Below are 144,179 nucleotides of genomic sequence, written 5' to 3' on the forward strand. Positions count from 1 at the left end.
TCTGTAACCGGGAGGCGTGGCTTGGGAGTGTCCTCGTAGGGCAGTGAAGCAAGTGCATTCTGGGAGTTGTTGTCTTTCATCCACATGAGCCAAAAATACATTTTCTGGCTTTTCTCAGTCTAGAAGGCACCAACTTCCTAAAATAATTTCACATTTCTACTACATAAATGACCCAATTCAAATACACATTCATCTTTCCAGCGGTGAAATATCCCTTTAATGCAAAGAACAGCCAGAACATTCTGCTAAATAACTCATTCTGTGTTCCATGCAGGTTGGAAAGTTATATGGGTCTGGAATTAAATGAATACGAGACTATTTGTTTTTAATCATTTAAAAAAAATCTATACTTAAAGCTATATTGTAAAACCCAACTCTCCAACAGCTATAGGTGCACACGGTGCATACAGTCTCTGCTCACAGGAGAGAAAAGGGTGGCAGGTCATGGTCCCTGAGCTCAGGTCATGGCTGACATTTATTATGGAAACATGGGAGTATGGATGCATGAGCCTTTCATCTCACATGTGCACTTCGCACCCCTGAAGCAGCAAAACATATTGCACAGCACGTCCACTCGACATAAAACATCCATAGCATTACATGATGTAATGAATAACTGAGACTGACTGGGCAAGCAAGGCTGCGTTAGTGTTGCTGAACTGCTCGCTTCATTCAGGGGCTCCCATGACCAGAGGGTGTGAAAGAGTGAAACAAACAGCAGATGAATGTGAGAAAGGGAAAGCATTTTAACAAAAATTATATTTTTAAAACAGATGAACAGCTAGCAAATCTTTGAAGATGTGTGTAAAAAAAAAAAAAAAAAAAAAAAATGTATATTGGTCTTTAATTTAGTTAGTTGATATGTAGTTAGTAGGACCAGTGATGTATAAGAGACTCCACAATAAAGAAAAGAAAACCTAGAAATATACTTATGGTCATACAGATGTAATTAGTGATGAGGATTTTTTGTTTAAAATACAGATCATGACTCTCCCACAATTCTGAATAGACAACTAAACCCAATCACATGCCATTTTCTAGTGGATCTGACAAAATGTTAATTGCTGCAGTCTATTTAAAAAATATTTAATTAATCTGAATTAATAATTTATTTTTATTTTTTGAGTGAATGATTCAATGACACACTCATAAAGACTTCACTAGTTTCATTATAAATCAGTGTTTTTGAACGAATCTCTTGAATGCATGATTTAATGACAAATAAATGTAATGGTCATGTGTCGCCACCTACTGGTGCAACGATGTAATTAATACAATCTTTATTTGAAGCGTCAAGTTACTTTCAAAATGTTATTTTCTCTATTTTGATCGCTACCGTAGACATCAGTGTTTATATTCGAACAGTAAACTTATATCTCAGTTCTTATGTGAAAATTGTAATTATTGTAAGACAAAAAATGAATGATACTGTGAAGCGGTTTCAAACCTACATGACAACTGCTCTCTCTGGATCAGAATGTTCGCTGTGATCGCACTTGTCAAAGGCTCAATAGTTCAATCGCTGTCATTTAGGAATAAGATCATGTGGGTGTTTGAATCAAGATCGCATCTTGTAAGCTCTATTTATCCCGAACTATACCATTACGATATCAAGATCACCCTGAAGTTTCTGAGACGCAAGATTTTCATGCAGCATTCAATGCCAATACACATAGATGAACTAAAGCGGCGCTAGATGCTGCCTGGATTGTCTCCTACACAAAGAAATCCGACATCATTCTGTCGCTGAAATCTTTAACAATTCCCTCTAATCTTCTTAAAAGGATCTTTCCAGTGACACTAACCTCATTAGAGAGAGTAACTCGACACACAATGCCAGAGCACAAAGATGTTAAACACAGCATACGACTAACTAAGCATCATTGAATGGCAGCTCTTTATACATTCGGCAGTACAAGAAAGAAGTATGAATGAGATCTTGTGATTTTCTTGATCAAACAATAATGTTCCACTTTTCACAGCAGACCCAAGGGCTTAAAGTATTGTGCTTGTCAAATTGAAAGAACTGCCATTGTAAAGAGATTCATGATGGTCCCAATGGCCACCCCCACATTACTTTATACAACAGCTGTTTTTGCAAAAGTTGAAGGCTAAATAATTTTTAATTTCAGAAAAACAATGCGCTGCACATGCTACAGATTATGCAAAGTTTTCTACTTTGCTTCAAGTTACCACCCTCATTCTGTACCGTGAGAGAGAGAGAGAGCTGATCAAATGGATCAGACCACATGCCCTAAACTGACTACACCGCATCCCAATTCATAACATCCACCCTAAACAGTGAGCCAGAGTAGGATTAGTGTCTCTCAAATAATGCACTGTATGCCAAAAGATTCCGGGATGAACTGTTTGCAGTGGATTTTCCAAAGTGTGCTTCAGGCTAATACTGTTCACAACCCTGAACACTGGGTTTGCAGCATTTTTTAACTCTTTTAACTGTGACGAATGCGAGGCTGAAGCTGCAACAGTTTTAATAAGGATGAAAAATATAGGCTGATATTTGTGTTCTGTATTTATTTATTTATTTATTTATTTATCTGTATTGATATTGGATAATGAACATGTGGATGCTCATTTCCACCATTTTTTTAAATGTCCGATAACTTTTGCCATCATCTACTCTAGCACTAAAAGGCATGGTGTTAGAAAATGGCGTTCATTTTTCTATTATACTATGCTATTTCTTCTTTCCTGTAATAGATCTCAAAAAGTATTGCTATACATATTTCATACGATACATATTGGGTTAGTTCGGCCAAAAAAAATTTTTTAACAATATTTGTTAAAATATTTCTTTAAAACATAAAAGGGCTCATTATTAAAAGTCCATGTAACAAAAAACCTTAACACAAGTTTGAGCTTTTATTTACCATCGTGCATTAGAGTTGCACAATTACACACGTGATCTTATTCCTAAGCTTCAAATAAAGATTGTATCGTTACATCATTACACCAGTAGGTGGCGACAAGTGATTATGAAAAATCATTGAATCATTCGTTCAAGAGAATTGTTCAAAAAACCTGATTCATCCAGTAATGAAACAAGGGAAGTGTTTGTGAGTGAGTCATTGAATCATTCACTCAACCCGATTTTTATTTATTTAAATAATTAAATCAAATTAATTACATATTTTTAATAGAGTGCAGCAATTAAAATTGTCAGAACTTCCAGAAAATGTTTTCTCAGAATTGCGGGGAAATTGTGATCTCTATTTTAAACATTTACTTATTTACTTGATCCAGAATCGTGCAGCTCTAATGTGCATTGATCAATTGTTTTTGAATAAAAGCCTAAATTAAATCTGTACATAATATAAAGTGAATGTGTTTCTTCAGAAGACATTTTTGAGTGAACTAACCCTTCAAATTAATTAAATTTACAAGCACCACAACATTGAGGAGGAAAAAAAAAAAAACATTGGTTATAGTGGAAGTGTGACCCAAATAATACTTTGTATTTTCAGTAGTGCAATTAAGTGAATTGTGACGAAGTCCTGATTTCTTCACCAGTCCTCTTTCGCCTCAGTGGAACTGGGAGTGCTGACAAGCTCCTTAGTGTGTAGGAAGTTAAAGACTTCATCCACTTACAAAGCAACCCCTCTCCCCCCCCTTTCATTTAGCCAGATCATTTGTTCCCCCTTCTCGTTCCTCTGGCCTTTTTTCCTCGGCAGATTCGAGCAGAGCACCTTCCAACCCCTCGCAAAGCTACACCCAGACTCCATCGCTGGCATTTAACACATGATCTCTCCAACCTCCGTTTGGAAGCACTGCGGCAACTTGAGGCATTCAACAGTCCTCTCTCATTTATTCATTCCTTCTCTCATTTATCGGTCTCTGTTTGTTTATCCCCCTCTGTTCTGCCCTCTAGCTTTCTCTCTGCTCACATTGAGAGGTGAAATGAGGCATGCTGGAAATTTGCTGGCTGACAATGGAGGACAGCTGCTCTCACTGCTCAAGCCTTTCATGAGCTGAATTAGCAGTGCTAGCTCGCTCGCGCGCTCCCTTCCCCCACCCTCGCTGCTGGCTTTAACACCCATCCAGACATACTCGCAGTCGCCATGCACAAAGCTGAGGGAAACGCACCACGGAAAGGCTTTGTTTCACAAATCTGCCATTGCTCTAATTGCTGATTTTTTTGCCACCTTGTATTTTACTGCATTCCTTCTCGCATGCTGCATCATAAGCTAAAATCATTTTAAACGACATTAAAAAAAAAAACAGTGTTGCACCATCCAAAACTATCACCAATACTAAAATTTAGAGGTCAACCAGTTGGATTTTGCAGACACCAAAAAAAAGGAGGGGAAAAGGCAGATTATCTATTAATCAGTCAATAGTTTATCAATATTGAACGTATAGGCATACTAAATGCATCTCTTCTTGGAAAAATTGGCCTACAGGAATTCAATTTCCGTTAAATACCAATGCGCAATTAACCGTCACAACATAAACTGCAAAAATGGACCAATTTTTCTGCATTCTTACTTCAAGTTTGGAATCTTTTAATTGCATAATATCTACTTGACCCGAGAACCAAGTCATGTGAACAATAACCGAGAAGCAAACATCTCTTTTTATACTGATGTTTCCAAGAAGATTGCGCACTATGAAAATCTGGGAGAGTACAGCATTTGGCTTTGATTTACAGCATTTGGGTCATCAATATCTGAAATTATGGTTACCTATCTAATCTACCACAGATTTATTTTGTCACACCATGCTAATGAAAAGACAAAAAAAACTTAAAAATGGGCTTTAAAACCATCTCCAGAAGACACATGGTAGGCTCTTTATGGTGACTGGAATTTCAATGTTGGCAAATCTACGCAACACAGCACAACATTAACAAACATAATCCTGTAATGAATATGACAATCCGCATTTGTTCTTTTAGTCGAACGGCATGTACTTGCAAAACGTTAGGCTACATAATTACATTTTTAACACAGTGGAAGCCACAACTGTTTCCAATGTAAAAAGGCCAATGTAAAAGATACAAACAAACACTGTCATCACTTATCTGCTTAAGACCTGAAACTGGATTTGAAGCTTTAATTGGAATTTCCTTCCTAATTTTAATGATTCCCAGAAGCACAGAAGTTGTTCTGTTCAGATTAAAAGCTTGTGTAGATGCAGATAAATGACCTTCTTCCAACCCTTCCCCCACAGCAAGTTTAGGCCAGTGGGTTCGAGGGGTCTGAGCTTTTTTCCTCCCCTTCCCCCCCAAACACATCTTTGGCTCCTGGGATTAACAGCCAAACCAGTCCGAAACTTCCCTCTATTCAAAGACCGGAACGACAGGGGGGGGGGGGGGGGGGGGGGGGGGGACAAGCCAGACAAATTTGTAATGTAATAATGTTAGCGTAATACTGTAAATACCGCTTGAATACGTTTTTCTATATTTTTTTGGAACAATATCTTTTTTTTTTCTTTTTTTTTTATGCCAGATCCATGACCTAACAGTTGAAACACCATGATTACCTTATTTGGGTAGTGCAAGTTTAAATCTGGTCTTTCTGATCAAAAAATGTCACACACAATGTCAGAAACAGGAGGAAACAACTCACTTGCATTCAGGAGGATTAGGTCGTTAATATTGACTCAAGTTATCAATACGTCAATAACACAATTTGCAGTAGCTGCTAAATGGCTGAAATACACAAGCGGGCCATCCGCGCTTACCTTTTCATTTTTCATCTTCTTCAGAACTCTGCACTCCCCGTCAAGCTCCTCCGGCTCGGATTTAATAGCTAACGGAGAGACAATTCCAACAGTTTCCAGAGCGTTATTCCCAAGTTGCTCTGTCACAGCAATGTCTGCGTTCTGCGTATTGTCAAAGGGCGTGTTGCGTGTGCTTCCAAACGCCTGAGCGTTCACAACTATCTCCTTCTCAATTGCCACGACTGCAACTGGTGCGCTTTCGCTTTTTTCCTTCTTGTTTTTCCCACCCGATACTTCCTTTTCCTTTTTGCTGTTTGGCACACCGCGTGAGGCCTTGGCGCCCTTCTCGGCACCTTTGCCCGTAGCGGAGTTGCCGCCTCCTGAACTAGCTGTCGCACCGGTAACCTCCCCTTGGGTCCGTCCCTGATGCTCCTTTTTTGCTCCATCTGCAGCTGGAGACTTGCTGCTATTGTCTTTAGAATTTTTGTTGCGCTTGGATTTGGATTTGCTCTCTTTGCCCTGAGGGGCGCTAACTGGGCTAACGAACTTGATATTGTCTGGCAGAGCCGCTACTGCGCTGGGTGGAGCTGCCATTCCCCCTCCGTCCTTGGTGCCAGACATCTCGAGTTTGTCCTTCTCTAGGTCAGCGTCAAGGTCGATAATCAGATTTCCAACCCCGATATCCCACTCATCACCGCTGTCGTAAGTGTCCACCGCATTCGAGTCCACACCTTTCCCGCCTGCAGTGCCACCACTTAGGGACATTTTAGTGCCAGCGGCCCAGGTTTGTCACAGTAACGTCTGATTTCTCAGACTGCCAGGGTGTGGGGAGAAGGAGAACAGTGGCCTCAACGTATTGATGTCAACTTCCCAGTCGCCCACATTTTGCCCTAGAGGAGAGACACACAAAGAGGGATTATCTGTCTTGAAATTGTACTCTGAAAATGAAACGGTAAGTGATGAATATGCAGCACTAAATAAGGACTTGGCTTACCACACAAGAGCAAATACACAAAACGCGAGCGATAACTTTGAGAAGCGGGAGAGTTATAGTGTCCCAAACAGATGCAATCAATCTTTTCCATGTTAATTTGAGAAACTCAACAGAAAGGCATGTTTTCTTGTCATTATTTTCAGGTACACATTTTTATCTCATCGCAATCGATTCAAATTTCAGTAGCGCTTTATTTTACAGTTCTGTATATACTAAGTACTTTTGGTTACACTTTATTTTAAGGTGTCGTTGTTACAGTGTAATTATATATTTAAGTACTGAGTAATAATAAGCAACTACATGTACTTACTATAGGGTTAGGGTAGGATTAGGATTTGGTTGAGGGTTAGTTGCATGTAATTATGCATAATTTACTGTTATTACTACGGTAAGTACATGTAACATACGTAACACGGACACTGTAAAATAAAGTGTTACCGTACTTTTTATAGTAACTACATACAAACCATAATCCTAACCTCAACCCATGTTAAGTCCATGTAAGTGGGGCTGTTCGATTATGGCAAAAAACAATCAAGATAATTTTGGTCAATATTGAAATGACATGATATTATGAAACAATATGATCAAAGTCTTACTTCATTATACGAGTAATTTCCAATATCAGTAAAATTTCACAATTATCGATAGGCTACTTCAGCAAAAACTAATACTAGGTTAACTAATGTAGACAATGTTACAGAAGACAAGTAAACAGAGGGCAATACATTAAGAACAAAGAAACGAATGAAACAAAATGGACAAAAAATATAGCTAAAAGCCTACAACAGAAACTGAACGTAAATGTAAAAACACTGCATAGTCTTCACTGTATACATTAAATGTAGATTAATCCTTATCAAAGCTACAAAAGTTATTCATTCAAGAGCAGTGAGGGATTTTATCTTTGTCTTTTGCTGTTTGATGAACATTAATGTCAGACTGAAGCAGGAATATTAGGCTGCTGTCACTTTAGGAGCTAATGCACGGATCCAACATACTGTTACACACACGCGTTTTCTTTCTCAACTGTTTACATTCTAAGACATAATCAACTGTGTTTATGAGGACACTTCCTAAAACGCTATTTTAAAATGTTTGCGTGTAGGCTATTAAACCGTTTAGGTGAAGCCCACAGTATTCTTTGCTTATGAAAGCACAGAAAGACAGCTGGGGAACGGTGTCTCTTTTGCGGCTTAATGCGCTTTTAATAACAGTGTTTAATATCAAACATGTCCCGTAGTTTACAACTCTCACTTATTTGGCTGATTTGGATGTTAGGGTTGGAATGCACCGTTTATGTGGCAGCGGTTAATAATAGTTTAACTCGATTATCTTTAACTCGATTATGTTTTCATAAACGTTGGAAGCCAAAATCCAAAATCAATTACGATTAATTGCACAGCCCAACCATGTAGTTACCTTTTATTACTCCGTTCTTTCTTGGGTCAGTACACCGTAAATGCATGTACTGTTAAATTAAGTGCAAACAACATTCCATAACTTATTAAATCATTTCTGCAACTGTGGCATTTGACGATTCAGCGATGGCAAAACAAAGGAAACACTTGCATAAGAGTCGAGAAGGAAGAACATTTTACCAGTACTACTATTCATCCAGATACAAGAGCAGTTAGTAAAGATACATAAAGTTATACACTACAACCTTCAAAATGGATGATGATTTGGTGATTGTGATGATGGTAAACTTTATACACAAAATATACAAATAAATCATTAGTCTAGTGAAATAGATTGGCCAGGACAATTAATCATTCATTCAATTATCATTAATCAATATTTGGCCATTTTACAGCCATTTCCACCCGTCTCTTTTGTCCACTTTCCACCACTTCTGTGCTGATTTCTTCGAGGGAAGGGTCTATGGGCGGGTAAATGTGTGGGCTTTTTCAGATCTTTCAATCTAATGGAAAAAATAAGCGTACACAATTTAAATACGAACGCGACCGGAGATGACGGAAAAACACACGGAGAGCATCAGCTTTAGTTTCTGCTCTGACAGACGCAAGATCAGCCGAACACTGTGAGTGTGTGTTAGAGATCAGGAATGGTGAGAGAACATTGAGCTTGGTACATTTTTCATCTTTAAACCAAACTTGGGTCTTCAGGCGACAACGTTTAAATCCCGTCTGGATAGAGCTCTTCCCATAACGTTAATAAAGAGAAGACAGTGTTTTGTGGTTCACATGAGCGTTTACACTACGAAAGCAATCTGGTTTAATGTGTTTTCAACTAGCTCTGGAAGAGGTCAAACTCTAAACGTTTCAGACCCCGTTTACACCTGTATTTAGTGTCGTCCACCTGTGACCCGATCGACCAAAACTCATCTTAATACCAGGTGTAAACAGAGCCTAATATTACTGAGTGAAATTCCAAAATCTGCCAACAGTCATAAAAACAGATAATAAACAGTTTTATGTTGCGTATGGCAACTCTGCTCTTTAGATATAGGCCGTTAAAAAATATATTATCACTTGACCACTGTTCAGTTGTTAAAAGTATATATCTTGCAAACAAGATTAACAGAGTTACACTGAACAATGAGCAAAGTTTAGATAACAATGGCAACATTTTTGCAAAGACATTCACTTCTAAATAGAAAACAGTTGTGAGCATTTTGACCTATATTATGTGCCAAAGTATTTGGTTAAGAACATGTGTCTGCTGAAATTGGGCTGCTTTCAAAGCCTGATGTTTGATGTCTAATTAAAGCAGCCGTTCTTTAACACGGGTCATCTCTGCTTAGCCAAATAAGCCAACACGAGTCAAAGGAGCATGCACTTTGACCTCTGACAGCGTAAATAATTAACACTCAAGTCTGCTGCATTTGTCCTGCAATGCCAATGAGCTCAGAGCTGGAAAATAACTTAAGAACCCGCTCACGCTAGATCTGTAAGCATCTGATCAACTCCTGTTACTCTATCCATATTTGAAATGCTTCACCAAGCTTAACCGCAGATCAGTTCAGCGAGCGGATGGCTTTGTTCATTAAGCTGGAGCTTATATTAGCCTTTCATTTACTTCCATATAAGTTTTCACAAGTCTCTGATCATCACAAAAGCCTAATAGTGCCATTGAATGTGAGCGCTGTAATTTCAGACACTAATTCCCTAATCAAGCATCTCGCATGAATCAATAATAGCGCTTCTACTTCCTACTAGGGATGAGTGGATCAATTTCGAAATACAAACTTAGAATAATGTTTTATTTCAATGGTCAATCCTCAAATAAAATGCATATGCAGTGTTTATTTCATTCCTTTACAAAAAATGAGATATACATGTATGATACTTCTTATTAAAAGGAAAACATTTTTGTACTTTGTTGTTATAAATTATCAAATTTTTGGGTTATTAAATAAATAAATAATTATTAATACAATGCTTAATGTCTAAAATTAGCCAAAATACATATTTAAAAAGAAAACTGTACATCTCTGACATATTCACATGAAAAACGTCAAAAAACGCTGATCTCAACGAATATCCTAGTAAACATAATATGTTAGGCTATGTCTTAAGTGAACAAACAGTTGAGAAATAAAACGCATGTGTATCAGTGTATTGGATGTGTGCATTCGCTCTTAAAGTGACAGTAGCCTAATATTCCTGCTGCCATCTGTGTCATTACTGTTAATCAAACAACATAAGATAAAGAGAAAATCACTCACTGCTCTCGACTGAGCTTTTTTGTAACTTTAATAAGGTTTAATCTGCATTTTATTTATACAGTGAAGACTATGCATGCAGTGCAATTTTATATTTGATTATTCATTTTCTCTACCTGAAAAAGACAGCTTTACTTGTCTTTAACAACATTTGAAATGTATATGATTTAGGCAAGTAGATTTTGGTGTCACAGCCTTATTTATTAAGGTTTTGGGTCAATATATATATATACTTATTTTATTTTTTTACTGTTTTTGTGGTGGGACAAGTGAAAATTTTAGATACCGAAATATAGATACCATATTCATACTAAATCATAAAAGCTTTTTGAATCTAGTCTCACAGAAACTGGTTACTGATACTAAACTGATAGGATAGGATTCTAAGTTAGGATGATAATTGGGTCGCCATTTAGACAAAGATTTGTTTTCCACCACAACCGAGCCATTGGATTCCCCGTAACTATGCCTTGTAAATGACGATAGCCCACGCTAGCCCTTCACTGACGAGCAGAATCCCAGATGGTCATTCGTACGTCTAAAGACTGCAGCTGTTCTGCTGGAACAAACAGTCGAAGAGGTCAAAGTCAGTGTACAACATCTGCAGCTAACCTGTCTGTGTGTGTGGACTCATGTTTGAGCCCTCTGAAAGTCCAGGAGACGCACAGCTTATTCAATCCGCTGCTTTTTAAACATGCCATTTAAAGAATGAGTGTTTTGGGATCATGAATCCCGATATTTTTCAGCCTTTTGAAAATGTATGATATGCATCTTGATATTTATCTGCTGTAAAATGACTAAAAGTGGCTAAGGGAACTATTATATTGAGCAAAGAGCTGGTGTTGCCAAGTACATTTAAGAGGCTAAATTCAAGATCACAGTAAAAATCTAAGGCATGCTTTTCACAGCTTTTCACTAAATATCTGATCATTTCTTTTTATGTTCACCAATATAATAGGGATCTAAAATGACGCTTGAAGAACATTTCTGAAAACGGTGATGAATTGTTGAATCTGTGTTTGGAAACATTATAACAGTTAAGCGATATTGATTCTAGAAAGAATAATCTCATACTAACGAAACAAGACATACTGTCTTCTTTAGGACACTTAATGTCAAATAAACAATGAAATCATCACAATATTCCAGTACAATGATATCAAATAATCAGCCCTATTGACACCACAAATGTAACAAGGCTTCAAAAGCAGAATAACATTCATCTGCATTAGAAAGATAAAGCACAATCGCACCAAAGTGCATAACAGGCCACTTGTAACGTGCAATAAAGATCGAACGCTGAACTGAATGATGTGCATAGCTTGAGCGGTGACAACTGTAAATTCATAATGAGAGTATGGATCTTTCTAAGCATTCACAAACATTACAGCGAGAGCTACAGCAATGCATCTCTATTCCAGCGGCTCGGACATATTGATTTCCCTGGACTATCCCGACACAGGATCAGAGAACGTTCAATATCAAAGCTTGGAGCGCTACACTACATATATATATGGGCTGAAAAACATTTTACAAAAACATCTGTCTAGACCAAAGCTGAGTAAAAGTTTTCCAGTGTAAAGTATGGAGAGTAAACAACATCTAGCTCTGGCCTGCAGACAAAACTCAACTCAACAGCTCATAAAGAGAGAAAACAATGTGTCTGAGATCCAGGAAATAGATTCGCCCTCCGGCTGACTGCCAACTCATCTCCACATGAGCACTCTACAACATTATCACTGATAAAAGCCAATCGTATTGAAAGCAGATGATGTAAAATGTCACATATTTGCCTGTATTTGGTGTCAAGCCTCCATTCATAATATTGCAATTTTTTGGGACACAGCGTCACAAACGTTTTTCTTTAAAGTATTACCAGTACCGTCTAATAGCGCTGCAGTCGTGACGTCAAAACCCGCCGGTGGTTCCCTCCAGATTTCCCTATGGGTTTTTATAATGAGGTTTTGAGTAAAATAAGCTCTGCGTTAAACGTAATTTGACGATACTTGGATGTTTTGTTCCACAACGCAAATTACACACACTCGCACACCAAACGTTCTCATCAAGTTACTTATTAGAAACATACTTTTTTTCCTTTTTTTTTTTATAAACATAACAGCTTCAAAATGTTCATTTTTTATACGGGTGTGTGTAATTTATGTTGTAGAATAAAACGTCCAAGTATCGTCAACTTATGTTTAACAGACTAGAGCTGCATGATTCTGGATAAACTGGGAATCATGACAGAGATCACATTTCACTAAACTAAACTAAATATCATGCAGGCCTAATTTACTAGAGGCTTTGACACATTTTAATTGCAACAGTTTATTTAAAATGTTTAATTAATCTGAATGAATTATATATAAAAAAATAAATTAAAAAAAACAGGTTAAATGAATGATTCAACGACTCACTCATAAACACTTGTTTCATTATTGGACGAATCAGCGTTTTTGAACGCATCTCTTGAATGATGAATTCAATGCCAAATACATGTTTAACAGTCCCTTGTCGCCACCTACTGGTGTAACGATGTAATGATATAATCTTTATTTGAAGCATCAAGTACTTTCAGGAGGTGATTTGCTCTATTTTGATCACTACCGTACCGTAGACATCAGTGTTGATATCCGAACTATAAACTTTTATCCCAATTCTTCTGCGAAATGAATATTTGTAACACAGAAATAACAAAACTGTGTGCGGTTTCATACCTATACGTGACATTTGCATTTGCATGTTCCAGTGTGATTTGACTCCATAGACAGGCGAATCGTTGTCATTTGGGAATGAGATTAATCACACAGACCTTATTTTTATCATAAATTGAAAAAAAAAAAAAAAACATTATAAAATCCTTGAGGGAACACTTTTAAAATTAGTGTTCCGGGATCAATGGAGTTCTATATAGAACACTAGGGTTCTTGACTCAATTTTAAAGGACCCTGTATGGCAAAAAGGAGAGGATATAGGGATATACAAGGAGAAATGCTTTAAATGATTGCATAATCCTTTTACGTTTAACAGGTTATTCTAGAGACAAATATTTTTACGAGCCGTTTCATTCATAAAATTGAATCACAATAAATTAATGACAACTAAATCCATTGAATGATCCCATGATGGGAAACCATTGAAGGTTCTATATAAGAAGCACGTGACAGAAGCTTCTATATAGAATCAGATGATGATATGTGGCCAATCGAAACGAGCCATATGACGTGCTTCACTGACTGTATTAACATACGCTGTTTAAATTGTAAACAAAACACTTAATGTGAGACCCAAGTTCAGACTCATTAAATGATTTTCTGAACAAACATCTTCGACACATCTTGGGGATGTCAGCAGGTGTCTGCTCCAACTCTTCAAATAGCCCATTTTATAACACCTCTTTCTAAGACCACATAAAGTCTGGGGTTTCTTCTGAAAGCTGATTATTTCCATATGCTATTTATTATGGTTTCCCTGCTTGTCTTTTTATTTGAGGCCACTTGATATCTGTGCTAATTCTTTAAACAATACAATAGGGCAAATGCATTTCAGTTCCATTCACACACATACTGAATAGTGCACAATAGGTTCCCCTAGCTAGTAGTGCAGTCCATGGACTGAATAAATCTAGATTATATTAACACACCAAGGTATTTACATGGACGAGGTATGCCAAAGAATACCATGGTGTTAATATGGAACCTATACATCTGAAACCATCAGAAAATGGTACAAAATGGACAATGACAGGAAAACATACACACCTTATTTTGTTAGTGTTCAGAGCAAAAATAATAATAATTTCAATTTATATGAAAGATACTAAAATTAGGTTTTGACATAGCATCCCATTATAAAAAGCCCATGAAAACTAGAATGAGTAAGATTAGTTGAAGAGCTAATAATCCACGTCATAATGCTAACTACTGGTAAAACTTGTGGAATTGTTACGATTATTTAGAATCAGTGGGAAAATCAAGCAAAGCAGATAAGATAGAAATATGGCATCAAATGTTAATAACACAGTACTTACGTAAACCACGTAATTTCCATTGTAATCGAATATACTTGAAAGAAAACCACTTCGCGTCCAAAAACCATGATATAATCATGATACCACGTCTAAAACCTTTTGTTAGTGTATAAGCACTGCTCTGGAGACGTGTGACTGTTGAAGGTTGTATTATCTGGAGTGAGTTCTGTGATTCGCTGCGAATATTCTGGTACTCGCACACATCCTTTGACATTCATAACAGACTCGAGCTCTTCCACAGAGAACTGCAACTCCAGCATAAACAAACCACAGCCGTTTTAAGCACTGTCGGGGTGTTTATGGACTCGCAACCCGTTTATTTGTGCTCGTAATCGAGTAAACTGGGACTCGTTGTTCGATTCGCCGCACCTAACGCGCTGTTCGAGCGCATTGGTCCGCGACGCGTTGCTCTTAAGGAAATGACTTTCTAAGATGGTCAAAGCATGTGTGAGCCATGACAACCGAGCTAAGCTAACGGGCTAAAGCACCTCCAGTCTCCATCTGCACCAATAAAACACCACCCCCTACCCACACACACACACACACACACACACACAAAAGAAATGCATTAATCCCAGCGTCACTTACCCCACACGCGAACCCCTATCCAGAGAATACTTATGTACATTCCATAGAGGAAGGTGGAAAGGCCTCTGGATTTGCGCACGGAATTCCAAAAATGATCCCAAAGCAGTGCACTTCCCAACACATCCAGCAACTAGAGAAAAGGAAGGCCAGCAGCCATCACACTCCTAAAGATCCCGTTCAGAAATGCAAACACTGCCCTGAAACTGGCATCGCAGGATCGAAATCTCACAGCTTTCTTCAAATACGTCTTTCTTAAACTCCAAGACGATAAATCCAACATCTCGGCACGTCCATTTTCACGTATATTCATTCATTTTTTCCCTTGAGTTGAGTCCTAGATCCCTCGCTCCTTTCAGTAAGGGGGATACAATGTAACTAAAGGGCAGGAGGAGGAAGCGCCATGAAATCCAGGAGAATGATCCGGATGGATTGAACCCTGCGCGCGCAGTGCGCGGTAAGACGCGGAAACTGGATCAGTCGATATTCTTCCTGGAATTTCCACAGTGTGTGTTTATGAGTGCAGCACATTTAAAAAGCCTTTTTTTTTTCCTGCCTTAACTTGTTTTCCTCTTCCTGGTCTTGTTTCAACATATTTCTTAATGTTTTTTTTTAATATGAAATGACAAATTGATTTCACAAATTCAATTCACATTTATTTGTATAGCGCTTTTCACAATAAACACCATTTCAAAGCAGCTTTACAGAAAATGCAATTTAGAGTGATCTGTTATCAGAGGGAACTGTTATGCATTTCAGAAATGTACATATACAAATCACACAGTAAGCTGAACATGTATTAATTTAAACACTGTAATAATTTAAGGCAGAAACAATGAGCTCATTGAAGTAATGAATACATGTTTGTTAACACATGATAATAACATATAGAAAATTGTAGCACTGGTGCATGTTGATTCAGAGTTTGCATCAAATTCTAATTCAATTTAGTTAAATGTCAAATGCACCAAAAAAAATATTTATTCAATTTGGCTTCATTAACTTCTTTGAATGACCATTAATTAGTTCTTCTGGGATTAAATATTATTTAGATGATTCTGTAGACTTGCAATGAATGGCATTAACATTCTTCAGTTTTGGATAATAAAAAGGACTCGTTCGTTACTGTCATACTGAATAATCAAATCACAATTTAGTTATCCTGCCTACATGAAAACTCCTATTAAATGTCATTCCAAACCCATTTGACTTTTTCCTCCATAGCGGTTTAGCATACACTGAGAGTGGGAAGTGAGCAGGAGCTGCCGAGCCTAAAAGAGACACACAAAAATGGACCATAAAAGAATGATAAAAGGGATCTGCTTTGCAAACCTTCTAAAGGTTTAGAAGTAAACCACTATATGGTGCAAATATGGTATGAAGATACGCATCACTAGCTGTGTTTCCATCCAAAGTTGCGAATTTAACTGATGCACAAAATAGGAAGATGGCATTAAACATTTGTGAATAAAGCAGCGTTTCCATCCCATGTGTTCAAGAGAACAAAATAGTCACTTCCTGGGAAATTGCAGTAATAAAATGAATAAATCAGTAATAAAAATGGAAGTTGCTGCAATCCATCATAATTGAGTTGCGTTTACACAATAAACGCTGTCATGTTCTCTTGCGTTCAAATGCTAGTGTTTGGAAACGCAATCATGTGACACTATACCCAACTATTGTGAAGACAAACTTTGTCTCAGAAACTTCGGAACAAAAACAAAAAAACGACATTTGAGATGCAATTGGTCCGCCGGTAAGTGCAGTTATCCAATCACATCGTCTGTTGAGGCTGTCACATGTTTTTTTAATGAGCATCGAAGGATATATTCGGTAAATGTGTTTTCCTCTTTATGCGCATATCCTCTTAAAAGATACAAAAAATCCACCTTAACTGAGTGCGTTTTTATGCACCATACGTTTCAATCCAGCGTTTTTATGTGATATCCTAAAATTTGCATAAAGATAGGTGAATGGAAACAGCGTATTAGGAAATGAGCAGCATTGACATTGTGCTAAACATCCTTCGTGTTTGAAATGACACGAGGTCGTTCGCAAGATAGTTAAGCCAGAATTTACATTTTGGGGGGAACTATCCCTTTAAAAGAGGAGGAGTTAAATGATTAAACACTTGATGTGGTCCTACAGTAACACTGCTGGTGAGAACATGATTGATCTGTAATGATTTTAATTTCAGTTGGTACATGATGACTGACAGCATTGCTTTGCTTTTGAAGTTTGTGTGTTAATATAGCAAACACACAAACATTTATAACACTTAAAAATGTCCTGATAATGTACAAATGCCATTTGTCGATGAGCATGTAGGCGTTTTACTCTTTGACTTCTTGCATAGCTCAGTGAACTGTCATATAGATATTTTTTTATATTATATCATAATTTGTCAGCAGGTTTATTAGGCTGCTGTCACTTTAAGACATGACGCACGGATACACATGCGTTTTCTTAAAATATGTATTATATATTTATTTAAACATTATCTTTATGACAATTAAGCACATTTCCTCCTTTCTCAATTGTTAGTAGTGTGCTGTAAATGTGAAATAAAAAATAAGTATAATTTGAATTTCTGTAATATGAAATATAACCAATTTATTTCAAATAACTGTATTATTTTAAGTAGAAGAAACACATTTTTTAAAACTCACGGTCAATCACATCTTTTTTTTCGCATTACAGGAATTTGGTATGAAATTGACTTCAGTGAACGCTGGAAAGCTCCCCCACAAACAATGCTAGATAACAAAGCGGCATCATCAGGAACTTCTCACACGACTTCTGGTTCCTGGGTGGCAGCGTCGTGTCTGTAGCCACAGGTACACTCATTTGCACTTTCTTTCATCCGGGGTTAACAGAGTGAGGCCTGTCAAACAGTGGCGAGAGAAGGAAACGCCTGCGAGGAAAGTGCTGACGGAGAACAGGAAGACCTGCTGCTGACATTCCTTCTACAACCTAAGCCTCTTTTAAAATGCCCCCTCATTCAAATGCAAAAACATAAGCTTTTCATAAGATAATTAGCTCCTTCACACTCGAGTCGTGCTTTTAATAGCTCATACTGTGTGTTTAAACAAACGCAGGAAATTTGTTTGAATGCTCCATAATAATGTTGTTTTACTGAGAAACATTTTGGATTTCTAAATCCCACGCATCGGCCGGTGCATCGAATCCCACCCAAGATCAAATCTCTGTGAAAAACTGAATTTGGGAAGGTCTTCCGCACTTCCCGAGAAAACGTCTTTTGTACTTGGGCACAAAGGAGCGTCCCAGCACCCATAGCCGGAGGAGATGTGTGCGCTTGATTAGCGGCTCTCTGGCGTTAGGCGACGCAGGGTTTCCAAAAGGTTCAATCTGACACTCAAACGCTATTAGTAATTAGTCGCACATTACAATATGATTAAAAAAAAAAAGAAGCAAAGTGACTGGCATGCTGTAAAAGTGTGGATCATATGAACACTTTCACATTAGGTCACATTTCAGCTCGAATAAATATTGACTAACTTCTTTGCTCCCCAGTCACTGTGGCTATAGTGGTTTTCCAAAGTTACTACTCAATTTTTGACATCGATACCACGGGGAAAAACTGCCATGTAGATATTTTTTAATATTATATCATAATTTGGCGGCAGGTATTTTAGGCTGCTGTCACTTTAAGACATGACGCACGGATCCATTATACCGTTTTCTCTTCATAAAACTCTAGTTTTCATAGTTTTTAAACGGTAGAGCGTTGGCGCTTGCAACGCCAAGGTCATGGGTTCGATTCCCAGGGAAAGCAAGAACTGATAAGAATGTAAAATGTGGGTCCCACTTTATATTAAGTGGCGTTAAGTACTATGTACTTATTGTGTTGATGTTGTATTGTAAAACACTTTTGCTGCTATTGAGGTGTGATACGGGTAAGGTTAGGGACAGGTGTGGTGGATTGGGTAGGTTTAAGGGTGAGTTAAGGTGTAAGGGAAGGGTCAACTGTGTAATTACAAATGTAATTACATAAATTAATTACAGCTGTAATTACATGCAATTTTTAAAATGTAAGTACAATGTAAAAACATGTAGTTACACAATAAGTCCATTGTATCAAATTATTCATTTCAATGCAAGTACATAGTACTTAAAGCCACTTAATATAAAGTGGGACCAAAATGGGTCCCTTGAAATACAATGTAAGTCGCTTTGGATAAAAGCTTAAAATATATCTTAAAATATATATCATATATTTATTTAAACATTATCTTTATGACAATTAAGCGCATTTCCTCCTTTCTCAATTGTTAGTAGTGTGCTGTAAATGTGAAATATAAAATAAGTACAATTTGCATTTCTGTAATACAAAATTTTATTATTTTAAGTAGAGGAAACACATTGTTTAAAACTCATGGTCAAATCACATCTTTTTTCGCATTACAGGAATTTGGTATGAAATTGACTTTTTTTTTTAAGTGTATTATTAATTTGAGAGAATTACTCAAAATGATTCACACGTGATATTCCCCCAAAAAAAGTGAAGCAATCCCAGAACAGACTCTCTATTCACCAGGCCGCAGATGCTAGCTAACCACTTATCATGCTGATGTATTTCCCCATGTTGAACGTCCCGTTTTGCACAAGAAGAGGGAAATATATGCTCCGTGGCCACTTTAATGCAGTTCCCATCATGCAATCTCCCGTTAATGGAGCCAGTCATTTGCTCTTTCTGCTGCAGAGATGCCTGTGTCACAAAGAGGCCACTCAATCACTCTGAGAGCAGCAGGCCCAAAAACCTGAGAGGCTTTGTGGCCCAAATAACAAGAGCCGCTCCAATACGAGCTCTCCAGCACAATTGCCTCTTTAGTAAGCAGAAAATTCCTTGCTCAGCCAAGCGGTTCTGGTTCAGACCGTCGGCTTTATGAGCTGGAAATCCAATTGAGATTAAAAGGGAGCTGGTTAATTATATGGCAAAAAAAAGACTGGATTATAACAAATATATTATTAGTATTAAAGACCAGATACACAAGTAGTCTTCAGCCTTTTATTGCAGAAAAAGCAATTAGGGAATGATTCTGGTTTGGTTATCTATTGACGGTCACCATATGCGTCCATGTGACACGGCGATTCCCACTGTCTGACACGGCCGACGACTCTCTGTTCCTCGTCTCTTGACCACCACACGGCTTTGTTTCGGGTCACGCCGGCTGCATTAAACACTTCTTGGCACTTTGATGGCTCTGGCTCTCCAGTTTCCCTGTGTGAGAGAATGGGGAGGGGTGAGGTTAATGGTGATTCAAGTCCCGGTGACCTTTTCAAAGCTCCCTGTCAAACAACCGAAAGCTGCCCTGCTGAGCCGAGGGCTGGGATCAGGAAGAGGGAATTTATGAATCCGTTTACACACACATTCACACTTACAACACCTTTTTCACACTTTCTCATCGCACACATAGGGATTGCAGTGCTGTTAAAGTCACACTGATGCATCATTACTCAGGGACAGGTTTAAATCTAGATGTGGCATTCACAGAATAGCGTAAATCGGAAAAAAAAAAATTCTGAGAATGCGGATTCACAACCAGAGATTAAATGTTCTTCCTAGAATGATGTACAACTTCCCATTGCATGTGATTTGTTATTAAAATTACACTGTAGGGATGTCAATAGATTAAAGTATTGCATTGATTTATTATTTAGCTCTTAGAATGATTAATAACTTTAAATCTGCTAAAAATCTCTATGAAGTCTAAATGTATTCTTTTTCTTTCCAAAAGCCTTTCTCAAATAAAAGTGTATTATATATGTGTTATATTGATGCCGCATCTTCTTCATAACAGTGTTTCACTCTTAGGTGGTATTGCATATTTGCTGAGCTTCTGTAAATACATTTGACCATAAAGACTGCAAATGACTACTTTTGTTACAAGTCCAACTTGGATTGGGTTTTGTCATTAGGAAGGCCGTCCTTAGATAAATCTTAAGTCGAAGTGTTCCCAGCATCTAAAAAACAAGTAATATCAAACATTTAATTGTTCTCAATTATCCCGTACAACAGTCGTTTTTTTTTTTTTAACATATCAAGTATTCCGGTGTCAGAATTCATCTTCAAGAACTGCAAATGCTCAAGGAATCTCATTTTCAGGCTAATATTTTAGGCTATAGTGTCGGTTGGTCTGTCAGATTCTTCAGAGGTGAGATTCTGTGATTCCTAACGCTGCATTACCGTAGCTAAGAGCCGCCAGTACGAGGCTCTCAGCAGTCTTCAGTTCTGAAACTGGAGCCACTCGATCGATAGCAAATGAGATGATGCTGATCTGGCTGGCATCAGCATCTCTATTCTGTGGGAAAGCAAAGACTCTCAATTCCACCCCTTGATCTTCGCTGGCCGCTTTTTCAGATCAGTTGGCAGCATTCGGCACAAGATGTACAGCGCTAGCATCTGTCAACCTGCAACGCCTGCAAAGTCTGGCTCTCGTCAAACAGCTCATGCTGATGAAATCTGTTACCTGACCAAAATTTGAGTCACGGAACACGACATACGCTAAAGCCAGCTTATCAGATGCTGTCTTTTTGTTTGTCTCGCCCTATTAAACCTGCGGCTCCGGAAAGGCAAGAACCTGTAAACAATTGTTCAGAGCATGCATATTTCAAAGCACACCGTCACAAAGCCGTAAGAAGAGAATTTGACGCTACCAATACATGAATGAACAGATCAGTTAGGTCAACAAACAGAAAGATTTTTTTTCTTTGATATACTTTTTGGGATCAAACTGAGCAACAGATGCACATCTGAAATCAGCTAAGACTATTCCAGAATCAATTTTAAATCAAAACCTTAATTTAAGAGAGATCTAAACATAACATACCCTACATAACTACAAAGAAACATCACAGCTCAAACACAATCTAATGGAGATGCATTTCTCCAGACAATGGTTGCGTAGGGCTGCTGAGTCCCAGTATTCTACATTGGCTGGTGAGGCAACTTCTGAGAGCCCAGACATCGACCTGGCAAGATAATTTCTCATTGATTGTTTAGGGGCTGTTGTGAAGCAGTTTATTACCCATACTGCAGCAAGGGAGCCAGCCCAACAATAGATGCAGAGCATGGCTGGAACTCCATCATCTAGCACATCTGGCTTTTCTCCAACTACCTACGCTCAGATCAAGTACTGAACTCCAGAACTTATGTAATCTTCCCATCTAACAGGACTGCATAGAGTCTAAAACAAAACAAAACACGTAGAACTACCCTGGGCTCATTCGAAGAACTGTAACTGTTTGTTGGAAACTTAAAGGGGGGGTGAAATGCTATTTCATGCATACTGAGTTTTTTACACTGTTAAAGAGTTGGATTCCCATGCTAAACATGGACAAAGTTTCAAAAATTAAAGGTACAACATGCAAGAATTTTGCATTAAAATATCCCATAATCTCAAGGCCAGTGTTATATATTTTGTTAAGTTGATTACTTACAATATCCCAAATGTTTCCAACTATTTTTAAATCGTGAGAAAATTGCGATTTTAACCAAGGAAACGGGGCGTTAGAGCAGGGGGGAGCTGGGAGTCGCCAGTCAATTGCGTCATATCCGCGTTACCCTCGGTTTCCGCTCGTACTGCGCGGAGTCCTGGACAAATGCGGAAGTTGTAGTTGTAGCGTCTATCAAGCAACAAACGTTAGCTTGTTTCGTGCCGTCGTTATGGAACACAATTATTCTTTACCGATTGCAGCTGGTTCTGTCGACAAAGCATGCTTAATTTTATATTTTCCAAATGTAGCATTCGGTAATAGTTATGTTTATGTAAGGGAAGTATTATTGCTTTAGATTTGTGTTTAGTTTATTGACATTGTTTATCACGTCTGGTGTTTATGGCCATGTAAATAAATATAGCATGTGTTATACATAAAGATTAATCAGTATTTTGGCAAATGATGTGGTTATGTTCGAATGTACTTTTACAACAATTGTTTAGAACACGTAAAACTGCGCCGCGTTATCACAACAATGAATTCGACATACAGTAACATCTATGATAACCAATTTAGTATTAAATAGTATTAAATTAAAAGACGATGATTGTTTTATAAACAAGGCCCAGTTCGACGCCGGATTTGCAGATCATCTAATGCTTAAGGATGGAGCAATCCCAACGATAAAGGTTCACGGTCGTGCGTTGGAACAGCAGGCGGTGAGTAAAACTGCCTCAAATGTCTGTGTGTTGTTATCTATCTGCGCGTAAGCACCGCCCACACGGCACGCCTCCAGCCGCTTGTTTTTTTCCGGAAAGACTCAGTACAGCCTATCTTTCTTTTACAAATATAATAAAACTAAAGACTTTTTGGAGATATGAAGGATGCAATACTACCCTATAGGTACTCAAGATTAACATGAGATTGACTGAAACTGAGTGTTTCACCCCCCCTTTAAAGGTAGATTTTATTTTAAATTAATTTTTTTAAGTAAAATGTAACAGGGAACTTTACTGGAACTTAAAACAACTAAACTAAAATAATAATAAAAATAATATTCTCAGCCCCGAGTCATCTAGTAGAATATCCAATCTGATTGTTCTTTTCCATTTAACAGAAACTTCAAAAAAGGACAAAACAATGCCATAAAATTGGTCTGTACTGTGCACTATATTCTAATTTCTATTTAAAGTCATAATAGTTTTGTGTGAGAAACTTGTTATTCACTGATAATCAAATGTACTGTAAAGTTAGGTATGGAGTGCCACAGGGATCCGTCGCTGGCCCTTTGTTATTCTCCTTGTACACACTCCCTTTGGATGATATTATGAGAAAACATGGCATTAGCTTTTACTTTGATGCTGATAAAACTACCTAAAAAACTAAAAGTTTTATAACTTCTCCAGCCACATGAGATATCAGTTAGCTGAGTGCATTAATAAATGTAATTCCTAGACGACCGATAATTTCTTTCTAGTAGACAGGATTTTCATTTTCTGGTAGACTATCATCTTATTAAAGTCTTTAATTACATTTATAATGTTTCACATTTCTCCATAGAAGACCACAAATGCCAGAAATCCAATAGTATTATAAATGTTCAGGTGGATTTCATTGTTGGAGTATTTCCGGGGCGCAACGCTGCTCGTGCGACTTGTGATGCAGGCTCTGTGTTTGATGTTTGTTTTGATTGTTTTATATCAAGTGTTTTGAAGTTTTTGTTTATTTATTATTTATATACAAGATGGCTAACTTCTGGGCAATTCTGGGCCTTCTGGTGTTTATTTCTCAACCAATATTGGCTCTGTGCACAATGCCGACAACGCAGACTGGAGCATGTATATCAACCGTGAAAAATCTGGTTTATGCACGTGGACTATTGCTGGATTTGCGCCCGCTTGCTGTTCTGCCGACAACGGATTCAACACTTTTTAAAAATGTCCCGAAATGTCTTTTGGTTGGCATCAGTTGGAAAAAGTCTAAAGCGAAACGGAGGAAAAGGGGTTCGAGAGGAGGAATACTCAAAAGGCTACCGAGAAGAGGTAGTAGACTGCCCTTACCTGCTATCACCTTGTCAAATGTTAGATCCCTGAGAGATACAATTGATGAGCTGTCTGCGTTGATCAAATATGATGGGGATTATCGTCGCACAAGCCTTTTCTGTTTTACTGAGACATGGCTCTCCCAGGAAACAGCGGATATTCACCTTGATGGATTTACTTTGACTTGAAACCAGAAGCAACACAATATCCAGTGCCTTGATTCCGCCTGCTTTGCTACCGAACTGAATCAATTTTATGCTTGTTTTAATAATAGCTATTCAGATGAGCACTGGACTCCTACAGAGCATCCTGACCTTTACCCCATACTAATTGAGGAACAGATTGTGGAAAAGGTTTTAATGCAAGTCAAACCCCAAAAGACATCGGGGCCGGATGGAACAAAGGGCAAGGTACTGAGGGAATGTGCATCTCAGCTGAAGGGTGTGTTGACATAACTTTTTCAGCTGTCTCTTGACTTTAATGTTGTACCACAAGCCTGGAAGGAAAGTACCATCATCCCATTACCAAAAAAAGGCTCATGCTAAGGTGCTTGAGGACTATAGACCAGTGGCTTTAACATCTGTGCTCTGCAAGTGTATGGAGAGAGTGGTTTGTCAGCAACTCTCCCATAGCCTGGAAATCCAGACCTAAATCTAAAAGATTAATGGTCTGGCATCGACTAATGAAAATCGGCCAGCTCGAGGGGCGGCACCAAGCATTCTTTTTAAAATCTCACTGCACGCAATTGGATAACACTACGACCAATCACAACAAGTTATCGCTTAGCTACCAGCGGAGCTAACTGGTAGATTAGACTCTTGCCGCATCCGGTCGGCAAAACAGCAAAAACGCCCTTCTTACAAAGGAACGATTCGAGCACCGTCTTCTGTTCCTCTTTTAGATAAAAAGCCAAGTCTAACTCGTTTATGAGGCGGCCAAAGGCGTTTCAAACAACTGGTGTTCATCCATAGCCATCTTGCAATGTTTACTAATGACTTCGACGTCACAGCGCTGTCGTCATCTCGCCTCTGGCCCGCCTATATCAGATAACCCGATGGGATTGGTGCAGCTCGGATACAAGGGCATATTTAATGAGCATCATTACTCGACGCCAGAGTAAACTCGCTGAGCAAATTCAACTTGTGCTCTCGCGAGAACTCTGGATTTTCAGGGTAACTCTCCCAGGCAATGACTGGTAAACTTGACCCTTTGCAATATGCTTACAGAACTGGGCGCAGAGTTGAAGATGTCACCCTCACTATGCTGGACAGGGCTGTAAAGCATTTGGACTTGGCAAATTCATGCGTTAGGATTTTAATTATGGACTGTTCTTCTGTCTTTAATACTGTGAATATAAACACACTTCTGAGGCGTCTGGAGGAGCTACAGGTGCATCAGACCTTGATTTGATGGATTAATAGTTTTTTACAGGACCGCCCAACAACATGTGCTGATAAATGGCAAAAAGTCAGATAATGTGGTTTTAAAATCTGGTCTCCCAGAGGGATGTGTTTAATCCCCAATTCTTTTCTCTATGTATACAAATGAGATAACCTGTAATAATGATAAAGGCTTATCAACGTCTAGGCTTACTGAAGAAATTGGGGAGTTTTAATATTGAAAAGGACATTCTGACAGTTGCATATAAATCACTCACTGAATCTGTGCTCACTTTCAACATTGCATCCTGGTACAACTCTCTTTCTGTTAACAGACTTTTAAGGCGAGACACTACAGGTGAATAGGGTAAAAATTTTAACTAGCAGATATCACCATGAAACTTTCCTAGTTGATTACCTACATTAAGATGAGAAAAAAATGTATTATAAATTTTCTGTAATTTAATGTTTAAATATGCAAATTAGGCAATATCTAATTAAATATGCGCTAATTTGTATATATTTTAAAAACGAAATCTGAGTATTGGATAAAGCCAGGTTAAAAATGTTTTTTTCATTGTGTTCACATATTAGATGGGAAAAAAATTACAGAGGGATTTATGGATATCTACTTATGTTGTCCTATAAATCAGAATATACTGTCAATAGCCTTAAAAAAAAGGATTCGGACTTGGAGTATGAGAGAAAAGTCATTTTGAGAAAACGGGCTTTAAAGATTTATCATCAGCCAATGAGATCGCGCATTCAGCCCTTTTACTTTCACGATTGGTTGCTGATAAAAAGGAAATTACCATATTTGGATCCGACAGCATTGTACAGTGAAGAGAGAGCTTTCCAGCGGTGTGTGTGAAGACAGGGTGCAGACAGCGATCGCGGATCGGCGGGATGATTTACAACGACAACTTTTGTTGAATTTATGCGAAATCTACAGACGCAAACAGACAAAGTGTAGTAAAATAAAGACCTAAACGTGTATTTCTGACTTTTTTTCACCACATGTCTGAAAGAAGACATGTTATTGAAGACAAATATCAAAAAATCTTAAAATTGACCAGTAAAAAAAACCCCGATGTTTTTGCCTGCCGTGTCTCGCCTTAAGGATTACAAACATGGCTGGTAAAATTATTGGTGAGAAACAAGTAACTCTGTCTGATCTTTACACTGTGGCAGTAAAAATGAAAGCCTCCGTTATTGTGACAGATTCTTCCCATCCCCTGTATAGCTCATTTGACGAACTTTCGTCTGGTAGATGATATAAAGTACTTTTGGTGAAAAAGGCCAAGTATAAGACGACTTTTATTCCAACTGCCATTGACAGGAAATGCGGGTGTATCTTAAATTGTTGTTGTGTGGTTGTCTCTTATATTGATAATTTTCTACCCCTGTGGGGATAGACATTAGACAATAATGCTTTTTTTGAATTGAATTGAATTTGAGATCCCCAAAGGAACCCTACAGTAGAAAGTATTCCCTTGTTTTTCTTGTGTTCAATCATATCGGTTCCTGAAAAGGCTGTTTGTCTTGTAGCCATGGGCAGTGAAGGGTGGGAGGAGGGACATCAACACATGCACTCAGTAAGGGTAATAAACACAGACAGCTGGAGCGTTGTGATCTAGCTCTAGAGGTATTGTCCATGTTAATGAGTTAAGATGAGCTTGGATATATGACTAGAAATAATAATGTAATAAAGATAGACAGTCTTTGCTTTGATGTTTTATATATGATAGTGAGTCAAGTCAAAGCCTATAAAACAAAAATCACTGTTCACTGCAGGATCTGACAAACTCTGAGGGTCTCAATCATGGATAACGCACAGAAGTGCCAAGGGAGAATCACATCACAGTCTGGGGAGATCCAGCTCGTTTTTCCAATCTAACTCTAAGTACCTTAATGATTAGAGCATGTCATGAATGCTCACAGACACTCACAGCTCCCTCACTGCAGTGAATTCAATGCACACAAGTCTCCGGAAGGAAGAGACTCTCAGCTGGTTTAATCGTATGGAATTTACTCAACTACTTATCTTGCTGCAGAATTGGAGTAAAATGAAAATTTTGAATTGGTCCACATGGAATCTGTGCACTTATTTCATCTAGAATGTTAAAAGAGAGCTGAGAGTGCAACACTTTTATTATCAGAAAAAAGGTATAAACACATTACCCAAATTATCTTCCAAACAAACAAGCAAGAGGCGAGGAAAAAGCAGCACTTTATGAATGAAGGCAGCCAGAATTCTGTGGAAATCTAAACATCTTTCTGCTGAATATACTTAAATATGGTAATTTTTTTTGCCCATTATTCAAAAAGCTTTCCTTTCGACAACAAAATAAACAAAAAAATAACAGCGGTGAGAAAACAGCAGTTCAGAAAGCATCTGATCATAGCGATGTGAATATGTTTGCACAAGATCTGCATTTCGGCACTCCAATAAAGTCACTTCACAGGTATTTATATAGCACGTTATACAATAGATTGTTTAAAAGCAAGCAGCTTTACAGTATTAAACATGATTTTTTTTTAAAATCATTCAATCTCTATCAATTAGAGTTACAACTTCTACAGTTAAATGTCTCTCCAGTGTGTTCCTGTTTTACTTGCGTCTGACCTCGACGGACTGAACAGAAGAAATAACCTGAAGAAGATGTTCACAAAGAAGGTAGAGCCACAGAGCCACACCTAACTATTTCGTAATTGCTACCGACCAATGGAAGTTTGAAGGTGTTTACCAGCCGGAGCAAACTTTTCTGATAAGTTCACATTGGCAAGCTGTTTCCAACCCCAGAAATGAACTTATTTTGGCCAAATTTTGTTTGAAATTATGTCTTACAAGTTTGTTCTTCAAAGTATACTGGAGCCTTAAAGCCCCACAATTTGCCCCCTTAAACAGACTGTTCATGAATGGGTCATTGAATCAATGAACCGATTTAAAACCAAATTTAAAGTTCAACATGAGGTTAACTACAAAACAAGAGATTCATTGTTTATAATCATTTTAGTCTACTGGCAGCCTTCAGCTACATTTGAAAACATAATATTGCATACAGAAGCATGTTGTTTTGCACATTATTATGAACAGTTTAGCTTACATACCTTTCCTTTTGGAAGTAGAGAAAGTTCAAGGTTGTGTTGGTCGTGTCTGATATCCTGGCATTGCGAATTGACATACAAAAAAAAATCTCTTTTAATGAATATGGTCCATTTTGAAGTGTTTATATCCAAAAGCAACAATCTTGGGAGATTGTCTTCTACCTTCTCTATTTGGTGCCCTGCGATTTTTTTTCCTGACTCTGTTGTGTCGGTGGTTCTGTGGCTTGCAATTTGTTTATTAGTAGATGTTGCATCATTTAAAAAACATACATTTAATTACAGTTGTTAAAAGGTAATTGTCAAGTCATGCAGTTCAAGTCCAAGTCGAGTCATTGGTTCTCAAGTCAAAGTCAAGTCTACTAATTTTCTTCATTTAGTCAAGCATGTCACAACTCCTTAAATTTGCAACTCAAATCAGACTCGAGTCGAGTCATGTAGCTCGAGTCCCCGAACCTCTGCTAATGGAGGCCTGGGTATGAGGCTTGTAGCCAAGAGTTGAACATGTTCCATAAAAAAACCAATGCATTTTCCCACTTTAGATGCAAACCCACACACAGACCAGGACAGGTATGCTGAGAAATCGCAGTGCTTGGACCGTTAAAACAGGGACACACTGTGTTTACAGCCCTTTCCCTAATATGCTGTGACATTAATCAATTCCACCTGCCTCACAGAGTTTGGAGTTCGCCGAAACAGCCAGCCGAGGATGGGAATTTTTCAGACACATGAAGAGAAAGACAAAGAAAAAAAAGACAGATGAAAAGAAAGACACAACTCAGTCCTACTAGCTGCCAGGGAGCTCCAGACCAAGAGAAAAATCTTCCAGCCACCAGGGTCGCCCATACTAATGGGCCAACCAGAGAAAACAGATTAATCCTGCAGCCATTAATAATTCCTGCAACTGTTCCCTCCAAGGCAATTAATCACCTTCCCTCTCTGTCAGCACAAGAGCCTGGGGCTAAGCACAGATCCAGGGCTTCTGCTGGAGCCACGGCTAAACTCATTCTAAATCACAGCCATGCTCACTCCGCTCCTTAGAGCAATGTAGACATCATTAGAAGAATCTACCCAGATAATATAAAAAACATCCATCCTTATTATTAATATACATGATATTAAGAAACATATTTGTGTTTTTGGATGGTATAGGTATGGTATTATGATAGCATGTCCACAATATATATGATATTACCATGGTACCACTGTTAGAATCTCAGCAAGAAACATGCCATTAACACATGATGTCCATAAATCTCATACAATTACTGCAACACCAAGTCAAAAGAAATCGTACATGTCCATAAAGATCATGGTACCATGTTAACCATCGCCTTACATTTTACTCTGTGTCATGCTAACCGATTAAATAATTAAGCACAAGTAGCGTTTCAGCCTTATTTTATGTTGACATCACAGAAAAACATGCAAGTGAAGTTATGGAGTTCAACAAGGTTCTGTCTTAGGCCCTATGTTGTTCTTGTACATGCTTCACTTTTAAAGTGATATAATCAAGAAACATATTGGTGTTTTTTTTGAATGGGACTTATCAACGTATCAAAGAATACCATACTATTGCCATGATACCACATCTACAATGATATCACTATGGTACCATTATCAGAAAGATTATAATTAGGCATTTGAATTATTCAGCCTTACAATGTAACACACAATGTTAGCAGTAGCTTGTTAAAAACAAAAAAAAATGGCATTAACAATGTCCACAATGCCCAAACACGTCCAAAACCATGAAAGTACCATAGCAGACTGGTTTTTGAACAAGCTACAGCTACCACTGAAACACAGCCAGCTGGTCTCTGTATACAACAATCAAACAAAACAGCGAGTCAGAACTAAATCCAGGTGAGAAAATCCTCACATATATGTTGACGGTGACTCACTAAAGCCTTTGGAAGAGAGATCAAGCAGATCCTCCCAACAAACAGTGTAGCACAATTAGTCACAGAGCTCTTTACATGAGATATGATGGCTCCATTATCATTCATTAATGAGAAACACTTGAGTACATGACCGCTCCCCCACACTCAAACACTGCTGAGCTCTCTGTTCCACTTCTCTCCTGCGAGGGGGAGGCAGGGCAAGGAAATCTTCATTAGTAGAGCAGCGGCAAAAGAAAGCGGATGAGAGAAAGGAGGAGAGAGAAACAGAAGGGGGGAATAAATTGAGGCTGATCTGGTGCTCTGTTTTTGAGGCACTGAGATTTGCATATATGTGCAGCAGTGCAGAGGGAGAAATGTGTCAGTACTGACAGCTCCCTGAGAATTTTTAAGCTCGATGTTGGCGCCTCTCTTTCTCTCCCTGAGACCGCAGGAGCCCTGCTAACAGCCGCTCGGGGGTCAGGACCAGTGCCTTTGTGCTCAGCCCTCCTATGGCAACCCAGCAAAGCATGTTTAACGGTCAGCTCAAGTGCAAATCTGCTCTCTGGGGGGAGGGCGAGTTGAACCTTCCCTGCTGCAAGGGCAAATGGAGATGTGTGTATGTGTGTGTGGGCTGGTACAGAGCTAGACTAAAAGAGGACAAATTAATATTCTAAGACACGTACAAAACCATACACTGTACATACTTTCCGACGTACCTTAGCGAGGATAGATTAATATTTAATTTGAGGTTGTGAGATAGACGTTCAATAAATTGGTCTATGTTATCCTGAGATTGTTTTCCTCTTTTGGAAAAACATACTGATTGACATCCAAGGTACACACCAGTATGACTTATAGAACGACTGTACTGTACTATGCCTTACAGCTTTGGTGCTTAAAATCAAATATGGCCTCCACCCAGAATGAGGTCGATAGTGTGCAGGAAATGAAGCAAGGGTTTACCCTGTTGAAAAGACAAGCTTAGACAAGTATTCATTTCCATGCTGGTCCTGGTTGGTTTATTCTGGTTTGGTGGTGATGAACCAACATAACCATGCTATTCACCTCCAAAACTTTGCTGGTAAAGCTGTTCAACCAGAGCAGACAGCATAGAAGCTGGTTAACTAAGGATATTTAGGGGGTTAAGCTAGTTAAGAAACTGGGACACCAACCATGTCAGGCTACAGCTAATATATGTAAGGACCCTTTAGGATGGGTCATGCAGTTGTTGGGGGCTGGTGATCAGCTATGCTGGTCTTTTCAGCAGGGAAGGGATGCAAACCTTTCCCCACCATCATCGTGAGAGTAGTCAAGCTCAGCGCACACACACACTTTACTTGGCTATCTAAATGGGGTGATTCCATAGACGTAATGGTTTTTATACTGTGTAAATGTATTCTCTCCCCTTACACTAACCCTACCCATCACACAACTCTGCATTTAAAAAAACAACCTTCAATTACTATATTTTTATACCAGATTTACAGATGAGGGCGCCCCTAAAGGGAGGTTTTTGGAGATTTTGGTCACTGCTGGGTACAAATTTGGTACAAAAATTATAGTTAAGTAGACACACACATTCTTGTACATCTATCTTTATGAGGACATTCATTGACACAATGCAATCTCTAGCCACTTACCCTAACCTTACCCATCACAACTAAGTGCCTAACCCGAACCCTTACCCTAAACCGACCCTTAACCTCATTATAACCTTATCCCTAAAACCAAGTCTTGACCCTCAAACAGGCCTTTAAAGGGCTCTCAGTACCGGCCAAAATGTCCTCACTTTACTCTCTTTGTCCTCACTCCAATGGTCTAAAACTCAAACTGGTCCTCACAAAGATAGTTGTACAAGCACACACACACACACACACACACACACACACACACTGAAAAACACATGGATCTAAATCCATCGTTGTGCATGCAAATGGTTCTGTTTGAGACTTCAGAATGAATGGCTCTCTGGGAGAAATCATCCCCACTAACTACCAGGGGTCCTCTTCTTGTTGACGTAAGTGAGTCACAAATCAAAAACCAGCAGGAGAGGTTTTCCGAACACTTCTCCAACTGTTCATCTTTCTGCAGTAATTTCTGTTAAGAATGAAAAACGACAGTAAAAGAAAGCAGAATAACTTCCCAGATCTTATATTAACACGAGTAGCGTTTGATCATGAAACGCACAGCATTACGGTGTTGTGGGAGGTTTTTAGCAGTCGCATAGCAGCGTGTTAAATTAGTTTTGACCTCGTAATTTTTAATCAAATTGTCATAACTCGATCTTCCGGTGACGTATACTGGACATCTCCAATAATTTAGTCCACTTAAACCCTGCCCCTTTTTTTTTTACAATCGACTGCAATCTTGCATTCAGATCTGCCTCCACCCAATCAACGACGATGTACTGAACCAAGTCCCCTCCTTTATTTTGTTTCACTTGGATGTGCATCGCAACAGGGAAGCAAAGATCTTTAGCTTCTTCGATTTCTTGGCGACTTTAATGTGTTCCAATGCATTTGGATAGGGTGGTTTTTAGCACACTGCTATTTGGTTCCTTGACTATTCTGGGAAGTTTATACTGCGTTTTCACTTTTTATACCGTCTAGTCAATGCTTTACTTGTCTGCCACAATAACGTCTTTGAACTATCTTCAATTTGGGAGCTTTTCTCAGCAAAAATCATTCACGTCCGTACCACAAACACAATTAGTTTATGCAACGAAGTTTAATACTCATATTTAGGGATTTGAACAAACCCCTAATCCTGAGCAATTGCAATAGTGTTGCTTGTCTTAAAAAAAAAAAAAGACGCCATTAATTAAGTTAACAGCAAGCACTTGAACAATCAATTACCTGCAGTGTAATGGCAAGAAATTGCATTGTAGTGCCTGTTAAGGAGTATTGCTCCTTTAATAAGACCTTGAGAAAGGTAACATAATCAGTATTTATAGCTGTTCCTTGTGGGCTGAGCACAGGACAGGGGTTGGATAGGAAGCAGTTAATGGTTTGCTTGTGCTGTGGCTCTTTGGCATGCTGGAGGGAGAGTGACATTGATCCACCAGCTCCCGTCCATCCGTCTCCCTGACAGAGGTAACAGGATTGTTAATAAAAATGGAAATTGAGCTGCACTACCCCCTCACACACACACACACACACACTCTGACCGTATCCAGGGCTCGCGTTCAGCTGGCTGGCTTTGCCTGACATCTCCCAGCAGAGGCTAAGCACTGGTTGCACTCGCAGCCATGGTTGTGCTTCTATTTAAGCATGAGACAGAGAGTGAACACACACAAACACACACACAACCTGGCTGTGGGGGAGGAACACTGATAAACGGTTGGTTGTCACGACATACATCAAAACATTTAAGGTGAACAATTCAATCCAGTAGGAAATGACTCACACAACGCGGTTAGATTTTACTACCACTGAGACATTTAGGGTTGAAATTAGTCGACAGATAAGGTTTTTTTTCTTTCTTTTTTGAAATGATTAGTGTAGTGCCGATAAACGCTGGGTCCAAAATACCAAACCACTGGTGACACTGCTTCTGTTCTGCCATTTATCTATACATGGTTTGGTAGAAAGTAGAAAGTAATGGGCTTAAAAGCTTCACTAAATCTTGTCAAGCAGCATTTTTGCATGTGAATGCCTGTCTTTCAGGTGTGTGTTTGAGAACGCAGTAATTTGGCACTTTTTAAAAAGATAGACAGACCAAACTAAACACAGTGCAGAACTGACAGTGATGGATGATTTTATACATAGATATAAAGGATGATAATTTTGCAGTAAATAGTGATTTTTGCACAAAAAAAAAAAGAAAAAAGAAAGAATACAATGATTAGGGATGCACACTATTTAACATTATTGGTATATTAATGGTATGTACTTGTTTTTGTTTTTTTTACATGATCAGTAAAAAGATTTTGTGAAGAGAGATATACACCATATTAAAAGGTTCATCTTTTCGACAACTAACATTGAAATGTATTATTGCACAGCCCAAACAGCTTTTGGTTTCTAATGTCTCTAAAATCTTCTAGTTTCTAAACCCTCGGTCTTCTAAATGTCAGTTTAACGCACAGATGGCATGTGAAAAACAGACACACAAATACAATACAAACTCCTAAAGATGTCTGTTTGCTTGTGAACACATACGAACTGCCTAGTAAGTGTGTTACTTGTCTGCCACAATAATGTCTTTGAACTCTCTTCAAATGGGGGCTTTTCTCAGCAAATATATTCAATTATTTTTAATTAAATGTGTAATATGCCAATGAATGAATCAATTAAAAAACAATGGGCAGATCTAGCAAGTGTTTTTAAACATTGCATAGTTTTGTAAACGGTTTTCAAGGATGAGAAGATGCTAAAACTGTTTATCTTGGGGATCTGTCAAGGGACAGATGAATTAGTGCCGAAATGGTCTTTTAAGTCAACAACAAAAGATATTAGAAGCATTCTCTCTGCCCTTTTAAAAGATAAGCATTTTTTTTGCTACCCTAATTATGCATGACTATACGATTATTTGCATTTAGCTTCCCTGCGATGTGAGACCCTATAGAAACAGATCGGCAATCCACTGTTGGGTCTCGTTCCACCAGGTGAGAATCACTATATTAGCATTTCAATTAATGGACATAACTGCAATGTACAAAGCATATCAATTAATGGCTATAAGATAATGAGTAATCAGTATAGGACACACACACAAAGCACAATAGTCATGTTTGTGCTTTAAAAAGCACTGTTCACTCAAGGGACAGGAAAGCAGCAATGGATGATTTATATCGGCAGTTTTGTTTATGAGGGCGAGATCAAGGATAGATGATTTTAGCCCACGGAGCCAGTCTAAATGTAGATTCACACAGAAACTGGGTCAGTTTGGCTCCCCAAAGGCTTGTGCGCACAGACAGTGGAATTAAACGCTCTTGGTAATCATCAAAATGGGTTCTCGGGTGGGAAGGTTATGCGCTGGGTGTTGAGGACTAGACTGGCACGGTATCGGTACGGAGTTAAAAAGCTGATGGAGTTTATTCCCGAAGCCCAGCTGGTTTGCTGGAGTGCAGGGGAGAATAAACAGAGTGACGTGAGGCAGAAAGAGCTCAGCAGACTTGAGTGCTGCCTCATTGAGCAGCCCTGGAAACCTGCCAGTCCAACGCCACAAAGCATTAATACACGCAGAGTCCGTCAGAGGAGTGTATCGCACACACCTCCACACGGCCAATGCTTTTACAAGTAAACGTGTCAGGAGCACTTATGAGTGCACTCTGTGACATATGGTTTCTTTTTAGACACACAGAGCCATGGAGGCACTGCAAAAAGTCAACTCCTTAAGCAGGATTTTGCCTTGTTTTCCAGTTAAAAAAAATATCTAAAACAATATGCACTTAATCAAGAAGCACGAGATAACGAGAGTTGATATTAGAAAACATACATCGAATCTGAATTGAATTTATTTTTCTTAAAGTCCCCCTGTGGGGAAAATCAAGCTTTTAATGTTGTTTATATGTCTATGTGGTGTTTTTAATATGCTTTAAGACAAACCGTGTGTACGTTCATAAGTCGACACCATTGCTGAGTGTTTTCTCCTTAAAACTGCAGTGAACCAAAGACACAGTTAGAAATCGCTGGTGTTTCTGACGTCACAAACTACCTCGTAACCAATCAGATCAACGCGCGATCGTCAACGAGTGGATCTCTGAGCTGCTGTGAGTGAGTGGAGGCGGGGCTCATTTGCATATTCATAGGACCACGTATAATAAATGAGGCAAGGCTGTCGAATTACATTCAAGCCATTTTAAGACATGAAGAATTCTTTTTTCAAGGAAAAAAACTTTTAAATATGTCATTTTGGTGATTTTTAAGGGATATTTAAATACTCAGCAATGGTGTTGACTTATGAATTTGCACATGGTTTGTCTTAAAGCATATTAAAAGCCCCACATAGACATATAAACAACATTAAAAGCTGGATTTTCACCTTAGGGGGACTTTAAGAATCAAGGTCATTTTTATATATTCAGCTATTACTTAGTCTTTGTCTATATGCAAACATCTGTTTTGTGAAATGGCTCATTCACGATATACACAGATGTGGGTGTAAATGTGGAATTCAACATTCAAAGAAGGTTTTTCTAAACACTTTTTCCATCACTTCCTTGCCATTCATACCCTTTCACAAAGATATATTAGAGACATTAGGGAAATAAAATGGGCAGTGAATGCCATTTCGCATCGACTTGGCTTCATAAAGGTAAAATGGGCTTAGAAATAAAAAAATACTGCATATTTTCTTTCCAACACATTATGGGAAGCAACACAAAGGCAATAGAGATGCTACCTCTTCAATCTTCAAAAAATTTTAAATTCCACATGAGACGTTTTCAAAGTGTGAATCTTATAGCCGGCGAACACAAAGCCTGTAGGGACTCTGTAGTATAAACACAAGCACTCAGGGCCTCTTCAGCTCTCAGAGAACTAGTCCATACATGGGGAGACGAGAGCGAGGATTCCTCCCCCACTCGCTGAACGCCACAAAGACGGCAGAACTGGCTGCTATGTAGGGGGTGAGCAGATCAGACTGAGATTATCCTGCTGAGAGAGGTCTGGCTCAGCCGAGGTGGCTACAGACAGCTCTCTGAGTGTAAATACACTTCTTTCAAAAGCACAACAATAAGCTCAACAAGAGCTATGGAGATTAAAACAAGCTCAGCACAAAGCCGGGGCTAGCTGTGGGAAGCACTGAAATGTAAAACAAAGAGTCATTCTAAGCGCTGTGTGATTTTGCCATGGTTTTTATCAGCACACTTTCAAGGGCACTGGTACTAAATATTGTAGATAAGATAAAGATCTGATAATTACCATGGGGAAGCGTGTGTTTGTGTGTAGCCTTGTCCCTGCAGAGTGTACTGGGGAACATCAATAGGAAATGACTCTAATTATCAAATCAAATCTTTCTCTAATTGTGAAACCGTCGTGAGGAAAAAGTAGGTAGTAAATTGTAAATGACCAATCGTGGGGAAAAAAAGTGCAAATTTTCACTGAAAAAAACAGAAAAAATATTTTGATGTTTGTAAAAAAAATAAAAAATAAAATTACATTCCAGTAATACAGTTAAATTGAAGTCCACAATCAAATGTAAATTTGCAAGCATTGTTGCTAGTTATTTTGTCCATAAAAATGTGTTAGTGTTTTTTGGCACCACTTTACAATAAGGTTCATTAGTTAACACATGATTTAAGAATGAACAATATTTCCTCAGCATTTATTCATCTTAGTTAATATTAATTTCAACATTTACTAATACGTAATTACAATCAAAGGTTGTATTTGTTAACATTAGTTAATGCATTTTGAACAAACAATGAACAGCACAATTAACATGAACAAAGATGAATAAATACTGTAACAAATGTTTTGCTCATTGTTAGTTAATGTTGGTTAATACATTAACTAATGAACCTTATTGTAAAGTGTTACCAGTTGTTGTTGTTTTTATTCTACTATAGAACTACGGTTATAGCAGGATTCATTTCTCATTATGCGTTGCTGACGTAATTGCTTGAGTTGATGAGGCTGGTAAGTGTTCCTATAGCAATTTTTACAGTTATCGAGGTTGAGCCAAAAACCTAGGGCGAGTTCACGAAAGAGGGTTTTTGAAACAATCTCCAATATTTAACGAACAGTTCGATTGACAGTGGTGCTAGAGGCAGAGTTGCTCATAATGAGGAGTTCTACCCTATAGTATGAATGTCGTGGGGTGTGTGCGAAAAAAATCGCACGTGAAAAACGTGAAGGCGCCCCCTGGTGGCCGATTTCTTTTTAATTTCTCACAGGCCTCTCGGGCCGTGAGTCAAACAGGCCCAGCGGGTTTTGCTTCGATCGGCCTCCGTTAACCTTGTCTGACAGCCGCTGGAACTTCATTGGCTGACGTTTTTTTGAGATACGCCAAAGTCCTCGTAGACAATCACGGCACCTTGGACAACGACACCGCATGCCAGTTTTCAAGTCAGTCGGGGGAAAAAAAACTGTTGCTAAAGCAGTTTTCGTGTTGTTATTTTTTCCCATTTTTCAATGTGTTTTTTATTTCATAGCGCCACCAAGTGGCCACTCGCCACATTATTTTTCACGCGACCACAGACCGAGCCCATACACATGTGTACCAAGTTTGGTGAAATGATCTCATTCCGTTCAAGAGGAATAGCCATTTTAGTAAAAGTGGCCATGACCCCTTTGAGCGTTTTGGCGTCCTGTCGCAGACGTCAATCGAAACTTTACTTTTTGCTGATAATTATTGACAATCAGACTCGAGAGAATCTTTCTGCACTGGTTTGGATCCGATCGGGCGAAAAATACTAGGACTAGCTCGCAAAAGTAAAGTTTTCCGAAAAATCCAAGTATCCGAGACGTGTGTTGTGTTCGTCTCGAGTCAAGCATTCCAACGATATAAGACACTTGACTTTGAAAGCCACAGTGGTAACAAACAACCGAAGGGAAATGAGAATGTGTTTGAGGCCAGGAAAAATTTGTGTCACTGCCTGAACGGCTTAATGGTTTACGGGTGACAGTCATTGGATGATTTTGGGCAATGATCCGCTTCCTTTTGTCGTTTTGCTCTGATGTTATAGGTCTTAATGCGTTTAAAACAGAAAATCCAGCTTGAAGGTGAACAGCTGATGCACTGCAGTAGAGAAGCAGTGGCTTTTCCCTCCAGAGACAAGCATGAGTGTGCTTCCAAATATAACCAGAAAAGCTCTCTAATTACTGCAGTCACGATCTAGGGCTGAATCTTCCGTTCAAAACACCGTTTGATTGCTTAACAAGGGCATCTTTTCTGTCTTCTTCTTTGCCACGCTTCAATTATGAGTCTGATTCAAATGGAAAACCATGTCCAGTTGCTTTCAAGTACTGGAGAGATTCTACCAGACAGTTAAAAAAAAAAAAGAAATTCAATCAAATTTCTCTTTGATTGCGAAAGACCAATTAGAGGAAGGGAATGCCTGCCATGCCGGTCTTGTTTGCGCCAGCCTTTTGAGGAAATTCCAGCCATATCTCAAGGCATTCAAAGCAACACATTCCCTCTTTCAGGTCGGGCAGTGGCTGCTGTCCAGGTAAAAGAGAGATAGTAAACATTAAAGATGACTAACACCAGTGCTGACTCTTTTTCAAGCTCCCCAAATGATGCCGAAATGGTTTCAACAGTGACAACCGTGACATTCAGTGAGGTTTAGAAATCGGCCATGCAGCCAGAAAAGGGGACAATTATGTCCTAACCAGGCATGATGTGACAGTTTTTAGTGAAAAACTCATTTCTCCATTTACACTTTAACAGAAAAACTGCATGAAGCATCGAATTCACAGCCATGCAGAAAATGTTTGAGGTTTAATATATATAGCTATGTGAGAGACTAATGAGACCCAGTATGCGACAAGACATAGAAATCAAAATGCCGTGGATTGCAGTGGTAGGTTAAAACTAAAACAATTTCTTTTACATGAAAGATTTAATTGCTTTCCCAATCAGTTATCATCATAATTTGTACAATATTGGGAAATCATAAGAAACCAAAAAATTTAAGATCCATTACAGTAATATGAAAAAAGAGCACATTAAGTCATATTTTTCTTGTACTAATGTACAAAAAGGAGAAATTTGGAATCATGAAATGGGTGATTTTATTTTATTATTTTAATATTTTAATATTATTTTAATATAGGTTTACTTATTTTAATAATGTTTTTTTGCAAAAAAAAAAAAAAAAAAAAACAACATGCAGAGAAATTGCTTTTCCAATCAGTTCTTGCCAAAATTTTTACAATATGGGGACATCCTAAGAAACTAACAAATATGTAAGATCCAAAACTGAACCTTATCATTACAGTAATATGAAAAAAAGAGCACATTAAGTCATATTTTTCTTGTACAAATGTACACAAAAGGAGAAATTTAAAAGATTTTATTTTATTATTTTAATGTTCCTAAAGGTTTATGTTTTTAAAGTTTTTTGTGCAAACAAAAAAGAGAAATGATTATACTCTCCATTACACTGCCTCATTTACAAAACAATCTGCAGTCAAATGCTCCGAACAAACATATCCGAATCTGTACAAAGACGCAAATTAACGCTTTAAACGCGAAGCCTCAAAGCAAACGTTCTTATTCAAGCACGTGGTCGCATTTTCAAAACAATAACAAAGGCGAAGCTTGATGACACTATGAAGTAGTGTTGCACGGTGCACCGATACTTAAAAAGTATCGCGATTCTCGGAAATTAAAAACGTCACGATTCCTAAATTTATTAGTATCAATACTTCTAAGAATGACCGCGTTCCAGATTTGTAAGGCCGGCGACACACTGGATGCGTGGCGTGTCCGTTTTTATTTCGGCTCCCTTGTTAACAGGTTAGAGCTAGCACACTGCCTGCGTGACACGCGCGCCCGAGCTATCGCGTGCATGCTAGAATAGAACCGACGCCTATTTTTCACGCGACACGCAAGCGTAAGCGTTTCCAGGCAAAATGGAATAGGAAAAGATGTCATTTTGACACGAATACATATTAATAAATGACATTTTGATGTTTGAAAGTCTCTAGGTTTGACATAAATGCAGATATAAATGTAATTTAAAAAAAAATATCGATTTTCAAATACTGCACCTCTCAATACAGAACGAAATATTCTGTAGCCTATTTTGACGTCAACACTGCCGACGTTGTCTTTGCTGCTATATATTTATGTTTAACATGAAGTATAGGCCTTCCACAACTCTCTCCATATGTCAAATATATCACCAATGAGGCTTATCATATGTTACCAATATTAAACATTGTTTAATATAATCGCTGTTCATATTTTTATTCAAAGTTCAGAATCAAGATAAAGTTATTACCGGTAACTCTTATGTTTCTTATGATAACTGAGATAATGCTGCTAAATTTATTTATTTTTTTACCTTGAATGTCATTGCTCTAATTTATTTTTGATATTTTGACATATTTTGTTCAAATGTTTAATATATTTGCTGTTCATATGTTCATTTATTAGTGTGTTATATGATTAGAATGTTGTCCCGGTTTTAAAATAAAGCGCAGCAATGATATTTGAGAGTGTTTCTCCCTTTTCAGGAAAAGTATCGAAAAAGTATTCTTGACTTGGTATCGGTATCGAAACAATAATTTCGGGATCGTGACAACACTACTATGAAGGAAAGTGGAACGATGTGAGATGTCGTTTTCACCATCCAGAGATGTGTGGAATTCACTAATCATGTTCACGGATGAAGTAATAAAGTAGTTATTGTATTACTTGTACGTTTGATCACACTATTTTATGTCATCGTAATGATAAGCTGCAAGGAACGTGAAATGTAATGCTATATTAGCCTGTTACTGATATGTGACTATATGTCAAATGATTTGGTGGGTCAATGCTGCACAGTTTTACACGTTTAAAACAATCGTTCAAAAAGTAAATATGAACGAACCCACAGTATTTGCAAGTAATGGCTAAATATTTTTGTGTAACACATACTGTATTTAATTTCACTGCCATAGACTTGGTCACCAGGCTTGATAAAAAGCATTACTGAAGTACAAACAAAGTGCAATATAACTGTATTTGTACAATAAATAATATACATTTGCTTACCTGTCTATTAAAACACATGCAAGAGCGGTGTCTCTCAATCTCATAAACGCCACGCCGATATTTATCCTTGTTTTATTTCTCCGTTTGTCCCAAAGCCTGCTTGTCTTAGTTGATCTATGTTAAAGTTTTGGGGGATTTATCTGTACTCGCCAAATCAATAATCGTGATCCATGATGACTGAACGACACAACGGCATGCTAGATACTAGCTCATAGATGTTTATACATAGATGCCTCGTTAGCTGCTTACGTATAACGGCTCATTAAAACACCCGCTAATGAGGCATCTATGTATATATCCTCTATACAATCTATGCGGAAACAGTACTTAATTTCACAACAAAACAGTTGATTAATGTGTATGATGGGCCTGTTTAATTACATTTTATAACATTGTTTTAATGCATCGATGCAGAATTGATCACATCAGCATCATGGTGCATCGTAAAAAACTATTTCAATCATCAGCAGAAAAGGAGCAAAACACTCCCAACAAAAACAGCACCATGGCCTTAAAGGTAAAATGAATGTCAACACAATGTAGTGAAATCCACTCCCCCCTACTCCACTCATTTACAGTCCCCTACCCTAGACGGCCACATCCCTGGGGTCAAAGCCCTGGCTAGACCTGCTTTGAGATTCATGAGCACATATAAGACACGAAAATCGATCCCAACATGGTAACGCCATTGAGATCATCAATCAGCCCAACTGGACTCTTTGGAAATCCCATTCAGAAAAGGTATGAGGATTCTTGACTGGAATATCTGGCACAAAAAGTAAAACTTTATCATATTATTCAGAAGGAAGCAGACAAGCATTTTTATTTATACCAGCGTTTAACTGTACACTAGGTGCCCACCCAAAGGCAAATCTAAATATTCTCCTCGTTTCTATGTTGGAGCTTGTCGACAAAACTAAGAGTATGTTTACTGTACACAATACAGAGCTGCTGCTGCTGGCAGGTCAATGCAAGGCAGCGACTCTCACTGCATACTAAAGCACACTCGCAGCAGTAGCCAGGGCGTCTCGGCTACATATGGTGGGGAATGTGTTAATGCAATATTCATGGTGTGCATGAGAGCGGAGCACAACACAGCTTTGAGGACTCTCTGAAGTCCCTTTCACACTCAACAGAACAGAAACATAGCGTGAAGGAAAGCCATGTGTGATGCACCAATGCTCTGGCCTTTCACACAAAACACAAGCAAGCTTTATTACAGTTGTGACCTCTGACCGCTAAGCGAATATGTAACTGTTTGACACTGTATTTCATGTTAAGATAAGAACCGCAGTTAATTGACAGCTATGTCATACCAACAGGAAGCATAAATATACACACACACCATTAAAGATTCAAAGCAATCCTGTTAGTTTTACACAAATCTGCCTAGGCACGTCAATTCTTCACCGTCTACAACCGTGTACGTCAAGCTGTGTTGATGTATAGTATTGTACCTCTCCGGTTAGATTTGCACAGAGCGTAAATAGTCACAGGATAACCCTGTCTTTGTTTTTAAGCCACTTAAGGAGTAATGCAGCATGAAGAGGGAAACACCTACTCATTTGAAGTGGTTACAACAAAGCTTTGATTTAAGGTGTTGTGCTTGGCAACCTAGAATGTGAGAGTCTGATGTTGTGATAGGGCTGGAAAAACTATATAAAACAGTTGTATATAATAGAGCAAAAGATATTAGGACAATGCCAGAAAGGACAAATTGCAAATCATGCACTCAACCTTAAAAGCCATTAGCAAAATGACTTAATTTAAAAGGGAAATATGACCTACGCTTTACCGGCTGCAACACGAAAAAAATCTAATTTCAGCCTACTACACCTGCACTGATTTGAAACTCAAGAGACATTTAGAAACCAAAAGTGTCAATTTTCCTATTCAACTGATGCAATTACTTGTATTATTATTATTATTAAAAACACTTTTTAGGAACATAAGTATTTAAAGGAGAACTCCGGTCAATTTTAACATTGAGCTCATTTTTTTGTACATTTGGAGTGCTGTCAGTACAGAGAACAACGACAAAAATCGGGGTTGCCTACACCGAGTTATTCTATTTTTAAAATTTGCACCCTGTTGACTTCAATGGGGCAAGTTTTAAACCTGCTTTTAGCCTCTTAACATCCTTGATGTGTCATTACAAGTGCACAGGTCATGTGAGTGATTCCTTCTGAGTTGCTGCTTCCTCCTTCCTGTTTTCGGTCGAAGTCCACAGTAGTCGATTGTCGAGTTCACACGCGTGATCATAGGTACTAAACCTATGCGCGTGAACTCGACAATCGACTACTGTGGACTTCGACCGAAAACAGGATGTAAATACAGGTATGTGCGCTGGCTGAATAAACATAATTTTTATTCATATCTTTCACATCTACTGCAGTCAGATTCACTCGTGTTCACTCAGAAGGAATCACTCACATGACCTGTGCACTTGTAATGACACATCAAGGATGTTAAGAGGCTAAAAGCAGGTTTAAAACTTGCCCCATTGACAAATTTTAAAAAGAGGATAACACGTTGTAGGCAACACCGATTTTTGTCGTTGTTCTCTGTATTGACAGCACTCCAAATGTACCAAAAAATGAGCTCAATGTTAAAATTGACCGGAGTTCTCCTTTAAGAACAATTGTGGTAGAATATAGATCATAGTTTGAAGTCAACAAACATACAAAAAAAATTGTATATGGCAACTGGGGAAAAAAAGGAAAGAATGTTTCTGCATCAAAGAAAAAATAAAAAGGTAATTGTGAGAAATAAACAATAGTCACATTGTAAGATTTTTGGGATAAAGTCCCACTGCAAGACCTTGTCACATAGATACACATACAATATATAATGCATGTTTTAACTATTAGATTTTTTTATTTTAACGAGAAAGGCATCTGTCAAACTCAAAATAGATGAAGATGCAAGGTGCAAATGAGCAACAACTGTAACCAGAGACCAGCAACTCGACTTTCATCCATGCACACAGTCTTTCCATTTACTCCCACCATCTTCCTCTCTCTCGCTCATGCATTAATTTTTCAAGAGCTTAAATGGCCATCTTGGCAGAAGTCAAGGGTTCCTACTTCCAGCAACAAAGTGGTAGATGTATTTGTCGACAGATGAGCCTGTAAAAACACGCTTGACAACACCAAACCGAGACCTTGTAATCTTTGTCATCATATGGTGTGGGACTCCAGTACTCCCACACTGTTGCTAGTGCTCTATTGCAGTTGGCTGTTGTGTAAATTAGGATTAAATTAAGATAAAGAAGAGGGCCCGTTGCCCCGTATCATTATTCATACGTGCTGCAGTGGGCAAATTAAACCTCAGACAGCATGAGAAACATGGGAGCAGCTGGCAGCCCACACATAGATGCAATCTCCATCGCTCTACTCTGAGGACTTGGGCTCTTTAAGCAGAGCGGTCATTACTGAAAACAAATGGAGGGCAACATCATGCCAGATCACCACATTTATGCAACTCAGGACCACAGAACTACGGCCATTTTGTGGAGGGACACATTCAAGTTTCCCCAATGTTGAAACACTTTCCCAGCGCAATGATGGGAGACAACTATTAGTAAGCCATTTGTAGACTGTGGTGCTTTCCTGGTTGTTTTTGAGGGCTCCGACACGTCAAGGCGTGAGTTTGACAACCAGTTTCTATGAACAATGGAAGATGGGGGATGGGCTGAAAAGGCAATATGTGCAATACCACTTGGTGCCACTAGGAGTTTAATTTACTCTTTATTAGGGATGTGCCGATGCATCCCTAATTCTCCATTTAGCATTAGCATTGGTTATGACAGTCAACAGGGTACAATTCTTTCCACGATGTTACAATGTTTCCACTTATTATGCACAATCTGATCATAAAGGTAGTTTAAAATGACTGTATTTTGCTAGTTTATTGGTGAATGTGAATGGTGTTGCACTTGATATTGGGTGTCTGTTAGATGAGAGCACTGGAGTGCAGGACTGAATGAAACTTCGTCATTCACATTTCTTCACAACTAGAATTGAAAACCCTGATGAAAAAGGCTCATATTTTTAAACTGATGGATAAAATATACTAGGTGATTCATACACATACTCTCTTCTCTTTTTGCTTTCTTTTCATTGCTTTCGAAGCTTTAAAAGAACATCATCATGTACAAGGAATGCCAGTGCTTTTTCTACATTAGAGCCTTTCATCCTGTTTTTAGCTTATATATTTGTTCAATCATTTTTGGTTTAATTGTCTTTTGTCCTATTAAATAAATCTGTGCCATACATTCCAAGGAAACACTGTTTGTAGTATGCATATATTTATGTAGTAATAAAAAATCTATTGTCGAATGCAACGTAACAGGGAGGAGAGTAAAGATGGAAAGCTCCTAAAGCTCAGTTCCATATAAATTTACGGATAATTTATTGTTTTGTCGTTAGTGAAAATCAATATTGACCTTGTATTTGAAAAAGGATCCTCATATAAAAAACAACACTAAAATTCAGAGTCGGTTCATTCGCATTCGGAGATCGACTATTTCTGACTGTCAAAATGCCGGCGGACGGAAACAACAACAGCTACAGTGAGATGTTCAAAATCTTTCTTTTTAGTAAACTCTGTGTACACAAACAATGTTCTCAATGCTCGAGTTCACGTGTAGAGCCCCTGGTGATACTTCCAGCACAGTTTCATGTTGTGTCGAGCCTTCTTAGTGTTTTAAAAATAGCGATTTTGATGCTATCATAGTTGTGCCCCATTCACTCCCATTCACAGGGCAATTTGACCGAAAACGAAAATACTTTAAAACTTAAGCAAATACTTAGAACCTTAAGTTTTTAGGTCAAACTTAGGCCCCGTCCACACTACTGCGTTTTCGTTTAGAAACGGAGAATTAAAACGAATACGATCTCCGTCCACACCAGCGTTTTAGCTGCGTATTAGAATTGATCTCCGTCCACAGTAAAACGACTGAAAACGCGGATCACGTGACCATTCACCAACACTGGGCATGCGCGAGCCGGTGTAAACACAACTTCATTGATAAAATTATCCCACCATGCGCTGGTTCTTCCCGGGTTAACCCAAAACCGACGCTCCATGTACACGGTCGATACCGGGAATTGTCAAACGTAAACTATTTTATCGGGAATTGTCAGTTGCACACAGGAATTGTCACATTGTCACTATTTTAACGGGAATTGTCACAGATCGCTCGAATAATAGCTTGCCTCCGGCGCATGTAGGCAGTTAGCATTGTAAAATGCAGAATTTACTTGCACAACAGCTGCTAGAAAAGATATAGCCTACGCCATGACTGATGACACCCAATCATAGATCCGAGCGTGAGCCTCTACTACTTCATCGTTTCTAAAGTCCTCTGTTTTGACCCGTCCACACTAAAACGCCCTCCGGAGATTCAAAACGAAAAACGGGTCGGCAGCGTTTCTAAACTTCTCCGTTTTGGGTCTCCGTTTTTGCCGTTTTAGTGTGGACGGGAGGTGCAAACGTAGCAAAAGGTCTCCGTTTTTAAACGAAAACGCAGTAGTGTGGACGGGGCCTTAAAAGTCGCGTTTCCATTCTAATTATGCTTTTTACTGAAAGTTTGCCTCGGGTAGATTCCCAAAAAGACCCTAGGTTGCATTTTGGCGAGAGTTAAGGCCATTGCACACCGAGTCCGAAATTCGCATCCGAAATTTTCGCACATAAACAAATTTTTTCGACCTCACGTTATGTCAATCACGCTTGCACACTGTCTACGAAACTTTCGTCCGTAATAAAAAAATTCGGATCGGGTTCGATTTTCTGCGTTTTTCGCATCCACAGCCAGTATTTTGAGAGGTTTTTTGACAATTCAGAGCCACCGTACAAGCGAACGACAAAATCCAGAATGGCGTCTGGATACCTAAAATTATACATATATTATTATAGAACACAAAATAATGTTGTTTCAATAATGTGTGTGTGTGTGTGTGTGTCCATACCTTAGACATACTGCCAGTCTCTGTTCAGGATCGATTGGTTCACGGAAATTGGTGGTCTTCTTTTTAATATGTGGCTCCAGTATCGCTAGCAAAGCATCAAACTGTTCCACTGACATTCTGAGGTAGCCTAAATTTTGAATCGCTCGGGATAATTTCGCAACTCATTGATAAGGAGGTGAAACTATCCTTCCTCTCGGCGCAATCTCAGGATTGGATGGACCCAATATTTCCTCTTTCTTTTTCTCTTTTTAAGAAGAAAGAGGGCAACAAAATCATCCTCACTGCTTGACGAATCCATTTTGTATTTTTTTGCGTTTTTTTCCGCAAAGGTTTAATAAATACGCATCGGACTCAGTGTGCAAGGTTTCTGTGCGTGACGAATTTTAAGGCTGACGAACACGAAAAAACGCATACGAAAATTTCGGACTCAGTGTGCAATGGCCTTTATGCTTTAATTGAAATGTAGAAAACTGGCAGCTTCAATCATAATGAAAAGATGGAAACTAGCATGCATAAATTAAGGGTATTCTTTAGCCGTTGAGCGTACATCAGTTGTACACTCGTTATTGCGGTGCATTGTGGGATTGAATGAGTGCACTCAATAACATCCATTCTACAAATGACTGTCCCCTCAAATAGTGCCTTATTTAAGGGTATAGGGGGGCGATTTCAGACACAGCCTAAGTTTAAAGGCCATGTCACACCAAGTCAAGTCGGCTGCGTCTCGGACAAAAGCCTGCGCTTGAACACACACGAAAAGACTACAGTCTTTTACAAAAACTAGCCCAGCAGATGCTCACAAACATTGACTTGTCTGTCATGGTCTTAAAGAACAGGAAGAAAGGTCTAACTGTGTTATTTATTTACATTTCATGCTAGGCTGACCTGTGCTTAAAATTACAATTATGTCTATTTCGACTCATAGCAAAATACCAACCGCATTCTTGGAGAGTTGCTTGAATGCACAGGACCTTCAAAGGCTTGCTTGTTTTCTTTTCTGGCAGTGTCGAACAGTCTCCCTCCAATTCTCTTTTCATGTACACATATCTTTTATGTGTTTATGTAGCACTCAGTTTAAAAGCTAGCAAGTCTTCTTAGCACTGAAGGGTTGTATCAAGGAGACAGATATACAAGCGTGTGAAAACCGCTTGTTGATATTTTGATCACACACCACGATACGAGTGAACAACTCTGTGTGGGAGCTCGGAAAAGTAGCCAGCAATTACACTCTTAAACTCTATTCCACATGGCCTCCAGGACACCTCTCGAAGTAGACTAAATTTGCTTTCAGTTACTAAGAAACATTAACAGATCTTTTTCAGGATAAACACCACATTTAAAAGTTACACGGATGAAAACGAGGCTGCGAGGGATAGAAGTAGAGCCCAATCAATGAGTTTTACCGTTTTAAACTTGTCATTGAGTGATAACAATTTACAGTCTTTCTCTCGAAATGTTCCTTTTCCTGCGTCCAATCAGCAAGCAGTAAATCATGGTTCAGGACTGCGACTATTCTTTCAATATATCCCACAGAAACTTCCTAGTTCAATAGGAAATATATCAACACATCATTTATTTCACATAATTTACACAACTTGCACCAGGGAACTGAACAGCACAAACTATTGGTAATAAGTGGCAAAAAAACATAAATGTCTATAACTCCAAAACAAAATGAGATAATTTCACCAAATTTGACACGCTTATGTATGGTGGCACTCTAAGGACACATACAAAAACCAGTGGAACTGCACCACTTGGCGGCGCTATAATTGAACAAAACATGGAATTGGCTCTAACTACAGTACTGTTGGTCTGATTGACTTCAAAATTGACATACCATGTCTTTGTCTCAGTTGCTATCATAGTCCATTATGAAATTGGTCTACCTTGAAAAACATGGCCGTTGTTTAAATTAGAAAATATCCAAAGCTGTAACTGCAATGGTTTTGCAAATATCAGAGCCTCAATTTAATTTTTCAAGTAAAAACTCAACCCAATAGTTTCTCAAAAACACTGGAAATGAAAATGTTACATAATCTCTTATGCTCACCCACCTGTAAAAGGGGGTGGTGGTGTGGAGTAGTGAGTACGGGAAGGTTGCCGGCTCGAGCCTGGTAAGGAACGAGCTTTAAAACGGCATCACTGTGCAAGGCACTTAACCCAAGGTTTATCCAGGGGAATTGACCCTGTAATAATGTACGGACACCATGATTGTGCCAAGTAGGACAAATTCCTGGAAAAACATTAGGTTGGGGAGTGGAAATTCAACAAGCTTCTCCATCCCTCCTCCACTTCCTAAGAATTTGACACGCTGACCTATATATATATTTAGGCTGTGTACACATTTTCCTGTTCTTTTCCAAGTTATGGATTTGTCATTTAAGAGCAGAAAACAAGGCCTATGCTAGATACTTGTTTATAGGATTAGTTCACGTCAATGTTAGGTCTATATTCTTTGAAAGGAATATTCTTTCAGGACTTGCAAAAGTTGTTGAGGAAAACTTACTTGGCAAAATCACAATGACTAGAACAGGGCCAACATTAACTCTGCAGATCTGCCCTTTGCATGCTTGCGGTATACATATTTCGTTTTTCAGCTCCATTAAAGTCCCCCTGTGGTGAAAATCCAGTTTTTAATGTTGTTTATATATCTATGTGGTGTCTTTAATATGCTTTAAGACAAACCATGAGCAAATTCATAAGTCAACACCATTGTTTTTTTCTCCTTAAAACCAAAGACAGTTCCAAAAACCAAAGAGATCGTCAACGAGTGGATCTCTGAGCTGTTTTGAGTGAGTGGAGGCGGGGCTAATGTGCATATTCATAGAGTCGCATATACTAAATGAGGCAAGGGTTTAGAGTTTTGTTTTTTCAAAGAAAAAACATTTAAATATGTCATTTTGGTGATCAAAGATGAGTTAAGAGATAAAATGATTGACTACAGGGGGACTTTTAACACAATTTAAAAAAAGGTCTGCTGTAAGTGATCACTTGCCTACTAGCATGCAGTTTTATAACTTCTGTGCAATGTCTGAAAATTCCACCCAAAATCAGCAAAGTAAATGCCAAAAAATCCCTCTGAGCCTGCCAGTAATGTCTGCTGTAACTTGTTTTGGATAAACTCATCCCTGCTCACTACTCACCAACTATCCAGTGTTATAACACCTGTGCAATGTTTGAAAACTGTGATTTCCGGTAACATTCGTTCACCCTTTGCCTGTTTGTTTGATATCACAATCAATGCTTTGAGTTTAAAGGGCAAATAGGGGGAGGAAGCCCTTCTCCGAGCACTAAAGTCCTCTTGTTCATTGCACGCTTCTCCTTCACATTAGTGAAGCAGCCAGTTCCCGGCTGCCCATTAGCTGTGTGACAGATCTGTAATAAACACAGCCTGTCACCTCTGAAGCCTGCTGCACATTTCCTGGGTAATATATAACCACCCCCAATACACATTCCCTTCCCCCACCGCAAGGCTCAATAGACATGAAACCCGATTTCTGTCGAGCATCCCAGCAGCCGCTGAAGCAAGAAATTCCACCGCACCCAGATAGCCCTGGAAAATACATGAATATAAAAAAGGAGTCCATGAATAAATCAAAACCTCTCTTTTTACTTACCCTATGGAAGAGAATGAAAAAAGGTTGTGGTGAAATGAAAAAAAAAAAAAAAGTGTAGAAACAAGGGCACTGCAGGAAGAAAAAGAAAAGGCGTTAACAGTAGAAGTTGAAGTCGATAATCTCATGGCCTCAGGCTACTATAGCCCCTTGGTAAGTTAGCTGGTGGGTGTGAGGTAACTGGTGGGTGATTGTACACACTTTTCTGCAACAATTGTGTGGGACAATCTGGCAGAATTCTGCGAATGGATTTAAATATGGTTAAAAAAAAAAAGTGTTAAAGGAGTTGAGCGTGTGTCACTGAGTCCACGTGCAGAACAGTATATCTCACTTTGTTTTTAGAGTCTGGGAAATAGTCCACGAGTTCCCAAATTAGTTAAACCGGAATTTTTAAATGATTAATTGAAAACACTAACACGCTAAAGTCATTTGCTTGTCAATTTTACTACACTGGTTGCACTGTATTGCACACCTACTAACAAACTTATTAATTGAATTTGATAACTAAGGGGCTGTTTAAACGACAACAATTTCAACTAAAAGCGTTTTGACCGTTCGTTTACACGACAACGGCGTTTTGGGTGCCTAAAAACTAGGGCTGGGTAAAAAAAAAATCTCGATTTTAATCGATTCTCATTTTTACGAAACGATATCGATTCTTAAAGGTGCATTGTACAAGTCTCTGAGTTTTTGCAGAACTATGCCCCCTTCTGGCGACACGCGAAACTGCAACCAGAGTTGTGCACGCGGTTATGTGGAGTTTGCGTTGGGGTTTGGGATGAACTAGAAGCCGGTCTCTTTGAATCCATCTTCTACTTTTGCAAAAGTCGCTTGAGTTGTCTTCGCTGATGCGGATAATGGCGGCGAATACACAAACCTGCCAGACATAGCCAGGTGAGCGTGAACGCGCATGACGTCACGCCCAGTCGATTCCGTCCCGAATCCCTCTTATTTATTTTACTGTACAGGATTATAGAGGCAATCGCAGTGATCATAGAAGGGCTCATTCAGCCCATCAGGCAACTGTTTAAGCATGTATGGGTTAGAAAAACGGGTATTTTTAACATGAAAAGTTGCTTAATGCACCTTTAAATCCCAAGAATCGATTAGTCATCCTGTTTTCAGTTGATGAATGAATGGAACATTGTTGCGCGCATCCCATCCAATAAATCGCAATAATCTTTGTGCTTTGTTATTATTGATATGAAACGAAGTCTCAGATTTCAGATTACATCCATTTTCTTATGAAATTCAAAAACATAATTATCGTTTTTGCGCTGTGGCGTGAGATCGCTCTGGCTCAGCTCAAGAGAAGCACATGATCTTCTCTTCCGCCTTAATAATACCAGTTACAGCGCGAAATAAACATGAATGAGCATCTGAAAGTGTGTTAAAAGGTAGAGTAGCCTACAACTTATCGAAGTCCGTATCATGTCACATGGAATCGCTCAATCAGTGTTTCAACCGTGGAAAGACGTTAGTAAACAATGTCATGTAACGTCACATTTACCTCAGAAAAAACATATCCAGTTCCCATAAACTCGTTAGTCAGCTAGAAAAATTACCTCTAGAGAGGAGCATTTTGTTAAATACATGCACCATATTACATATTCATTATAATTTTTAATGTTCTTCAATATTTAATGCATGTTTGAATAAATCTGGAAAGTTTTTTTATGACAGCCACCATTTAAATTTTTATATAATTTCATATAACTTAATATAAAAATAAATAAAAGTGTATTTTAAGTGTTTGTATACAAATCAGTTCATTTTTACCTTCAATATTATAGTAGGCTAATGAAGCTTATAGGCTACCACTGACTCCCATAGTTTACAGCATTAGTTAAGAGATTTGTTTTCCTTGAGAAAATTTGCCATGTATTGTAGCTGATATAAAAAATAATCAATATTGAATCGAATCGAATTGCAAGCTTGTGAATCGAAATCGAATCGAATTGTGAAATTTGTGTCAATACCCAGCCCTACTAAAAACGCAAAGTTTTCACCTTTTTGAAAACGGTCTCCGTGTAAACAATAAAAACGCGAATCTCTGAAGACGATGACGTCATGCACATGCGTATTACGTGTTCAGTCTATAGTGTTTCATCGCCATCTAATGGCCTGTCAGCAGAACACAGCGTTTTTAGTCGTTTTCGCGGATCCGAATGAACGGGGATCGTTTTGACAATGGTGTCGTCTGTACGCGGAAAACTAAAAGGAAAAACTTCTCCGTTTTAAGGATATCGTCGTCGTGTAAACGTACCCGAAGTTTTTAGTTTGCCCTTAAACAATATGGAAAAATTAAACAAACTGTGGTTAGTCGCTGTACATTCTGGTGGGAAAATCTCTTCCTGATCTATGTGGATCGTTCTTGGCCAGAATAAGTTGCCAAGTGAAGCAGACATTCAGAAGCCTGTTTATTACCAGTTGGTTAAAACAAACAAAATTGGTTTCCTTTCAAGAAATAAATAGATCATCTACTGTAAATCCATCCTTCAGCAAAGCAGTTCAACACAGCATTCTAGAAGCTGGGCTGCATATTATTAATGCATGCAGCTTCCAAGGCACACTTGTTTGGATACTGAAGCCATATTGATTCGAATGAAGCAAGAAGAGAGAGACAACCTTTAGCCTTTAAAAGGCTGGCATGTAACAGAATCACTGATGTGAACTTGCAATATTCACACATGGCTGATGCCACTCATCAGGATATCTCTGTTAGCTCGGTGCAGCGAGGGTGACCTTCAGTGAGGAGATGAAATGACAGGATAAAAGATTCAGAAACCTCAGCACCCACAGCTTTTAATACAGTCGTTTTAATCAGCGAACGGACATTTTGTCCAAAGAGAGTCCAAATTTGCCACATCTAAATGTCAGCAATTCCAGCAACAATGAGCGGTGGATGGATGGTTTTCTATTATGCAAGTCAGTTTTCTGTAATGGCAATCTTTTTTGTTTGCTAATCCATATACCATCCGGTTTTTGGAACAACCTGAAAAAGACAAAGTTGTTTGGTCTTCATGTGCAGGACAAGAAGGGTGACACATTGACCCTAATGTTGGATAAACCTCGAAAGACATGGAAGAAGTAAAGGGCAGGACATCTCTGTGGTGACTTCTTACTCTTAACTGCCCTCCCAGCTTATCAGTCCATATCGCCTCCCCCATTCACCCAAGGAGGAGTTCATGGAGGTCGACTCTCTTGAGAGCTCTGGCAGCTTAGGAGAGAATGAAAATGAATGGGAAACGGTGGATAGACACAAGGTCAAAACGGATATAAAATTCTCCATTACGATATGAAAAGCTGGTGGAGAAAGAGGAGCGCATTGAATGTCAGAAGGAAGGATCGCTTTTGAGGGCCTGGCTTTGTGCTTCCTTTATGTGAAAACAAAAGAATCCGAACACTGAGTCGCCAGTGCTCTTGTAAAAGCAATCCCCCCCATGCTTGTCAGAGACGCTTTCCACCCCGAGAATTCACAAATTCAGTTATATAATTAATTGACCATTTTTTATCTGAGAAAGCTAAGCGGGTTGAACAGAAGAATGTGCACATGTGATTAAGGAGGAACGGCACGCAGATACTATCCAAGTGTGAAATGCTTCCAGTCTGTACTGTGAAATAACACCATTGTTGACAGTTGAGCTGCTGTGAAGAATGACTGGGGAAAATGACACCAAACAACTTCAGTTAAGAGTGGAGATTTTCTACAATCAAGATTGTAGATAGAAACAATGCATTCCTATAGAGCTATTCGTACTTCTCCGTTTCTGTCATCACATGTGACCCTGCCTGGACAACAAAACCAGTCACAAGGGTAATTTTTGTTTGAAATTGAGTTTTACATATCAAATGAAAGCTGGGTTACACTTTATTTTAAGGTGTCTTTGTTACAGTGCAATTATACATTTAAGTACTGAGTAATATTAATTAACAACATGTACTTACTCTCGGGTTAGGGTAGGATTAGGATTTGGTTGAGGGTTAGTTGCATGTAATTATGAATTATTAACTGTTATTACTATGGTAAGTACATGTAACATATGTAACAAGGTTACCAAAAGCTTTCCATTGATGTATGGTTTGTTAGGATAGGACGATATTTGGCCGAGATACTATTTGAAAATCAAAAAAATCGAAATATTGAGAAAATCGCCTTTAAAGTTGTCCAAATTAAGTCCTTGATGTTGCAAAAATCAATTTTTGATATATTTACGGTAGAAAATGTACAAAATATCTTCATGGAACATGATCTTTACTTAATATCCTAATGATTTTTGGCATAAAATAGAAATTTGATAATTTTTACCCAATGTATTGTTGGCTATTGCCACAAATATACCCGTGCGCCTTATGACTGGTTTTGTGGTCCAGGGTCACATATAGTTTTTTTTTTCATGATGTCTGGTGACAAAACGTGGGTCATGTGGCTGGAACAAGAGGTTCTATCATTCCCAGAAAAAAAGCTTAACATTCATCAGTTAGCATTCCCATTCATCTCAATGTTAGCTTCTCAGCTGGCGTAGGACCTCCCAGAAGTACACTGCCATGAGGTGTTTTTGCCCGATCACCAGAGCCGTAAATGCCATGTGACCTATCACTCTGGCTGATGGGACCACAAGAACATGCACAGACCCAAACCCTTCATTAGTGACTATCCTGAGCTGTGGAAAACCCAGGAAACGCCAAGGGGAAAGGAACAGCTGGAGTGCATTTGTCTTTTGTTCAGACCGACAATTGTTTGTTTCACTTTGTTTGAATATTTTTACATTAATCACCTTCTTTTGATCTCCACAGCAGCTACAAATTTTTTTTCAAACGATTGACTCATCAAATGGTAGGCCACTGACATAATACTCCGGTACAATCTCCACAATATCACCATGGGTTTTCCAATGGATATTTTATGGTAATCGAATGGTTTTTAAACTCATGCAAATAAAATATGCCACCATTAATATTGGAAACGCCTAAAGATGTGATTATTTGGACATCCACGATGTGGAAATAAAATGAACTAACACATTTATCATAACCAAAGGGAACCAAAGCTAGACGATAGTGAAGACAACAATAAGCATTAACTGATAAAATGTACCAGTCCAATATATGAAAAGCAGCAGCTTGTGTTTTCAAGGAAAATTTCACCATATGACATATTGCATGAAAAGAGTGGTGATGTAATTATGAAAATGTAATATTTTGAATACCATGCAACACCAGTTAAAGTAGAAGATGGTGTGTAAAATCATAGCTCTGTTGTAAAACTGCCTGGACACTCAAAAATGATATCGGGCTTTTGCATTAGCAAGCTAATTATACGATACTCAAATCACAAAAACATAATACAAGATTATTTATAAATCAACACTGCCTTTGCAATATCCCATGGGAGTGCCTTCTCTGTGAAGGATATACAGTACAGTGCATAAGATGCTTCTCAAAAACATTTGCTTTAAGATTTATATTAAATTTTTTTGCTTTAGTGTGCCATTTTATATTTCCAAACATTACATTTGCAAATATTGTTTTCTATATAGGGGTGTAACAATACATGTATTCGCATGCAACGAATACAGTCAGTCACAGGCGACCCACACTCCTATCCAGAAGGGGGCGCGCGCGGCAATGCAACGCTGTTTGCTACCAGTAAAAAGCGAATAAGGAAAGGAAGATGCGATGAACGGTATCTTCAAACCAGTGTTATCAATAAAACAGCTTGAGAATAATATCTCACGTAGCATTACATTAACCTCTGGCATTTAGTGTCGACAGCAGGTTAGTTCGCTAGAGAAATAAACTCCAGAGAGAAGCATTTCGTATATGCACTATATTAGCCTGTTCATCAGGTTTACTTGACCTGTTAGTAATGTCTTGATTATTTAATGTATGTTTAAATAAATTTGTCATGAAAACAAGTTATGACAGCCACTGTGTAAATGATATTTCAAAAATGTATAATTTTTACTCTTTATAAGTAGATGTAGAAGTTAATGCAAAACCTGTATTATGTGTTTTTTTTTTGTTTTTTTGGAGTGTTGACTATTATATCTAAAAATAAATAGCAACTGAATTTAATAATTTGGGCTCTGTTGTTAATTGTAACCTTTAATATTATAGTAATATGTAAGTAAGGGCTCCCCATATCGTTTACAGCATTAGCCAAGATACATTTTTTTATCCTTAAGAAAATTCTAATTCTAATATAATTTATTTAAACACATTTACACATTTGTTAAAAAAAAGTTTAATTTCAACACAAAAAAAAAGAAAGAAAGAAAGAAAGAAAAAAAAGAAGCAATTTTGTGTTTAGTTTTCTCACTCCTGCTGTACCGAACCGTGACTTTTAATACCGAGGTACGTACCGTCCAGTTTGTGTACCGTTACACCCCTAATACAGCCTGGTTTAAACCAGACCATTCTCAGTAGTAACTGAGTTATGGTCTGGCAAAGCTTCATTAATAACTCATTTCCAAAGGGGCGTCACCAACGGACGTCGCTCAAATGCCTCTGGGCGCAATTGGATAGACCTAAAACCAATCAGAGCGATCGTCATCGTGTAAAGCCATATGCTGCGTCCCTAAGTTACACTACGCCATAAAAGTATGTACTCTTTTTGTGAAGAAAAGGTATTTACTTTTGAATGTGTAGCAAAAAAGTAGGCAAGCTTTGGGACATACTACTTCGTCATCTTTATCGGAAGGATCTGTCGCGTCCGTCCTGTCACGTAAACTGCCCTGTCAATCATCTTGTCACAGTTAAAATCCTCTATTAAATCTAATTTAATTTCCTACCGTTTCGGAGAGAAATGTAGCAGCACGTTCATCTGCCAGTGGGTCTTTCATGGAGACTGTCCTCATGTGTTTGCAATTTGAATATAATAATGCATTTAAAAGTTGGTGCGCTTCACCAACGGACGTCGCTCAAATGCCTCTGGGCGCAATTGGATAGACCTAAAACCAATCAGAGCGATCGTCATCGTGTAAAGCCCGCCCTAACGTTTCTGATTGGTGCTGCGATTTCGACGGATTAGAAATGGGCTTGAATGAGCTCTTTGCCAGACCACTTGCAGAGCAAATCTAAATTTGCCGGAAGTTGTCTGGGTTTTCCCAGGCTACCCCTAATACTATAGATAATTGGATATATGTTTTAGTGAAACATCTTAAGACTTCTGCAGAGTACAGAATGCGATGTCTTGGTTAAAAAGTATCTCATTGGGGCAGCATAATGAATTTGCCTGTGTTCATGTGTAAAGTGGCCTATATGATGCTTAAAACCACTGCCTCCATAGACTGCTCATTAGACATGCATGTGTTTAAATGAGAGAGTGTAGAAAGGCTGAACGACTAGAGCCGGCACATGAAAAGAGGCAGGCGGGACTTACAAATCTTGTGTTTCCCTTTCATGGGAAATTTCACCACCAACTCCTGGGGGTTGGAGCAAATGAAGACAAATGGAGAAGTCGACTCCTCGCTGATCTTGGGATACTGAAAAGAGAGAGAGGAAACAATGAGCTGTGTTCAGCCACTTGGTTACCACGCACAGAAAGCAGGGGCTGCTTTGAAAGGCTTCTCTTCCCCGTAATTGATAGGCAACACACAGGAGAGGCGAAATTGACTGGCACTTTCATAAGAAAGGTGACATCTATCTAATCTGTCGAGGGAAGGCACAGGTCAACTTATTTCCTCCAGACCATCAGAGAGTCGTATGATTGCATCACGACATTTAAGAAGCGCAAGCTTTTCACAACACTATTTCTCCCCACCCCCCACCCCCACACTAGAGAGCTTGACACAATCAGGGCTTTTAGAAGTGCTGCAGATATGAGGTCCCTCTGCATACTTGAGTCGTCTCGCAGGAGATGTGGATCAATTCAGACACTGCCAGATTTACCAACACTCGTCTGGTGATACGGCCACATATCTGATTGAAATGTTTGTGGGGAAATGTTGCGTCGAGATCAGCAGATGAAAGGTTGACAAATAACATGGAGAAATAACACCAACATTAAAGTATATAAGGTCAGCTTGCTGGGTGCATACCTTAACATTAAATATTTGTACCATTTTAATAACCAGTTTTGCATTCTAGACCAATGAAAGGACAAATATACCCTTTTGTAGTTCATGTCAAAGGATATGCGTCCAATAAAACTCTACAAGGCATCTGTCAACAGCACAGAAGCTGCCAAATTCTCTAGAGGGTTGTGTAACATGCTCACATCATCATCAAAAACCCATGAACAAGACAAAAATGATACACATATAAAAAACAAAATGTTACGTCAAGATCAGCAGATGAAAGGTTGACAGATAACACTAACATTAGAGTATATAAGGTCAACTTGCTCAGATTTAGGGTGCATCCCTTACATTAAATATTTGTACCATTTTAATAACCGGCTTTGCATTCTAGACCAATGAAAGGACAAATATACCCTTTTGTAGTTCATGTCAAAGGATATGCATCAAATAAAACTCTACAAGGCATCTGTCAACAACACAGAAGCTGCCAAATTCTCTAGATGCCATCATGGACGGTTTGTGTAACATGCTCACATCATCATCAAAAACCTGTGAACAAGACAAAAATGTATATACATATAAAAAACTAAATGTTACGTCAAGATCAGCAGATGAAAGGTTGACAAATAACACTAACATTAGAGTATACAGTGCTATGCATAAGTTTAGACACCCATGCTAAAGTTGACTAAAAAGAGGAATAAAAAATCATCTTTTGGAAATTGAACTTAATGCCTTAATTTAAAAAATTAGGAAAAATCCAACCTTTAAGGACACCAATTTTCTTTGTGAATGAATAATGTATCGTAAATAAATAAATGTTCTTCCTTAAAATACAGGGTGCATAAGTTTGGACACCCCTATGTTAAATTCCCATAGAGGCAGGCAGATTTTTATTTTTAAGTTTTTTTTTTTTTTTTTTTTTTTTTTTTTAGGATACTATGCATCCTGATAAAGTTCCCTTGGCCTTTGGAATTAAAATAGCCCCACATCATCACATAGCCTTCACCATACCTAGAGATTGGCATGGGGTACTTTCCATAAGATCATCTCTCAATGCAAATCAAACTAACTGAAATAAAACCATGTCAATCTCTAGGTATGGTATGTATTTTATAAAATACACTGTATTTTAAGGAAGAACATTTATTTATTTACAATACATTATTCATTCACAAAGAAAATTGGTGTCCTTAAAGGATGGATTTTTCCTAATTTTTTAAATTAAGGCATTAAGTTCAGTTTCCAAAAGATGATTTTTTATTCCTCTTTTTAGTCAACTTTAGTATGGGTGTCTGAACTTATGCATAGCACTGTATAAGGTCAACTTGCTCAAATTTAGAGTGCATACACATGGTATTTAATTAAAAATAGTAAATTGACCTTAGTAATTTTTTTTCAACCTGCTATTAACACTCGCTTTTAGTAAGTTACTTGTACTTTGAGGTTGAAAAATCTTACCAGCTCAGTCTACTTGAGCTGGATTAATTTAGAAAAAGTACGTTTATGACCTGTGGGCATGCGCAGATCAGTCCTCTCTACGCTAGACGGCGATATATGGCCACGCCAAGACCCGCCCTTGAATAGCTACTATTGGCTGAAGGAGAAAACCGTAATTGTGGTGATCAGTGTTTGTTTTAGTTGGGCTCTTGACCCTTATATCATTAACTTTAGATTTTGTTTGGCTGCTGTACATGAGTTATAACAGCCAGATGAACAAATAGAAAAGGTGATCTGATGGTGTTGGTTGTGTTTTAACATAATCGGTATTTCACAATCATTTGACCTGATTCACTGAACTCATATAGAGCCCAAGTTAGTTTTACTTTATTAATTATAGCAGCACTGTCCTGGTACAGCATAATATTTTTAGCCATTTCAATGAGATCCAAATAATCAAATAAATAAAATACCCCAAAAACTTTATTTTTTTATGTAGGCACACACAGGCATCAAGAATTAGCGTATGAATCTCAGCAATGGTGACAAACAGATCACCTCTGATCATAAGCTCATTATTTATTCATGCAGCAATGCATGATGGGAGCCATGAATGAGTTTTGATTGGTTGCACCCAGAATACACTGCAACATGCTTTATAATTGTCACCATTGTTGAGATTCACAGGCTGATTTTTTATGTCAATGTGTCTAAAAACTAAATAAAACAAAAAAATATATATATTTTTTTGTATAATGGAAACTTTTAAGAAATTCGGAATATTATGCTGTACAAGGACAGTGCTGCTATAATTAATAACCAGTTTTGCATTCTAGACAAAAGAAAGGACAAATATTACCTCATGTAGTTCATGCCAAACTATTGGATATGCGTCCAATAAAACTCTACAACGCATCTGTCAACAAAACAGAAGCTGGTAAACTCTCTAGATGCCATCATGGACGGTTTGTGTAACATGCTCACATCATCATCAAAGACCCATGAACAAAAACTACACCAGAAAAAAAAATATACACATACTGAATAAAAAAACTATTTTTATATTTTAGGATACTAGGGATTCCATATGGGTGTTCAAAAACATCTGTGCAAAATCTGGGTCCTTAAGCAAAACCATTATATACATTATGGAAACATAATACTTGGAATAACTGAACACATAAAACTGTACAGCGGCAAAATAAGAAGCAGCAGTAGATATGTGCAAAATATATAAAAATAGTGACAGCGATCATAAATAGGTGTCCAAAATTTCCATCAAGACTCAAAGGTCAAGAAACAAAAGTCTTCTTTTACAATACAATAAATGTGGATTCACTGATCATTGTGGGTATCTAGTGTCTCGAGTAGCAAAAGCGGTTTGTTTAACTACATTTCTCACTAGTGATCTCATAGAGTTGCTATTTTTGAAGCTTCTCAGTAGCAAAGCTATTTTATTGATTAGCGCTCACATTGATCTCACATTATAATTTAATGATGTGCCTCTTTTGGAGATTTCTTTGTTTGCTAAATAACATATTAAAACTAATTAGCATGCACAGAACCAGCTGACTCATTATTCAATGAAGGAAAACAAATACTGGGACTTGATTTGATCTATGTGGAAGAGATTGAATTGAGAAAACAGGGTTCTCCATATACCAGAATAAAGCAGGGCCGAATTAAGTGTCTAAGTCAACATCATCCAATAGCCTGCATGGCCTAAATGACATTAGCAGAAACAGAAAGTAGTGTAAATTGACTTTGTTATATATGGAGGAATGTTAATAAATCCACATACAGTAGCTCAACACTACATAAAGTTATTGACACGTTTGAGAGATAAAGAAACATGCATGAATGCACAGTAAATAAATATCAACTAAATTGTTATGCATGTGTCATTTACTACCTCTAGATAGTGTGATATCATATATATATATATATATAAATATGGGCGACCCTGCTGTACATGGGTATCAGCCATCAAAAAAACAAAACAATAGTGAACGTAACGTTAAAATTGGAAAAGAAATCAGATGTGTGTAAATATATTGGATCTGTGCATTCAGTCTTAAAGTGACAGGAGCCTAATATAACAACACCAAAGAAGGTGATCAAACAACAAAAGAAAAAGAGAAAATCAATCACTGCCCTTGACTGAATAACTATAATCTACCTTAAAAACTTATGGCATTATTTCATTTATATCTCTTTTTTATCCTTTTGTTTCTTTAGTTATTTGTTCTTATTTTTAAAACCATTGTCATATATATGATTATCATGAAATAAAACTACTCAATATTGTGAAATATGATTTTGGTCATATCGCTCTCCCCACAGAAAGTTGCTTCAGAAGTTATTACACTTGATATTAAAAATGTTTAAAACATTTTTTGCACCGTTTTTTTCTTGTTTTCTTTGGGGAAAATGTGCACTGATAAACACTGCACAATAGGACCTGGAACATTTATTAAGGAAGTAAACAGCTTCAATTTTGATTTCATGTTGAAAAGTCTCACAAAAACATGTTTTTAAAAAAGCATTTTAATGGAAGACAGAACTGCAGAGTTCAAAGATTAAGCGTGTGGGCTAAGACTCATTTTAAAAAGGATGACAGATTGCATGATGGGCCGGTGGGAGGACTACCGAACAAAAGACTAACCGTACTATTCCTTAATAGCTTCCTTGAATGCGCTGCCTCTGTCTTCTTATGTGTTAGACAACCTTCACGAAGCCTCTATATGAATCTCGAATTAAAAACAGTGAATAAAAGCAAGAGAAGAGGGAATGTGTTTGATATAAAGGAACTAATCTCAAATTCAAGCCAATGGCCTTAACAAAAAGAGGCCTATACACACACACAATGGAGCGGATATATATATGGATAATGTTCAGAATATAATCTTGATCAAAGAATGAACTCAAAAAACGTTTCCCTTTCATCCTTCCATGGCTAATTAGGATTTAATGCTGGTGAACTGCACCGGCCAGTTCTCCCTTCCCCCGCGTGACAGTTTCAATACCTGACTAATTGAAAAGGCATGTCAAATTCATTTCCATCTACAGAATAAGGGCTTACATTCACGAGCTATCGCTGAGATGAGATACAATCTGAACATCAGCCATTAAAGGAATACGGTGGATTAAAATATAACTTAAGCTATATTGAAGCCATGTTGGGATTGTTCTGTTCATCGGTTTGTAATGAAGATCAGAAAATGCACATTTCCATTTTGGATTGTCTATAGGTTTCAAAGCAGAAATGTGAAGCATTTATTTTTATTGTTCAGTAACATGTTGAAAAAAATGTGTCCACTGTTTTAGGGGATGAACCTAATGTAAACTTCTGGCTGAGCCAGTTGCATACGTTTGTGGCTGATGAAATATGACAAAATGGTGACTAAACTTGTTTGGGTTGGAAACATAACTCAACAGAGTTATTAACCCAAAAATGACAATTCTGACATCATTCACCAACCATTGTGAGTCTGTAATCCATGGGCGTCAGTTGTACTGGGTACAATGACGCATTCATTTTTTTTTTCCTCTTTCGCTCAGGTCATGTTTTGAAAGACGATGTCCTGTAGCTTACTAATGTAAATAAATAAAAATGTTTAATAAAAAAGCGTTGCTAACACAATGCTAAATCATAAATCAGATGTACGTACAATGGGTCTCATTCATGAAACATTCGTAAATATACGAGTAAATATGTGAGTGACTTGCGCGGATTTGATAGTGAAATGTGTGTGTGTGTTAATGAATTCCAATCAGTCGTAAATGGGACGCGCGTGCACGCTCATTCTCAATTACCATAAATCCCGCCCATTAAAACCGACTGACAACTATATATGGGCATCATAATTATGACACCAAGCGAAGGATTTCAACATGTCTTCTCAAAAGCGAATGAAGAAGAGAAATTTCTCAGATGCAGAAATTGAAGTTTTATTATCAGAAGTTCATTCAAAACACCACATTTTATTTTCAAGCGTACATAGTGGCGTATCAGGTCCTAAAAAAAAAAGGATTTTTGGCAGCATATTACAGATGCAGTTAATGGAGTTTCATCTGTTAATCGAACAGTCCCAGAAGTGAAAAGAAAATGGTTTGACTTGAAGCTTGGCTGCAACACTTGTGACTTGCGGAATTGTAAAAAAAAAAAGAAAAAAAAAAAGAAAGAATAAACAGCTTGAATATAAAAAAATAAAAAAATAAAAAGACTTGCGGACTTGTGTTCCGTTTGCACTGCAGATGCTATTACTGGCTCTCGTGATAAAAGTAAAAAGAAAAACCATATGTAATTACTATATATAATATTTTTTCAAAATGCTGTGTAAATATGTACCCGATTAAGGTGAATTAAAATGCAGCCTTATTAATGAGCAAAACGTTCGGATGTTAAACGCACTATATACGCGTGGCTGGGAGCAGGTGTAGATTTCTTTCGTACCAACTAACATTTGGAAAATACGAACATTTTAATGAGTCCGAAAATTTACGCCAGAACCACTTCACACACGATTTACACAAAAATTCGTTCTGCTCGTGTTTCATGAATGAGACCCAATAACATTACGATTTAAATAGTACATTGGGTTTAATTTGTCGTTTAATGAGGTCTAATATATGTCGTTAGTGCTGAGAATTTTCACGTGAATAAATAAATAGATCCGACAATTTTAAGTGTGCATTTAAATGGTCCAGTGGCAGAACTTTTGCCAAGTGTGTCAGAGGTTCTGGGTTCTAATCCGCACTCGTATAGGTTTTGTTTTGTTTTGTTTTCATCAAAACCGATTCTGTTTATCAGTGGTTGTATATCAGGCAGGGACACGTTTGTGTGCATTTTGTTTTGTAATTTCACCGGAACGAATAGAGAGTCTCCACAACGGATTGAAGCGCGCGTCCGAGTGAAGAGTGTGCGCGAGCCACAAGAGAACACAGTATCCGCGCCACTGATCGCAGAGCACTTTGATCACTTGATTTCAAAAACAACACTTTTCAGCACTAGATCGCCTCTTATTTAACAAACGAACAAAATGAATGCTCTGCTAGTTAACTGGAGATGTTTTATTTATTTGTATTGGTACATTTGTGCCGCAAGATGTTTCAAAAGTGTTGGGGACAATATCGACCGTAGCAAAAAGTGGTGGGGTCCCACCCGCCCCACCCGCAAATTACGCCTATGCTGTAATCACGAGTCAATATTAGCCCTCTGGTGCTATACGATAGCTTTGTGTCAGGAACAGACCGAAATTTTAAATTCATTGAAAATCTCTACATCCAAATCTGTGTTCTTTGGAGCGTTCTTGACCTTCGTAGTGTCCGAGTCGATTAAGGAATCATAATTTAAAAGGTTAATCTGGTTCATGAAACCAGCATGAATGATTCATTCACAAATCTGACAGATCTATTTCTCTGGTTTCTCAACTCACTGACTAGATTATCCGGATGCAGTGATAAACAGCGCACTGGACTGGACCATTTTTTTTTTTTGAGAAAAATGACTTAAATTCTGGTCTGTTCATCACACAAAGCTTATGTAGCTTCAGAAGATCTGGAGCATAGTGCACAAGTCACGTTGGCTACAATCATGATACTTTAATAATGCTTTTTAATAAAGGAAGCTCCAATCATTATCATTACATAAAAGAGTGACTAGTGGAATCTTCAAACATTCTCTCGTGCTTCGCAAAAGAAAGAAAGTCACACAGGTTTGGAGCGACACAAAGGTGAATAAACAATAACAATTTTAATCTTGGTGACCTATTGATTAAAGTGTTATGGTTATGTATTCAAAACAGTGTGGTAGTAGCTAATTTTATGCTTTTTGGTTCAGGATGATTGGCAGCTTAGCTTCCACTGTAAGTATTACTGGACACACATTTTCTCTGTTTTTTAATGTCCCAACAAGCTTTTATATGTTTATGTGGTGTTTTTAATATGCTTTGATACAAACCATTAGGGGTGTCGAAATTAAGCGTTTTTAACGATGCATCGCGATGCAGATGAGGACGATTCGGTATCGGTTTAGTAATAGACCATAACCGATTATAATGTACTGACGCTTTACTGACGCCATTTGTCGTGTACGTGCTTTCAAGTCATATTTCTGACTGCTTGTATTTATTGACAAAATTGTATACATGTGAAGTAAAACTGAAAATTGAGGACGCAGTGCATCGTGATGATCGTAATCGAACCGAACTGAGAGACCAGTGTAGGTTCACACCCCTACAAAGCATGTGTAAATTCATAAGTCGACACCATTGCTGAGTATTTTCTGCTTAAAACTGCAGTGAACCAAAGACAGTCTCAAAAACAAGCTGGTGTTTCTGACGTCAAAAACTACCTTGTAACCAATCAGATCAACGTGTGATCGTCAACGAGTGGATCTCTGAGCTGAGTGAGTGAGTGGAGGCGGGGCTCATTTGCATATTCATAGAACCACGCATACTAAATGAGGCAAGGGTGTCGAGTTACATTCAAGCTATTTTAAGGCATGAAAAAAAAATTCAAGGAAAAAGCATTAAAATATGTCATTTTGGTGATCAAAGATGAGTTTTAAGGGATAAAATGATTGACTACAGGAGGACTTTAAATATTGAGGACTGAGTCAATATTACCTTCTTGCGGTAACTGACAGAATGCCACAATGCTGTCGCCGGAGCTCGAATTGTATTTAACCGGCCAAATTTCTTCAAACCAGAACGCATGATGCAAAAGCCAATTTAATTTCAGACAGCTCACGCCATGTACGCATGTATTCCAAAACACTACGCTAGCGCAGTGCAAAATGTGTGCGCAGCCACAAATATCTGCTGACAGGGTGCCAGATAAGTGGAAAGTATTTTCTTTTCTCTCCAGGCTGAGACTCTGCCAGTGTGTCCCAGCTATAAGCACTGTGATGAGAGATTCATATTGTCCAGAGCAGAGGAGGGCAGCAAAGGGTGAGCAGACCTTGCCAGGGAACATTATAAGATTAGTGAACAGACAGAGCACACCATAGCTTATAAGCCTCCCCATGTCGCCAAACAAAGACAGCCTGGTGCTTTAACTAGCCAATGGAGCAATGAATCTGAGACTGGCTGTCTGCTCACCACTGCAGAGAAACAGGCTTTCAGCTGATGTACGCAATTAGATGACAGAGGCAGGCAATCTCCTGCACTGTGGCGCAGTGGTAATAGGGCCGGCCCGCTTGGCTGCACTCAATCTCGGACAAATAAAAAAGCCTCATTGGCACCGACGCCCTGACACAGGAGAAGCACTAAGGAAGAGGTCTTTCAAAGAGAAAGGGAATAGGAGAAAAACGCATGCTGTCAGGATCACTGCTTTCATGCATTTTCAGCTGTATGTCACTAGCATAAGACCAACCCTCAAATGGAAAATAAAAAGCTCAGCAGCCTTTTCAAAAAACAAAACAAGGAAGAAAAAAAAAAAAAAAAGCCTGTAAACCCCTGCAAGTCAAAGACCATCTGGGAGCTGTAGTGTGAAATGCCTGAGCAGCATTCCAGCTTCATGACGGGTAACAGTGAATAAACCATGAATAGATGAGAAGAATGAGCAGTTATCTGAGCTCTTGCTGCTGTTATACATCAATAATACTGATTAACAGACAAATTTGGCCAATTAATTAAAGGAAGTGCTATCTCTCGTGTCAGAGAGACAATACTGACAGCTTCTCAATTGATAGCATTTCTTTTCTTTTCAGATGATTTTTGAGCAAATATTGTTTAAAAACAAGCTGTCAAGCTCCAAAAAGAAGAGGAAAAAGGACCAAAATTTAAGTCATTATTTACAACTGGTTTTTTTTTGGTTTTTTTACAATTATTAATTGTTTGACCTTATGATGTTTGATTATGCGATGTTCAGAACAAATGATTCTTGGTTATTAATGAATTATCATTATTAGTGAATCAAAATTTGTGATTTGGCAGACAAGTCAAAGATTTTTGTCCTTTTTTTGGAGCATTCTCATATTTATATGGAAAATACAATACTAAAGTGTTTTTTTTTTTTTTTGGAAAATAAATAAATAATGTTTGGAAAAAACTAACAGTCTTCAGGTTTGGAATAAAATTAGGTTGAGTAATTTTTCATTTTTGGCTAAACTACTCCTTCACTAGGCCGACGATGTGTAAGGTCATAAAAGCTCTGAGTTCTGTCCAATTTTTTTGCATATTCCCTCTTTCCTCAATGCCTTTTTTAAAAATGAAGAATGTTATCATGATATCTTTGTTCTAGCTAATCAGATAAGCTTTTCTAAACCAGTAAACATTAAGAGCAGACACACTGAAAACACAATGAAAGGAAAACGTTAAATTAGAAATGTATTAGCTTTGGTATTATAATGTGACATGTGATTATGTAATTTAAAAGACACTACTTAAAGTTGAATGATCAAAAGTGTAGTCGCATTCACAAAATGTCGGTACATTTTTGCAGGCAAAAAAGGGTCTATCGCCAACCGCAAGTTATAATGCACAGCTCACACAGAAGTGACTTATAAACCTTTCTGTTGGTCAATGCGGCAAATGCGTAGCCTGGAAATCCAGACCTAAATCTGAAAGATTAATGGTCTGGCGTCGACTAATGAAACTCGGCCAGCTCGAGGGGCGGCACCAAGCATGCATTTGAAAATCTCACTGCACGCAATTGGATATAATAACACTACGACCAATCACAACAACAAGCCCCATACGCTTAGCTACCAGCGGAGCTAACTGGTAGATTAGACTCTTGCCGTATCCGGTCGGCAAAACAGCAAAAACGCCCTTGTTGCAAAGGAACGATTTGAGCGCCGTCTTCTGTTCCTCTTTTAGATAAAAAGCCAAGTCTAACTCGTTCATTGTAGCGGCCAAAGGCGTTTCAAACAACTGGTGTTCATCCATAGCCATCTTGCAATGTTTACTAATGACTTTGACGTCGCAACGCTGTCGTCATCGGTTTACCTCGCCTCTGGCCCGCCTATATCAGATAACCCGATGTGATTGGTGCAGCTCGGATACAAGGGCATATTTAATGAGCATCATTACTCGACGCCAGAGTAACTCACTGAGCAAATTCAACTTGTGCTCTCGCGAGAACTCTGGATTTCCAGGGTAGCGAATGCGAGTGTCCAACTTGAAATCTGCGTGGGGAAATCTTTCGCTCAAATTTTCAATCAAAATTCCTGGATTTGCAATAGTAAATGTGACTGTAATTTGTACAGTCCATTCTTTTCTTTTTTTTTTTCATAATTTGTAAGCCATTTCTATAATTTGCAAATGGATTACCACTTGAACAACATTGGAAAAACCCTGCCGGTATCAAAATGCGAATGTGTTTTTCTCATGTTTCTCAAAAGAGATGTTTTTTTTATGTTTTGTTGTAAATGCAGATGATTTGGCTCAAAATTATAAATGCTGGAACCACAGCAATTCCAGACAAACAATAATATACAAGTTATTTATATCTATTGCAGGCAGAGCTGTTCTCTCTCCAGTAGGAGAGTTCTGCAGTGATTAATATTTAAACACACTCCTTCATCCACAAACACAACTGGTGTCAAGTTGGAGCGCAAATTAATTATACAGCACTGTCCAACACTGCCACTAGTGTTTGTACATAATTTATGTCTCAGCCACAAGAAAATTCATGTCCGGCTATTACCGCTTCACAAGCTGCCACTGTGTCAATCAAGCTGATGGTAAACGCTCACCTTAATGCATACCGAACAAGTAATGTACCTCTCAGAGGCAAAAGCACAAAACTTCCAGGAGCAGCTGGACAACGGCCCGCGGGGGGGAAACCAATGCTGTAATGCATTGATTGGCCTCGTTTAAAAAGAGTCAGTGATTCAGGCTCCTGCTGAAAATGCATAAGCAAAATGAAACACTAGCAGGGCTTCCAATGTAGCCAGAACTGGCTGAATTGCAGGTTCTACATTAGCATTTCGACAGACCTCCACTTACTGAAAATCATGGCTTAGAGAATGGGAAAAAAATGCAGTTTCACAAGATGATGATAGATTTTGTGAGGTCACTTATTTTGGTGGTAAGATTTATTGCAGCCCAAACGTTTTGCTCAGTTCCAGGTCCCTGAGTTTTGCCTATGACCTCACCTTTCAGAGCAAACCACGAGACACGAGAAAACAAGGTCGCCTAAGAATCGACCAGACGCCGAGTTAAACAAAACCACACTATGTTAACACTGTTGAACAGATTTCTTCCACGGATCATATTAAAGTGCAGCTCAATAAAGCTCAAAATAGGAAATTAATATTAACATTAAAGGGTTAGTTCACCCAAAAATGAAAATTCTGTCAGTAATCACTCTCCCCTTCATGTTGTTCAAACCCCGTAAGACTTTCGTTCATCTTCAGAACACAAATTAAGATATTTTTGATGAAATCTGAGAGCTGACTCACTCCTCCATAGGCTGCTAGGTAATCGATATCTGCTATCCCAGAAAAGTTAGTAAAGACATCGTTAAAATAGTCCAAGTGACTACAGTGGCTCAACCATAAGTTTATCAAGCGACGAGAATACTTTTTGTGCGAAAAAAAAAGAAGACTTTATTCAACTATTCATTTTCTTCTTTATGTTCCTCTGAGTGAGTTCATGTAGTGTAACAGCGCAGCGCTTCTGGGTTGTACGTCAGAACGTAGGCTCACTATTGGCCAGCATCACACACACATGACCAGCGTCGGCCAATAGTGAGGCTACGTGTTTCCCTGGCATTTTGTTGACAAATGTTTTATAAACAAGGCCCAGTTCAACGCTGGATTTGCAGATCGTGTGAAACTGAAAGATGGAGCGGTTCCAGCGATAAAAGATCCCGGGCATGAGTCGGAATTGCAGGACGAAAAGTAATGTCAAATGTCTGTGTTTTGTTGGCAATCGGTGTGCAAGTGCCTATAATGTAAACAACATGAATGTATAGAGCAGTGGTTGGGAACCTAGGTCTCTCACCCTTTACCAACAAACGATCGCTAAAAAATTAAGACAAATCAACAGAGATCGGCTCTCTGCAGAAAAAGCAGCCAATTACAATTCCCTTGTTGCACAGCCTACCGAAGTTAATGAAAAGTTTATGATAATAATAATATTCAAGTTGTACCGGCAAAAGTGCGTGTTCAGTGCTGTAAACCACTTACGTGTCTGTGGTAACCTCCAGCTCCTGCACTGGGAGTCAAGCAGCTGCAGCTTGTTTAAGGTAATGGCAAAAACCATTTTTAGAACAGCAGCGAAAATGTAAATGTAGGCTATATAAACTTTAATATATCATTTTATTGAAACGGGTGCTTTGCTGTGCAAAGAGACATTTCGAAACATTTAACCCGCTGGTACTTTCACTTTTGCCGCAGAGACTTTATGTCCTATAAACGTGTCGTATTTTTGATAATCCGCGCAGATTTCAGTTGACGATTCTGTTTAAAGTTATTAATAACAAAACATGAATGAATGAGAAAAGAAATATTAAAAGTGCGATAAGTCGCGAAAGAGAACTGAATTGATGCTGTGCGCGCGCTCCGAGCGCAACACGGACAAGCATAGTAGCCTTTGTCTTCGGTTGCGCGAAGTATAATGTATAATAAACGCCAAATAAACATAGAAATATATCAAAAAGTCGAGTATTCACGTAAACACAGTGTGCATTCTCTCTCTCTCTCTCTCTCTCTCTCTCTCTCTCTCTCTCTCTCTACCCCTGGTATAGAGGAATCAAAAGTTATCCAGGGAAAGTGTGTGACTCTTTACCTCCAGGAGCTCGGCTGTTTTCGGAAAAGCTTCGGTTCAGCGTATCTGTCTTTTATAAATCTGATCAAACTAAAGACTCTTCTGAGATATGAGGGATGCAATACTACTCTACAGGTACTCAAGATTAACATGAGATTGGCAGAAACTGTGTGTGTTATGTTCCCTATAGACTGTCAACAATAGCAAATTGTTTTAACATCTGTTTTAATGGCACAGACATTTGATGGTTATAATCGCTTCCTTGAGAACAGAGGCTTCGGTTTGCCGTTTTAACCCTTCATCTTGTTGAGTGCCAAGAACAGGGTCCATGTGGACTGTGTGGATGCAGCGTCATTTTAGACTTCCAACGTAGACAGTTAAGAATAGTTAAAGTTACAATCAAATGCCATATTGCACCTAAAAATAGTAGAACTATATCTTTCTATCTCTAGCTGCTAAACTGGAAACATAGCAAACCTCAAGCCTCTGAGAGGGTTTAACATCGAAACCCAATAAAAATCACAACTTGGTTTTTCTCAAGAGCGTTATTAAAGGATAGGCTTTCCTTCTGGATCAAAGCTCAGCAGGAAATCATGCAGTTAAACTCAATGCATTTTAGGAATAAATCTTATCAGCTCCACAAATCTCACCTTGTCTGTCAGCTTAGACCATGTCAACAAGTATTGGGCAACTGTTTCCTCACCCAGAGGTCTTGACGTGAAATAAGAGATACGTTTATGAGTTTGTCGGTAGGTAGACATGAATGTTTGCTTTGATTGAGGTTTTGGAAACCAGCCCATCTATGTCTGCTGGAAGCCGTTGCCCCAAGGTGAAATACCAGTTGTTCCCACAAAGTCCCATTAGAGGGAGACTAACTGGCCACGAGAGCATGCCTTTCATCCAGATCCCCTGTGGATCTACCGACACCTCATTAAACAGACCTGGAGAAATGGCAGGGAAAGAGAGGGGAGGATTCAGCCATAATATGATCAGCTGAACAGGGAAATGTTTAGGGGTGCAACGGATCGCAGATGATCCGTACGGATCAGGCCCCACGCTTCGACACGCATGCGATTCGCGGATTAACTGTTAAATTTAACCGTCATGGAGTGAAAGTTTGGATGTGTTTTGTCTTGCCAATTAACACATTCAAACAATTTTAAACGCGGAAGAAGAGGCGAAAATCGGGCCTCGCAGAGAGAGAGCGTTTCAGACAGCACTCAAACGACGAATTGATTCCTCTTTCGTGTTTCCTTGCCCTTGAACGGACACACACATACAAAATTATGTCAAAATATCCATCTATATATACCCGCCTCTGCAAGTATTCTCTCGGTTATTTCATTCGTGAACAATTGAGAAAGAAAGAAACCGGATGTTTGTCAGTTTTTACAGTCTTAAAGTGACAGCAGCCTAATATTCCTGCTGTTGTCCGTGTCATTAAATGTTAATAAAACAACAAAATACATCTTAAACAAAGATTAAACTATATTTCATTTCTATAGTGAACAATACATTCAGTTATTTTACATTCAGGCATAACTATTCATTTCTGTACTGGAATACTACTGTTAAACTGTTTAACTTTGTTATTTAGTATTCATCTCTGCTTGTAATTTGTGTATTTGTTCTAGACAGACAGACAGACAGATAGACAGATAGATAGATAGATAGATAGATAGATAGATAGATAGATAGATAGATAGATAGATAGATAGATAGATAGATAGATAGATAGATAGATAGATAGACAGATAGATAGACGGATAGATAGACAGATAGATAGACAGACAGATAGACAGACAGATAGACAGACAGATAGATAGACAGACAGACAGACAGACAGATAGATAGACAGATAGACGGATAGATAGACGGATAGACAGACAGACAGACAGACAGACAGACAGACAGATAGATAGATAGATAGATAGATAGATAGATAGATAGATAGATAGATAGATAGATAGATAGATAGATAGATAGATAGATAGATAGATAGATAGATAGATAGATAAGATCATTTACGGTTTTTGAGCCACGGATCAGATAATTTTTTCAGATCAGTAAGTAAGTAAATAAATAAATAAATAAATAAATACATACATACATACATACATAAATAGGATCATTTACGGTTTTTGAGCCACGGATTAGATCATTTTTCGGGTGGGTAAGTAAGTAAGTAAGTAAGTAAAATAAGTAAGTAAGTAAATAAATTAAAAAAAACAAATTTATCTGATCCGAAAAATTATCTGATCCGTTGCTCAAAAAACGTAAATGATCCGAACCGTGAGTTGTGATCCGTTGCACCACTAGAAATGGTAGAACAAGTACCAGTTCATTAGGGAAGTTCATTAGGGAAGTTCATTAGGGAAGTTCATTAGGGAAGTTCATTAGGGAAGGAGAGGAAGGTGTTTTTTGAAGAATAGTGCTTAACAGGTAAAAGGCGAGGCTCTGCGAATAACAGGATGAAGGATGAAAGCAGCACCGCGTCTTTGATCCATCAGGGTGGGGTTGGCTTAGAGGGACATGCGAACCCAGAATAACACAGTCGAGTTTGTCCATTCTGACCCACGACACCCTCAGCGGGTCTCTCAGCTCTGCCTGTCATGAAGACGGATGCCTATGGAGAGTGTATGGCTGACGAGTTGCCTGTGTCTTTCTCTGACTGACAGCTTCTGGCTTCCAGGAATAAGGGAGGAGAATGCCAGACGCATTAACACCACGACACCTGCCACTAGTGTTGGGTGGGGGATCGTGCCGTAGCTCTTTAACAGACCCAGCTGAGCACCTGCTGGACTCCATTCATGACGGCAAGTGAAACACGACCCCTCACTGACCATAACAATGATCTTTAAGGACAAATCATTTGGTCAACTGAAACAACATTGATGCAGGGCAAATCGGCATCAATTGTGGTTAACACTGATCTAACTTAAAATCCCCCTGTGGAGAAAATAAAGCTTTTGATTTTGTTTATACTGTATGTCAATGTGGTGGTTTTAATATGCTTAAAGACAAACCATGTGTAAATTCATAAGTCGACACTATTGCTGAGTATTTTCAGCTTAAAACTGCAGTGAACCAAAGACAGTCTCAAAAACACGCTTTGAAATCGCTGGTGTTTCTGACGTCACAAACTACCTTGTAACCAATCAGATCAACGTGTGATGGTCAACCAGTGGATCAAGTGAGTGGAGGCGGGACTCATTTGCATATTCATAGAACCGCGTATACGAAATGAGGCAAGGGTGTCGAGTTGTGACACTATTATAAAAAATAAATAAATAAATAAATAAATATTGGTTACACTTTATTTTAAGGTGTCTTTGTTATTGTTAAACTGTAATTATACATTTACGTACTGAGTAATATTAAGTAGCTACATGTACTTAGGGTTAGGATTACTGTTTGGTTAGGTTTAGTTGCATGTAATTATGCATAATTTATATTTATTACTATAGTAACTACATGTAACATATGTAATAGTGACAATGTAAAATAAAGTGTTACCAAAATATTAAATTAATTTTAATCAATGTCCTTTTCTTTTTTAAATTGGGTTGAATGAATGATCCAATGACTCACTCAAATACTTGTTTCATTACTGCGTTTTTGAACAAATCTCTTGAATGAATGATTTAATGACCAATTCACTTTTAAGTCACTTGTCGCCACCTACTGGTGTAACAATGTAAATGATACGATCTTTATTTGAAGCGTCAAGTTACGTTCAATAGGTTATTTACTCAATTGCTACTGTAAACATCAGTGATTATATACAAACTATAAACTTAAATCACAGTACTTCTGTGATGATTTTAATTATTGTAAGACAGAAATAATTTTTAATATGATTATTCTAATATTTATATATTTTTTATATAATTAACTTTTAATCGCAGTACTTCTGTGATGATTTTAATTATTGTAAGACAGATATAATTTTTAATATGATTATCCTAATATTTATATATTTTTTATATAATTAACTTTTAATCGCAGTACTTCTGTGATGATTTTAATTATTGAAAGACAGAAATAATTTTTAATATGATTATTCTAATATTTATATATTTTTTATATAATTAACTTTTAATCGCAGTACTTCTGTGATGATTTGAATTATTGTAAGACAGATATAATTTTTTATATAATTATTATAATATCTATATATTTTTTTACATAATTAAATTTTAATCGCAGTACTTCTGTGATGATTTGAATTATTGTAAGACATAAATAATTTTTAATATAATTAATAATGACTTATTTCTTCCATGAAGGTACTAGAATTGTTAAGAGAAATCAGAACGAGGATCATTAGTTTTCATCTCAATTCTCTACAATTCTGGGTAACACTTTATTTCACAGTGTCCTTGTTACATATGTTACATGTACGTACCATAGTAATAACAGTAAATTATGCATCATTACATACAACTAACCCTCAACCAAATCCAAATCCTACCCTAACCCTATAGTAAGTACATGCAGTTGCTTAATATTACTCAGTACTTAAATATACAATTATACTGTAACAAAGACACCTTAAAATAAAGTGTAACCAAGTCCTGTATGTCAGGAGTCTGTCTGAGCTCGTCGTTCAGTGTGTCCAGACCCGTCACACACGGTCTGATCTCTCCGGATCGGCAAAACGCCCGGCACAGAGAGGGAGAGGGCTTAAAAGCATCTTTCCACACAGCAGATAATGAAGGCAGCTACTGGAGAAATTGAATTCCTAACAACCACATCCTTACACACTACACTGACAGGGAAAAACAATGTCTGTGGGGGGAGGATAGGAAGAGAGAGAATAAGATAGCGTGAAAGCGAAAAAGGGCTGTCTCGGTTTGGCTCAGATTCAGAGTCTCTCCCACCGGAAGAGGGCTTTTCAGCATATAAATATCACATTACCACACAAGGAAACACAGGCCTCAGCTGGCCTCCTAACCTGCACTAACGAGGGCTTCTGCCCCCTGCCAACACGCCACTGTCTTCTCATAGCAGGCAGCTTAACGGGTTTGTTCTGCAACTCAGTTAGGACAAAGCACCTTTTCTAAATAACAACTAGGGCTAATAGATTAAAATAATCCCAATTTTCTGATTGGGATCTTAAAACAATTCACGATTTTCTGCAGTTAACACGATTAACCTCTCGTTTTGAATTTCGCTGGAAATGCAGTGCACTCGTGATAAAATCTGACGACTGAATTTTGCTTCTTTAGCTCAAATCACAGCTAGTGCATCAAAAGAAAAAAGAAAAAGCTAGTTACTCTATGTAGTGGGAAAATATCTACAGTGATTTTTATATTTTAAATTCTGGTTTTCAAACCTCCTAGATTTAAAACACTAAAGATTGGCCAATTTGGTTTTTTTTTTTAACAACCAATTGGATTATTTTTGCATTTAAGTGTCCAATAAACAATATGGAAAACGCATAATTGATAATCCTTTTATTGTTTTCTTTGTAAAACTGTATCTAAATAATCATTACACAATAAATCACATATTATAAAATGCTAAGTAAAATGCTAAATATACGAAATGTTTATACCTTTGCATTAGATCCCTATTAAACTCTACAAAATATGGCAAAAATTCAGTGCCCCGTTACATACAGTGCTATGCATAAGTTTAGACACCCATGCTAAAGTTGACTAAAAAGAGGAATAAAAAATCATCTTTTGGAAATTGAACTTAATGCCTTAATTTAAAAAATTTGGAAAAATCCAACCTTTAAGGACACCAATTTTCTTTGTGAATGAATAATGTATCGTAAATTAATAAATGTTCTTCCTTAAAATACAGGGTGCATAAGTTTGGACACCCCTATGTTAAATTCCCATAGAGGCAGGCAGATTTTTATTTTTAAGTATTTTTTTTTTTTTTTTTTTTTTTTTTTAGGATACTATGCATCCTGATAAAGTTCCCTTGGCCTTTGGAATTAAAATAGCCCCACATCATCACATAGCCTTCACCATACCTAGAGATTGGCATGGTTTTATTTCAGTTAGCCTAATAGCTAGTTTGATTTGCATTGCACTCTAGGTATGGTGAAGGCTATGTGATGATGTGGGGCTATTTTAATTCCAAAGGCCAAGGGAACTTTATCAGGATGCATAGTATCCTAAAAATAAATAATAAAAAAATACTTAAAAATAAAAATCTGCCTGCCTCTATGGGAATTTAACATAGGGGTGTCCAAACTTACGCACCCTGTATTTTAAGGAAGAACATTTATTTATTTACGATACATTATTCATTCACAAAGAAAATTGGTGTCCTTAAAGGTTGGATTTTTCCTAATTTTTTTAAATTAAGGCATTAAGTTCAATTTCCAAAAGATGATTTTTTATTCCTCTTTTTAGTCAACTTTAGCATGGGTGTCTAAACTTATGCATAGCACTGTATATTATGCTATTTTAAATGCTACAGTGACAATAAGAAAAATGGATAATTACAAATAAATCTTTCCAAAAAACCTTTGTAACATTAATTTATGGTGTAATCAGATTATGCATCATGTTAAACACACACACACACACACACATACATATATATATATTTTTTTATTATAATTTTTTTTTCATACTGTATATATACACATACATACACACATATATATACACACACACACACACACACACATTATATATATATATGTGTGTGTGTGTGTGTGTGTGTGTGTGTGTGTGTGTGTGTGTGTGTGTGTGTGTGTGTGTGTGTGTGTGTGTGTGTGTGTGTGTGTGTGTGTATATATACAGCTGATATTCAACCTAATAAATCAAGGAATAGCCAAGCCCTTACATTTACATACACACAGAGACTGCAAATGATGGAGTACTACAACAATAGCACCGTTTCTCTATGGCAGGACAGCCTGGCCATGCTCAGTCAATACAGATCAATACAGCACTCGGCTACTGTGGAGGGGAAATTGGTTCTTTTTTTCCCTGTTCATATCGGGCTGACTAAAAAAGTGCCATGTTGACAGTCAAATGGAGGCGTCTGAAATCACCCTGACAGGGCAGCCTACAAAACAGCACTGGACTGACAGAGATATAATATTCTCTGTTCAATGTTTAGATCAATACAATCAAAATATGAGATATAGGAATGAAAATGGCTACCAAGTAGAGCCGCACGATTCTGGATAAATTGAGAATCACAATTTTTTTTTGTTTAAAATAGAGATCATGATTCTCCTACGATTCTGAGTTGACAATTAAACAAAATAACATGTGATTTATTAGAGGTTCTGACAAAATGTTAATTGCTGCAATCTATTAAAAAAAAAAAATTTGTATTGGGTTGAATGAATGATTCAACGACTCACTCAAAAACACTCGTTTCATTACTGGATGAATCAGCGTTTTTTTAATGAATGATTAAATGACAACTACATTTTAACAGTCACTTGTCGCCACCTACTGGTGTAACAATGTAATTGATGCAATTGGGATTTGAAGCATAGTTACTTACAAAAGGTGATATACTCTATTTTTGATCGCTACTGTAAACATCAGTGATTATGTCCCAACTATAAACGTTTATTTGCAGTGTTTCTGTGATGATTTTAATTATTGTAAGACAGAAATAATGATACCGTGTGCTTGAAAAGGCTGTTTTATACATGACAACTGCACCAAGGGTTGAATCGCAATAGAATAGCAAACCATTTTAAGAGATACAAAATATGTACTAAATGAAAGCTCAAAACTGTGGTGGGATATTCTTGGCATTAAGCAAACAAAAAGAAAATCTAACAAACAAAAATGGCATGTCTCAACCAGTGTTGTTTCGCTGAGACTGGCTAATGTATGATTACAAATGGCACGGTGGTTTGCACTCTCCACCGCAAATATGCTTGGAAAAAAAAAACAGCTAGACAATTCATTTGCCCCAGGAACAACATTATGAAACATGCAAAATGCTTTGCTTTGGCTGGAAAGAAATCTCTATGGCTGGTAAATTTCCAATTGTATACACTCTCAGGAAAAAAAGGTACAAAAGCTGTCACTGGGGCGGTACCCTTTTAAAAGGTACATATTTGTACCTAAAGAGTGCATTTTAATACATCAAAGGTACATATTGGTACCAAATAAGTGCATTTTAGTACCTCAAATGTACATATTGGTACCAAAAGAGTGCATATTAGTACCTCAAAGGTACATATTGGTACCAAAAGAGTGCATATTAGTACCTCAAATGTACATATTGGTACCAAAAGAGTGCATATTAGTACATCAAATGTACATATTGGTACCAAAAGAGTGCATATTAGTACCTCAAAGGTACATATTGGTACCAAAAGAGTGCATATTAGTACCTCAAATGTACATATTGGTACCAAAAGAGTGCATAATTAGTACCTCAAAGGTACATATTGGTACCAAAAGAGTGCATATTAGTACCTCAAATGTACATATTGGTACCAAAAGAGTGCATAATTAGTACCTCAAATGTACATATTGGTACCAAAAGAGTGCATATTAGTACCTCAAAGGTACATATTGGTACCAAAAGAGTGCATATTAGTACCTCAAAAGGTACATATTGGTACCAAAAGAGTGCATATTAGTACCTCAAATGTACATATTGGTACCAAAAGAGTGCATATTAGTACCTCAAAGGTACATATTGGTACCAAAAGAGTGCATATTAGTACCTCAAAGGTACATATTGGTACCAAAAGAGTGCATATTAGTACCTCAAATGTACATATTGGTACCAAAAGAGTGCATAATTAGTACCTCAAAGGTACATATTGGTACCAAAAGAGTGCATATTAGTACCTCAAATGTACATATTGGTACCAAAAGAGTGCATAATTAGTACCTCAAATGTACATATTGGTACCAAAAGAGTGCATATTAGTACCTCAAAGGTACATATTGGTACCAAAAGAGTGCATATTAGTACCTCAAAAGGTACATATTGGTACCAAAAGAGTGCATATTAGTACCTCAAATGTACATATTGGTACCAAAAGAGTGCATATTAGTACCTCAAAGGTACATATTGGTACCAAAAGAGTGCATATTAGTACCTCAAAGGTACATATTGGTACCAAAAGAGTGCATATTAGTACCTCAAATGTACATATTGGTACCAAAAGAGTGCATATTAGTACATCAAATGTACATATTAGTACCAAAAGAGTGTATATTAGTACCTCAAAGGTACATATTGGTACCAAATAAGTGCATATTAGTACCTCAAAGATGCATATTAGTACCAAAAGTGTACATATTAGTCCCTAAATGGCACGCATTAGAATCTTTTGAAAGGATACCGTGCCAGTGACCGCTTTTGTACCTATTTTTTCACAGAGTGTATTACGGACAGTAAATTTTCGGCAAAACGTTAACGTCTGTAGACGCATGACATTTGAACTGTTACATTAAATGCCTAGAAAGGTGTCTAAATGAAATCTGCGACATAATTTATGTCTTAATCTCCAAAATAACGCAGGAGGGGCGATATGACAGATGACGGTGCCTTCCCAGTAATTCTGAGAGTGGGGGGTCGTTGATCAATATCTCAATGCACTAATACTGCAAGACTGTTATAATGCCTCCAAACAGATGGGCCATGGTGTGTGTGTGTCTGTGAAAACCAATGCCCTTCTCTCTTTTCCCTCCCTCCCTCCCTCCGAAAGCCAGGCGAGCCTTTTTTCCTTTGAGTAGGAGGGGGAACAAACTCCAACAGGAGAAGCCATATAGCCTGTGCTAATTCTCTTTCAGAGGGGGGTGGAGGAGGACAGCATGGAGGGATACACACTTCTCGTTCAGGCTTTTATGGCCAGCTTTATTTACGCCCAGTCTCTCTCGCTCGCTCGCTCAACCCCCAATCCACCCCCTCCTGTTTCCCAGACTGGATTTATGGTTGGCCTCCGAGCTGTGAGCACTCAAACAGAGGATGAAAAGCCGCTCACACTGCCTGTACCTCAAACACAGGCTTTTATGATCAGCGCTGAAAAGCCAGAGAAAACAGCCAGTGAGCAAATAAGACAAACACAAGAAAGGCAGATTCCTCTTGCGCTGTTATTGCCACAGTTATAAGCCCGAGGCCTGGAAAAGCAGTCGGGAAGAACTGTCCAACGACAGGGGAGAAGTCTCTCTCCATAATCACCCTCTGAGTGATCTAAAGGAGAGCAATTACATTTCATCAGTGCTATTTATACATCAGCGGAAAACGAGTGTGCATAATTTAGACACCAGTGTCTGTGTCAATATCTCATTAAAGCTAATGAGACTAAGAGGGTGTGGGAAACGCTGGCGGTGGCAGTCACAGATGTTTGCACTGTCAATTTCGTCTTCAAATAAAACCGCAAGACAAAAGAGGGGCTCTCCAGTTCCTGCTTGGAGATTAATGCTGTCATACAATCCATAAGACCTACAAACAATGACACTGTAACCATGCAGCACTATCGAATGTTGGATGAATTTATCCAACAAACTCGCTAGCCTTGAGTAGCTGGACTATTAGCCACTAATTTAGTTTGGTCCGCCTGTACACTTGGCTATAGGGGTAGGTAGTGTTAATCTTGTCAGCAAAATTAATAGCTAAAATGGTTGTTAAAGTCCCCCTGTAGTCAATCATTTTATCCCTTAAACCTCATCTTTTATCACTAAAATTACATATTTAAGCATAATTTCCTTGAAAAAAAATCCATGACTTAAAATAGCTTGAAAAAAATGGTCATGCCTTAAAATAGCTTGGGTGTAACTCGACACCCTTGCCTCATTTAGTATACGTGGTTCTATGAATATGCAAATGAGCCCCGCCTCCACTCACTCAGCTCAGAGATCCACTTGTTGACGATCACTCGTTGATCTGATTGGTTACAAGGTAGTTTGTGACGTCAGAAACACCAGCGTGTTTTTGAGACTGTCTTTGGTTCACTGCAGTTTTAAGGAGAAAACACTCAGCAATGGTGTCGACTTATGAATTTACACATGATTTGTCTTAAAGCATATTAAAAACACCACATAGACATATAAACAATATTAAAACCTTGATTTTCACCAGAGGGGGACTCCCATTGCACTGATGCTCTGAACCAGAACAACATTGCCAAACTTATTAAATTAAACCAAATTTCGGCACAAATGTAACAATTACATCACTCACTGGGAAACTCAAACACAACATCAGAGTAAAATGCAATGCTATTTGGCCATTAAGAGACTGTACACAGTCACCATAACTTTGCCAAGACACACATGATCCTGGATCAACATATTGTGTCTGAAAATGTAGTTCTAACCTTATCCCAACCCTTAAACCTAACACTACCCATGAGTTATCCCTAAAACCAGAGGGATATTATAGGCGGAAAACACTGATGAAGAAGCACAAACTCCTGGTATTAAGCTGTAAACATACAAATCCCTCAAATCTGATTAGTTGATTAAAATGTTGTTCCAGGATCAACAAAGGTGTTGATCCAGGGACATGTTAGACTTGATGAAATCCACCATCTGTACGGTCACCGTGATTTTGCCAAGTAAGGCATGTTCATATTTTGTTGATCCTGGAATAACATTCCTGTCCCAAAATATTGTCCTTACCCTCTATCCCTACCCCTAAACCTAACCCTAACTAAAATCAGAGGGAAATGATAGGTGAATAACACTGATGTTGAAGGACCTCACCCTGGTTCTGAGCCTAAACTTGACATAAACTGTAAACTTGTCCCTCAAATCTGATTGGTTGATTGGAAAGTTGTTCCAGGATCAACAAAGATGATGATCCAGGAACATGTGGTACTTGGTGAAATCACGTTCACCCCATCTGTACACAGAGACTGAACAAAAAAAAAAAAAAACCCTGAGAGACACATCATTGACCAGATTCAGACTCGGCGGACACAAGCTCACAATAGAGCCGGGCAAACACAGGAAAACATGGCAAACACAGGAAGAGAGGTTTCTGTCCACACTGCAATCTAAACCACATCGAGACAGAGAAGCACTTTCTAACACAATGCACAAAATACCAAGATATTCGCACACTGCTCTATCAAAAAAAAAAAAGTGCATACACCACACATTTGAAACGCTATCAAACAATGGAAAAATGCCCTTCCTGTTAGAAGAACACAAGGACACAATATGTGTCTGTCTGCCACAATATTAAAGAGACAGTGAATGATCCGCCCTGACTTAATGTTTCCCTCATGTGTAGCTAAACTGCATAACATATAGTATTACTTCTTTATTCTGTTATTTAACTTTGGTAATATTTTAAACTGTATTTTAATTTCTCTTTGTTTAAAGGGGTGGTATAATGCCCTTTTCACAAGATGTAAAATAAGTCTTTGAAGTGTGTGTGTGAAGTTTTAGCTCAAAATACCCCACAGATATTGTTATATAGCATGTTAAAGTTGTCACTTTTTGAGGGTGAGCAAAAACGCACCGTTTTGTGTCTGTTCCTTTAAATGCAAATGAACTGGTTCTCCCAGCACAGGGGGCGGAGCTACAACAGCTTGTGTCCTTTTACCTCACACACACACACATACTGAAAATTTCTATAAATAATAATAAAAGCCTTTTATGTTCAAACCGGAGTCAGACAATGATGGAGAGACTCAAGAAGAAGTGACAACATGTAGAAGCAACAGGACATTTCTGTATGGTTAGTTGATGAATTTATGTAGCTGATGTGGAGTTAACTATCTTCAAGTCATTGATTAGCATATTCTGTCATGATAATCTATAAATCGTGTTCAGGGGGCGGGGTTTATGTAAATTTTAGGGTTGGTGATGTCACTAACCCGGGAGAAATGTGGTGTAGTCCCGACCAGCTGTTTGTTGTAGTCCTTAAAAAGCAATTTATTTAAAAGCAAATATCTCCCTTTGCGTTGAACTTTGATCATCGTATCTTTGCAGATGTTGTTTAAGCTCAAACAGCAACATTACACACTAACTAAAGTTAAAAAAAGTGAAATCATAATCAACCACCCCTTTAATTTTGCATAACTTTGTCTTTGTAAACATTAAGTATTTGCACTAATGTTATTGTACTTTACATTGCACACACATTGCTTTGGCGATACAAATGTGTTTTTCATGCCAATAAAGCACAATTAAAATTGAAAACCCATAACCAAGTTGAGACCACAAATGTGCATTGATTATGATTTTAATTAAAACATACCACTGCTAATAAATTATGGGGAAACAATAACAATGCAAGATTGTGACTGTTTCTGATAATTCAACAGCAGTAAATTAAAGCACTTTGCTAGTGGGCTGATTAAGATCCTTCTAAATTAAAACATACCAGATTAATTGGAAATATCCACTATTAAATAAATCCTGTCGTTTTTAAATAAAAAAAAATAAAAATCTGGCAGCTGTGTTTGAATAATAACACAGAAGTTTGAATACCAGAATAATTCTGTAAAAATACAGTAAAAATGTAAACATATTTACAGATCAACCTGTAAATTTGACCATTTCAACACTGTAATTTACAACAACAACAACAAAAATTACATTTTAAACCCGTTTCTGCTGAATTAGCAAAGCCACACTGGTCCTAAAAATCTGTTTTGAAACTTTAACATATACTGACAACCACCGTAATAACACAGGGGGGTAAAGAGAGAAGCCACATGATGAATCATAATTCATCACAAGTAGCTTTTCCACGAGCTGAAGTAAACACTAATGTATAGAAGGTGTGTCATGCTTACAATACAGAGACACATGACACTAAAATAATGCAAAGAACATTTAATTTAACAACATAAGATGTAACATTATTACAAAACTAGGGGTGTAACGATGCCCTCATGTCACGATTCGATACATATCACGATATTAAACTCACGATACGATATTATTGCGATACTCAGACATACGGTAAAAGGTTAACAAAAAATGACTGTAGATTAAAATGCTAAATTTGGTATTACATTGGTGTGTAAATGAATAGGATTGGGTTTAGTGCTGGAAACCCAAAGCACAGGACAATAGAGACGCCAGAATAACAATATTCATGATTCTGAAGCTGAAAATACAGATATATTTTGGACGAATATGCTTGCAATCTTTCACTGAGTAGATATGTGTAATATAATGTCGGCCACTTTTTACTGGAACATCAGACATTTGGCATTATCAGCACCAACAAATATTCCCCCATTGCATTATTATATATTATATCCAACATTATATATAGCAGTTTAATGAAGTACTGACACTAAAACTCTGTAAACGTGAATTTTTTCTCACACAGAAATGTTAATTTTGGGTGAACTATCCACAATACATATTGATGCGATATATTGTTACACGCCTACACTGTAAACCCAGATTTTGTTTCTAATTAAACTTACGAGTAATCATTACTTATTCTTTTATGTTTAGTAAAAACCTGCTATCATTACTAAACAACATTAGTTGTGTGCACTATTTAGCTGAAAGATTCATTGCACTAATCATGTTAAGCTGAGATAACTCGCTATGTTAAGCTTCTGTAAGGGAGGGGCGTGGCCTATTTAAACAGGTGACAGTGCGCAGAGTGCGTCATTTAAAGTTTGAACCGAAGAGTCGAACATTACCAGCTTAACTTATTACTAAACAGACTGACTTTATTTCTGTCAGACGTCTACAAAAGATCTTGTTGAGAATCAACAGAGGTTTAGATGTTGATTATTTATTGTTTCATTTGTAGTCACCATGATGGTGAAAGGTGTTGGCTTTAGTTGGGCTCTTGCCTTTGATATTTAAACATTATATTTTCTTTGGCTGCTATAACTGTGAGTTTAACAGGCACAATAGTTATAGCAAAAAGCTAAGAGTAAAATGATCAATTAATTATAACTGCCTATTGATGCTGTTATCAATAGGGATTATAAGTCACTAAAGTCAGCAGCACTTGACTTTTCCTGTGATTTTACAGCAGGAAATCCAACAGAACTGAATATGAATCTTAACAATGGTGCTGAGTACCCAATAGTAAACCTATTATCCTAAACAGTGTAAATACAACATAACATGTTTAGTTTCAGCTTGTGTAAAAGGTTAGGGTTATATGTTAATACAACTCAACATGTTTAGTTTCAGCTTGTGTAAAAGGTTAGGTTTCCATGTTAATACAACTCAACATGTTTAGTTTCTGCTTGTGTAAAAACTAAAGTGGTATAAGGCAACGGGTTTCCTCGCGATTTTCGAGTAAAGTCAACTAATTCGGGTTAAGAGTGTATTACAACCATTTTGAATGTTTGGTCGACAGATTCCTGCTTGTATCGATGGTTTTAAACGCAGAATATTAATCCGAAGCATCTGCAGTCTGACCAGAAGCCTTCTCCTCTCTCTGAGCAAATTCATTCTGTGCATGGTTTGTCAAGAGGTGTTAGGTTTATGAAAAGCACTCAGGTAGACAGACTCGCTCAGGTTAAAGCAGACAGAGTGTTTGAGGCGCACCAACATTTACACTGGATGAAAGAGAAAAGATTAGAGCCCTCTGAGCTGCAACAGACTTCATTGATTTATAATTAATCAAGGACAGAGCCGGGCTGCGATATTGCACCTGGACATAATCCTTTTTAAATCCTCTGCTTGACATCATAGAAACTAGGAGAATAGATGCGCGCTTCAAACATACAACTATGAATAGTGGAAGAGTGCAATATGAAAGTAATTGCATGCATGACATGAATCAGTATGAAAGGATTCTGAGGCTTTGCTTCAGTCAAAATGGCAGTGATGTGGAGTTTGAGGAGCTGGTGATGCACTGCGCCCCCTGCAGGCTGAGCTGAGGATAAAACACTGCAAAAACAATTAAAGGCTATTTCATCAAAATTGTTTTGTGGCTTTTAGTCCATGTCTGTTAGCTTTGAGGCACTCGGTATACAAGCACAGTCCTCAAAATTACTCAAATAAAATTTGATCTACACAAATCTAAATTTTAAATCTTTACGTTAAGGAAAAAAATAACATATGTATGACTAATCTTGACATGCACAATTATCACCCACTCAAATGCTCACTAGAATAAGAAAGAATTATTATCGCCCTCTAATAACTTGTGCTAATATATATTAAATAAACACATACATCCACATATATAAACACACATACATACATACATACATACATACATAAACACACACACACACACACACACACACACACACATACATGCATACATACACATAAACATACACAAATACATACACACATACATACACACACATACACACACACACACATACACACACACACATACACATAACCATACATACATACACATACATACACACAAACATACACACACACAACCATACATACATACATACATACATACACAAACATACACACAAACATACACATACATACACACACATACACACACACACACACATACATACAGACATACATACATACACACACACACACACACACACACATACAAACATACATACAAACATACACACATACATACAAACATACACACATACATACAAACATACACACATACATACAAACATACACACATACATACACATACACACATACATATATATATTAATTATTAAATAATTATATTATAATTAAATAATATAACATTAAATATATTCTATTAGAGATGCACCGATACTATATATACACTGATACCAATAATAATGCTGTAAACTATACAGGGAAATTTTTAACATTACTATAATATTAGAGGTTCAAATTAACAACAAAGCCCAAACTATCATATTCAACTGCTACTTATTTTCAGATATAATAATTACACTCAAATAAAAGCTGAAATGTTTGTATACAACTCAGTTGAACATAAGGTAGTTTTCATAAACACTTCTTCTTGATAATTGTATTCAAACATACATATATATATATATAATTAACAGTAAATAAGCTCCTCTTTAGTGTTTTATAGCTAACTAATGAACTGTGGACACTGAATATCTTTCCTGAGATAAACCCAACGTTAAGTGTCACTTTTCACCAAGCTGTTTTACTGAAGTCTTTCTGCTGTTGAAACCCTGATTGAGCGATTACATGAGTGTACTGTATCTTTCAACATAACTTTTGATGTTAATGCATGTTTTTTAATGCTATAACTTGTATTAAAGTGGAAGAAAAGACTCCTGAACTGAAACGCTACAGCGATCCGTCACGTCACATTTAAGAGCGTCAAAACGCCATTTATTGTTTGAATTTCATGATAAAATGGACAGAATTTGAAAGATTGTTTCAAAGCTCTTTGCGATTATTCGATGGAATACAAATAATGTTTGGTGTAGGAAAAACTGCAGACCTGGCAACCCTGGCTTGAACTACGGGTGATTCATAGGGTCAAAATGGACCATATGCCGACTAGTCGAACTTTGACCCCTTCGTTTTTCTAGGCTGTGGAGTGAGCTAAAAGGCACTTCGTCATTCGATATGTCCTATCTAAACTTCCTGTGACAAAAGGGTAAAATGTCTACACCAGAAAGAAAGTTACATCTCAACGCCATGCCAGTTTCTATGGCTATATTCATGGTGAGAGCCAGCTTTAGTTATTAAAAAACTAAAAAAACGAAATAAGATTCACTTTTTCTGAAAGCCTTAAGACCAAATTTGGATTTACTTGGTTAAAAACCTTTTCAAAAGCATCAACGGTTTATGTGCGAGTCTTGAGTGTCCAATCCGGCATCATGTGAAAGTAACTTGATCCCTGCGATTATTAAAATGAAATCCATGTCTTGTTCCAAATGCAAGATTTATTTTACGTTTTTTTTGTTTAATTAATGATCCCATTCCAACTGCTTTTTATTTGTTGGTGTATGTATTTAATGTTGGTTTTTGTGAAAGGTAAAGAGCATTTTAAAGTTTTATGCACTGTCTGCTTGTCCATTACCAGAGAATATTTGATTCAAGAGATTACAAATTTTCACTGTATTCAAACTAACACATTTTCTTTCAGGGAAAAACATAAATCTGTAAAACGTCTTGCATGTTTTTTTCTGAGCAGTCAAAAATAACTTTGACAACACATTGTTCACGTCCCTGTAAGCATCCAGTAATGAAGGGAAATGTCCTTAAAGTAGTAGTTCACTTAGTAGTAGCCCATGATTTACTCACCCTCAAGCCATCCTAGGTGTATATGACTTTCTTCTTTCAGACAAACACAATGGGAGTTATATTAATAAATGTCCTGGCTCTTCCAAGCTTTATAATGGGTTGAGGGCGAGTAAATCATGGGGTAATTTACATTTTAAAGTGAACTACTCCTTTAATAGTCATTAAAGAATGTCACACAATACAAAAATCTTCATGGCCCTAAAAATGGGTTTAATTTTCTCAAGGTACAAGATTTTATTTCTTGTTTTACCTTCTGATTTTGTGGTGAAATATGACCCTGACATGGTGAAATGAAGCGCAGCAGAGGAGAGCTCACCTCTCAATCACACCTCTATTACAGGGAGTCTGCCATGCAGGGAGAACAGGAAGTGAGGCAGGAAGTGAGAACAGGAAGAGAGGCAGGAAGTGAGAACAGGAAGAGAGGCAGGAAGAGAGAACAGGAAGAGAGGCATTTATGAAATAATTTTTTTACGTATTTTTTTGTTTTTTTTTTGTTAAATCAATGATCCCATTCCAACTGCTTTTTATAGAACAGGAAGAGAGGCAGGAAGAGAGGCAGGAAGTGAGAACAGGAAGAGGCAGGAAGAGAGGCAGGAAGTGAGAACAGGAAGAGAGGCAGGAAGTGAGAACAGGAAGAGGCAGGAAGAGAGGCAGGAAGTGAGAACAGGAAGAGAGGCAGGAAGTGAGAACAGGAAGAGAGGCAGGAAGTGAGAACAGGAAGAGAGGCATGTATGAAATACATTTTTTACATATTTTTTAGTTTTTTTGTTAAATCAATGATCCCATTCCAACTGCTTTTTATAGAACAGGAAGAGAGGCAGGAAGAGAGGCAGGAAGTGAGAACAGGAAGAGGCAGGAAGAGAGGCAGGAAGTGAGAACAGGAAGAGAGGCAGGAAGTGAGAACAGGAAGAGAGGCAGGAAGTGAGAACAGGAAGAGAGGCATGTATGAAATACATTTTTTACGTATTTTTTAGTTTTTTTGTTAAATCAATGATCCCATTCCAACTGCTTTTTATAGAACAGGAAGAGAGGCAGGAAGTGAGAACAGGAAGAGAGGCAGGAAGTGAGAACAGGAAGAGGCAGGAAGTGAGGCAGGAAGTGAGAACAGGAAGAAAGGCATGTATGAAATACATTTTTTACGTTTTTTTTTTTTTTTTTTTTTAATCAATGATCCCATTCCAACTGCTTTTTATAGAACAGGAAGAGAGGCAGGAAGAGAGGCAGGAAGTGAGAACAGGAAGAGAGGCAGGAAGTGAGAACAGGAAGTGAGAACAGGAAGTGAGAGCAGGAAGTGAGAACAGGAAGTGAGGCAGGAAGTGAGAACAGGAAGAGAGAACAGGAAGAGAGGCAGGAAGAGAGGTAGGAAGAGAGGCAGGTAAAGAGAACAGGAAGAGAGGCAGGAAGTGAGAACAGGAAGTGAGAGCAGGAAGAGAGGCAGGAAGTGAGAACAGGAAGAGAGGCAGGAAGAGAGGTAGGAAGAGAGGCAGGAAGAGAGAACAGGAAGAGAGGCAGGAAGAGAGGCAGGAAGAGAGGCAGGAGAGAGAACAGGAAGAGAGGCAGGAAGAGAGGCAGGAAGTGCTTTAGGCACTGTGAGTGAGCACTGATTTTTGTGGGAGGGAGAGAGTTCGAAGAGTGAGGTTCTGTTTACACCTGGTATTAAGACGTGTTTTGGTTGATCGGATCACGTGGACGACGCTAAATACAGGTGTACACGGGGTCTGAAACGTTCTGAGCTCGTCCACTTTCGACCACTTCCAGAGGCAGTGGAAAGCACATTCGACCGGATTGCTTTCATAGTGTAAACACTCATGTGGTCGTCTTCTTTTGAAAGATAAAGCTTCAATATTTGACCACTGTTTATGATAAAACTAGGTTGCAGTGACATTAATTTCTTAATTTGTGTCAGGAGTGCAAAATAATTAATCTGTAATGTTCATTATTTTGAATAGAATGTCATCACTGTGACGCAGTCAGTCACATCTTCTCCGGTTTATTTGTGTTCACATACATGCACTACACATACACTGCGTTTTTGTTGATCGGATCCCAAGTGGACGACGCTAAATACAGGTGTAAACGGGGTCTGAAACGTTCTGAGCTCGTCCACTTTCGACCACTTCCAGAGGCAGTGGAAAGCACATTCATGTTAAAACACCAGGTGTAAACAGGAAAGTGTCTTCCTCGTCTACTTGTGATCCGATCGACCAAAATACATCTTAATACAAGGTGTAAACAGGGCCTTTGATAGATTTAAGAGGACCGATTAAGCCCTTTTACAATGTCTTGATGTTGTTTTTAGGCTCTACTAGAATAGGTTTTCATGCTTGAATGTTCATAAAACACTTTATTTTCCCCATATTCTCCATCATTGCAGCTCCTCTCTTCCCAGTCTCTCAGTAACGCTCTGTTTAGTTCTTGTCTCTATGAAGCCCCTCCTTCTGAAAAACACACTGTGCTCTGATTGGTCAGCTGGAGCAGTGTGTTGTGATTGGTCGAGCGCTTCGAGCGTGTTTGTGAAATGTCCCGCCCCTCACCATAACCGCCAGTTTAACACACTACTAACTAACTCAACCAGGCCCCGCCCCTTTATTCTGCGTATTAATTATATAAATGAGGAATATTGTGACGCGTTTGTTTCCAGAAGAAAACTCATGACTACAGTGGAGGCGTTTCAGGGAGTTCAGAAACTCTGACACTGATATAGAGAAGAACTCCTGCTGGAGGGACCTTGAATCTTTGCAGAGCTTTTTCATGCTCAAACAGCAACAATACACACTAAAGAACTTTGACTTACCAGTGACAAAATGTTTACTGCACACGAAGACATACTGAGTGTCAGGATCCCACAATTTACCCATTCTTCCTGCTGATGCGTCACATCTTATTGCCTGTATCCACTTTTGTCTCCTTAAAGGCTGGCTTTCACGGTTCGGAAGCTTATAAAAATGTATTTCTGGGTTTTTTAGCTTGTTTGCTGTACACCTTGTCACACAGCAGCTTTTAGACATTGTTTTGTTTTTGTTATAAGTCATAAATGACAAGGAGGCAGCCTCTCGCAATGCAAAGTCAATGGAGACCGTTGGATTGTTTTCCCCCCCGATGGGCGTGGTCTTCAGATTATGACGCGTTGCGCTCGGTCTCTATAGATCAGTGTTCTCAACTGATTTAAGCCTGTTTTTTTTTTTTCAGGCACCCAAATTTTATATTGATTTCATGCGGTGACCCAAAAAAGTACCAGAATAAAACTGAACTGAAGTGCGGTCGCAGGTGTGGGTATATCGGCTACTCAACAGCTTTGAGTGCAACTCATCCAATTTAAACAGTTTTTAATGGTTTTTAAATCATGTTGCTTCATGTAAAGCCTAAGGGGTTATACACACACAGGAGATGTTATTAAAATGAGCTAGACAGAGCGCAGTGAAATGGAACAAAATCCACAGACGCAAACTGTTTTTAACTTGATGATGCATCAAGACCTCCATCAGTGGTCCTAAATTATATTTGGACATTAAAGTCACACTTAAACGTTTCTGAATGTCATTAGCTGCGTTTTCATTACCCTTCAAATTGCGCAAATTGAAATTGCGAATTGAAAATACGCCCAATGGAAACGCGTCAATTTCGCAAAAACTCCCATTTATCGCAAAAAAAGTTTTTCCGCTCGCATGAGGAGGTTTTTCAGGCAATCCGAAAAAGAAATATTTCGCAAAACTGCAATGGAAACAGTTTTTGCGCATTTACAGGTCACCTGAGGTAGATGACGCGGTGTGTTTGGACAGAATACGAGACAGAGTTCTTTATTAAATTCATATAAGACAAAAGAATTGCAGGAATAATGGATTCTGAACCTCAAATAAATGGCACAATCAAGACCTCGAAGCAGAAATGAGGGAGAAACACCCAGAAACACCTCATATGTGCCACTCACAAGTATAATAAGGGTCGTTCCTCACCATTAATGCTTGGAAAACACACATACGTCTCCTTCGATTAATAATAAAGGCTAGTGCAGTGGCTGGGATATAGTACATAAACCTACCAACGTCCGTTACCATGTTTTTTGGAATGATTTTTCTTATCGCGAGAGGAAAAATGAAGTTTTAGTGGCATAACATCAGTTAATGGAAACGCCGTCATTTCGCAATAGTTTTTTTGTCGACATTAAAAAAAAATAAAAAAAATAAAAACATTCTGTAATGGAAACGCGCCTACTGATACAACATACATATCAAACCAAGTGCTAACTGCAATCATTCTTAGAAATACTTGTATTTTATTATACCATATATATACCAGAAATACCATGTAACCACATGTGCAGTTCAACACATTAACTGTGAACATGATCCACGAACACTTCATTTCAGCATTTTCCCTATTTTAACAGTATACCTATTGCTTTATAACCTCTTTTTGTGAAATGTTTTGGTTGGTAATGTGATATTTTACTCCAGTGAATATTTCTCAGGGTTTCAATTTCTCGATGGATACGCAACATAAAGTCTTGGCCCAAAAGCAGGCAGTGTTGTTGTGGGGTAAAGGATGGAAAACACTATTACTTTTGCACTGATTTCCCCCCAATTTGTTTCTGTGTGAGTTTGTCGTGTTCGGAAGGTGAAAGTGTGTGAACTTTTTAGAGTCCTTCAGTGTATGATGCCCAGTATTTCTCTGTAAGCATTTGCAAAATGGGTAAGTGCATGAAAAATTTTGCCAATGAAAAGTGTATAAAGAGGGTAGAATGCCTTAAAACAGAACAATAAAAAGCAAATATGTCCAAAAACAACTAGGGAATTCACAAGCCTCTCTATAGAGAGCTCTACAGGCATCTAGTGGTTACACCATAATATTAGGCTTTCTTTCTTTACTCTCACCAGATTGCGCTAATCTGCCTTTAAAAAATTGATTTTAAAGGCCTAGTCTCTATTTAAACCTGAAAAACTGCATTAAATGAAAAATAATTATAATTTTTTTAGAACAATGGGGGGAAAAAAATGGATCATAATTATTGGAGTATCAAAAAAAGGATCTCAAAATAAAAAAATAAAAAAATATTATTACACAAAAATATATTAATAATTGAAAAATAATGACAAATATTAGGAATTATTATTTTCAATGGCAAAAAAATTGATAGAGGTGTCAAAAGAGCGACAGAAAGCTCTCTGATTTAATCAAAAACATTATAATTTGTGTTCTGAAGTTGAACGAAACTCTTACGGGTTTGAAACGACATGAGGGTGAGTAATTACTGACAGAATTTTCATTTTTGGGTGAACTATCCCTTTAATATAAACAGAATGTGTTGAATGGATGGCCAGCAACAGGGACACCAAAAGCCACTGACCTGTTCCTTGAACTGCTCCTGAGAGAGACAATCTGTGACGTTCACGCAGCCCAAAAGACAGCCAGTGGGATACTCCTTGGGGAACTGGGGCTCTGGACAGCAAAATAACTAACTTAGGTGAAATGGTAACACTTTACAATAAGGTTCATTAGTTAACATTAGTTAAATACCTTAGTTGACAGCATTTATTAATCTTAGTTAATATTAATTCCAACATTTACTAATACAACCCCATTTCCAGAAAAATTCACAATCTGTGATTTGTTAATTCTCTCTAACCTTTTTTTTAACTGACAAAAGTACCAAGAAACGTTTTTTTTTTCAATGTTTTCACTGACCAACATAATTGTATTTTGTAAATATAAACACATTTTGATATTGTTGGCTGCGAAACACTCCAAAAACACTGCAAAAAAGTGCAAAACTGCAACAATTAGTATCCTCAATTCCCAAATGATTAAAAAGTGTGAATAAACGTAAAGGTGTTGTGACACAGTGGTTAACAGGCATCTGTCCCAACTTTTTTTGGAGTGTGTTGCAGCCATCAAAATCAAAACATGTTTATATTTACAAAATAAAATTAAGTTGGTCAGTGAAAACATTGGAAATACTTTCTTTGTACACTTGACAGTTAAATAAAGGTTCAAGAGAATTAACAAAATCACAGATTCTTGATTTTATTGCATTTCACAAAATGTCCCAACTTTCCTGGAAATGGGGTTGTACATTATTAAAATCAAAGGTTGTTTTTGTTAACATTAGTTAAATGCACTGTGGGAACTAACATGAACAAACAATGAACAGCTGGATTTTTATTAACTAACATTAACAAAGATTATGTATTGCTCATTGTTAGTTCACGTTACTCAATGCATTAACTAATGTTAACTAATGAACCTTACTGTAAAGTGTTACCGGTGAAAATTACAAAGACACTACATTCTACAGGCATGCCTGAAAGCATATATAGGATTAGTATTACTGTCATAAATCTGCAAACACACCATCTGTGTAAATCTGTCGGTACATGGCCTCCACCCCTGCGATCTCTTGAGGAGTCGCTCGGTTAGCAGCAGCAGCGATCCACAGGCGCCCTCTATGGGACGTGTACCATGTTCTGCCTTCAACCCTACACAAACACAACAAATGGAGAGAAAATTAGAAACGTTCAGTTGAGCTACACACAAAAGCTCTACATATCAGTGATGAAAAGATGGATCACATTAAATTGTTTGACGCAAAGCAATTTTCTTCCCCATGTTATGTATTTAAATGAACAGGAAGTGGGAATGGGGCATCTCAAAGTGCTTACGTTTTTTCTTCAGTCGAAATCCTTTATTTCACATTAGAAATGCACAATATTTGGTGCCACATCCAGTTATCGGCCCATATAAGTGATATATAAAAGGTAAAATATGTAACAAAAAAAAAAGTATGTTAAATACATTCTCTTAACCTGTTTATACCCAGGTAATATGCCATTCATGGGTTTATCTCTCTCAAAAGTGTAAAGTCTGAGTCTTCCAGGCACCATAAAAACATTTAGAGTGGTCCACACAGATCCGTCAACCCCGGAGGGTTTGGGGCGTGGCTAATGTAGCAGGAGGAGGGTTTGGGGCGTGGCTAATGTAGCAGGAGGAGGGTTTGGGGCGTGGCTAATGTAGCAGGAGGAGGGTTTGGGGCATGGCTAATGTAGCAGGAGGAGGGTTTGGGGCATGGCTAATGTAGCAGGAGGAGGGTTTGGGGCGTGGCTAATGTAGCAGGAGGAGGGTTTGGGGCGTGGCTAATGTAGCAGGAGGAGGGTTTGGGGCGTGGCTAATGTAGCAGGAGGAGGGTTTGGGGCATGGCTAATGTAGCAGGAGGCGGGTTTTGGGGCGTGGCTAACGTGGCAGGAGGCGGGTTTGGGGCGTGGCTACAGTACTATGAACATGTCAAAGTAAACAAGGCTTTGCAATGCAATTTGCATGGACACTTACAGTGCATGGATACCATACAGAATCACCATGCACCCGTTCAGAGAGACAAATTTCCAGTTTATAATGTTTACTTGACATGTCCAGTGCAGACAGACTCAGAAACAGTTGTGGCGCATCATGCCCTAAGCAGAAACATTGGATAAGTTTGTTATATGCGAGACGCTCACATTCGTTGTAGACCGCTAATACAGTATGTCTAATACGTTTGGGCATTTTATTGACAGTAGCCTTCATTTACCTGTCAATACATGCCTTCACAAGCACCCATAAGAGCTGTGTTTGTGATGCTTGAGTTGGAAAAGGAGCAACGCGCAAAAGTGCCGTTTGCAAGGTTGTTTGACAATGTGCTTTATTTTTGTAACTCCGCTAGGTGACACTAGTTTCACAGAAACGAAATACTTTATCTTTAATTTTCTCGAGTCGGTCGTACAACTTTTTTTGATATACATAAAATTAGTGTACACAAAATAGTACAGACATAATGTGAAAATTATTATTGAAATATTGGGTTACACTTTATTTTAAGGTGTCATTGTTACAGTGTAGTTATATATATATAAGTACTGAGTAATATTAGGTTAACTACATGTACTACAACTACAAGTAACAACATGTACTTACTATAGGGTTAGGGTAGGATTAGGATTTGGTTGAGGGTTAGTTGCATGTAATTATGCATAATTTACTGTTATTACTATGGTAAGTACATGTAACATATGTAACAACGACAAAAAGTGTTACCAAATATTGATATCGTTCAGTTTTAATATTGGTGCATCCTAAGTTTACATAACATGTCAAAACTATTTACTTCTCGCCATTGCTAGACAGACGCAGGTGGCATTTATAATTTAGGGGCAAGAATATTCTCATTTTAGACTATTGTATGCACCCCCTGAGCAGGGAGTGATGTAATTTATGATTTCATGGCGTCTTCAAGTGAACTGTACCTTTTTATGCCCTTAATAAGCAGTGAAGCCCATGGCTGATGCATGCTGAGGCACCAGCCTCCATCTGACATCTCCTGAAGCTCTTTGTCCTGCAGTCTGAGTCGGCTGCGCTCACTTTTCTGTGTATTGCTCACAGGCTTTGATGAAGACTTGCGCGAGGAGTCGCTACAGGCCACGTCAACCCACTGACACAACACAAACACACATGAATGAATAGACATGTCCACAGATGCAACTCATATACAACTGGCATTAAAGGGATAGTTCACCCAAAAATTTTAATTAGCCCATGATTTACTCACCCTCAAGCAATCCTAGGTGTATATGACATTCTTCTATCAGACGAATACAATCGGAGTTAAATTAATAAATGTCCTAGCTCTTCCAAGCTTTATAATGGTAGTGAATTGCTGTTTTTGTTTTGAACTCCATAAAAGTGCATCTATCCATCATAAAAGTGCATCTATCCAGTATAAAAGTGCATCTATCCATTATAAAAGCGCATCTATCCATTATAAAAGTGCATCTTATCCATCATAAAAGTGCATCTATCCATCATAAAAGTGCATCTATCCATCATAAAAGTGCATCTGTCCATCATAAAGTGCATCTATCCATCATTAAAGTGCATCTATCCATCATAAAAGTGCATCTATCCATCATAAAAGTGCATCTATCCAGTATAAAAGTGCATCTATCCATTATAAAAGCGCATCTATCCATTATAAAAGTGCATCTTATCCATCATAAAAGTGCATCTATCCATCATAAAAGTGCATCTATCCATCATAAAAGTGCATCTGTCCATCATAAAGTGCATCTATCCATCATTAAAGTGCATCTATCCATCATAAAAGTACATCTGTCCATCATAAAGTGCATCTATCCATTATAAAAGTGCATCTATCCATTATAAAAGTGCATCTATCCATCATAAAAGTGCATCTATCCATCATAAAAGTGCATCTATGCATCATAAAAGTACATCTGTCCATCATAAAGTGCATCTATCCATCATTAAAGTGCATCTATCCATCATTAAAGTGCATCTATCCATCATAAAAGTGCATCTATCCATCATAAAAGTACATCTGTCCATCATAAAGTGCATCTATCCATCATTAAAGTGCATCTATCCATCATAAAAGTGCATCTATCCATCATAAAAGTGCATCTGTCCATCATAAAGTGCATCTATCCATCATAAAAGTACATCTGTCCATCATAAAGTGCATCTATCCATTATAAAAGTGCATCTATCCATCATAAAGTGCATCAATCCATCATTAAAGTGCATCTATGCATCATAAAAGTACATCTGTCCACTAAGTGCTCCACACGGCTCTGTTAATAAAGGCCTTCTGAAGTGAAGCGATGCGTTTGTGTAAGAAAAATGTTCATATTTAAAACTTTATAAAGTAAAATAACTAGCTTCTGGCCAATTATACTGACATTATAAAGCTTGGAAGAGCCAGGACATTTTTTAATATAACTCAGATTGTATTCGTCTGAAAGAAGAATGTCATATACACCTAAGATGGCTTGAGGGTGAGTGAATCATGGGCTAATTTAAATTTTTTAATTAAAAATATATTTGTGATATAAATATAAGCTCTTCAGAAGCAGATTGTTTGCACCCACCTCTGGCGCGGCCTGTACTATATTGGGGTTGACAAGCTCTCTGAGCTGCTGTCGATCAGTGGAAACTGAATGTTTTGATGTCCGACCAAAAGAACCAGCGTGGATGTCCTTGACTGAATCGTCAAACCTTTTGCAACCAAAAAATGATATTCATATTATACCCTGCCAATCATGCATCGCAATTTATGCTGCCTTCAAGTCACGTCGAATTGATTGTATTTATGAAATTAACATAGCTTGAATGAACGAACGAACGAATATAGCACTTTTTTACTATGTACTACTGTACACCCAAAGTGCTTTGCAATCATATCGGGGCATCCAGTTAAACAGCATCCAAATATTTAATTAATCTTGACTCTGAGCCTTGAGTTGGAGATGTGTCAATTAAAATATCATGGCAGAAAAAAAATTATTGGGAAAAAAAATATTTGACCAATGTGTCTATTTAATCCCAACCAAAAATTGCTTGAACACACCTCACGTCATAATAATGACTTCGGAATTATTAAGTAGGAACCTCCCATGAGGACTTAAAGACAGCATAATACTTCTAAAAAATATGCTAACATGCTCTGTGAAAGCTTTATGCCAGATTCAGACGACATGATATTTTTGTCTGTTACAATAGTCAGATTATGCAATTTTGATTCCTGAATTATAAAACATAAAACATGTCTGACCGCATGTTGCACATCGCTTTCCGTATTTAATAACGTGTGATGTCATCGAGAGACTTTAACTAGTAACTGACTTACGGAAACAAGAGCGTAATCTAATAATGGTAACACTAGCCTAATGCTAACGCCTCCGCTAACGTTCGCCAGCATTTCGCTTTTTTAACTCTGTTGTTGTTGTCGTCCCTCGAGGAAACCTCATAAAGGCAGGAGTATTGTTGCCATCGCTCCACGAACCTTTCCTCTATTGCGTAATTACACCTAGCAGCACCAATATCATCGTCTCTTTTTCGTTTCATCATGTTTGAAAGGTGTGTACGGAGGAGCTTCTGTGCTTCTATTGGTCAACATCACAGAGGTATGGAAGCTTGTTTCCGCCACAGAATAAAACATTTTAAAAGATAATCCTCACAATATCGAGTTAAAATCTCGCAATTCAGATTGCGAGAGAATTCAGATCATCTCAGAATTGCGAGAAATAAACTCACAATTGTGGGTGGAAAAACACGCAATTCTGACTTTTTTACCCCTCACAATTTTTCTTGCAATTATAACACGCAATTGCAACTTTATATCTCGCGATTCTGACATGATTTCTCATATTTGTGAAATATAAACTAGAATTGAAGTCCAATTCTAAGGAAAAAAATACTTTCTCTCTCAGAATTCTGACTTTATAACACGCAATTCTGAGATAAAAAGCCAGAATTGTGAGATAAAAAGTCTCAATTACCTTTTTTATTTTTTATTCTTTGGCGGAAGCAAGCTTCCATACACATAAAGGTCTTTTTGTCCGGGCGTCGTGAAGCGTTTGCAGATGCGGCATCAGTTTCATCCACGATGACGCACTATATGAGATAAAACGATCTATTCTTGCATCCTGACGCCCATCGTCGTTTACAAATCACCACGAAACCATGCGTCAAACAGATCACGCCAAAATCGGGTTGATATCATGTAGTCTGAACCCGGCATAAGATTCATCAAAAATGAAATAACTGAAACAACTAATTATGAATCTGGCTTCTTACTTCTGGTAGTACGGAGTCAGATTCTCCCCTTCATTCAGCACTCGTCTACCCGCAAAGTCGAGTGTGATCTTGCGGTCTTTGCGGGAGGCGTGTCGAAGCTCCCGGAGCTCCTCGTCTCGCTTGCGTAAGGCCTCCCTCTCACCTGGAGAAAGCCACTGGTTCGAGTCCGTTGCAAAATAATCGGATTCATCATCCAAGACTTGTGTCCTCTTAACACTAAAAGAAAATGGAAGAGGTCAAATTGTTGAAAGGGTCATGAAACCCCAAAACACATTTTCTGAGATAGAGGCTACACATCACTGAAAATACTAAAAGCACTCTGAGCAATTTTGTTCTTCCGGGAACTCTAGTTCTCTAAACATGAACCAGCATAGTGTAGGGTTCCCATCCCACACCTTGGTTAACTTCAAACTCAAGGACTTTCCAGGTCCAATACCCTCAAATTCAAGGACTAAGCCCCAATCCCAATTCTATTTTATACCCCTTTGCCTACCCCTAACCCTTCACCTACCCCTTACCCTTGCCCCTTGAAACAGAGTGGCAAGGCGTAGGGGTGAAAATATTCCCCTAAGAAACGGGACACCACTACTACACCGTTACACGTCATTATACGTCGTCGCTAGCACCTACGTCACAGGAGATACGCCAATGTTTATCACAAACTAAGATGCCGTCGTCAGCTGTTGTTCTCTCAATTGCGTGGGTTACAGCTATTTTTTTGCATTTTTCTTCTGAAGTTCGCAGAAAACAACGGAGATGACGATATCTTCGACGCCTAAGTATTTTTGGACCTCAGGAAACGTTGCTCGTTGTCAGCGCGAAAACGAATGAGCCTCCGGGTTTCCTCAGGTGTCTCTGTTTGATAAAGAACATACAAGGCTGGTTCGTGCAAAAAGCACGAAACTGTGTAAGCACTGTTCGTTTATATCGTGTTCACATATAACCACAAGAAAACAATGCGTTCATAGCAGACGTACGGTAAAAGATAAGCCAATTCCCTGCCGCAATTACATTCACCAGTTATCAGACATGAAAATATGTTGCGGGACTATCGTTAACGAACTTTTTTTTGCAAACGTTTCTTTGAAGAACATGACCGTAAACATGAACACAAGATTGAATGTGACATAAAGAAAATGATTATTGGCAGCCATGTTGCCTCTGTAGCCGGTGTATGCAGGTACATTTCTCATATCCCTTCGTTTGAAGTGTGGTCCCGAAAAATCTTCGTTTCAAGGGCTATCTGGCCCTTCCCCTTCCCCCTACCCCTACCCCTACCCCTCCAACCAAGAGAATCGAGACAACCCTACCCCTTCACGGGAACGTGCAAAACGAGGGGTAGGGCCAAGGGGTGAATTGGGATTGGGCCTTAATGTGGGGACTTAATTCAAGGACTCAAAAACTCTTCGTGTTTCCTTGTAAGATGCATTGTTACAGGTTTCATGTGTCAAACACAACTATGCAAAAAAGCTTTTTTTTTTTTTTTTTTGGCCATATGACAGAGATCTGATATTCTATTCGTCATATTTGTGTTTTACATAAAACTGAAGAATATTCGGTACATATACTGTATTCTAAAATGATCTGATATTAACTTTTTGCATGGATTTCTTTTTAAAGGAGCTTAGGCTCATGTAACCAGAAGTTTTGTATATGAATATGCTTTTAAGTTTTTCTTGCCTCATGGGTTTACATTATCTTAAAGCAAAGCAATTAAACATTACATTAAAAAAAATATTTGGGCAAATGCGTGTAACTAACGTAAATCAAGCAAGCTGGTGCACGCATAGGCCACGTAGTGTTGGTGAAATAACACATTAGCGGACCGGAGGGAATAATATGGATTTTTTTCCAGAAAACTTCTTGCAGAAAATCAATTTTCATTGGACCCGTGGGAACCCTGAGTGTATGCACACATATCTTCTTAAAATGAAATGTATGTGCAAATAAAGGACACTGATACAGCCGTACGTCTAATCATGAACGCGATGACGGGAGGGATTATTCTGATACACAGAAGACAATGATGTAGACCGACAATTCAAAGAACAATGGACAAAAATATAATATGCCTTTATTCTTTCTGTTAAACTGACGCGTGTCATTTGTTCAGACTGTAGTGCTCGTGAATGTAATGAATATATTATTATTTAGACCTTTTAAATGTTCTTCCTCTTTCGTGTGAGTGTGTTATATAGGGTTACATTTGTAAAATGCATCAAGGTGCCCTCAAATCACCTTCTTTTTCCCCCTCCGTGGTCATATTTTAATGTTCATGTGTCTGTATAATGAGTGTGTTGCAGGTCTGTGTTTTACTGGTTGTTGTCTCCCCTCTTCCCACAACTTTACATGCCCATTTCTTGAGACTCTTTGAACTCTGAGGTGTGAACGATCAGTGCTAAAACAGGGGGGTTTCATGGCACTTCAAAAGCCTAAAGCCCGGGACACACCAAACCGACGCCAAAGAACTAGCGCTGATGAAAGCCGACTGTGTTGTCGCCTGCGTCGGGGGGAAAAGCTGCACTTGAACCAAAGACTGTAAAAAAAAGATGGACGACGCCCCTTCGCTCTCTTCCATTGGTGAGAACTGAAGCCGCCAGTGTCCCGATATGGCGCTGACATCTTGGAACTTGAGTCTGCGCAGTAGCGATCTCGGGACCAGACCTGCGCAGTAGTGAGCAGGAAGTAAAGCCGCGAAATCAACGCTCCGCCCTCACTCTCGCAGAATGCACTCTCCCTGAGAGCACTTTTTAACAAATGTATTGCAGTACGACAAGAGGCTTGTTAAAATAAAGTAAATACAATCTCCTCAGTCCTCCGAAGATCCAGAAAAAAAAAAAGGTCCGTTGGTGCTTCAGTGACTACTTCGCTTAGAGAGAACCTGTCAATCACAGCTGTCAATCATGACGTTACACCACCGCATCACGTAACTAACTAAAAACCAACTTATTTTTGAAACAGACACTTGAACTTACATCAGCGTGAGAAAAACGACAGCAAATGAAAGAAACCACCTTTGGAAAAAAGATATTTGAACTGTAATTTAATTGTTTAGTTGGTCTCAAGTCCCGTTGAATAACACGGGGAGGCGGGGCTTATGACCTATACTAGGACCAGTCACCGGGGGGCGATCGAGACGTTTTGGCTTCACTTTTCAGGGCTTGTGCGGCACGCTTGACTTGAACACACAGAGAGAACTACAGCCGACTGTCAGCTAGAATGTGTGTTCTGCGCCTGCGTGTAAATGAGACAACTGTCTATTTCTGAAGATATATTCATCTATATTCGTCATTCAAAAAGGGAAAAACGCTGCAGATACACAACCCATAAACAAAGCAGTGCTTACCATTTTGAATATCAATCCTGCTAAACACTTTCTTTATTCCACTCCGCTCATGTTATTGAAATATTCGCCAAGGAACACTCATGTAAGATGACGTAACATTACAACAGCGTCCATCTGTATCGTTTCGACTTCTTTGCTGCTGTTTTGCTATTATTCTCGTGCACTGACTCGTTCACTAAGCTGAACAGCCAATCAGAGTTCCCTCCTTCACCTTCCCTCCATGTCGAATCGGCCGGAAAAAAGCAGACAAGGACCAATTTCTGCCGACGGTGCGAAACACACTGAGAAAACTTAGTCGCATAGCTGCCAACTTAAAATAAAAATAAGAAATTGCATCACAATAAGTGTATTGTGATTGTCACTAACATTTTAGTAACTAAACTGAATTTTATTAGGTTTAGTGACAACATGTTACTATGTTTACATGGTACAATTTCTGGTAAGCTACGCTTTTTTATTATTTCAATTCAATTATTGTGATTTGATTTAATATTGACTCATTTGGATAAATATTAGGTACACAAGATAGGCGTTAATTTTTCTCAAGAAAAAAACAACTCACCTATTGCTGTAAACATACAGAGAGCCCTATCAGCTGGCAGTATTATTTAAGGTTAAAAATAACTCAAATGAAATATAATGCATTTTTTTTATTATAATAACAACTTGATATAAGTAAAAAATATAATAAATATGCAATATAGTACACATATTTAGCAAAATACTCTCTATAGCTCTTTTTTTCTAGCCAACTAACGTGCTATAGCCTATATTATGGTCATTAAATGGCTTTCCTGAGGTAAATGTTATGTGACATAATTGTTCTCCAGCTGTTTTATTGACCCCTTTGTTTGAATGATTGGTCGATATTATGTATGAGGAATATACATTTTGGTAAGTTGTAGGCTGTATCTTTCAACAGTGTTCATTCGTGTTTATTTACTATTAGCTAGTAGAGATGATCGGGTCACGTGCCGCTAGGGATCTGTCACGTCACATTTACAAGCACGAAACGGTATTTATTGTTTGAATTTCGTAATAAAATTGACAGAATCTGAGAGCTGAGATTTTTTTTAATCTAATAAGTAACCTGCTCTGTCTAGTCTGTCGGTCTCCGTGTCCTCTTTGCTTCGCGATTTTTCTATGCGTGAGAAAATGGATGTGTGGCGTGAGAGCGTGTGAAAAGTGTCAGTTGCGTGAGTCTCACGGTGAATGCGTGAGAGTTGGCAGCTCTGTGTGCGTCCCGGGCTTAAGCTTTGTGAGTGCATTGCACTTTAGATGATCAGTGGGCAATTCAGAGGTTGAGATTAATCTAACCCCGGCAATCGCACCGCAACAGTGTATTTGGACAGGCTGACCTGTTCTTGTCATACTCCAGAAGTTTGTCTTTGTGCTTTACGGCTTTTTCCAGACCAGTCTTCATCTTGGCCTCTTGGTGGGGCAGATAGTCCCGTTCAGTTCCCTCTGGGTCCACACAGAAAAACAAAAAGCTGTCAGTGTCACGCAAATGCTACAAGTCAAAGGAAAACACATACTGTACAATCACTTCATGTCTCACCTCCCATGAGTTTTTTACGGAGCTTTTGACTTTTGTTGGAGTCTCGCTGCAGTATCTCTTGCTCCTCATTTGTACAGACCTGAATTATGTGTGAAAAATGTTAAACGGTGATAATGAAGGCTTCTTAAACAGTTGTTCATCACTATCATAATCAAATTGGCAAGGTTCGTAAGATTAGACAAGATACAGAAGACCGGTATGAGCTTTTCCATGGCCGATGAAAATATCTATAGTCAATATTTATACTATGTTAAAGTTTATGTTAAAGTTTGGGATCTGAAAGATTTTTTATGTTTTTCAAAGAAGAGTCTAAAGTTCACCAAGGCTTCATTTTACTTGATCGAAAATACAGTTAAAAACTACAAACGAACTCAAAAGTAAAAGATTTGAATGGTAATGAATGTTTTCATGATCATTCTAATCCAATTAAAGTCAAAACTTGAATGAGTTTTTCATTTACTTTGTGCAAAATATAATTTCTTATTTATTTATATTTTATGGGTGGAGATGAGACCCATACATGTTTTCATGAGATTCACCCTTACTCAATTCACACACACATACACAGAAAACACACACACAGCCACACACACACGAAAATACAAAGCAGTTTTCCAATAATATGATTATCAGTTTTTCCATGTGGAAATGACTACTTCCGACTTCTCTTAATGCAAACATCTTAAAAATGGCCAAATGAATTGGCTTGGCTGACATTTAAACTTAGCAAAGAAAGACATGTGCCTTTTTTAGGATCCTGCATCTTAAATACAATTTTATAAAACCCAAATAAGCACTTGCAAAAAATGAACCCATGAGCTTTTATTTTGACGGAAAACTACCACTTCTGTGAGAACAGGTTTACAAATGTGTCCCATTACAAATCAAGTGAAATGCTGCAATCATCTTCCCACAATAATGTTAGAAATGGTACAAACGTGAACATATGAATGTGTAAGCGCTGCCCGCTACGTTGCCAAATGCACACTAAACTCACAGCAGAGATTGAGTTCACTGCATTATTTCACTGTGAACTGTGAAGTTCTGAGTCGTGGAAAACACCGGATCGCGAGCAAAGTCTGCACTCCACTTTGAAACACTCAGCCCAAACCAGCTATACACTAAATTGCAGTCTTTTGCGATTAGATAAGGGCACAAAGCCATCCCGCGCTTTCCATTTTAGTTCATTTGACAGATAATTTGTCAAAGCAATGGTGCAAAACAAGTTAGAAAACGTTTATGATATAATGAGATGTTTTAAAATATTTTTGGTTCATTCTGAAACGGTGGCGGCACAGATTAGACCATGGCGAGAGTCTAGGTAATTAATTGGAAACGCTGAATTCTATTTTTGATATTGATTAGATATTGAGTCTAATTATTCCATTTCTCTTCCTCAAATATCTGTGACGTGTTCGGTTTATGTCTCAGTTGTCGAATCGTTTTATGTTCATACAAATATTTAAACATGTTAAGAAATTTGCTGGACAAAAAGGAGTTGTAAGAGGATGTTCTGAGTTTAGGTCTATAGCTATATATCTATATATTTAGGTCTAATTTCCACCGAAATTACCCGGAACAATTTGTCCCAGGAACTTCTCCAAGTTCCCGCTGGATTTCGTCCTCAGCTTATTAGCTTAATAAAGCCTGAACCTCGTCGTCGGTACATCTGTCATCATTTTTTTAAATCCATTGTTGATGCGATTAGCAAACAACTGTTCCTGCACACACAGCAGCAGAATAAAAAAAAATGGTGGTTGAAATAAAATGGTGCATGGAGTCAACCAATCAAAATGCGGCATGAACTCGACCAATCAGCATGTTCAGCGCACAAGTCCCACCCCCTGAAAGTTCCTGAACTTTGAAAAAGTACTCCCTCGTGAGCAGGGACTTTCTGAGGGGGAAATATTGACCCGGAACTTCATTTAGACCCCGGTGTCAACTAGGGCTGCACAATATATCGAAATATCGCAAATGTATATATCGAGATATGCATATCGCAACGGGTTTCAATAACCGGGGTCATGAACTAAAGACAAAGAGAAAATCACTCGCTGCTCTCGGCTGAATAACTTTTGTAGCTTTAATAAGAATTTGTATATATTTAATTCATACAGTGAAAACTAAGCAGTGTTTTATTATTACATTTGATTTTTAGTTTGTGTTGTTAAATAACCCTAATGTAGGATAACCTGAACCCCGTGGTTTACACTGATGTTAAAATAACACTTCTTATGCTACAGTAAAACAGTGATGTTCACTTTCAGAAGCTGTAGGGATGTTTTCTCGTCACAGAAAGAATGTGAAACACGTATGTAGGTTATATAATTGTAAATATATTTTAAAGCTAATTTAAGTTTATTTTACACACTTCAAGCATTATCGTATCGCATTATTTAATGAGTTATCGAATATCGCATTTTTCTTCAATATTCAGCAGCCCTAGTGTAAACAGACACAGTACCACCCCAAAGTTCCTGCGGTGGAAACGTGGCTAATCACTAACACACACCGCACTGATGAGTTAGGGCCCTTTCACACCTACCCTTGTTTGGTCTGGATTTTCGGACTTTTCAGTTTAATCCGAATCAAAATTACAGGTGTGAAACCTCCCCCGGACCACGATCCGCACCAAACAGACGAAATTTGGCCCGATGAAAAGAGGTAGACTCGGTCCGGATCAAACTGAAAAAAGGTTTGGTTCGTTTCTAGTGTGAACGCATGTTCTGTACGGTTCGGACTTTCAGAACATTTACAGGAAGTTCCGCTGGTTCCCGCAGGATTGCTCGCTCTTCTCCTCCTTTCCTGCCGGCGACCATAAAATGTTCGCACAACGAGGACGTTCATTTGGTGAATTTGAACTCGCCTGGAGTATAGCTGGTGCTGCAGGGAGTAATGCCGTAATAATAACAGTATAGCGGCAACGATATGCGTCTGTTCATTCATTCTTGTCAAAGTTACCCGCCGAACTGACAACACGCTGACGTCAGACGCACGTCTGTTTACAAACCAATCATCGTCAAGATGCAGCCCACAGAGATGATGACGACAGGACGCAAGTACGTCATGTAAAGTGCTTTAGTGCGCTCGCATAATTGCAATGTGAAACTAAACCAAAACTAACCAAATGTATACAATATATCAAAACAATGTATCAAAACCTTTGGTACGGACTTTCAGGTGTGAAAACGCCCTAAGAGGACCAAGCTCACCAGACTGCCGCAGAACAAACAGGGCCCGGATCCCTCTTGCTCACACACTATCCGTCCGCAGCTCAGACAGTTGTTGACGAGTCTGTGTTTCTGAGCCAAACACTCGCAGGACTGACGGCCCGGCAGCAGAACCGCCAGCTTATCTCCGCCCTCTTTAGCATACAGATTCACAAACTTGTTCTTCTTCTTCACTGAGCCGGAGCCGCTGTTCTCCTGAGCCTGATAACAGCAAGTAAATCCCTCTGTAAGTCTTTCCAGTTCAACTTCATACATAAGAGTTTAAGATACTTAAATAAAGTGACATACCTTCATCAAGTCGATGGGAGTTTTCACAGGCTCCGGCTCTGCCTGACAGACAGTCGCAATCTCTTGCTTGTTTCTTCCCTTTCGCTTGGTCTTCTTCTGGTTGTCTTTGGGAGTCGTGTCTAGACCCTCTGGGGCAGATATTTCATTTCAATATTACTTTATTGACACTCAACAGATATATTTTCGTAGCAATTACAATATTATTGGCAGGGGATGCAGAGATCAAGCAATATAGAAGTGCTGTTTTAGTACTTTTTAAAGTTGCGATAAAATTGACATAGCGACAAATCTTTTTTTTCTGTTTTGTGACCTATTGAAAAAAATAAAAAAAGTAGATTGGGGACTTGGTTCTATCAGAGAATGTCTAATAAGGGGAGAACTTCCACTCTCAGTAAACTTCCGGCTTCTGAACTGGTTGCAGTTCCACTCTGGTTCCATATGAGGGCGCTCACAGGACGAGTGCAGATTGAATGGGGGTCTATGGCAAAATCAGCTTTTCTCAGGATATCATTTTTTGTCTAGTAATTTGAACGTTGTATTCGAAAGGAGATGCAAAGAAATTACACATTGCTGGGTGTTTTTTTTTGTATTTTTTACTTATTTGCTGTAAAAAGTCTTTTAAAAAGTCATACACATCGTACGACCAGAGATACTGCTTTACGGCAATTCTTCAGTCACTCTGGTGCGTTCGCGCTCTGCACTTTCTTTTCTCTCGAGGCATCGACAACACAGCTGACACAGCTAAATACACATGCTAGAAGAGTTTTGGTTTTGGTTGTTTCTGGTCCCCTTTCGGATGTCACGATGCCATCAAGCGGTATCTCTGGTCGTAATCAGTCCTTCACTGACCAATCAGCGTTCATTAGCAGAATGCTAGCGTGTTATGGGCAACAACAACTCAACCTGTAAGAAATCGAAAGGACATAAGTACTCGTTCATTCAACTTTCGACCTATAACCCATGTTGAACTTGCAAAACCTACAATCAAATCTGAGATTTCTCAACGGCAATCGGGTGAAAGCGACAAATTTAGCCGTCTAGCCCCATAGGCTCCCATTCATTTTGCACTCATGGGCGATCGCCCCCAGTGGAGCTCTGGTGGAACTACAACCAAAATTCAGTACAACAGGACTTAATAGGGAGTGGCCAGGCTCTCCGTAGACGGGCTCTGGTTCTATTCATTGGTTGTTAATTGACCCAGCAGGGAGTTTGATTGACAGGCGATCTGACCAATCATAATCCGCCATCCGCCATTTTTGTCCGACAAAGCAGTGAGGAGAGTTAGTAGATTAACGTTGGAGGATTTGAACTTGAAAAACAGAGTGTACTGACGTCTTTCCGCGGTTAAAACAACATTCCTTCTGATGTTCATTCACGTTTATTTGATGCTATAAATTAATTAGAAGGAAGAGATGATCGGTTCACCAGCAGCTTTAACTGAGGCTCTACAGCGATCTGTCAGACACATTAACAGTAAAACCACAAAACAGTATTTATTGTTTAAATTTCTTTAAAAAATGACCAAATTTGAAAGTTGAGACTTTGTTTCATATCAAAAATAACCTGGGGCCTCATTTATAAAACTGTGCGTAGGAACCTTACTAAAAGTGTACGTACGCACAAAAGCCAAAAATGGCGTACGCAAAAAAATATTCAGACTTATAAAAGCGTGCGTACGCCATTACCTGCGCAGAATTCACTTTATAAATCCCAGTCAGCGGAAGATTGTGCGTACATGCGTCTCCACCCGAAATAACCATATATGGAGTTTACAACGCCTAGTTTTACTATGCAGATCCTCATCTGCATATCATTTGCATATGATTATTCATCCACGTGATAACTTAAACGTTATCACGTGGATGAATAATCATATGCAAATGATATAAACGGTACAAGAAACATTACATTAATACAAATCAAGTAGTTATCCTTGCCTTGTTTTTGAATAGCCTACATAAATCAAATAGTGTAAAATACATTTCAGAGAAAGTTTTTCTCAATCTTTTCCACTTGCCGAATTGTATTTTTAATTGATTTATATTTTTAATGGAAACAGATAGGCCTTGGGCATTATTTGCACGAAACTATTTTCTCAGACAATCTGGTATTATCATGATAAGCAATTATCTCTGTGGTTAAAACATTAAAGCACAGCACGCCACAGGAAAAGCGTTCAAAAACATCGCATCCACAACAAATATTTCTATTGACTGAATTGAATATAAAAAAATGTTGTAACTTTTCAGTATGATTTCATGTTTAAGTGTTTAACTCCATAATTTGAATGGCATATTTAATCTAAATGTTTATATCAGAAGTAAAACATAGTTTACATCATTATTTTATTTATTTAAACTGCGTCAGTTTCACTAAACGGCTCAACACGCTCGCTGGCGCGGACATAAGAAGGAATGGATATTTGCTTCAAGTGACAGGCTTGGTGAGGGAAATTATATTTGTATTATCTTTCTGTATTATGTTTAATTTTAATTCTAAATTCTAAAAGTGACCAAAAAGACAATTAACTCCAACTCACCATCGGTGTCGCCAAACTGCTCCGTCTCCAAAATGTGCGTACGCATGGGTCAGAGTTTGCGTGCAGGTGCGCATATTTTCACGTCAAGTTTTTCTTTATAAATCCCACCTTTTGCGCAGGAACTGGCGTACGCATGTTTTCAGCCCCGTTTTGTGCGTACGCAAGCTTTATAAATGAGGCCCCTGGTCTGTCCTGTCTCAGTGTGTTATCAGTGTCCTCTCTGCTCCGCGATGTGTGTTTCACTGCGTGAGAACATGGTGTGTGGCGTGAGAGCGGCGTGGCTTGTCGGACATAGCAACAGCAACTAAAGGGGGCGGGTCTTTGCGAACAGTCAATTTAAATAGCAACAAATATTTTTTTCTGTATTGTGACCTATTGAAGATAAAAAAAAAGTCGATTGGGGACTTAGTTCTTTTCATTGGTTGTTAATTGGATTTTGAGGTTTGATGTTGCATGCAAAATGAAGGCAGATAAACAGCAGCTTGAAGAGGGAGGGTTTAAGACAAATGTTTGGGGAGTTACAATGAACATTAACGTTTGCATGCGGTCAATGCAACAGATTTTTTACGGCACTGCGTAAAAAGATCTTTTCCATCGCACTGCGAATAAAACACATAATACACGCATACGTGTAACTATGACAAATATCAGTCACGGCAAAACAAATACTGGGACAAACATAATAACCTAAATGATAATAAATTATATATAAAATATAAATAGGGTATTTCAGAATCTTGATAAGCAAATAGCATATTATACCACTGTATCTCTGCTTTTTTTTAATCCAAGTGACTACAGTGGCTCAACCATAAGTTTATCAAGCGACGAGAATACTTATTGTGCGCAAAAATAACGACTTTATTCAACTATTAATTTTCTTCTGTGTGTTTCTCTGAGTGAGTTCACGTAGTGTAACAGCGCAGCGCTTCTGGGTCGTACGTCAGAACGTAGGCTCACTATTGGCCGACGCTGGTCATGTGTGTGATGCTGGCCAATAGTGAGCCTCCGTTCTGACGTACAACCAATAAGGTACAATAAAGTCGTTATTTTTGTTTTGTTTTGCACACAAAAAGTATTCTCGTCACTTGATAGACTTAAGGTTGAGCCCCTGGGACTATTTTAAACATTGTCTTTACTAACTTTTCTGGGCCGACAAGTTTCAATAACAGAGAAGCCTATGGAGGAGTGAGACAGCTCTCAGATTTAATCAAAAATATCTTCATTTGTGTTCTGAAGATGAACGAAAGTCTTACAGGGTTGGAACAACATGAGGGTGAGTAATTACTGACAGAATGTTCATTTTTGGGTGAACTAACCCTGTTATGTATTGACACTAAAAACATCAGTGTGTCTGTATTTACCCATGACTGGCTCTATCCTGAAGACGCCTCCCAGACCATCAGGCGATTGCTTTCGACACCTCTGCCATCTCTGCACCAGCTCATCCACAAACTCCTGCTTCTTCCCCTCGGTTCCTTGTAAGAGATCTCCAACATACTCCACAATTTCATCAGCATTGTCAATGGAAAGGATGTACCTGAAAAACAAAACAACAGGCATTTTACTGACTTACACCCCAGACAGCAACAGTGTCGGCCCAGATCCGGCCCACATCCGAGCCGTGGGGAATCCATGTGTACCAGATGTGGGCCGACACACTATGTTTTTTTTCTCACTTATTTCCACAAAGACTGTTTTCTGTTTGGATACTGGATGCCCAAACATACCCATCACAAACTATAAAGAATCTACTGTCTGCCATGTGTTTATTAGTCACCACATAGGCTACATTTCACATAAAATTAATATATCTTTCACTTATGGTTATTATAAACATTTATTATGTAGCGGTATGGGACATAATCATGTACCAAGGTGTTTACATGTACTTTTGTCGTGCCATCGTATTACTGGAAGTACGATGTCAAAAAACATGGTAAGTTATTATTTTGCACAAGAGAGTGCGGCCCACCAAGTTATCTCTGCTCGTTATTATGAAATGACTTACATATAGACGAATTTATACACATTGTCAGTTCTGTCATTTATATTTTACAGCAATTATACATTTGGCATTAGACAGACTGGCGCACAATTCATTCTCCAGAGGCATAAACATCTACTAAAATGTACTTACTGTACAATGTCGTCGCTTGCCTCTAATCCAAAACCATGCTTTAACTTATCAACAGTCCAGCGAAGCAAAGAATCAGTCATGATGAAGTTAGTAAACTGTGAGACACTGCTGTACTTTAACTCAGAGCTGTCAGGATTTCTCTCTGAGACTGTAATGGCTTCCGGGAGACGTGTTTCATAATAAAAGTCTCCATCACACTTTCAGGTCTAGTGTGATGGGTTAAAACAATAATTATATTAACTATTTACTGTATGTTTTACAGTGTTATATTTTTAGGCTATTAAAGTTTGTTGGTGCTTTTCACCAAATGTAATTTTCTATTCCGATCGCTGCTTAAATTTATGAACATCGTATCATATGAGGCATTTTACTTTTCTCAACGCTAGACAGGATGAACCAATCACAATTCTTTATAATTTCTTGAAGAACTTTTATTAGTATTATTATAATTGAAAGCATTTTACATAATTTTTAAGGCCTATTTAAATGTCAGAAAAGAGTCCATGTGGTATACACCTGAAATACTACATATATTATATGTTGGCACTAATATGCCGAAGTTAGATTTTCGTTGTAGTAGCTACATGTTGTTTTGAAATTTCATTTTCAATATGAGCTATAAATCCTTGGTTTCTTAAAAGTATGGCAACGTTTCTTTAAAAAATACAATGTAGAATATCGTAGCTGATGCAGCATGCTGGTGGTCTGGCATGTGTTATGAATGTGTGTTTTTTTATTATAAACTTGAAAAGAGAGAAATAAGAAGAACACATGGTTTTAAAATGGATGCGTGTGTGCGCATGTCACACAAACACACACACACACACACACATATATATGTATAAAGGTAACAGTAAGCCAGCTACAAATGACAAAGTAACTACGCACTATGCAGTTATTGAGAGGCCAGCCAACACGAAAAGAAAGGTATAGTAACATTTTGAAGAAGTTTCATTATTCCTGTAGGCTATTAGGTTGTGTGTCCTTAACCCTTGTGCATTGTTCAAATTCACTACCCTTTCGTTATGTTCATGGCTGAAAACAGCCACTACTTTAAACTACTGTAAAAATGTATCAGATAAATATTTATTTTTTAATTTTTTTGCATAAATCTATTAATCAACCTCAGTCCTGATCAAAACTACTAAATGTTTTAAAAAAAATCCGGATTTTAACTCTTTAATTGCCAAATTCATAAATGATGTCACTGATTTGGGGGGGGGGGGAACACACTGATGTGTGTGTGTGTGTGTGTGTGTGTGTGTGTGTGTGTGTGTGTGTGTGTGTGTGTGTGTGTGTGTGTGTGTGTGTGTGTGTGTGTGTGTGTGTGTGTGTGTGTGTGTGTGTGTGTGTGAGAACTCAACTTGATGCGTCTGAGAAAATCAAAATATGCACCTCAGCTCTCAGAACTACATGGAGTAAACAAAAACAAAGTAAGTGTATATGCATCTGCTGCCTTTTGATGGTGAGAAATGCAGTCTAAACAAAAACAAAGCAAGTGGATTTAAAGCCTGCTGGTCATTTGATGGTGAGAAGAGCAGCAAGCAACATGAGAAAGGGCTTGACTTGTAGTGTAGTTTTAGAGATGATTATGCAGCCTGACCCCTCCAGCGAGCTGCAGGATTCTCCCTCTGACACCACAGACTCAGGAGAGTCAGATCCTGATTTGGATGTGGCACCCTCATCATCCTCTCTAGCTTCCACTGAAGGCGAGGAGGATTCGGAGGATCCTGGATCTGGGTGGATTGGGAGAAACGGCAAAGTGTGGTTTTTCACCAACGCGGAGACAATTCCCTTTCTCTCAGCCTGCCAGAGGCGTGACTCCAGGGCCGACGCGCTATGCCATCGCAAGGCATAGTCATACATGTTTGCAGAGCCGGCCCAGCCACTAAGCGACCTTTGCAATTGCAAAGGGCCCCGTGACCAGCAGAGGGCCCCCTAGAGTCACTGCTAGCTAGTGGATGAAAAAAAAAATCACACATCAAAAGTAACATAAAATAAATAAATAAATAAAAAGTAATGGGCCTACAGCGCTCTTTATCTGGCATCATAAGCATGTTATTTATTTATTTATTATGGCGATTGCCGATTTTCCCGCGACCGCGAGTCTTGACCCTGAATGACCCTATAATGTCACTCGTTGTCACTTGGTCAGTCAGTCAGACAGTGACTCCGACGTCGACGATGTCTGACAAGAAAAGAAAACATCTTTCTGGCCATGAAAAACGTCAAAAGAAGAGACTGGAAGAAGAGAAGAAACACGAAGATAAAGGTATGTAAGCCTAATTTTCCGATACCTGTATGGATAACGTTAACCTATCTGCACTAACAAAAGTCGTTAGGAATTGCTTCATATTAACATTAGCCAAAATCGTGCTTGTATTAACTTTCATTATGCTAATAACATGCTGCTGCATGAAATTGGTTTAGTATCATGCCTATATCATTCGATCACTGGATCCGCCCAGCACTGAGCCCTCATCGCTGGATCCGCCCAGCACTGAGCCCTCATCGCTGGATCCGCCCAGCACTGAGCCCTCATCGCTGGATCCGCCCAGCACTGAGCCCTCATCGCTGGATCCGCCCAGCACTGAGCCCTCATCGCTGGATCCGCCCAGCACTGAGCCCTCATCGCTGGATCCGCCCAGCACTGAGCCCTCATCGCTGGATCCGCCCAGCTCTGAGCCCTCATCGCTGGATCCGTCCAGCTCTGAGCCCTCATCGCTGGATCCGTCCAGCACAAAGCCCTCATCGCTGGATCCGCCCAGCACTGAGCCCTCATCGCTGGATCCGCCCAGCTCTGAGCCCTCATCGCTGGATCCGTCCAGCACACAGCCCTCATCGCTGGATCCGCCCAGCACCGAGCCCTCTCTGGTACCTGGGACTTTCCCCAAGTATTTTTTTTGGGGGGGGCCATAGGGCTCCGTCCTGGCCACTCGAGGGGCCACGGCCACCCGAAGGGTCTTCTCCGCCGTGGCCACCCGAAGGGTCTTCTCCGCCTTGGCCACCCGAAGGGGCTTCTCCGCCGTGGCCACCCGAAGGGTCTTCTCCGCCGTGGCCACCCGAAGGGTCTTCTCCGCCGTGGCCACCCGAAGGGTCTTCTCCGCCGTGGCCACCCGAGGGGGCTTCTCCGCCGTGGCCACCCGAAGGGGCTTCTCCGCCGTGGCCACCCGAAGGGGGCTTCTCCGCCGTGGCCACCCGAAGGGGCTTCTCCGCCGTGGCCACCCGAAGGGGGCTTCTCCGCCGTGGCCACCCGAAGGGGCTTCTCCGCCGTGGCCACCCGAAGGGTCTTCTCCGCCGTGGCCACCCGAAGGGGCTTCTCTGCCGTGGCCACCTGAGGGGTCCTCACCGCCGTGGCCACCCGAAGGGGCTTCTCCGCCTTGGCCACCCGAAGGGGCTTCTCCGCCATGGCCACCCGAAGGGGCCTCACCGCCGTGGCCACCCGAAGGGTCCTCACCGCCGTGGCCACCCGAAGGGTCCTCACCGCCGTGGCCACCCGAAGGGTCCTCACCGCCGTGGCCACCCGAAGGGTCCTCACCGCCATGGTCACCTGTAGGATCCTCACCACCATGGTCCCCTGCTCTGCCTGCACCTCCTTGGTCCCCTGTTCTGTCTGCACTGTCTTGATCACCTTCTCCTCTGTCTGTCCTGCCACCATCCTGGAGTCCGTACTTCTGAACCTGTTCCACCTTCCCGTCACGGACTCCAGGATGCCCACCCCCCAATGTAAGTAATGTCACATTCACCATCTGTCATCGTCCTGTCTTCGTCTTCACTACAGTTCCCAGAATCCTCCTTGTCTCCTCACCCGAACTCACTCCCTTCATTACCGCCTGTTCGTCATCATCATCATCTGCATCACCTGTCTTGTGTTCATCTGTCTGTGTATTTAAGTTCCTTCTGTTCACTCCTCACTTGTCGGTTAATGTTGAATGTTAGGTTTTCTGTATTTTGAGCACACGCTCCCCTTTTGTTTGTATCTGTGTATATTGAGTATTAAAACCTCGTAATTGATCTCCTTCGTGTTCATCTCCTACTTCATCCTTCCAGAACCCTGACACACAAATACATAAGTACTAAATAAGTTTGGATTTGAATAGTTCTATTGAAATGTTACCTTATTCTTATCATTGTTTTTATTCTTATTATTGTTACTATTGATCTTGTTTGTGGTGTTTTAGATGTTATTGGTTTGAATGTTCTATTTATTATATAATATTTTATTTAAATGTTATTCTATTTGCTCTATTTAATTTAAATTATATATATATGCTGTAGTTTGTGAATCTTAAACTCTGTTGTCAAATAAATTATATTTGGTCAGTGAAAATCACTTTATCAGTCTTTTTATTCAGCAAGTTCCTCAGTGTGTGTTCAGTCTTGCACTGCCGCTCAGTCAGTGAGTATCATAATTTTTTTTTCTTTTAGACATCAAACATAGTAGATATAATATGTACCGTATAGTTATTAGGTAGTCATTGCTTTTCTTTAGGTCTTAAAATTATGAAAGGGGCCTCCAACCAAATTTTGCATAGGGCCCCCAAAGGTCTAGGGCCGGCTCTGCATGTTTGTATGACTGTACAAACATGTATGTGTTGACGCAAGACATGCTGACAATGAGGTCAATCATCTCCTCCGTAAAAAAAACAGATTGAACACAGAATCCATGTTCTGGACCCTTGCGATGGCGCGTCAGCCCTGGAGTCACGCCTCTGGCAGGCTAAAGAAAGGGAGTTGTCTCCGCGTTGGTGGAAAACCACACTTCGCCGTTTAAAGTAGTGGCTGTTTTCAGCCACGAACATAACGAAAGGGTAGTGAATTTGCCCACAGTGTACTGTTGAGTTTTTGAAAATTTTCAAAGCATTTTCCCAAAATATGTGTCAAAATAAGATTTGTCACCAAAAATCATTCCATTTGCTGAAACACGGAGAAAGTTATGGCCCAAAAATACCCCGTAGTGGATGAAAACATCCCCAACAGCACATAAGGGTTAATCAGTTGAAGAACTGAACTGAACTGGGAGGCATTTTTTCATGTCACATGGGGGGTGACACGAGCAGTAAAAATCCTCAGCGCTTCTCTATTATCTATCATTTCACAGTGTAGGGCAGGGCTATTCAATTAGAAATTCAATTGGGCCGGATTTTAAAACCGGGACACGGAGATGGGCCGGACATTTTCTCATGAGTTGGGAGGGTATCATTAGGATTTTTTTGTCACTTGTATTGGAAATCTTTATTGGTTCAGTTCTTTATCGATGCTCTTATCAGTCCTATTTATTACTAAGCTATTAGCTGAGCTAGCGCTGTGCCTGTGTAAAACCTAAACACAGCTGCAGTGGATGAGAGACTGAGCAGATTAAAATATCGCGTTTTGCGTTTTGACTGCAGCGTATCATTCGCTCTGCAAAGAAGGGGATTGGCTGCAATCTTCCATCTCTTTAGGACCTGTACGCTTCCAGGATTGCAGCTGACCCCTCCCACCCTGGACACAAACTGTTTCAGACACTCCCCTCTGGCAGGAGGCTGCGGTCCATCAGGACCAAAACCTCTCACCACAAAAACAGTTTCTTCCCATCTGCAGCTAGCCTCATTAACAAGACCCAGGTCCCCCACTGACACTCCCCCCTTGCAAATGATACAAATGTCTCTGCACATGTAAATACTATTTCATTTCATATTATGCACAAACCTGGCACATTGCACATATTTGTTGTTAATAGTTCATCTTTGTTGTTTTTTATTGTTGTTGTATATTTTTATATTGACAATTAATATATTTATGTACACAATACTCTCTTCCGTTGTTATACGTCTGCACAACACAAACCCAAAATAATGCACATGTAAATATCTGCGACGTTGTTCTTTCTCTGCTAATAGTTGTATTGTATTATTTTTCTCTATTATTTTTATTATTCTTATATAACTTGCATTGTCTATTTCCTATTTATATATTTTTACATGTATTTATGTCAACTGTATGTTTGTCTACGTGAAGCACCTTATCAACAAAGCAAATTCCTTGTATGTGTAAAAAACTACTTGGCAATAAAGCTCCTTCTGATTCTGATATAAATTATGAAAATTGTGTCACTGTCCAAATAATTCCGGACCTAACTGTACTTGCACTGGGAAAACTCCCAGTACTTCTGGTGCCCAGTCCACCTTTGCCCTCTGCCCCTCAGCTGTAGAGATCAGAGGAAACAACGTCTGTTAGTGCAACCTGAGGAGGAAATCTGCTGATGTCAGATATGGACAAGAGATGACTGGTTCCAGTTGTGTAACTAATGATCTAGTGTCGCCCTGCAGACTTTGTTTCACCTCAAAATCAACTGGACCAAAAGAGCAAGGTCGACCAAACAAAAAGAGAGGGAGGCTGAGTGGAGGCGCCACGTCCCATTTATTAATACATTTTAAATAAATCCATTAATACCTGTATTGATACATTTTTTAATACATTAGATTGTAATCATATTATTATACCCATGATTCACCCTGACCTCTGAACTAGGACTGCTAGACTGAAACATGTTGACACTGAACATTATCCATTCCAGACAGAAACCCTGAATGTTTTCCTCCAACAACATGGTCAAACTTTTCACTGTGTGAGCCTGAAGAAGCAATAGGCGAAACGTGTTGCTCACAATAAAGGCTGTAAAGTCAGATCAGTGTGCTGTAGCTTGTTTTTGTACTTTTCATGGACTCATCCTGCCATCTACCAGCACCTAATTGTTGTTGCTGTGCTTGGGGAATTTCTTGTTTTATGGTCAAGCTTTAGTTTGTTGTTTGTTTTGTAACCAAGATGGCGGCTCCGTGGACGCCTTTCTGCTTTCAGTACTGTACTACTGTCTTTACTTGTAACAATAGACTTTTAGCTTTTTTGCATACATTTCATTGTATTCTTCACTTTTAAAGTTGCTCTTGTTAGCACTCTTATATTTAGTAAATTATCTCTCTTGAAAAATCAGGGTAATGCAGCATTTCACTACACATCGTGTTTGTAGTCTCGGTTTTCACTCGGCAGGACACCTGTTCCTGAGTGTCCCAAGGATCTCCTCCAGTTTGGCCTCCATCCTTTTTTGGCTGGCCTCCATCAGTTTCAGTCTGGCGCTGATGGTGGAGATGTCGGGCACAGCTTGGCCTATATCAGTCACTGGGACATCCCTGGGATCCATCTTTTGTTCACATCGGTCCCCACCCCAACCCTCAGGACATTCACACAGATGTTCGTTGGTGCCTTCCAGCAGCCTCTTGCACTCTCCTCTGTCACATGTATTATGACTGCAGGGGGTGATTCTTTCGGAAAAATAGACAGAGATCCTGCTGTAGGTTCCATCCGTCAGACAATGTAAATTAATCAGGGTTTCTGGGACTAGACCAACGTCATAGTTATAAACGTTATGTATCATTTTAACAGGAACACCAGCTAAGTCTTGAAGACACTGCGATATTACCTGTGGATAAGTATCACAAAATTCAGGGGCTCCGATTTCTGTACCAGTATTTTGTCTATAACAAGCTTTCACATTAAACATTATTTGTAGTGCACGGCCTTTCTCTTCTGGATTCCGAATGTTGCCCACAGCAACAGTGATCTTGCCCACAGAAATCTTAGTCAGATCATAAAGGATGTGATATGTTTCCTGGGCTGAGTCATAAACCAGCACCACCCAGTTGTACCAGTTGTACTTCTCATCCAGTTTATTCTTCACCTGAACAGCGATGTCTGTTTTGTTGTCAGGACTGTTTGCTTTGCTGATCTCCTCCACATCCTTTATCATGTACTGCTTATAGTTGTCCAGGCAGAACTCCACAGCTGATTTCTGAGCTTTGTAGACCATCTTGAACATCTCTGTGTGTTCGGCTTCTTTGCCTGATGGCTTTAAGCCGATCAGATTCCAGTAGACCTGGTTGAGGACCATCCCCTTCCACAGCAAGCTGCTGAAATAGAGGTTATATTTGCCGATTTCAGGAATGCCACATTTAAACTTCTTCTTCAGCAGCTCGTTGAGGTTTCCACTGAGAGACGTGCTGCTGACCGTCAGGTAAAGGTAGAGGTTGGCAACACTGGCCTCAGTGGCTGTGTTCTCATAGTAGCTGGTGAATACCTCTGCCAGACGGAGTTTGGCCTCCTCACTATCTACCAACTCACTGTTCTTACGAAACTCATTGAACTTCTTCCAGGCGTTGAGGATGCGGACCTCGTCTTGAGAGTAGACGCTTGCGTAGTTGAACCACTCCACGTCTGTTGCCAGGTTGGAGATCTGGATGGAGAGAGAGTCCAGCTTCCTGTTGACCTCAGCAAACAGCTCCTTTTGAGCGTCTTCCTGAGGGGTGAAGTTCAAGACCACGATGATAACAGAGGACACCAGAGATCCGATACCGGGCGCCAGGCTGGCAAAGTTGGCGAGGCCCTTCATCACCGCCGACAACTTTTTGGGGTCAATCTTTTCAATAACTTCTTTGACAACTGTGAGGGTGTCTTTTACCACCTGTGAAGACGCTTCCACGTCCCCTTTCAGGTCTCTCTTCACCCTGTAGAGTGGAGACAGATCAGCTGAGGTGGGGTCATGTGACTCTGCTGAGGAGGTCGTCCAGTAGAGAAGAAGGATGAATGAAGCCAACAGCATCGGGGCAGGCAGCCGAGGGAACGCCATGACTGCAAAACACACAACAGAAATTTAGGACATGAAATAACCTTCTAAATGTTGTACAGCCAAGACTTTGGGTCGGACTGAGAGACTCAAAGCATCTGAAATGATTCTTGTAAAAAATCTGGTTTATTTAGAAACCCTAACCCAGTAATTAAAGACATTTGGTTTATTTGTGTATTTCGTCCACCTATTGCAAATTATTTGCTAAATTAAAGTCTAATGCATGCGGTTCCAGCTTTCTTACAGTGCAGATTCTTTGCTGCAGTTCCAGTTCAAAGAGGAGTGGAGACGTTGTGTAAATTGTTGGCACTCAACACATGGTTCTAAACAGCATGTACTGTCCATTTAGTGCATTTCATCGATAATTTCAACCTTTTCTGGGACCACAGACATCTTTTTAAGGCAGAGGGACTTCGCCTTAAAAAGTCAGGTGTAAAATTGTTCAGCTCCACCCTATTTTACTTCATGTGTCAGTCATCTGTTCCCTCTGCCAAGGACATACAGTATATATTTTTTTCCTACTATGGAAGTCAATGGGACCAGAAACTGTCTGGTTACTGATATTCTTCTAAATATCTTACTTTTCGTTCAGCAGAAGAAAGAAATTAATACAGGTTTGAAACAACATGAGGGTGAGTATATGATGACAGAATTTTCATTTTCAAAAATTGTACCAATGAGAATAAATAAAATGCATCTTTTAAATCACCTTTACTCAAAATTCCAGTTCAGTTCATCTTTAAAGTGGAGTATCCCTTTAAAGGTAAGCATATTTTTTCACCATATTATTTATGGTCCTGGTGAAGCTAAGCTAATGGAATAAAATTTGACTATTTGCTACAAAATAATTGTTGTTAGCAGCGTGGTAATATTTGCTTTATTTTCATTTCTTATTCCCTGGTGTGCTATCAATTTGCACTTTACGGAGATATATTTATCCCATTGATGCCTTACAGTATGTGCTAACAGCTCTTAATAGTATCTATTGTCACTTGTAGATCTCTTACTGTGTTGATGCTTATGTTGTTCCTCAAATGTAAGTCGCTTTGGATAAAAGTTTCTGCCAAATGAGTAAATGTACTGGCACAAGAAGTAATGCAAAGATAATCATTTTATTAAAAACTTAAAAACATTCACTGTTGTTAATATTATAAAGTTAATGTTATTCCATTATATATTTGATGGAAAATATATATCAATATGATTTAACCATTTCTGAGATGTTTTCAAGGTTCTGTAAAAATTATCTTGACTAAATAGACATGTGTTGGTCTGCTAACATATTACTAGCATTATAAGACCACGTTTTTTTTTTCCTCCAAAGATTTAGCATTTAATTTGATATTTTCTGATATTTAAATGTATTTTGCTTTAACCCCTTATATTGGCCATTACATATTTAAAACAGTAATATCCTATACTAAACCTAAACTAATCTTGACAAACTATATATCATTTGAAAGCTTGCAATCCCTAGATTACATATTTGGTGACTGATTTTCAAAATAAATTACAGAGGAGCCGTAATTTATCAATTTGCAACAAGAATATTTTCCCACTCCTAAGGCGTGTTCAGACCTTTATTTTGAAATAGTTATGAACATAAAAAATCATGAAAGAATGGTAGAAACCTCTTTGTTTGTTTTCATGTTTTCATGCCAAGAGTTCAAAAGATAGCATCCATTCAATTCTTTTAGATAAAAAGGTCTGAAAATGTTTTAAATATAAAGAAAAAAAGAATAGATTCACCATTTGTGATGTGGCAGCGAGCTATAATGCACATACGTGTTCTTTTTATGTGTTTCTTAGAGGTTGAATTCATTTTAAAATCTGCCAAACTTTTGCCAAACCATCCTATACTTCTGAATAGGATGTCTACTTCATAAATTGTATGAAAATTGTACAAATAATGGTTCAGATCACTCAAACAACATATGGAAATGGAGGCGCCCTTATATGGGCAGTAATGTCAACCAGTGAAAAAGTTTGGTATACTGCGCCCAAACAAAATCTTACTGAAAGCTTATTTTTTGAGATGAAACACATCAGATTTTTGGCCATTTTTTTTTTGCATTTTTAGAGTCCTCCAGGTTTTGAAAATATATATTTTATATAAAATATGAATAATTAAATTTTTAACATTGTACATTTTCATAAACTCAAACTTATATAACTTTTTTTCTGTTTAACTTCCTTAATTTATTTCACTTCTACAAAAATCTGCCAAATGTCTTCTTTAAAACAAGACCAAGCAATCTTACATCTATATTCCAAAGCATTCTTGAATTACAACCATTTAAGTTCGGAATGTGCATTTTCATGTCTATTTAAAAAAAGGGGGGTGCCGCTTAAGGGGTTAAAATGTAATTTTACCACGAAAAACGTTTTCCATGGCTTTTTTCTTAGAGAGGACATTGCTAAAACAAAGTTTGTGGTTCTGTCTAGCTAAAAGAGAAATTGTTGTCTTAGTGACATAATATATATGCAATACACAGTATTTAGAATATACTGTTGATTTTATATAAATATAATCAACCCTAATATATATGTCTATATAATGTAAGATAATATGAATAAATATAAAGCCGGTTCAGCACATTGTAAAGTAGAATAGTTCAGTGGCTCTGTAGTTCTTTGGTTTAATAACAATAATGATCATATTAAGAATCCAACATCTTGGATCCTTTTCTATGAAATGTGACAATTAGAGTTTTATTATCATTACAAAATTTACGTTTATATAGAACCACGGTTACCTAGATTAACACAAGCAGATAGATGTACAGTATTATCATTATAATTATTATTATTATGTAGAAGAAAAAGTACCTGTGCTCAGCGGCTGCTGCAGGAAACAGAAGCTGTTTTACTGAAACAAACTCTGTTTCTGGCTGCAGGTTTATAGAGACACAACACGTAAACAGTGTTTATTTACTCAGACATTTTATTTGGTACTTTGGTCTGTTGAAAAAGCCAATGTCCCCTCGGTGTTCTGCTTGCAACAGAAGTACTTTCACAACCTCCATTTACAGAAACCCTTCGACCCATTGGCATTAAATTGTAAACCCTGTGCACATCCAGCCTTTCCTTTTTACTACATATAATCTTTGTCTTCCTTTAAATCTAAATTTACAATTATTAGTGCCTGAGCATGAAATGTGTCTGTTTTTTTTCCTCCCAATGAATCACATTTATAGCCTGAAGGGGCTCAAAAACTCACAAAACTCCACTCACAAAGCCCCCACTGCACGTTTCACCAAAATGTACGAAATTCCTGTTTCCAGATGTAAAAAAGGTTCTCCGATGTGATGCCCTAAAAGAACAGGAAGTCGTGCATTTTGGATTTAATGGTCAAAAATGACCTTCTTTTTTAGGAGGTTGAACTTCCAAATATGGTTTGTCACAGAAAAACCTGATAACGCTTATCTCGGCCCACATATATATATATATATATATATACAGTGAGGAAAATAAGTATTTGAACACCCTGTTCTCCCATTTAGAAATCATGGAGGGGTCTGAAATTGTCATCGTAGGTGCATGTCCACTGTGAGAGACATAATCTAAAAAAAAAAATCCCGAAATCACAATGTTTGATTTTTCAACTATTTATTTGTATGATACAGCTGCAAATAAGTATTTGAACACCTGAGAAAATCCATGTTAATATTTGGTACAGTAGCCTTTGTTTGCAATTACAGAGGTCAAACGTTTCCTGTAGTTTTTCACCACACTGTAAAAAATTTGCTGTAGTTATGCAGCTGTTTGCCAGTAACTTACTGTAGATTTAAATTTATGTTATTTACAACAGTTTGTTCAAAGTTAAATGAACATTAAACATTAACAAGTCTTTGTCCCTACAGAATAAAACTATAAAATAACAATCTAATGCAAAGCATTCTGGGAACCAGAAATCTTCATCAACCTTTTTCTGTTTTTTTTTCCTTCAGATTTTGGTTCCCAGAATGCTTTGCATGAGACTGTTATTTTATTTTTATTCTGTAAAGATAAAGACTTGGTAATGTTTAATGTTAATTTAATTTTGAACAAATTGTTGCCAGTAAATAACAATTTAAATCTACAGTAAGTTACTGGCAAGTAGCTGCCAGTAATACTGTAATTTCTACAGATTTTTCTTACAGTGCAGGTTTGCACACACTGCAGGAGGGATTTTGGCCCACTCCTCCACACACACAGATCTTCTCTAGATCAGTCAGGTTTCTGGGCTGTCGCTGAGAAACACGGAGTTTGAGCTCCCTCCAAAGATTCTCTATTGGGTTGAGGTCTGGAGACTGGCTAGGCCACGCCAGAACCTTGATATGCTTCTTACAGAGCCACTCCTTGGTTATCCTGGCTGGTTGGAAGACCCAGCCTCGACCCATCTTCAATGCTCTAACTGAGGGAAGGAGGTTGTTCCCCAAAATCTCGCAATACATGGCCCCGGTCATCCTCTCCTTAATACAGTGCAGTCGCCCTGTCCCATGTGCAGAACCCCCCCCCCCCCCCCCCCCCAAAGCATGATGCTACCACCCCCATGCTTCACAGTAGGGATGGTGTTCTTGGGATGGTACTCATCATTCTTCTTCCTCCAAACACGTTTAGTGGAATTATGACCAAAAAGTTCTATTTTGGTCTCACCTGACCACATGACTTTCTCCCATGACTCCTCTGGATCATCCAAATGGTCATTGGCAAACTTAAGACGGGCCTTGACATGTGCTGGTTTAAGCAGGGGAACCTTCCGTGCCATGCATGATTTCAAACCATGACGTCTTAGTGTATTACCAAAAGTAACCTTGGAAACGGTGGTCCCAGCTCTTTTCAGGTCATTGACCGGCTCCTCCTGTGTAGTTCTGGGCTGATTTCTCACCTTTCTTAGGATCTATTGAGACCCCACGAGGTGAGATCTTGCATGGAGCCCCAGTCCGAGGGAGATTGACAGTCATGTTTAGCTTCTTCCATTTTCTAATGATTGCTCCAACAGTGGACCTTTTTTCACCAAGCTGCTTGGCAATTTCCCCGTAGCCCTTTCCAGCCTTGTGGAGGTGTACAATTTTGTCTCTAGTGTCTTTGGACAGCTCTTGGGTCTTGGCCATGTTAGTAGTTGGATTCTTACTGATTGTATGGGGTGGACAGCTGTCTTTATGCAGCTAACGACCTCAAACAGGTGCATCTAATTTAGGATAATAAATGGAGTGGAGGTGGACATTTTAAAGGCAGACTAACAGGTCTTTGAGGGTCAGAATTCTAGCTTATAGACAGGTGTTCTAATACTTATTTGCAGCTGTATCATACAAATAAATAGGTAAAAAATCATATATTGATTAATATTGTCTGAAATTAATATTGATTATATATATATATTTTTTAGATTATGTCTCTCACAGTGGACATGCACCTCAGATGACAATTTCAGACCCCTCCATGATTTCCAAGTGGGAGAACTTGCAAAATAGCAGGGTGTTCAAATACTTATTTTCCTCACTGTATGTGTATATATATATATATATATATATATATATATATATATATATGGGAGCGTAGACCACCTTGGCGGTTGATGTACGCAATGGTCGCAGTGCTGTCCGTATGGACCAGTACATGCTTGTGACGAAGTAGGCCTCTGAGGCGGCACAAGGCTAATACAGTTGTCCACAGACCAGAAACTGCATGCCCATTGTACGTGGCCACCCAGCCGTTGGCAGAAGCATCTGTGAAAACCACAGCATGCCTGGACACCTGGACTAAGGGCACTCCGGCCCGTAGAAAAGCAGGGTCTGACCAAGGGCTGAAGGTTTGGCGACAGTGCGGGGTGATGTTCACTCGGAACGTGCCGCTCTGCCACGCCCATCTCGGGACTCGATCGTGAAACCAGTGCTGAAGCGGTCTCATATGGAGCAGATCGAGCGGCTGCTCCCGTCGTATGTCGCGACTCGCCTGCCATCTCCTCCTTTGGAGTCAGAAGCATCTGAGGTCACTTCGAGCCATTCACGTCCCTGGTGTGCTCAACCGTGCAGCCGACGAGCTCTCACGGCAGACGCCACTTCCGGGAGAATGGCGACTCCATCCCCAGGCGGTCCAGCTGATATGGAAAATCTTCGGAGTCGCTCAGATAGATCTGTTTGCCTCTCCGGACACGACCCATTGCCAGTGGTTCAATTCCCTGACCGAAGGAACCCTCGGCACGGATGCACTGGCACACAGCTGAACCCTGGGCCTTCACAAATATGCGTTTCCCCCAGTGAGCCTTCTCGCACAGACTCTGTGCAAGATCAGGGAGGACGAGGAGCAGGTCCTGCTCATTGCGCCGTATTGGCCCAACTGGACTTGGTTTGCAGAGCTCATGCTCCTCGTGACAGCCCCTCCTTGGCCGATTCCTCTGAGGAAAGACCCTCTCTCTCAGAGACGGGGCACCCTATGGCACCCACGTCCAGACCTCTGGAAACTCCATGTCTGGTCCCTGGACGGGACGCGGAGGTTCTAGGTAGTCTACTACAGGCTGTGGTAGACACCATCACTTCCTCAAGATGCCCCCTCTACGAGGCACCTCTATGCGTTGAAGTGGAACCTATTCGTCGGTTGGTGTTCTTGTGGTCAAGTGTATGTTGCCACAATAGCCGCACATCACGATGCAGTAGAAGGTAAGTCTTTGGGAAAGCATGACCTGGTCATCAGGTTCCTTAGGGGTGCTAGGAGATTGAATCCTCCTCGTAATCCGCACCCCGTACCCTCTTGGGATCTAACTTTAGTGCTCAGAGCACTCCAGAATCCCCCATTTGAGCCCTTGCACGCGGTCGAGTTAAATATCTTGTCAATGAAGACAGCTCTCCTGCTCGCTTTGGCTTCCATCAAGAGGGTAGGGGACATGCAGGCATTTTCGGTCAACGAATCATGCCTAGAGTTCGCGCCGGACTTCTCTCACGTTGTTCTGAGACCCTGGCCCGGATATGTGCCCAAGGTTCCTACCACTCCTTTTAGAGATCAGGTAGTGAACCTGCAAGCACTGCCCCCGGAGGAGGCAGACCCAGCCCTGGCTTTCCTCTGTCCTGTTCGCGCTTTGCGCTGCTACATCGACAGAACTCAAAGCTTTAGGACCTCAGACCAGCTCTTTGTCTGTTACAGAGGCCAGCAGAAGGGGAAGGCGTCTCCAAGCAGAGGTTAGCCCACTGGCTAGTGGATGCTATCGTCCGGGCTTATGAATCCCAGGACGTGCCTTGTCCACCTAGGTTGAGGGCACACTCTACTAGGAGTTGGAATTGGATTTTTCTCCTTTTTTGTAACTGACTATATTCACATGTCAATGTTTTGCTATATGTATCTATCTATATTGATATTTCAAATTGTATCTTGATGTGGAAAGTTTAACAAAAAATTATTCAACATCTGAGACTGCACATATTTATTAGAGCATGAAATTAAATTAAATCTTTTTCACAATGTAACCTTTTTCTGTAACTTGTCTTATATAAAGTAACCTCTTGCTATATGTATCTATTTATATTGATATTTTAAACTATCCTGGTGTGGGAATTGGTAAAATATTGAAAATGTGACTTGTCTTATCTAAAGTAACTTGTTGTAATTGCTCTCTGTCAGGTGATATGTGCAGATGAGCACCTGTGCTTCTAGGTCATGTGACCACATGCAGATATACAGCATGCGGTCTACAGACTGCCATTTTGAATTTGCCCTGAAGAAAGCCACAGAGGCCGAAACATGTTGGCATGTTTTTTAATGGATAGCCAAGTTTAAATAAAGGCTTTTTAAACTTATATTCCTTTTGAGTGCCTCAGAACTACTGTTTATTTGGGACTCTACTAGGAGTGTTGCCTCCTCCTGGGCTTTGGCTCAAGGCGCCTCGCTGACAGATATCTGTAGAGCTGCGGGCTGGGCGACACCTAACACGTTCGCTAGGTCTTATAGCCTTCGTGTAGAACCTGTTTCCTCCCGTGTACTTGCTTCGGCCAGTAGCGCGAGGAATTAGGTTAGTGTTGGCTTTCTACGCCATTCTCGCCCCAGGGGCCAGATACGTGCGTTTTCCTGCTCCGTTGGTTACCCAACAAACAGCTAACCTTGTGAGTTCCTCCGTCACCCTCCGGCGTCAGGCGAGGCGGATCGCCAGGCCTGTTACCTCTCACTGTGAGTTGAGTTCAGGCTGGGGTTCTTATGTAGCGGTCCCTACGGCGACCCCATATGTGTTTCTACACGATGCGGTTAGCCAGTGTCTTCCCCCGGGTTAGCCAGTGTCTTCCCCTCGACAGAGTCTGCTCTGTCGTCTCTGCTGAGTACGCTCCCACCCTACGGGCTGGGACTACCTCAGAGACTGCCATGCGTTCACTACCCTACGGGCTAGTGCACATGTGTTTGCCTAGCGCCTCCCTTCGGGCAGGTTTTGGGCTCTGCAGGGTTCCCTTTTACATCATGGTCACGCTTTCCCAGTGTTATCCAATGTCCACTGAGCGGGTCTTGCGGAACAGCAGTGTGACCTCTTCCCAGCTAAGCTTCCGCACATAAGAGATACGTTTAAAAAAACTGCTGGCTGAAGCTTAGGCAGGGCGCTGGAAGGGGCCAGCACCATGGCATTTTGTTAGGGATCCCAATTCATTGGTAACTCCTACCGACGTGACGTAGGAGTGACCAAACGAAAAGGGAACGTCTCGGTTACGTATGTTAACCCTCGTTCCCTGAGTGAGAGAATGGAGACGTCACATCCCGTCGCCATGGTTGCTGTACCTTTGCGGAGGACCGGACACCGTTCGGCTCCTCAGCGTAAAGCGATTTGTGTATGCGCTCACTTCCACCTTTATACCCGCACTGGCAGGCGGGGCGCGGTATGCAAATGTTGCATGCCAATGTTCATTGGCTCATTTTAGTTTCACTCGAAGGCAATTGGTCTTCCTAGCGTGATCCCAATTCGTTGGTAACTCCTACCGACGTGACGTCTCGTTCCCTCACTCAGGGAATGAGGGTTACCATATGTAACCGAGACGATTCCCAAACACTCCCCCATCTTCCATTGGTTGGAAAAACAGATAGTCCCACCCTAAACACATGCCATTGGTTGAGCCAATGTTGCTATTATAGCTGGTTAGTTTTTACATGCATAATAATGCTAACATTTCTTTATTGTATTATTACCTAGTTGTTTTATCAGTGTCAAGTTTTCTGGAGGGATTTTAAAAGAAAGGGGCATAGATTCTTCTTTTAACCTCCTGTCAGGCACATTACGGACACTATTTAGGTGTAAGGTGTTGAACATTTTTGGACTACTGTATCCTATGGAGATAAACATTTACGTTACAATTTTAATATAGGCTATATCACTTATAAATGATTAAATACAAAATGAATAGTAGTTATGATAATTGTGGTTTGGAATTGGTAAAATGTAACTGGAAAAAAAAAATATGATCAGAAAATCAATGTGCCTAATAATTCTGCACGAAGTTGGTAGTTATAACCAGTCAACTGAACCTGTCACGATACACACACGGGAAACAGTAAGATCCATTTGCAGTATTTTATTAGGGTAATCCATACTCACAAAACCAGTCCAGGCAAGGGTCAAACTCCAAATAGTCAATCCAAACACAAGAACCAGCAAACCAGCACTTTGGAAGTGACATGACATGTAACAAGGACTCCGTGACAAACACTGAAACAAACAGGGTATACTGTATATACACACAGATACTAACAAGGTGACGGGAAACAGCTGTGTGCAATGATAAATGAGTGACAGAACAGGATGATGGGAAATGTAGTTATGAGTGAATGACACCGTGGGGGAAGAGGACCTCTAGTGGTTACCCAGGGAAACACAAACCAGACACTGTGACAGAACCAACAATCTTTTCACAAAACTGACAAAACCTTGTCAAACTGTCAAAATCCATCAACATCCCGTGCATGAGCTACTTTCTGACATTCTAACTGAAAGTGGGTGAATATCAAAATACATGATAGAAACATTTTGTTAAACCACTTACAAGTGTTATGTTGACAACACTATTGAAACAATTACTTTTTATTACAACTGTACAGGAATAAATAGGCCATTTGGCCCTGGACTAATAGGGTATTCTATTTGTCCATTATATTGGCTCTATTCCATTTTGAAGACTTGTACTGGCTGCACAAGTCTAATTTAAGGCTCTCACAAATAAATAGTATGGGTATATTATACATTTTCTTAGTCATCAGAGTGCCTTGAGTATTAAAGTTGTTGAGTTTTGTGTCCGTGGTGTTCTTTCATGCCACAGGTATAAAAGAAAACATACAGTTTAGGCGGAAATTGTGAAAAAATGTGTGTTATTTCTGGTTTAAAGAGGTCATGTGACCTCTCTGTTTGTCAGACAGATTCAATACTTAAATGAAAGCCTAAAAGGTCCCCTTTCCAACGATACCAAGCACCATATTATAGAATATTGACAATATCTCTAGCATGAGCCTAAACCAGATATACACCAGATTTCAAAAACAGAATTTATCTTAGGGGGTTAGTAACTTCATGAGCTGAAAAAAGGGATTTCGCTACCACCCCTGCACTGCTATCATGATTTTTCTAGTACTAGGGGTGTATACACTCTCAGAAAAAAGGTACAAAAGCTGTCACTGGGACAGTACCCTTCAAAATGGTTCTAATATGTACCATTTAGGTACTAATATGTACACTTTTGGTACCAATATGTACCTTTGAGGGACTAATATGCACTCTTTAGGTACAAAGGTGTACCTTTTGAAAAGGTACCGCCACAGTGACAGCTTTTGTACCTTTTTTTCTGAGAGTGTACCTTGCCAAAAATCACTATGAGACTTTGTCCACCCAGATGATACCGATGGACCAAATTTGGGGCCCTGGCTCATGGTGTCTATATGGAGACAGATCGAGATGCCTGTGTGTTTTGTACCCAAATGTCACCATTCAAACCAAATGGGCTGTTCTTTCTTCAGATTCCCGTCTGATGTAAAAACTAGCAGCAAAGAGTTGTAGTCCACAAAGTGCTCTCACACAAAGTCGAACCGTATCAAACTTCTACCCGCTAAATTGTAGCATTCTTCACACGAAAAATTATATAAAAAATTCACAGACAACATATGTTCACATTCATGTCAAAATTCAAATGGGACCAGAAAATAATTATTTTCTCACATTCACTTGCATTGACGATTTTTCAACCTAGAGGTCCAGTGGGGTTAGCGGAAGGGGCGGGACTTACCAGCTCTATAACCCCCCAAACCCCACCCTCACATCATTCTTGTCGGTTATTCGCTAGTTTGTTATGTTTCGTACAGCGGGTCGCTCAGTGTGGAGCCTAGGCTGTCTGCAGAGACCGCGCTTTTTTACAGTGTGTTCAGGGGACATGCAGCTAGCGAATAGTGAGGAGATGTTTGCGGTATGTGAAAAAAAAGTTTTGGCCCAAAAAACGCATGACTTTTTACATTAATAACAATGTAAAAGTTGTTTTACATTTTTCTGATAACGTTTTAATGCTTCACCTTTGTAGGTTATTAAAGTTGTATGTATGTTGTATGTAACATGTTACAAGTGTTCCTACACCTAAGAATCTTAACCAGTGGTTTGGAGAAGATCCAGCATGCCTTCTCTGCCAAACCCCAGCAACTCTCAGGCACATCCTCACCGGCTGCAAAACCAGTCTGTCCCAAGGCCGGTACACCTGGAGGCATAACCAAGTCCTACGCCAACTGGCAGCTATTCTGGAAGGAAGGCGATCCTCCATCAATGCCCTCCCTCACCCAACATCTGGACACTCATCCACTATCCCTTTCATAAGAGCAAGGCAGTGCCCAGGAAAACCAGCCGCAAGAGTGGATAGCACCCTCTTGGACGCCGCACGGGACTGGAAAATACAAGTGGACCTAGATCAGCAACTCAGGTTTCCGGCTGAGATTTTAAACACCAATCTCAGGCCGGATCTTGTTTTGTGGTCAACTTCACAGAAGTCCCTGTTCATCGTGGAACTAACTGTACCATGGGAGGCTGCAGTGGGAGAAGCGTATGAACGGAAAAAGCTGAAGTATACTGATATAGCTTTTGAAGCGAGACAACGGGGCTGGCGTGCACAGGTGCTTCCGGTGGAGGTTGGTTGCAGAGGATTTGTGGCCACATCCATAATCAGGCTCCTGAAGGGGATGGGAGTTCGGGGACAGCCCTTTTTAGGAAAGCCGTCAGATCACTGTCGGAGGCGGCGGAGCGGGGCAGCAGGTGGATCTGGATAAAGAGGAAGGACCCCAACTGGGCTGCAAAAAACAATAAGGAGGGGTAAGAGCAGAAGGGGGCTCACCTGGGACGCCAGGTGTTGCCGTTGAGCCCTCTGGAGGTGTCGTGGGCCTATCAATGAAACACCGGTGAAGGAGGGTGCCCACCTGAAGACCCTGATGACGTTCTCACCCCTCTTCCCACTTAAAATTAGGAAGTGCTGATAACTAGGAATATTAATATCAAGTCCTATGAGCTGAACTGAACTAACGGAGGCCAGCTAGTAGTCGCTGTGCGAGTAAACCTCACTCCTCTGATCTCAATAGGCGCTCTAGCGACAGATGCTAGAGGCTGCAGTCTTTAGCCTCCTTGTTAGAGCACCTGACTCTCATGCCGGAGACCCGCACGGAGCGGGGTGTGAAGGACCGAGTGAGAGGGGTTACATTGGTGCCGTGACCCGGATGGGAGTGAGGTTTAGGGGGGTGAGTGTAACGGAGGCCAGCTAGTAGTCGCTGTGTGAGTAAACCTCACTCCTCTGATCTCAATAGGCACTCTAGCGACAGATGCTAGAGGCTGCAGTCTTTAGCCTCCTTGTTAGAGCGCCTGACTCTCATACCGGAGACCCGGGTTCACGGAGCGGGGTGTGAAGGACCCGGTGAGAGGGGTTACACATGCCTGTGAAAAACTGTTTGCCACTTACGCTTCACGTTTAAAGTTTAAAGCACATAGTTTTGAACAGTTTCAATATGTTTTACTCCAAAAACGCATTCTCAAACAATGATCATAGATTCCTCCATTAGTAAAGGTGGATTATGCTATCGAAGAGTATAGGCTATAAATCAGTCAGTAAGTGAATATTTGTTAACTTAACTAAAAGTTTAAAATTAACTAAAAAACGAGTTAACTTTTAAAAAACTATTCTTTTTATTAACGTTATTTAATGTAATTATTTTACCATAATTTAAATCTACAACTCTGCTCTTGTCTATTATTCTGCTTTGGGGGATATATTAGGTGGGCTGTTATAATCGTTAACCAAAACGTGTAGCCTAATGTGTTTGGCAAAACTAACTAAAATAAAATACAATTATAGCGTAAATGTCTCTAGTTTTGGTCTTTGTCAATGTCTTTCATAGAGCAAATAGGCCTATATCTTTCAGTTGATGTTTCCGACCATAGCTATGCCATAGACATAGCCTACAGTTTGCGACTCGCAGTGTTTCCCACACATAGACTAATTCCTGGCGGGTGCGCCACAAAATCAACACCAGCCACTGAAAAAAATTATTCGTTGAATTTAATAAAAAAAATATGGTAAGTGGTTGCACACAACTGATTTTAGCTACATTTAAGCAAATGCATTAAGCTGAACTTAATCAATTTTAGTTCAACTTAATGCATTTGTTTAAATGTAGCTAAAATCAATTGTGTGCTACCACTTACCATAAATTGTTTTATTAAATTCAACGAATCATTTTTTTATTCTGTTTCGTTATATATATATATTTTTTACGCTATTTAAAACAGGCAGCATATTCGTTCAGCTGCATTTCCTTTCCCGGCTCTCCCTCCGTCTCTCTGTCACGTCTCTTTCACATACACTCGCACAAACATACACACACAGCCCCTCGGCTTCACACACTGATCTATTCTCAATCATATTTCTGCCATTGATGAGTAATACGGAACTGAGTGACAGATATTTTCTGCCTAAAAACAAAATTTTAGCAGTAGATTGTAGAGAACTCAAGCCTGTATTTGTTTGATGTGTTTTTAACCTGTTGTTTGATGTGTTTTAATGGTCAGGCTTGAAAAGTTTTTGAAACAGACTTTACCTTTTTTCTGATATATTTAAAAGCCGTACGTGAAATAGCTACATTCTCTAACTTGTTTTAAGAACATTGACTTTTTTTTTGGTTTTTAACTTATGTAGGTCTATGTGAAGGAAAAACTCTCTTACTTGTTTTTACAATTCTGTTATCCTTATATTTTAAAGGTCGGCATAATTTTAAGTTGTAGCCTATGTGAAGGAAACACTTTGTTTATTCGTTTGATGTATTTTTAACCGCTGTTTGATATGTTTAAATGCTCACACTTGAACTGTTTAGAAACCAACTTTTTTTGATATCTTTAAAAGAACTAAGAAAGATACTTTTTTTCTGAAAACGTTTTAAATGATTGTACAGTGACTTTTTGTTTTTAAATAATGTAGGCTAGCCTATGTAAAGGAATAACTTTCTCTAACTTTTTTCTAATAACGTAGTAAAATGTAGGCCTACGAATACTAAACCTTTATCTTTTAACTTTATACAGAGTTTTTAAAAAGTTTTAAATCAATGTGATTGTGAACTCTGTGATTGGAATTTATGGAATTTTTATGGGATCAATCAAAAGTGACACTTGCCACCCTACTCTCTCTAACAGACCTAAACCAGCATGGTACCAGTACAAAAACACAATCAGTCAAATATCATCTAATTATTATCAACAAACCTTTTAAAATATCAAGATATATTTTTGTCAATATTGCGCACCCCTAATGTAGCCTACAGTATTCTTTTTTTATGGTCTAATAAAGGTCTTAAAAAGCCTTAAATTTGACTGTGCAGCTAATCCCTAACATTCTCTCTAACAACTTAATTTCGAAAAAAAAAAAAAAAAAAAAAAAAACCAACATGCTTAAGGCACTGAGAAAAAAATAGACCTTTTAAGAAGTTGATTATTAAAAATATATTTGTATGATTATTTTAATGATAAATATTATTTTTAAAGGGAAATTATATGTAATGATAATTTAGGGTGTTTCACATCGGTTTAGGGTGTTCGGTTCATTTGGTCCAGATTTCAACCAGGCTTTGTGTACACAAATGTCAAAAAGTTTATACAATATTATTGCTATTCCTTTTTGTGTATTTTAAACAAGGCAACGTATAATAGTTTGTAATTATTTTAAATATTTTAAAATATGAAAACCGATTATCCCTGATTATCCACAGTTTAGTCCTGTTAATAATTAGGCTAAGTGAAAAAAAATGTTAAATTATTTTTTTAGCAGTCCATATGAAAATGACACTTAAACTCCTAAACAGTTCCATTACTTATGTTGTAGTTTATTCATTTAAGATCCAAACACTATATATATATATATATATATATATGACACCATATATCTTAATGATTTTGTAGATCTTTAGACATTGTTAAAGGAAAAGACATTAAAGTGGGTTGTACGTGTAACTAGCCTATATAAATGTTTTTAACCTAGATGCACAGTGCAACACATGATCAAGGACAGACACTGTCTACGTCATGTTTTTATAGTTTATATACAAAACGGTGATCGGGAAAAAAACTTTACTATGACATTTATTTTCTCTGTAAATTTAAGACACTTCTAACTGACAGTTGTAATTCAATGATATTATAATAACTATATGTAACCTCCAACAAGAAATAGTTAACATTATTGCACTGGCTTTTATCTGTTTGACATGAATATATAAAATAATGTTTAACAGACTTAGGATGCAAAATAGACATACAAGCACAAAGTTATTTATATACACATTATTTCCAAATAAGAATATAACAGTCAAATGTAAGTTATGCACTGTTAGAAAACACTTCTGAAGCATTGAACTCTCTCTGAAATGTCCGATTTATAATAATATAAATAATGTGACATCACTGACCAGAGTTTCTTTGTGCATGGCATGGCACACAGATTAAATATGACACTAACATAGTAAATAAATAATTTAAGCATATTTTAGCACAAATGTTGCGTAATTAAAAAAATTAATTCCTCCACAGGCTGTATTTGGCCCACGGTCTGAATGTTTGACACACCTGCCTCACATCTTCTGTATTTCACATAAACACACTGAAGAGCCGCTGTCAACCCCAACACCAAATCCTGCATAGAGGGGCTCAGTGAATGTGCAGTGGAAGGTGTAAATGTGGATCATTTTGCCTGTTTTGGTGGAAACACTGTAAAAAGACAAAGAGCCAGCTGGCTGATCTAGGTACACTCCTATAATGTGAGAACATGACGAGGGCGCGGGTACGTCAGTTCTTGCATTATTATGCCTGGCATAGTAATTCTTACCGGAGCAGACCAGACTCCAGGACTTTTCGTTGAGTCCAAACCTGCAGTCGCTCCCTCCTTTCCTGTTGATACCTCGATATGTGACTGCTATATGACTCCAGCCACTCCATTCAGCCTCCCAGTAACAGCGTCCAGTCAGACTCTCTCCACACAGAACCTGCTCGTAGTGCTCAAATCTTTCTGGATGATCAGGATATGGCTGCTCCTCTTCCAAATATGTTGCCTTTTTGTTGTTCTCAGACAGAACGAGATGAGTGTTCACTGTGTTTTGATCGAATGTGAGATGACAGGAATCTGAAGAGAGATTAAAACATCAGTGATATCACTAAAGATCCTTGATTTTGTCATCTTTGTCTTTGGCACTATTCTATGACTGCTTTTGGGTGATTTGTATTATAAAAGCACAATAATATTGAATTGAAAAAAAAACCTGAATGTGCATGAAGTGTGTGTCAGAGCGAGAACCTACATTTCCGCAGTCCTGGTGTGATCCTGAAGGACTCTCCGTGGTCCAAACTAAACAACACAGAAGAAGGCATGTAAAAATTGTCTTCACCATCACGACAAACCATCACCTTCTATCACTTGTCCAGAGTTTGCATGTTGACTGTTATTATTGTTTTTCCCCCTCTGTTTTTCTATATTAAAAAAGTGTAATTAAAGTGTAATTACTGTTGTGGATGTCCCAATGATTTGCACATTTCAGTTAAATGTTCATGTTATGTGTTTTGGTTGCATTTGCAAGTTAATAAAAAAAAAACTGGTCCCACTTTATATTAAGTGGCTCTAAGTACTATGTACTTACATTGAATTTAATAATTTGATACAATGTACTTATTGTGTAACTACATGTTTTTACATTGTACTTACATTTGAAAAATTCCTGCATGTAATTACAGCTGTAATTAATTTATGTAATTACATTTGTAATTACACAGTTGACCCTTCCCTTACACCTTAAACCTACCCAATCCACCACACCTGTCCCTAACCTTACCCGTATCACACCTCAATAGCAGCAAAAGTGTTTTACAATACAACATGAACACAATAAGTACATTGTACTTATTTTTTTATGTAAGTACATAGTACTTAACGCCACTTAAAATAAAGTGGGACCTGAATCATAATCCAATTGTGGAATGTGTTGTGGTATCTGCAAAAATTGCATCATTTAGTGTGATATACACCCCTAATGTACACTACACAATTTCAGGTCTACATACTTGAGTATCTCCAGTGTGCAGTTTGGGTGGTTCAGTTGATCCGAGAGCATCTTGACTCCTGAGTGTCCTGGGCAATTGTAGCTCAGATCCAACTCTCTCAGGTGTGATGGGTTTAAACTCAGAGCTGAGACCAGACAACAACAGCCTTTCTCTGTCACCATACAGCCAGATAATCTAAACATGCATATCAAAAGTCAGATAATCTTCAAACACACACACACACACACACACACACACACACACACACACACACACACACACACACACACTGTTTTTAGAACAGTTTAAGACAGTTTTTTAGAGCTGTTGTATGTGGTAATTTACACATAGTATTAGACCATATATTAAAAGTGACCGTCTGTGTCTGGAACTATATGGGCAGCTTGCATGTAACTTTAACACAGGATTGTATTTTTTCAAAATAATTGAACTGTAAAAAACTCTTAGAAACCTCAGTTTCTCTAACTGACAGTTTGGACTCTTCAGTCCATCAGAGAGAAGCTTCACTCCTGAATCCTGCAGGTCATTGTTACTCAGGTCCAGCTCTCTCAGTACGGAGTTTGATGACTGTAGAGCTGATGCCACAATCTCACAAGATTTATCAGTGAGATTACAGTCAGCAAGGCTATAAGAGAACAAAACACATTTAAAATTCATCACCTATTTAACTTTTGAAGGTTGAAATTTTGGCTTGCACTTTTGTAACTGAAGCTGAAAGTCTTTTCCCATGTAACGTGTCAATCATGGTCCTACACAGGCTAAACACGGCTAAAGACTGCCTGCTACAGTAGCCACGCCCCAAAATTTCACCTGCTACAGTAGCCACGCTCCAAACTCTCACCTGCTACAGTAGCCACGCCCCAAACTCTCCATCTACTACAATAGCCACACCCTAAACTCTCCATCTACTACAGTAGCCACGCCCCAAACTCTCCATCTACTACAGTAGCCACGCCCCAAACTCTCCATCTACTACAATAGCCACACCCTAAACTCTCCATCTACTACAGTAGCCACGCCCCAAACTCTCCATCTACTACAGTAGCCATGCCCCAAACTCTCCATCTACTACAGTAGCCACACCCTAAACTCTCCATCTGCTACAGTAGCCACGCCCCAAACTCGCCATCTACTACAGTAGCCACGCCGCCAAACTCTCAGCCTGCTACCACTCTCAATGTTTTGATGGTGCTTTTTGGGGGAGATAAACTCATGAATGACATAATAGTAGTAGTCAATAAACAATTAACTGGGTTAAGAAAATGTATTTAAACATAAAACATATCTTACATACTTCACCTTTAAGCCTGCATCTCACAAGCCCACTCAAAACAACTTGATAACTTTCAAGACTGTCATGCCTACTGAATGTTTAGTCGGATTTTGCCAGATACTTAATAAGTCTTAGCTTAATAAGGGAAAATCTGCAAAGTTGTAAAAACTTAAATTTATACAAATTATTTAAAAAAGCACCATTTAGTTCTTAAGTAATATGAGAATTTAACACTCACAGAGCTTTTCTGCAGTTCTTCACAGCTGGTAAGAGTTTTCTTCGACCTTCTTCCGATGTATTAAATGTCTTGGGATTAAGCTCCTCCAGCACCTCATCTGACATCTGAAACATGTAGGCGATTGTTGAGCAAAGTGCAGAAGAGAGCTTCTTCTCCGAGTATTTGTGTGATTCCAGAAACTCTTGGATCTCTCTGTACAGAGTCTGATCTTTCATTTCAAAGAGACAAAGATAAAGATTGATGGATCTGTCAGCTGAAAGATTATGTCCATGTTTAATTTTGTCTTTAATACAAGCAGTTGTTTTCTCAATGCTCCTTGAACAGCTGTGAGTGTTAGTCAGTAGATCCTTTAGGAGTTTCTGA

At 38.8% G+C, this 144,179-nt stretch overlaps 4 protein-coding genes across 6 annotated transcripts in view; all 4 read right to left on the minus strand.

The window, feature by feature from the left end:
* The window catches only part of znf609b (zinc finger protein 609b), a 54,508-nt gene extending 39,117 nt beyond the window's left edge, over positions 1-15,391 (minus strand). For both annotated transcript variants that reach the window (XM_084405063.1, XM_084405064.1), the window contains exons 1-2: positions 14,983-15,391; positions 5,704-6,572 (exon numbers count right to left, since the gene is read on the minus strand). In XM_084405063.1, the coding sequence (XP_084261189.1) occupies positions 5,704-6,447 (744 nt within the window). In that variant the 5' untranslated portion in view covers positions 6,448-6,572; positions 14,983-15,391. The remainder of the gene's footprint in view (positions 1-5,703; positions 6,573-14,982) is intronic.
* Positions 15,392-19,994: 4,603 nt separating this feature from the next.
* On the minus strand, positions 19,995-116,262 carry trip4 (thyroid hormone receptor interactor 4). The gene is made up of 13 exons (XM_084405073.1): positions 116,093-116,262; positions 115,317-115,492; positions 111,414-111,541; positions 111,108-111,326; positions 107,896-107,974; positions 107,696-107,801; positions 102,992-103,207; positions 101,284-101,410; positions 99,643-99,827; positions 97,721-97,845; positions 96,717-96,808; positions 59,472-59,574; positions 19,995-20,221 (listed from the first exon to the last, which is right to left on the minus strand). The coding sequence occupies exons 1-13, from the start codon at positions 116,170-116,172 to the stop codon at positions 20,163-20,165; spliced, it is 1,695 nt and encodes a 564-aa protein (XP_084261199.1). The 5' UTR covers positions 116,173-116,262; the 3' UTR covers positions 19,995-20,162.
* A 6,213-nt stretch (positions 116,263-122,475) lies between these two features.
* Positions 122,476-127,656, minus strand: LOC311287951 (uncharacterized protein). The gene is made up of 2 exons (XM_084405074.1): positions 127,581-127,656; positions 122,476-124,756 (listed from the first exon to the last, which is right to left on the minus strand). Exon 2 carries the CDS (start codon positions 124,752-124,754, stop codon positions 123,111-123,113), a length of 1,644 nt encoding a protein of 547 aa, XP_084261200.1. The 5' UTR covers positions 124,755-124,756; positions 127,581-127,656; the 3' UTR covers positions 122,476-123,110.
* A 13,082-nt stretch (positions 127,657-140,738) lies between these two features.
* The window catches only part of LOC311287947 (NACHT, LRR and PYD domains-containing protein 3-like), a 7,293-nt gene continuing 3,852 nt past the window's right edge, over positions 140,739-144,179 (minus strand). For both annotated transcript variants that reach the window (XM_084405066.1, XM_084405065.1), the window contains 5 exons: positions 143,817-144,179; positions 142,757-142,930; positions 142,306-142,479; positions 141,549-141,595; positions 140,739-141,373 (listed from right to left, as the gene is read on the minus strand). The exon at positions 143,817-144,179 is cut by the window's right edge and continues 1,716 nt beyond it. In XM_084405066.1, coding sequence (XP_084261192.1) covers positions 140,826-141,373; positions 141,549-141,595; positions 142,306-142,479; positions 142,757-142,930; positions 143,817-144,179 — 1,306 coding nt within the window. In that variant the 3' untranslated portion in view covers positions 140,739-140,825. The remainder of the gene's footprint in view (positions 141,374-141,548; positions 141,596-142,305; positions 142,480-142,756; positions 142,931-143,816) is intronic.

Source organism: Rutilus rutilus (genome assembly GCF_951802725.1).
Source record: "Rutilus rutilus genome assembly, chromosome: 3".
NCBI lineage: Eukaryota > Metazoa > Chordata > Actinopteri > Cypriniformes > Leuciscidae > Rutilus > Rutilus rutilus.

Bases quoted from the DNA above. Each gene is read 5' to 3' on its own strand.
- LOC311287951 (XM_084405074.1), bottom strand. From the start codon at position 124,754: ATGGCGTTCCCTCGGCTGCCTGCCCCGATGCTGTTGGCTTCATTCATC.
- trip4 (XM_084405073.1), bottom strand. From the start codon at position 116,172: ATGACTGATTCTTTGCTTCGCTGGACTGTTGATAAGTTAAAGCATGGT. The intron at 101,411-102,991 runs GTAAGAAGCCAG...TGGTTGCAAAAG, and splicing joins CTGACTCCGTACTACCAGAA to GTTTGACGATTCAGTCAAGG. The intron at 20,222-59,471 runs GTAAGTCCCGCC...TCTCTCACACAG, and splicing joins GAAAGGGAAACACAAGATTT to GGAAACTGGAGAGCCAGAGC.